This window comes from Lepidochelys olivacea (assembly GCF_965140295.1).
Source record: "Lepidochelys olivacea isolate rLepOli2 genome assembly, chromosome: 6".
Lineage (NCBI taxonomy): Eukaryota > Metazoa > Chordata > Testudines > Cheloniidae > Lepidochelys > Lepidochelys olivacea.
This window is the reverse complement of record NC_140416.1, coordinates 62,286,792-62,394,894: the sequence shown is the minus strand read 5'-3', so window position 1 is coordinate 62,394,894 and position 108,103 is coordinate 62,286,792. Positions and strand designations below refer to the sequence as shown.

The 108,103-nt window shown below is 43.3% G+C and overlaps 1 protein-coding gene across 1 annotated transcript; it reads left to right on the top strand.

Annotated features, from left to right (window-relative positions):
* The first annotated feature begins 3,438 nt into the window (after positions 1–3,438).
* Positions 3,439–80,792, top strand: MAP3K9 (mitogen-activated protein kinase kinase kinase 9). Its single transcript, XM_084632373.1, has 11 exons — positions 3,439–4,021; positions 10,672–11,085; positions 36,669–36,849; positions 46,834–46,982; positions 57,172–57,347; positions 64,734–64,974; positions 66,250–66,372; positions 67,399–67,552; positions 74,999–75,111; positions 76,263–77,060; positions 78,758–80,792. The coding sequence occupies exons 1-11, from the start codon at positions 3,667–3,669 to the stop codon at positions 79,237–79,239; spliced, it is 3,186 nt and encodes a 1,061-aa protein (XP_084488499.1). The 5' UTR covers positions 3,439–3,666; the 3' UTR covers positions 79,240–80,792.
* Positions 80,793–108,103: the final 27,311 nt, after the last annotated feature.

Here is a 108,103-nt window from a genome sequence, read left to right as displayed (position 1 = left end):
TCTGTGCTCACCTGTACCAATTGGTGAGGATATTATTCTCAAGCCGCCCCAGGAAATGGGGTGAACGAGCTTGGGAAGAATATTTTGGGGAACAGAAACTCCATGTGGTCCTTTTCCTTGAATCTTTGGATAACTCACTCGGTGGTGGTAGCAAATACCATCCAAGGACAAGAAGGGATTTGTGGCCTTGGGGAAGTTTTAACCTAAATTGGTAGAAATAAGCTTAAGGGGGGTCTTTCACGTGGGTCCCCACAACTGTTCCCCAGAGTTCAGAGTGGTGAGGGAACCCTGACAGATACTAAGATCATGGTAGCTTTAGAAATACCTCAGACAGATGGATTTGGGCATTTTGAAGAGCCAGTCAGAAACAGTTGGCTTTGGGCAAGTAGAAGGAAGCAAGTTTAGGGGGGAAAAAAAAGCGTATTGATAGGAGCAAGATGCCCCCAGAAGAGAGATTGGGAACCAGTCAGAGGGGAAACATTATGAGGCAGCTCGGTAAAGTGAGCAAGAACACAAGAAGATAGAATGACATTAAGCTGAAGAAAAAAAAAAGGGGGGGGGGGAGAATGGAACAAGAAGAAACAACCACAACCAGGGAGAAAGCAAGAGCAAAGAAAAAAATAAATAAATAAAAATGGAAAAGTGTTCTTAAAGTCAAGCGAGCTCCTGCTTATCCTATGGTAGCACTGAAGTTGTATAAAGGGTTTAAATTAAGGCTGTTGATTAATTGCAGTTAACTCACATGATTAACTCAAAATTAATTGTGATTAATCACAGGTTTAATCACACTGTTAAACAATAGAATATATTGAAATTTAATATTTTGTATGGTTTTCTACATTTTCAAATATGATTCTACTACTAGACAGAATACAAAGTGCACACTGCTCACTTATTTTTGATTAATATTTGCATTGAGAAAATGATAAACAAAAGAAACAGTATTTTTCAATTCACCTCATACAAGTACTGTAGTGCAATCTTTGTTGTGAAAGTGCAACTTATAAATGAAGATTGTTTGTTACATAACTACACTCAAAAACAAAACAATGAAACTTTAGCGCCTACAAGTCCACTCAGTCCTATTTCTTGTTCAGCCAATCGCTAAGACAGACAAGTTTGTTTACATTTACAGGAGATAATGCTGCCCGCTTCTTATTTACAATGTCACATGAAAGTGAGAACAGGAGTTCATATGGCACTTTTGTAGCTGGCAGTGCAAGGTATTGAGGTGCCAGATATGTAAAAATTCTTATACCTCTTCATGCTTCGGCCACCATTCTAGAGGACATGGTCCATGTTGATGACAGGTTCTGCTGGATAAGGATCTAAAGCAGTACGAACCAACGCATTCATCATCATCTGAGTCAGATGCCACTAGCAGAAGGTTGATTTTCTTTTTTGATGGTTTGGGTTCTGTAGTTTCTGCATCAGAGTGTTGCTCCACTAAGACTACTGAAAACAAGCTCCACACCTCATCCGTCTCAGATTTTGGAAGGCACTTCAGATTCTTAAACCTTGGGTGGAGTGTTGTAGCTATCTTTAGAAATCTCACATTGGTACCTTCTTTGCATTTTGTCAAATCCGCAGCAAAAGTATTCTTAAAATGAACAATGTGCTGAGTCATCATCCAAGACTGCTATAATATGAAATATATGGCAGAATGCAGGTAAACTGAGCTGGAGACGTACACTTCTCCCCCAAGGAGTCACAAACTTAATACTTTTAAAAAAAAAAAAAAAAAAACAAGCATCAGCAGCACGTTCTCTGGAATGGTGACCAAAGCACGAAGGGGCATACAAATGTTTAGCATATCTGGCACCTCAATACCTTGCAATGCTGGCTACAAGAGTGTCATGTGAACACCTGTTCTCACTATCAGGTGACACTGTAAATAAGAAGCAGGCAGCATTATCTCCCGTAAATGTAAACAAACTTGTCTGTCTTAACAATGGGCTAAACAAGTGCAGGCTCTAAAGTTTAATTGTTTTATTTTTGAATGCTTTTTTTGGTACATAATTCTACATTTCTAAGTTCAGCTAGCACTATAGTACATGTATTAGGGGAGTCAAAATATTTTGTTTTTTTACAGTGCAAATATTTGCAATAAAAAATAAAAAGCAAGCACTATACATTTTATATTCTGTTGTAATTGAAATCAATATATTTGAAACATTGAAAACATCCAAATTTTAAAACAAATGGTATTATATTATTGCTTAACAATACAATTGCACCATTAATAAAATTTTTGAATTTCGTAATTTTTTTATTCGTTTCACAGCCCCAGTTTAAATTGCTGCTTGACTTGTTTTTTTAAGGGAACCCATTTTCTCTTTGTAGAAATACTCTGCTACTCTCCACTATAACCATCACAATTCTTAGGCATTAATAACGAAGTGGGGGGGAGGGGCCGCGGGGAGCCTACCCCGACCGCTACTCGAACCCTGCTCCTCTATTATTACGAGTCCCCTACACCGCTAACCAATTCTTTTTAAACTCGGCTGGTGGAGGCCTGCACTCGCAGAGCAGACAGACACGAGCTCTGCCCAGCTGCTGCTCTGGGAAAGTCCCAGCGGCTGTGATCCAGTCACTGCCGTGAAGCTCTAGGCGGCTGTGGCTGGATGCCCTAAGTCTGTAGGACCCACGGGCCCCTACTCCCGCGAGGCTGCCGCGGCGGGGCTGGCGTAGGGCAGCGGGCTCATAGAGCACGGCGGCAGCTCCCGAGCCGTGAGACCGTGCTGCACCCCACGGAAGCCGCAGCGGCAGGGAAGGAGAAGGCCTGTGAGCGCTCTGAGGGGACGAGAGCTCGCACCCCTGCGGTGTCCTTTATGGGTTCGCTAGTGACTCACGCCGCCCCCAAGAGCGGTACATAGGGGCAGCCCCGCGGTAAGCCAGGCAGACACCACTTGCCGCGGCTACTGCTGGTACGCCACCTCTCCGACACCACACTCAGCACCCCAGCGCACTTGACGTCTACTTCGTTGCTGTTGGGCGGCAGTGTCTTACTTTAACCCCCCTCCCAACCAATGGCAAACAAACAAATGTTCTCCTCGGGGCCAATTGCCCAATCCAAATGAAGCGTTTAATTTCATGGTTCACGCCCACATCCTCCGAGCCAATGAAAGGAGTAACACAGAGAATAGACTCCTCCACCGCAAAGAGGCAGAAGGGACGGTGCTCTGGCGGTTTAACTGACGTAGGCCGTCAGGCCAATGAAAAACCACCACTGATGGGGCGTGGGGCCAACTGTCCCCTGCCGGTAAGCGCGAGACATCAGGAACGGGTGGGTGGGGATTTTCCTGAGAGGGGCGCGGCTGAGTATCTTCAATCAGGTAGGGGAGGTCCTGATGGACAACCTCATCAGCCAATAGAGATGATATCTGGGAGAGGAGGGCAGGGCCCGCGCTCCCGAGCAGAAGCTGCGGGAGAGGAGAGTCAGGTGGCTGGGGATGTACGGCAGTCAGAGGCGGGGGATGCGGCGGCGGCTCAGGAGTGCTCGGCGCTTGCCCGTGCCTGTCCCTAGACTGGGCTAAGGAAGCCCCCGCTGACCGCCGCCCGTACCTGATGCGCTGCCTGGAGGCGCCCCTGGGTCCGGCTGCATGAGCAGTGGACGCGGCGGCGCCCGGCTTCTGCGGGCGCCTCGCCCTATGGAGCAGCCGCTCCATGGAGCCCTTCACAGCGCGCAGCACCAGTCCGCAGCCGGAGGCGGGGGCCGACGGCGCCGGCAGCAGCGGCAGCCCCGGAGAGGAGCCCTCTCCGGGCGGGCCGCTCTGGACCGCAGTGTTCGAGTACGAGGCGTGCGGCGACGACGAGTTGAGCCTGCGGCCGGGGGACGTGGTGCAGGTGCTGTCCCGGGACGCGCTCGTGTCTGGGGACGAGGGCTGGTGGACGGGGCGGATCGACCAACGCGTCGGCATCTTCCCCAGCAACTACGTGAGCAGCAGCAGCGCGCACAGCCGCCGCCAGGGCGGCGCCCAGGAGCTGCGACCCCACTACCCGCCGCCCCCGGCCATACACCGTAAGGGAGCAGCGGGCCATTGGCGGGGGGCGGGGTGGGTATTATTGAGGGGCTGGAGACCCCCATCGGTGGGCCCGGGTCCGGTCGCACTGGGGCGGAAAGGGCGGCCCATTGGCGGCCTAGCCTGTCACCATTTCTTGTCTCTTAATTTTAGCCAGTAAGTGACATCAAGGAGTTGCTTCCTCTGTGCTGAGGAGCCTGCAAGGGGTGGGTTGGGAGGCAGCTCCTCAGCCGCGGTAGGGCTGCTTGGTCAGGCAGTGCCAGGCTTCTGCTGCTCAAGTGTATGATTTATCACGACCTTGTCCTTAAAGTGTCTACACTGACTCCTCACCCACCCCATGGATTTTGGTATTGGTGTGGAATTATCTAGGCCAAGTGGGGCACACTGTCAATCTGGTACAGGGTTTGAGGTCACAGACACAGCTTTTTCGTCCTATTTATCCTGTCACTTGCAGCAGGGAGCTTGCAAGCTAGAAGTCAAGGTTCTAGGATCCTTACTTAGCAATAGCTCATGAAAGGATTTGATGCAGATGAAGTACTGTATACAATCCATCATGTCCTGTCTGAGAGGTGCAGGGATCCCTGTAAAAAAAAATTCAGTTTCTTTACTAGTACATTACATATCCTGTTCCACCAAATGTCACTGTTCTCCTTATCCTAACACACATTTCTTTCTTTTCCACATCCTTCTCTAATTTCCAGAGGACTACACCTCCTATATTATAGGTGTAGGTCATCTCATTGTTGTTTCATTAACCTGAATATCTATCACTTTTTGCTAAACTAACCTGTTTTCAAGATGGTATGGTCATGCATGATGATAAAAATTTCAGGGTTAAAGCTTCCAAGATTGTTTATGTAGTTTGGTGTTTCTCCCAATACACTTAGGGAAGGGTTGTTTGGAAAGAGACCAGTTAATTCTTAATTAGACATGTCAATGTACTGCTGCTACTTATCCCATATATTCCAGTTACAGTTGTGGAAAGCAAAACATTCTAGAATGTCTGCATCTAGAATATGTTTCTATCTTCTCTGTTAATATCTTTTTCCATTAATGCTGGGAATTTAAACCCAAAATTAAGATTTTATTTTTTGAATAAGCTTATTTTCTTTAAAGCAGTGATAGAGTATACAAAAATGCTCATATAGGACAGTAAACTCCTTCAAGGAAGATCAGTGAAATGTCACTTAATGTCTTTCTCTCTGGCTCCCTGTATGCTCAAAAGTATGTAACTGGGATTAAATAGTAAATCATGTTGCCTATGGGAGAATCCTGGTTTATGAGCACCAAGAAACAGACACTGTTCAGATCGTTAAAGCTGAGTGTTGGAGCGATGATTCTGCCCTCCTCTGCTTAGCAGTTGTATGGTCCAATCTTTCCATTCAGGGAACAGCCCAAATATTTAGTGGTATGCTAGATAGCTCTGAGGGAGGCGTGGAAAGGAATCCCTCCATCACAGAGCCATTTCTGCTTCCCTGAGACTGCCCAAGATCCTGTGGCCCTAACTTTTTATTGGGAGTGCAGAGGAAATGTACATAGCAATGGATTCTCCAACCCTGTTCCATTCCCTGTGCATTGGTGCTCAGAGAGCTGCTGTAGAGTACCCCCCTTCCAGCAGCCCCAAATCCTGCTGCTCCACATGTACAGCAGAACTGTAGTGCCTCTGCTGTATAAGGCCTCTTTGCACTTCCTGCTGATAGGATTTGCCTCTGTGCATTAGGGATTTTGTGTGCCCTAGTGTCTTGCTACTAAGAAGTGATGGAATTTGATCAAGCTGTATACTCATCTGTTGTGTGTGTGGCTCCTGTTGAATTGGGTTTTTACCTCAATGCTTGCGAAAGGTGCTGGACTGAAAGTCTTGGCAACTTCGTTCATGCAGATAGATGGAATAGCTTAGGCAGTAGCAGGACATTCTCTTCCACCACTCAGCCAATGTGCCTCAGTCCTAACTTGGACGGATTACCTCAAGAGGTGAAAGGATAGGTCAGGGTTCCATGCTCTGTTAATCCATGGCCTCTTTTTTGAGGCTGCCAGCAGGGGTGCTGAAGGACTGTGAATACCAATATGTGTTGTGGATTCTTGTCCACTAGCAAGTGAAATAATCATTGATGAAATGGTAATTATGCTCACGTTCAACTTAGTTTGGGTGTGAACCAGTGATCTATAGGCTCTGTAGCTTACAGTTTTTTGATTGAGGAATCCGTATACCTTTAATCTACTTCAGTTTATTTGATTTCTCTGTTAATTCTTAGTAATGTTACTGTCTTGGGATTTAAGTATTGTTAAAATATTCTTTCTCTTAATTTTTACACATTACATTTGAAATTAGAAAGTGAGTTAGTACTTCCAGCAAGGTGAAGAAAAATGGGGATTTCTAAAACAAGTAGTTTTTTGTGCATGTCTACATCCTTGCACTACAGTAGACCAACTCATACATCTCAGTCAGTGGATTTTTATAACTATCTTTATGAAGAATGAGAATCTAGTCAGTCATAATACTTAGTCCTGCTTTGAGTGCAGGGGACTGGACTAGATGACCTCTCGAGGTCCCTTCCAGTTCTGTGATTGTCTTTTATTTTGTTGATTTCTCCAAAGGTAAACTCCTAGTTATTCCCTTAGATTTTCTTGATTAGACTGTCCGTGGGTGAAGGAAGATTGTGAGGTTGCTATCCCAATTTACCTGAAAGCAACATACAAACAGAAAATGAAACCGAAAACAAACTTTTAAGTTCACAAGTACTTTCTTATTCTAACAACAAATAAAGTTTTGCTGTGAGACGCAAGCTTATGTGTGGAGGAACAAAGACTCAAATAATCACTGGGCATAAAACCACATTCTGTTTCCAGCATGACAGTATAACTTGCAAATCAGGATAGAATTACAAGATACAAACATGGCAGTTCTGTCTCTCCCCTTCCTTGTGGAGAATCTGTCATGCTTTGGCTTTCTTTTTAATAACCCATTTCTTCCTTCCATCCCCAGCACTGCCTTCTACATTTTCTGTGTTTCCTTTGTATGTCAGTTTTTAGGGTAAGCTTTGTAATGGAGCAGAGCGTCTGGAAGAATTTTATTACTACATCCAGAGTCACTTCTGTTCCTTCCCCAGCTTTTGAGCCATTAACTAAACAAGATGCATTGCCAGAGGAACTGTCCATTCAGCACCCCTGGGGTCACTGGACTCTTTTCACTGGAGTGTGTAGGTTGATATCAAATCTGGGTGTAAAGATTTTGCTATATGTCTCAAGTTTCTCTAACTAATTAACATCAGGCCAGCACTGATTCATCACTTTTCTGCACTCCTTTCCTCTACCTTTTTAAGCTTATTAGCTAAAGTACATATGGGAAAATCCTATGATCAACAGCCTCTCTAAAGCATTTTCAGAGGGTAGATTGTTGGATCCATAAAGCTAGTTTTGTAGTTGTGTATCTGCACATAAAGTACATTTTAACTTCCCTTTTTCTCTATAGAAGCAGGCTATAGGGAAACTGTGCAACTGCTGGAATTCAGCTGAAAGATTCAAAAAGTAGAAGAGGGGCACTGTTTCCTGTTTTGAATCTTCTTCTAGCAAGAGGTACCAGGGCTAGTCCTTGCACTGGAGGGCCTCAACACAACTGTAATAATGCCTCTTAAATGCTTTCAGTGCCAAAATAATTGGCTCATGTCAGTTATTGCTCTTGTCTTAGAAAGGTTTGATTTAAAATATCACTAATATTTTTGGTCAGAAACTGGTACTGTGATTTCTGCAGTCATGTAGATAACCAGTGTTAGAACACCAAAGTGCCATTACTGTAGGAGTGACACTGTCTTCTTGTGTAGGAGAAAAAGGCTGCATACCGTTAGCTTTCCAGCTCTGTTCAACAGGGTGGTTACATGAAGAAAAATAGATCTTCGGAATGATTGACAAGTGTAACCTGGGCTCCCCTGTGTTAGGCTTTCTTTTTTCTTTCTTTCTTTCTTTCTTTCTTTCTTTTTTTTTTTTTGTCTTTTGGACTACAAAGGACTTTTCCCTCTTGTATTGAAAGAGTCATAGGAGTCAAGAAAGCTGTATGGGTTGAAAACTCCTGGTGCTGAAGGAAGGCAGTGTAATGCTAGATGAAATAGTTGAGGTGTTGAAGGTGAGAATTCTGTTGCGCTGATGCTATTGTGTGAGGAAGCTTTATAGCTAACGTTGGCAGAATTTGATTTTTAGTAACAATTTTGATGCATATTGATCTTTTAAAGCATTCTTTTCAGTTTAAATTTTCAGTTGTGGGAAATTTGGGTGTGGGTCAGACCATTATTTAATGAAATGTTGAGATTCAAAAAGTTAAAAGTTTATGATTATTAAAACACATTATCAACAGCACATGAAAATATACGAAGCAAATACCCTTAAATCAGTCTCTAAATTCTCAAGCTGCATTTTTCTTACTTTGCCTGTCTGTAAAGTTGGAGTATTATTGATGGAATTATTTTCTTGTGGATTTGTGTGTGTTTGGTGAAATTGATGTTTACTGACATTCGCTGATTAAAAATCTAATCCTTCCAAGCCTAATTATAGCATCTCAGTCTTGCTTGTGTCTAATCCATGTTTTCTTGATCTTGGTCAGAAACAAGTCAACCAAAATTACAAACAAACTTAATTTTGTGCAATTACCAGTCCGATGAGCCAGTATATACAGTTCAAGGTTCTGTTGTGTTGTGTTTGGGTGTGTTTAAATAAATCTTTAAAATGATGACCCTCTGGTTTTCCATATTAAATATTTCCTTATCAAAGACACATTATGTGTTGGTCTAAAGATGACTTCTCTTTTTATCAGTTCTGCAACCTCAGTGTGAAGTCTGAAAATCCAGCTGTGCTCTCTGTCAAATAATGTCAGTGACATCAGAATTCTGCTGACAATTCTGTTGACCTGTTCGGCAGACGGCCCTGCAGCCTATACACCCAAACAGTAGTGAAAACATGTTTTGTAGCAGTTGAATAAGCATAGACACAGAAGGAGCAAATGCAATTTTTGTTTGCTTTTGACTAAGTCTGTAGCAGTGACTACTATGTGAATAGAGTGTAATCCTGACACATCATGTGATGGGGTCAGGAAATAAAAAAAATAGTATTTTAACAGCATTTATTTGTGTCAAACTGTGGCTGTTTTAATAAAGGTGCATCACAAACTAAACACACAGCCTGAAGATAAAGCTCAATGAACTTGTGTGCGGATGAAGAACATTTTGTACTCCTGAGGGCATTCTGCACCAAAAAATTAAAAATTCTGCGCACAGTATCTTAAAATTCTGCAAAATTCTGTAAATTTAATTTGTCAAATAAATGTGGAGGCTCCAGCATGGCATTGGGGAGCACAGGCCACTGGCTGCACAGAGGTGGGAGATCACTCTGCAAATCGCGCCCTGGAACATGGACTCAGTGGTGAGGCTGCACCCAACCCTGACACAGCACAAGTACTGGACCTGCCCCAGAAACACCCCAGGGCCTTGCCCCTCCATACCAGGTGTGGGCAGGCAGGCTCAGCCCAGCAGGATCCAAGTATGGAAGGGCTTAGTGTGGGGGGGATCCAGATGTGAGTTGAGAGGTTTCTGTGTGGGGCAATCTGGGTGTGGGCGGCTCAGTGGGGGATCCGAGTGCAGGGAGGATCTGGATACACAGGGGCTTGTTGGGTGGTTCTGGGTGCAACTGTAATGGGACTCAGCGGGGTGTGTGGGGGATAGAGCTCAGCAGGGGGGTATGGGTATGGGGGTTTACTGGGGGGTTGCTGGGGGAGTGGGGCTTGGTGGGGATCGGGTTGCAGGTGGCTTGGTGGGCTGGTCTGGGTGCAGAGGGGTTCATGGGGGGGCAAGGTTCAGAGTGCTGTGAGGGGTGGCTCAGTGGGTATGAGGTGGTCTGGATGCATGGGGGTTGAACGGATGGGGGAGCAGTTCCCCATACAGTGATCCCTCCCCCTGCAGCTGAGGAGTGATGTGCGCAGGAAGCGGGGCACGGGTAGTTTGCAGATCTTCCTGCAGCCTGGGGAAAAATCTGGGGGTGGGTCTAATCCAGCCCCGGATGCTGTGCAGGGGAAGAGGAAGTCCTGTCTTCCCCAGCCCAGCCAGGAGTAGCAGCTGAGCTTGTCGCAGGGTAGGAGCCACCAGTTTGGTCTTCCCCAGTCCTGCCCCCTTCCCCACAGTGATTTAAGTCTCTGCTGGCTGCCCTGGGCACCCAAAACATACTGCTGAGGTGGGGGGGAGGGGGTGGTGTCACGTGACTGCTTTTATGGCTTCCCTTTGCTTCCCCATCAGAGAGGTTTTTTTTGGTTTTTTTTTTTTTTGGTTTTTTGGCAGGGAAGCAAAGAAATCTGCAGGGGGACATGAATTCTGCACATGCGCAGCAATGCAGAATTCCCCCAGGAGTAATTTTCACCATGGGTTTTACAAAGTATTTATAAAAATTTGCCTGCCCCCAGAAGATCTCTCAGATCACAGTAGAGAGGTCCAGAGCTATCTTTTTCATTCCTACTATTTAAGGGGGAGTCTAGTAAGTAGTTCACTTATGGCTTCTATTAGAGATTGACTTATTTTGTAAGGATGGCATTGGGCATCACAGACTTTTCCACGTATGAACTAGTGGTTGGGTAATTCTTAAGAACAGTTTAACATGTATTTTTCTCTCTCCATAGTACTGGAGATTGACTTCTCAGAGCTGTCTCTGGAGGAAATCATTGGCATAGGAGGCTTTGGAAAAGTCTATCGAGCTGTTTGGGAAGGAGACGAAGTTGCTGTCAAGGCAGCTCGTTATGACCCTGATGAGGATATCAGCCAGACCATTGAGAATGTCCGCCAAGAGGCCAAGCTCTTTGCTATGTTAAAGCATCCCAACATCATTGCCCTCAGGGGAGTGTGTCTGAAGGAACCTACCCTCTGCCTGATCATGGAGTTTGCCCGTGGTGGGTCGCTAAATAGGGTGCTGTCAGGTAAAAGGATCCCCCCAGACATACTAGTCAACTGGGCTGTCCAGATTGTCAGGGGAATGAATTACCTGCATGATGAAGCGATTGTTCCTATTATCCACCGTGACCTCAAGTCCAGCAACAGTAAGTACTATGCATTATGTGGCCGGGGTTGGGATTGGGTTTTGAAAGGGAGTGCTAAAGGAGGAGGAATATTGCTAATTTAAATCCTGTGTTGTGAACCACTGTATCTTCTAATGCAATCCATTGGAGGTAAGAAAACTGAGTGTTGCAAGGAAGCTAAGTTCTCAGCAATATGGTGGTAAGCATCTTATAAACAAAGAGTTAGAGCAAGTGTTAATTTCAGTGTCAGTCGTGTACTTTGCAGAGGTAACCAAGTTGCTTGCATGCAGTAAAGGACAATATTTCCCCAATAGGAAGCATATTTGTACAGTGAGCTAATATACATACTTATTTACAAACAACCAATACTCCTGAGATCTCAAAAGAAGTTGAATTGAGTCACTTCAACATATATCAGTATGTAGGAAAGTACCACTGAATTTAAAATGCAAATTTGCATTATCCTTTGGTAGGATAATGAGTCTCGTTAAACCTGAGGTAAATGTAAGTAATACTTAATATTAGGAACATAGGAATTGCCATACTGGATCAGGCCAGTGGTCCAGATGTGGTTGAGTTTGCTGTTTCTAACAGTGGCCAGTACCAGATGCTGCAGAAAAAAGTACAAGAGACCTTACATTTGGCATATGTGGAATGATCTGCTCTCATTGTTAGGTCTCCCCTTAATCCCTTATAATTAGAGATTGGGATTAAGATCTGAAGCATAATGTTGCTTTCAAATTTGTAAGCATTAACTGTTATAACTTTAGATATCCTCCTCCCTGTAAATGTTCAATCCCTTTTTGAATCTTAAGTTTTTGACCTCAGGGAAATTCTGTGGCTATAAATTTCATAGTTGAATTATGAGTTGTATGGAAAAAGTGTTTAGTCTTTGTTACATTTTTAATCAATTGAATGTCCCTCTGGTCTTGTGTTTCAAGACAGGGAGCACAGACGTTCTCAACCAACTTTCTCTATAACATTAATTCTTACATGCTGCTGTCATTGCTCCTTTTATTCATCTCTTTTCTAAAGTAAATAATCGCGGTTTTTAAATGCCTTCATAGGAGAGTTTTTCCCAGAATCCTAAACATTTTCATTTCCCTTCTGTGTTGTGGATGTGTTAAAGGCATATTAGTAAATGCGCTGAAGTGAAGAGTTGACCAGAGTAGGTCCTAGCTCTGACGCTGACCTATTCGTGAATTGTTGTGCCTGTTTTCTCCATTTCATAAGGAGGCTGTGAGACTTCATTCATTAACTCTCTCAGAACATTTTGAATTATTCAGTGAAAGGTACCATAAAACATAAAACTTATTTTAAAACTCCTTTTGTCTGTACATTTCATTTTGAATTCATTGAGTCTTAAAAATGTAGAGCATTGCAAGTTGCATGATAAGTTAAGTACCTCAGCAAAGCACAGAGTTTTGGTCAACATCAGAGGGATAGAGAAGCAAAATGTTATAGCTTATCCGTACCATCTGTTCTGTGAAGAGCAACAGTAAATGTTGACAAAGTAAATTGGTGGTGCCTGCTCCACTGCAGATGAAGTCAGGCCAACTAAGACGTGAGAGAATTTTTCAAAAATCCCACCCAACCCGATTTGGGAGGAAACAGTACGTTAAGTATTAAGCGGGGGCGGGGGGAGAATGAGTGAGTGCCTGGATGAGGTAAAGGCAAAGAGAATATGAGAATTATTTTTCAAGTCCAGAGGCCTCTCTTGTTGAGAGGGGAAAGGCTGAGAATTTTTTGCATCAATGCTGTGCAGCTGTGCCATTTAGGCCTGCCCAGCAGCACTCCATCGAGGACTGTGAGTTAAAGATGTTATCAGAAAAAAAAAAAACAGGAACATTGGAAGGGGAAAAGTTTCTGCTCTAACCCAGCAAGAGCTGCAGAAAGCAGCAGGACAGTAAACAAGCTAAATACCAAGGTTGGTAGTAGAGGAAGGGGTGTTAAAATAATGGAATCTTATTATAGATAATCTGTCTCCCACAGTTTGCAAATATGGAAGCAATCTAGTTGGTACTACAACTATGGACTCAGCATAGTATAGATGCTTGATTGCTCAGTTTTTTTAAAGTTTATCTGTCAAACTATATAACTGCAATGAGTGACTTTGTTTTTATTGTTTTACATCCAGAAGAGAGTGTCTATATCTATGAAATACTTAAATTCCCAGATTATTTTGGCATTGAGGACACAAATCAAGTTGTAAACTTTATTTTCCTGTGGTGCATGATGTATGACCTTCAGAGCCTCAGAGTTTAGAAAGAGTTCATGTTTGAATGTATACTCTGTATAAATATTAACAAACAAGAGTTTTGAAAAAAAATATGGAATATTTTTGAGGGACTGAATGGTTTAATTGGCAGGTACTGGAGAAGCTGTGTCTTTCAAAGTAGAATCCTATTTCTATACCTTCCAAAGGTTTTGAAAATAATGGGCTTGGACTTGTTCTTTGGGAAGATGTCACAGGTTGGCTGACCCTCTTTTAAGGGGTATTGGGCCCAGCCTTGCCTGTGACAGATCAGCTACCCTCCCAGCTGATTCTGATGGGGCCATCTGATAACTAGCCTAATTATTAGACCTAACTAAGAAGGGGTCATGGGCTGCCTACAAAAGAGCTGTGAGAGCTCAGTTGGGAGAGGAAACTGCAGAAGGACAGTTGGCGCCTATGGTAGGTCCTGTAGAAGGGTAACTCCCAGATAAATTGCCTGGAGGAGGATTGAGCAGTGTTGCAGGAGGGAGGCTGGCTCCTGTGATTGGGAGCTCTGAGGATCTGATACGAGGGGTTTGGTTGTTTCGTGGACAGTGTCAGAAAACAAATGTAATCCTTAAAGATGGCTGACCCTGTACTCATGACTTTTGAGAGGTCTGTGCCGTACTTTAGGGTGCATAATGATATTTTGCTGCCAAGTGACTTCCAACAAGGACAACACTTAGGACAGAAGAATCCCATGCACTACTACAGACGAGGGACCGAATGGCTAGGCTGCAGTTCTGCAGAAAAGGACCTAGGGATTACAGTGGATGAGAAGCTGGATATGAGTCAACAGTGTGCCCTTGTTGCCAAGAAGGCGAACGGCATTTTGGGCTGTAAAGTAGGGGCATTGCCAGCCGTTTGAGGGACAAGATCGTTCCTCTCTATTTGACATTGGTGAGGCCTCATCTGGAATACTGTGTCCAGTTTTGGGCCCCACGCTACAAGAATGATGTGGAAAAATTGGAAAGAGTCCAGCCGAGGGTAACAAAAATGATTGGGGGCTGGAGCACGTGACTTACAAGGGAACTGGGATTGTTTTGTCTGCAGAAGAGAATAATGAGGGGGGATTTGATGGCTGCTTTCAACTACCTGAAGGGTGGTTCCAAAGAGGATGGATCTAGACTGTTCTCAGTGGTACTAGATGACAGAACAAGGAGTAATGGTCTCAAGTTGCAGTGGGGGAGGTTTAGGTTGGATGTTAGGGAAAAAAATTTCACTAGGAGGGTGGTGAAGCGCTAGAATGGGTTACCCAGGGAAGTGGTGGAATCTCCTTCCTTAGAGGTTTTCAAGGTCAGGCTTGATAAAGCCCTGGCTGGGATGATTTAGTTGGGGATTGGTCCTGTTTTGAGCAGGGGGTTGGACTAGATGACCTCCTGAGGTCCCTTCCAACCCTGATATTCTATGAATTGTATTGTAATGGACAGACTTAGAATCTGTTAGGCAAGCTTTCTAATGGTTCCTTCAATGGGGTGTATAATTCCAATTATGTGACTGTGTAAGTACAGCAGCTGTTTTGGGATTTATCCCCCGCACAATGCCTTTTCTCCTTTAAAAAAAAAATGGAGAAAGGTGTTTTTTTCCCTCTAGTATGTTATTAATATGGTTTCCCTTTGAATTGCATAGTGTTTGATAGGCTCAGAATTTATCCAGCATAAGGAATTAAACAAATTGGCCAAGACTTTCAGATACTGAGCATTCCCCATCTCTGACTTCTACCCCTTTTTGTGTTTCTAGTGGGATAAAGGAAGTAACATAGCTTTTCTTGTTTACTTCTCTCATGCATCAACCTTAGAGATGGCCGCACAGGAATAATGCCAATTAACTGATGCTGCAAGGAGCCAGCCAGCAAGGGATACTTGGTTGGTTCAGTAAAATATGGTTATTTTTTGCAATATATTGTGGGGTTATTTTTCAGATATTACTCATCCAAGATCTTAAAAGCACTTTACAAAAGGCAGTCTCTATTTTACAAAAAGTGAAACTGAAGCGCAGGACAATTAAGTGATATGGTCAAGGTGATATAGTGTGGTAAGGGCAGAGCTGAGAATAAAACCCAGGAGTTCTGATTCCAATCTTGTGTTTTTAATATATCCTTCCTTTCTAACACATTGAATCTAAAAGGTATTGCAGTTTTTGGTGTATCCTGTAAAGTACAAAATATCCATATTGATACTTCAAAGCTGCTGCTTTCTAATTACTTCCCATCACTGCCATGCTTTTGGCTCCCCATTCTATAAAACTGTGAAACCTCCTTTCCAACAACTCCCAAATACAACTAACTTCAGCATGAATCTGAACAGCTGACCCAGCAATTCATAATATTAATTGATTTTAAAAAAATAGGTGTAGCGCATTTAACCTTTATTTCCAGGTAAGTATCTTAAATCCAGCTCAAGGGTAATAGTGACTGAAATTTGTTACTGTTTGATAGGTCTGTATGAAATGGTGGCCTCAATTAATTTTCTAGGTATAGCATAGCCCAAATACAACTGACCCTCTTCCTGACAGTCTCATCAGAGGGAAAAACTGAGTGGATATGAAACCACTGCCTTTCTCTCCTCTCTTCCCACCCTCAACTGCCACAATCCCAGAGTTGGATCCATTCAGGGCAAGGTTAAGGTGCACTGGCAGGGCAGCATGGAAGTCTGCTCTGTGTGTGTGTGTGTGTGTGTGTGTGTGTGTGTGTGTGTGTAAACCGCTGACTAAACTCTCCCAGACTTTCAATCTGGCATCTTCCATCAGAATTGAACTTGCTCACCAACACTACTTTCTTTAGAAAGGTAAGATTTCTATATAAGGTGAGGGAGGCTGTTTTATGAGGTAATCAGAGTTATTTGTTCTTAGGCATAGAGATTGGTGCCTCCCCACCAATACGAGGGTGAGAGATGGGAGCATTGTCACTTTCTAGCCGATAAACTGGTATGAAGAAAAGGAGTACTTGTGGCACCTTAGAGACTAACCAATTTATTTGAGCGTAAGCTTTCGTGAGCTACAGCTCACTTCATCAGATGCATACTGTGGAAAGTTTAGAAGATCTTATTATATACACACAAAGCATGAAAAAAACCTCCTCCCACGCCACTCTCCTGCTGGTAATAGCTTATCTAAAGTGATCACTCTCCTTACAATGTGTATGATAATCAAGTTGGGCCATTTCCAGCACAAATCCAGGTTTTCTCACCCCCCCCCCACACACACTGTAAACTGGTATGCTAATTTTACACACATACATGTAGGTTCAGTAGGGAGTGCAGGGAGCACTAATTAGTTCTGTATTTTTTTAAGATCATAAAGGTGAGCAAGAATATATACTTGAGGAATATTGTAGACTGACCTTTTGAGGTTCTGTCCTTTGTCAGTTTCCAGTCTTTGTGGATACATTTTACAATGCTACTAGAAATCTACAGGATGTGGTGAGCTCTCTACTCCTGCATTATTCTCTGCCAAAAAGAAGTCTCTCACTTACTGCCCACTCATCAGTCACAATATTGGTTATTGGGCCTGAGGAGTTATTTCCCTGTCTGCATGCAATTATATGCTGGTGCTAACTTTTTATTTTTGCTACTGATATATTGGAAAATCCATTCATTAAGACTTTCAAGAGAGTGGGAAAGTTTTAGTTAGGCCCCTACCTTGGTTCTTTGTTTTTCTTAACTGGTCTAAATTAATGGCGCCTCTTTTTTCTTAAGGAGATTATACAGATACTTTCTTGTTTTCAATTATACAACTTTGAAGGCAGTTGTTACTCTAATTCTGTGATCTAAGGGGGGGCTGTTACTTTCATTTTGAAAAGTCTTTTGGTTCAGTATTTTAATAAATATTACATTATACCAATTCTAAGTCGCATGCTCAAAACGCAGAGACTATATGGGGTATTTGATACCCATGAGACCAGTCTGAATAAAACCACCAAATATTATTAAGACAAAACTGAACAAACAGAAGTTCTTATTTCTTTGGGCAGAAATAGAATTACCTACTGGAAGAGTCAAAATTCCATTCATATTAAACAAGGTTGTATTTTTAAACCTGGTTAATAACTGATTGCTGCAGGGTCTGAGATTCTGCTGTATAATAACTGTTGATATCATTAAGTCATAATCTAATTGCTGTATAGTGAGACCACATGAGATATAGATATAATACTGTTTGGGGTGGGGGAACTAGGTGATTCACCTTACCACCTCTTCTGTATTACAGGGCTTCCTATTGGCTCTCTTTATTGAGTGTGCTTGTGGTATGAAAGGGAGGAGACAGACTAACCTTTAAGGGGGAACTGACTGCATTGTAGCAGGAAGCCTTTTACCTTCCAGAACCTCATTTGTTTCCTGGTAATAGGTAGGATCAACTCTGTGCACTCCCATCAGGTTGCTGCCTCTCCTGTCTTGGGATTTGAGTGTTTTTTTGTTTTAATTGTAGCACACAGTCAGGTTGTGATGCTAATAGTACTGTCAGCTGTAGTTTGCAATCCATCATGGATCTGTGAGCCTCTCTGTAGCCACTGTTTAGAAGCATGGAGTTAGTTCCATTTTCTGTTAAAATCGAAGTTAGATTTAGATATTAAACATCAACTTCTAGGGTACTGCACTTATACTGATACCTAGGGCCCAACGAAATTCATGGTCCATTTTGGTCAATTTCACAGTCATGGGATTTTAAAAATCATAAATTTCATGATTTCAACTATTTAAATCTGAAATTTCATGGTGTTGTAGCTGTAGGGGTCCTGACCCAAAAGGAGTTGTGGGGAGGTAGCAAGGTTATTGTAGGGAGAGTTGCGGTACTACTACCCATACTTCTGCACAGCTGCTGCTGGCGGCTCTGCTTTCAGAGCTGGGCAGCTGGAGAGCAGCAGCTGCTGGTTGGGAGCCCAGCTCTGAAGGCAGAGCCACCATGAGCAACTGCACAGAAGTAAGGATGGCATGACATGGTATTGCCACCCTTATTTCTGTGCTGCTGACTGCAGAGCTGGGTCCTCACTCAGCAGCCACCACTCTTAGCAGCACAGAAGTAAAAGGCAGCAGCACAGAAGTAAAAGTGGCATTGTATGCTATTGCCACCCTTAATTCTGCGCTACTGCTGGCAGGGTGCTGGCTTCGGAGTGGGTGTCCGGCCATCAGCCGCCGCTCTCCGCCCTCCCAGCTCTGAAGGCAGCACAGACGTAAGGGCGGCAATACCGTGACCCTCCTAAAATAACCTTGTGACCCTCCCCGGCAACTCCCTTTTGGGTCAGGATCCCCAATTTGAGAAACACTGGTCTCCCCCGGTGAAATCTGTGTAGTATAGAGTAAAAGCACACAAAAGACCAGATTTCACGGTCCATGACGTGTTTTTCATGGCCATGAATTTGGTAGAGCCCTACTCATAGCTATGGGGATATACTGCCCCCCAGTTACTATGGAGCTGTGCTGCGGTGAGGGAAGGAGGTTAAGGAGAGAGATCTCACGCTGCATATAACTAAAAGAAAACTGCACAAAGTGGAAACGTGATGGCAAATGTAGCAACAAATCTATTCCACTTTACCTTTATATTTCCAGCTGGAGATGGCTCCTGCTGAAGCTTTGTCAAATATACTGTAATAAATATATATAGATCTATACTTTCAAAAATCTTAGTGGACCTAATTCAGAAAATGTCATTAATGTGATTCCTGCCTGATACTCCCATGACATTGCTGATGTTTCTTGATTTTGCTGTCTTGATTCCAGGAAGTCCCTTTATCCTCAAACTTTCAAGTTGATGTGATTTGAGAAAGAACTGAGCTGGCTTCTAGACTTAATTATTTCCCATGGAACACTTAAATGATTATAAAGTGCAGGCTAATTCAAGCCTAAAAAAGAAAGGTGCTCTAAATGAAGCAATTGGCAGGAATTGAATCTCAATCCACAAAGGAGAAACTACACTTTTTTTCCAGGGTTCTCTTCTTCCCCCCCCCCCCACCCCAAACATTCAAGATGTTTTTACACTAAAATAAAAAAACTTACTTCACCCTAGCTGAGTGAAATATATCAATTCTAAATTTATCATGGCTCTGGAGGCCTTCCCCTTCCCCCATTAAGCATTAGCTCTTTAGTGTTACTGTACAGTACATCTTAAACTCCAGGAAGCTGTCACATTCATCACATCCTCCAGATTGATAGACTGGGACAGCTGGCGAGCTTTGCTGGACTCTCACACATCTGATAATTAAAATGCTTTTGCTTCCACGATGTAGGCAAATATGTTCCCCCTTTTAATATAGCTGATGCTGGATAGGGTTGGGTGTGGAAGAATATCTGCTTGTTAGCAGAATCAGCATTCACATCGTGTTTTTTCTTTCCAAATTATGGAATTTCAAGGGTGGCCAATGACATCCTTGCTACAGAATCTTTTAAAATGTTTAACTTGTGGGGCTAAATTCACACCTGGTGTAAGAAGACACAGTCCCCCTGAACTAGTGGCAAAGTATCCAGCACAGCAGGTGATGACAGGGCCTATAATCATGTAATGAGGGGGAGTATGCACATAGTGTGTAGGGAAGCCCAAACCTAGTCCATATGCAAGTCTGTTACTCACTTCAAGTACAGTAGTTGAAAGAATTTCTTTCCTAAATGCAGGATCACCAAGAACAAATTGCACAAGGAAGTGACTCAGTCATTCATGAAGCAGAATTATGTAGGCTGAGTAATTGAAAATTGGAGTAGGGATGAAGTTTATTTCAGTAAACCAGTAAAACGTGTTTTGATGAGAAGTTTATGTATACAAAACATGGAAGGTTGTTTTATTTAATAAAAATACATTTTGTATGCTGTTTAAATTCCAGTTACCATCCTATGCAGCTTGACACAAATCATGAACAAAAAGTTACTTGTCTAGTAAATAGTGATATATCATTCACCATTTTCTAATATATTAAAGGTGTTACAACTAGTAAGAATCTGAAAATATTAAGCTATATAATGCTTAAATAAAGGTGTGTATATATGGTATACCCTTTTAGGCCTGGTCTACACTACATGGTTAAGTTGACATAAACTGCTTTGTGTCAACCTATCTGTGGAAGTGTTTTCACTTAATTTTGGCTCCTGCTAAAATAAGTGCCTCTCCACACTGCTTTAGTAACACCACCGCCCTAAATGGCGTAGAGTCATGGTCAATGTCATGAAATTGACAGTGTCTGTGTAGATGCTGCATTGCTTATGTTGACTGTTACTGGCCTTCAGGAGCTGTCCCACAGTGCCCCACGCTGACAATACAATCAATACAAGTGCTCCTGGTGAGGATGCATACCACTGACACAAGGAGCCAAGTGTGCACACACAAGTAATTTAATAACTGCAGTGGTTGTATGTTGACATAATCTAGGTCGACAAAGTTTTGTAATGTAGATCTGGCCTTACGTGTGGAAGGTTTTTCTTGCTGTGCTGCAGATAACCGCTCTGAGGCCATCTCCTACTCTTCAGCATGTATTAGACTTCATATTGATTCCCTTTAAGAAAGAGGGTTCTTTTAAGCTATACAGCTCCATAAAAATGTCTGAGGCAGCATGGTCTAATGCAGGGGTCTCGAACTCCCGGCCTGCGGGTCATCTGTGGCCCGCAAACCTCCCCATTTTATATGCCGCGGGACTCCAGCGGTTTTGAGGCCTGGTCTCTCCCTTGGCCTCACCTGCTGCCCCCGGGTGCTCCCCCCAGAGGCCACAGCAGAGCTGAGCAGCATCTGCTTGCTCGCTCCAGTGGCTGCCGGCCCTGCCCTGGGGCGGGACAGGGCTGTGCCTCTGTGCGCTGCCCCCTGTCCCGAGCACCCCTGCGGCCAATGGGGAAGCTGCAGGGGCAGTGCTTGGGGGCAGCAGCACACTGAAGGCCCCCTGGCTTGCCCTGCCTAGGAGCCCCAGGTAAGCGCTACACCCCCGACCTCCTCCCAGAGCCTGCACCAGCACCCCTTTCCCACACCCCACCTCCTGCCCCCAGACTCCCTCCCAGAGCCTGCACCCCAGTCTCCTACCCCAGACCTCCTCCCCTGACCCAAATGCCCTCCCAGAGCCTAGGCAGTCGGGGGACGGGTTCTGGGTGGCATGAGTGACATTACTGGCCCGCTGGGAAGATTTGAGGACTGGTACTGGCGCTAAGGTAAATTGAGTTTGAGACCCCTGGTCTAATGGCTAGGAGTGGTGATTGGATTCTGGTTCTGACTCCAGCAGTGACTTGTTTTGGGCAAGTAACTTAACCCCCATTTCCTTATCTCTAAAATGGTAGTAATACAATAATTAGTAAGTCCAGTCCTGTACAGTGCTTTGAGTTCCTACTATAGAAGGTGCTATGTAAATTCTAACGGTTTCCAGGGCCCATAGCTTAATCACATCTCACTAGTGTTTGGTGAAGGTCAGCTTCTTCAAGCTCATGCCTGTTGTACTGATTTTCATATCCTGGCCAGCAGTTAACACACACCAAGTAGAAGACACTTTTGTCAGGGGTAGGGATTAGGAACCCATCCCATAGCCGCAGAAGCAATGGCAGCAACCCAAAAGGGAATGCTAAAAGAGGAATAGGCAAGTCCACGTGTGAAACTATTAGTTGCTCTCCTGTACCTTGCCATTTCCCATCCTTTTTAGTGCATTCCCTCTGCTGACATCACAAGGCACACTGTGCCGTTATTTGATACTTGCCAGCTAGTCCCAGATGAATGCATGTTTGAACTGCATTAGCAAATAGGTTTCTGGTCCTCATGTGCCAGACTCATTTAGCAGCATCATGCATAGGCTGATGAGGTGTGGTGAAGTGTAAGCTGGAGAGTGCTAGAAACTAACCGTCTTGCAGGATTTTCTGCCATCTCTCGCCTGCTTGTGAGAGAATGTACATTCCAGGCAGAGAGGATAGGGAACGCTGATCTAGCTGCTGACATGAAGGTGCGGGGGAGTTGCTAAGCAATGTGGTGATCCTATGAAGTAACGGCCATCCTTGCTATTCGGGTGTATATGAAAATGTTGGTCCATAGTCCTTAATAGGAATGTAGGACTATACATTTGAAATATAGGGCTGTTGAACATAATTTTGTTTCTTTCCAGCCTCTTCACCTCCCTCCAAAATGCAATGAGCTAGTGGGATAGGTGTAGAAACTGCTTAGGGGAGCCAAGGGCTTGTGTTTGTAAAACAGTGCTCAGATGGTACAGGAGCCAAATGCTAAGGCTGTCAGTGACATAAAAGTTTGAGATTTATCCTGAATAAGAACATTCTGAAAAGATTTAAGGCATGAACTAAAACAGGAGAGAAAACACATTTATCTGAGTATCTGATCCAGACCTCTTCTATAGGGCTGGCTTGCTTACTTTCTCAACTCTTACCAGCCCTGACTTGTGCTGCAGCATCACATTTCCCCTTGCTTTACACATCTCCCCACTGTGGTCTGTTTCCCCCGTTCCCACAAGTGTTGCTGCATTATAGGAACCTCCATTTTTCCAATCTCTTTCCCTCACCAATTCAGGCTTGCACTGCTGTTCACATGTGTTTCTGTGTGTTCTACTTTTCCTGTTCTTTTCTTTTCCCTTTAGACATTGTTAGAAATGTTCCATCCTGAAACGCAAGCCATTTAATTAAAACAGCTTTTGTCAATTAAATATTCTCATTCCTGAAAGAAAGCCCAAACGCTTCTTGAATGGGTTGTGGAAAGTTGGACTGCCTTCTACTGGTGTGCATCTATGGGAAATTACCTGACTAAAGAGATAAGGGGTCAAGGAGAAAAAAGCCTATATTGAAACATTCTCTAGGAATAACCTCAGACAGATGTATAAGCTCTGATTTAATAAAATAAGATAGACTTCTTGAGGAAGTCTGGGAAATTAAACACTGAGCCCTGGTATTGGTGATGGCAGTGTGGTGTCGGTGCAATTCTTAGCTAGCTACTTCCCTCTGGAAAGGGGCTATTTTGCTCTCACGTGACAGATGGCATCTGATAGGGTTAATGCAACACTTTACAGAGCAGATCTTCAGTGGTTAGTAAATTTAGCAGTAGTGCGATGTACTCAGAAACAGAGTGACCCTGGGTGAAAACAAGGGTGCTTACAATCGGATTAGCTGTTTTGATAAGGTGCTTTGTCAGTGAGCTTTTCCACCTCAAAGTCGGAAAATATAATTTAGTCTTCAGTTTTTTTATAAAAAGAACAAGGAGTACTTGTGGGACCTTAGAGACTAACAAATTTATTGGGCATAAATTTTATAGTGCACTATGAATTAATTCAGAGCTGCCAACTATAAGGCCACTAGAAGGAGCTGAAGCCACCCAAACCAGGAGGTGCTACCATGACCGGCAGTTAGTTCTGTATTTTGTGGGATGGAAACTGCACATAAGGGTGGGGAAGATGCTAATGACAAGGTGTTTTACTCTGAATAATCAATTTGGGATGCTCCCTCCTTTCTTCACTCTGTCTTTGCAAGAAGCTATGCACAGCTTTCAGCATGGACAAGGCAAGGGGCTGCTTTGAGGCCCCATTCAGGATTCTTGCTCACAGGAAGACGCCATGTCTTCCTTAAGAAGTGGGACTAGAAAAAGAGGCAGCACTTCACCACGTTATGCTGCCTTCCAGCATTGCTCTGGCAATCAGATGAGGAACAATCTTCCACCTTTCTGCTGGCCTCTTCCTTCTTACTGGCAGTAGGTCAGTGTGGTTTGAACCCTTTCTTGCTGTGCCCATTTCCCTGCCTGGTCAAGGCAGTGAGATAATTGTGAAGTGGATATGCAATTTTCTATCTGATCTTCCTCTCCAAAGACTTTTGGCTTTGCAAGTGATGAGGCTGGCCTTGTGACTGATAGTAGAAAGCCTGCCTCATGCTTCTAGGTGGTGTTTTAAATGCCCACTGGTGGTGGCTGAAATATCAGGTTTCCAGCTCCAGTAGAAGTGTATGAAGAGGATATAGGAGCAAAGAAAAGTGTTTTTTTCCTTAAAAGCCTGTTTCTTCTCCCTGCACCTGGACTAATAACTTTTCTTTTGAGACTTCCCTGCTATTACAGGAGTTCATCCAGCTGTTGAGGTCCCTTTCCACTTGCCGTGATCCCCCATCCACCAAACCTACTCTGAACACATCTAACATCCAATAAAACTTTATGCATAGTGGCTAGGAGGGGAGGGAGTCTCTCCCTCCCCACCACTCTCCATATGGAACAGCCACACTTCCAAGTCTGGAGGCCTCCTGCTCTGTCCAGTAATGCCCTGTACCATCTTGAGTAGCTGGTAAGGCCTGAATGGCTATGCCCAAATTGAAGTATCCCTGTGTTCAAGCTCAAAGTGTTACCAGTGTTTCTGATCCATGAACAACTTGTAAGTACTCTGCATTGCAATTCAGAGCATGATGGGAAGGAGACTAGAAGGCCAAAAAAAGAGGGAAACCTTTCTAAAGCTACCAGTTAATATGGAATGATTGAAGAGCAGTTATTACTTCCTTCTCTGTCTGCAGCAGATGTAACACTTTCCATAGCAGAATGCACATATTGCCACTTGCTCCTCTGCATTCACTCCTGTACATGTGTAACACCTCCAGAGTGTCGGTTTAGTTTTTTATAATGGCCTGCATTACCATAGCAACAGAGTGCCTCATGCACAACTCATTGCTCTTCCTGTCACTTTGGCTGCCACTAATACATATATATATATATATATATATATACACACACACACACACCACAATTATTGTAGAAATAAGAAAAGGAGGACTTGTGGCACCTTAGAGACTAACCAATTTATTAGAGCATAAGCTTTCGTGAGCTACAGCTCACTTCATCGGATGCACGAAAGCTTATGCTCAAATAAATTGGTTAGTCTCTAAGGTGCCACAAGTCCTCCTTTTCTTTTTGCGAATACAGACTAACATGGCTGCTACTCTGAAACCTGTAGAAATAAGGATATTCCCAAACCAAATTCTTATTGTGGTAATCTTATTCCTTGTTTATCAACATAGCTGTGAAAGAGTGTTATAATTGCAAGGGTTAAACACAGTTTGGAAATTATTAGTGAAGGCTGTTGGTGAATGTGCTCCTTAACAACTTTGTACTATTAAAAATGGAACTTAGTCCTTCTGTAGCTCTTATATTGCTATTTTATGCATACTAGAATATAAATTTAATAGATTATACTTCAGTGAATGTTAGTTTCTTCTCCATCAGTCTCACAATGCCTTCTTACATTTGAACAATCTTCCACACTGTGAATGTCGTTATATTCTTATATGTTGTGTACATGTGTAATCTGGCTGCATTAAGGGCCTGCTTTCTGAAAAAGTAAGCATGGAGTTGTACATATAAATGTATGCACAGTTGTGTAAATTTACATTCATACAAAAGTCCAAGTATGGCTATAATTTACTAGTTGTGCATGTAAGTATCTAGCATGTACATTCAGAGTAATTGTTTGCAAATAGCAAAAATGATGTTGCTTGTTTGAGAACTAGGCCTTCTGCCGTAATTGTTTTTTTTGTTTTGTTTTTGCATTAATTTATTTTAAAGTTATCACATACAGTTTGAATTAGTTTACATCAGTAAGGTGAATGGGGTGTGAAGCAATGACTTCCAACCTCCAGCCACTATTGTGGGCTTGGACATAACTTTCTGCACAGCTCAGGTAACAGTTGGCTTCCATTTTGGTAGCTTCCCTTGGAATGGCAAAAATGATTAACTTACACTTTAAAAAAAAGTAGCTTAAAATTTACAGGATAGTGAGAGGATGTGGCAAAAATTGAACAATTAAACTCTTCAAACAACTTACTTCCATTATTTTTACCTATTCCTAAATTAATGGGATTTTTATACTTGTAAGATTGTTTTGTGTGGCAAATACTTACTTGCAATCTCCCTTGTGTATCAGCAACCTGAAACCTGGTCATGCAGAAAGAATGTGCACTGTGGTGATAGTGCTGGAGAATTTCTGATGTCCAAGCTGTCTCTTCCTGCAGATCTGTTTCCACCCCACCCATCTCATCCCATCCCATGTGCTTTAATGGGTGTGGAAGAAGTCTGTTATCCTGCATTACCTTGGAAGGCAGAAGGTTAAAAGCAAAAGTTGTCAAACTGAGTCCACTACTTCTAAAGTGGAAGTTTTCAAATACTCTGCAAAGTAGCTATTCATCAGCTGAAAACCCTATACTCAAAATGTACAGAAGATCTTTTGGGCTTCCTGGGTAAAGGGGTATTAACTCTAAATCAGTTATTGAGTCTGTAAGGCCCAGGGCTGTGCTCTGTGTGGCCCTGTACGCTGTTGGGTGCCTTCAGCTCCTGTTGACTTCACTGGGAGTTCAGTGCTTGGCACCTGGCAGGATCAGGCCTTTAAATAAGGAAGTCTAAATTCAGTGGGAATTTTCTTGGTTGTGATCAATATGGGTAAGAAAAGGTGGAATTAGAATTACCTTTTTAAATAACCAGGAATGATGCGGGGAAGACTGATACTTTGTGTATAGAAAATTAACAATTTATTGTTCAGTAACTTGGACAACTGTTACTTCCTACCACCATTTAGCACTGACTCACTGACACTGAACCAAGATATTTTTGTAATAGTTGATGTTTCCATTTGTCCCCAAATCTCCAAGCACTCTACACCCATCTTTCTGTTTCTATAGATGGAAGGCTAAGATACCAAGAAGGTAAGCAAGTTGATCAGGGACATACAGGAAATTTTTGACAGAACCACAATTTCCTGACTCCCCACCCTGTGCTCCAGTTCTTGCTTGATATATTTTTTAAAAATTATTTTTGGATTGTATAATGACAGAATGAGAATCAAGAGCCAAGAACCAATTTTTCTCCTGTTCCTTTTTGGTAGTCAATATTTGTGTGCTGGTAGGCTACAGGAATGTTGTTTGTAGAATGTGGAGTTGGGCAGCAAAATTCTCTGAAGACTACATCTCCACTCCAGGCCCTCAGTTCCTTTGTGCTGTCTGAACTGTGCAGATGCCAGTCCCACAGAGCCACTGTGCTTGCTCAATCCAGGGATAAGAAGGACTTTGCCTGACTTAACCTCAGAGGTGTTGAGCTGGACCAGGGGATGGGGAATAGATTGGGACAAAGAGCTGGGGGAGGGGTGGGAAGAATGAAATTGAGGACCCAGGAGGAGGAAACTGGACCTAATGAGTATGAGGAGGGGCGGTAGACTGTGACTGGGATGAGGAGCCTGGCAGGCTGGAGACTGGGACTGCCTTGGTGTGGAGTTTGTGAATAGGACAAGGAGATGGGAATTGTGGGTGGCAGACAAGGAGACGGGTGAGAGAGTAAACAAGATTAGAATGGAGATGGGATAGGGACAGGGACTGATGGTGTCAGGTTTGCAGGGAACGTGAGCAAAAGGATCTTGTCACTGGAACACCCTCCTTTAGAACCCAGAATGGAACTCAAGATCCCAGTGTCAGCAAATAGCTGTGAAACCCACTACCAAAGCATTCACAAAAAGAAAAGGTGTACTTGTGGCACCTTAGAGACTAACAAATCCGATGAAGTGAGCTGTAGCTCACGAAAGCTTATGCTCAAATAAATTTGTTAGTCTCTAAGGTGCCACAAGTACTCCTTTTCTTTTTGCAAATACAGACTAACATGGCTGCTACTCTGAAACCTACCAAAGCATTGTTGTCCTCCTCTAGTGGCTGGCTCACAGAGGATGACAAACCTACTATCAAATACTCTGCTCAAGTGGAAGAGCGATGGGCTGTGGATAGAAGGATTCGAACTCTGCTCATGACCCATGTGGGTGTCCATATATTTCACATGATGAAATTTTCCGGGGGCTTTTCAGTTTGCTTTTGTAAAAACCTAACAAATTACATCCAAAAAATCTTACTCTGTGACCTTAATGTTCTTTTCATGTATTTTTATTTGTAATTAATATTTAATCCACTTCACCACCCATATTTGCATGTCTACAGTTTATCTTTTCCACTGTGCAGGGCGGGGAGGGGAAGGGAAGTGGTACTGTCTGTACGCACAGGAATAGATTTTTGCATAGACCAGGTTAGAGCAGGCTAGCAGTGATTGATGACTAACAAGCGAACAGTCTGGATGTTCCTGCTGAATCAGCCCTCCTTGTGCGCAGTGTAGTTGAAGACCAGGCCCTGCATCTTGGCTGCCAACCAGTTCCTTTTTTAAAGATGGGAGTGACACTTTAAAAGACGTTTACACCTTGACCCCTGCCCTCATTTTTCTTTTTCATCCTGCTGAATTAATAGACCTGCAGGAAGTAAATTTTCCTGTTAACGGATGGGTTTGGGGGAGGATGGGTTGTATGGGTGCCCTATTCCTATACTTCCCCCATAGTTTTACTAGACAACACGTAAGAAAATAAAGCTTCCCCTGTGCAGGCAAAGCAGTTTCTTCTGGATCTCACTTCAGCTGGCTCACCTTGCTATAGGTTCTATCTTGAGCATACCGACTAGTGCTATTAAGAGATGGATGGACCTATGACACTGCTCTGTGAAATGTGACTAGCTATTATAAGAAGAGGGGGATGCATGGTAAAAATCAATGATTCAAGCTTGGGCTGCAGTAGCATGAAGCACAGCAGTTCTAGTGAGGAAAGAGTAAAAAGAAAAGGAGGACTTGTGGCACCTTAGAGACTAACCAATTTATTAGAGCATAAGCTTTCGTGAGCTAGTCCAATGACTTAAATATATAAATGGGGAATTTATAATGTCCGCTTTTACATGGTCTTCCTCTGTGGACTTTGTCATGGGACTGTGTCTCATTGGCTTAGTCTGTATGTGAAACAAGGACTTAAATAAATATAAGTGAGCACAAATTCTTTTGTTAGACCTTAATACAAAGAAAGCTAACTTTCTGAACACACTGTAAATTAAGCAACCAGATTTAGATGATCTCTTGCCCAGGATGGACTGCGGACCCTAAAAATGTCTCTTACCTTTCCCTTGCTGCGATGTGGTGAACGAGACCTGTTAATCACAGACACAGGGATATGATCCTCCTTCCAAAGAGCCTGACAGTTGTTCTGCTTCCAGCAGCTGCAAGGGAGCGTCATACCTTTCTGCAGAGCTTTGCAACAGCACTTGCCAAATCAATTTTATTTTCCTCTTCAGAAATCCACTTCAGTTCTATTTTGAGACCCAGGTATAACTGGTTTCACATTTTAAGTTCAGTTTGATTGTTCTGGGTTGAGCTTTTACGAGGGAGCTAGAAATGGTATATGCCATAAAAATGAACCAGATAGAAGATGCACTCCAGGAGTTCATAAGGGATCTATGTATTTATTCTCTGGGAACTTTCTTCCCAGAAGAATAAATACATAGATTATCCAGCTGGTAGGGTGGTGATTATCTAGCTGGTAGGGCTTCTGTCCCTCAGCTTAGGTCAGCTGGGAGCTGGGCACTGCTCAGGGGCACCAAGGATAAGCCTCTCTGAGAATGCCTCAGTTGCTTTGCTGTGCTGCAGATTGTGGCTCCAGCAACATGTATTTCCATTCTCAGGGAGATGGATTATACATTCTTAGCTCCACACCAGGGAGTAGCTTTGCTCTACTCCCATACGCAGCAGAGATAAGAGAGGGAAGTTTTAGTCCTGTTCAGCTGCGTGTTAGCTAGTGCTCCTTCAATGAAGCTCGGTGTGAGGGAGCCAGGCAGTACTTTATTAGGGCTCCAGCCTTTCCTTTCTCTCCTCTTAAGAATATAAGCATGGAGGAAATGGGGCATTCAGTGGCATTAGTGTGACATTACTGACATAACCTGGAACCTTATAAATCATTATTGCAACCACTGTTATATATTTGCAGCAAATATTCTACAAAGGTTGTTGTGTAAGGTATCTATGGAAAGGTTATGATTTGCTAATTATGATTATGCTATCTGTGTGTGTGTACCATTTTTGTAGTTGAATTTATGAATATTGGTTATGTACTTGTATCTCAATGTGTTTTGATTCTAAGTAGCCTTAAAAAGAAAAGGAGTACTTGTGGCACCTTAGAGACTAACAAATTTATTTGAGCATAAGCTTTCGTGAGCTACAGCTCACTTCATTGGATGCCTTAGTAAAGCATTTGGTCAGCTTCTTGAGAAAGGAATTTGCAAGTTTAAGTGCCCAATCAAGAAACACTTAACTGACAATAGACCTCGGGAGACTCCAATCCACAAGTCTTTCTGGGGACGTTCAAGATGGCATGCAGGCAATGGCTGCCACCTGTAAAGAACTAAGTCATGCATGGACATGTGACTCACCCATATGACTCCAAACTCCATTTTGTGGTAATTTTCCATAGTAAGAACAAAGAGGTGTTCTTACACCTGGAAGAGACTATAAAAGGCAGCTGCCTGATCTCCATCTTGTCTTCAGTCCTGCTTCTGACCTCTGGAGGGACTTTGCTACAAACTGAAGCTTTGAACAAAGGACTGAATGACCCATCCCAGCTGTGGATGTACTCCAGATACTTTTATTTGAACTTGCAGTTTATTCTATCACTGCTACAAGCCGGAACCAAGAACTTTGCCATTACTGTATGTAATTTATTCCATTTAACCAATTCTAGCTCTCATCTGTATCTTTTTCCTTTTATGAATAAATCTTCAGATTTTAGATTCTAAAGGATTGGCAACAGCATGATTTGTGGGCAAGATCTGATTTGTATATTGACCTGCGTCTGGGGCTTGGTCCTTTGGGGTTGAGAGAACCTCTTTTCTTTTACTGGGGTATTGGTTTTCATAACCATTTGTCCCCATAACGAGTGGAAGTGGTGGTGATACTGGGAAACTGGAGTGTCTAAGGGAATTGCTTGTATGACTTATGGGTTAGCCAGTGGTAAAACCTTCTCTGTTTGGCTGGGTTGGTTTGCCTTGGTGTGCATAGAAACCCCAGCCTTGGGCTGTAACTGCCCTGCTTTAAGCAATTTGTCCTGAATTGGCACTCTCAGTTGGGTCCCACCAGAACCAGCATCATTACAATTAGTAAGGCGACTTTATGGAGGGAATTTCAAGTTCATCACCTCCCACCCTGTCCGTTATTTTTATTGATTCAAGAACTTTCTAAAGTACCGAAAATGAGGTGGTCATCCTCTGGCTCCCATTACCCACAACCAGAGCTGGTCAAAAAAACTTGAACTGAACAACATTTTGTAGAAAAATGCACTTTTGTCAAAATTGAAATGTTTCACATAAATATCAATCTTTGACACAAATTTGGGGGGGAGTCAATGTTTTGCTTTGACTTTTATATTATATTAACTATAAGATGCATAAAAATCTAATATATCATCCAACAAATATTATAAAAGTCTAAACAAAATGAATCAAATTGGAAAAAGTTGAAATGAGAGTTTTGATGGTCCTGAATCAGAAATCTGAGGGGGGGTGTGTGTGTGTGTGTGTTAAATCTCAAAATTTTGGCTTTTTTGTTCAGTTGGAACAGTTTTTTTTTTTTTTTTTTAAAAGTCAGAATTTCCTGCAAAATGGAAATTTTGATTCCTGACTAGCTGTCCTCAAAACCTTTTTACAGTTCAGTTTAGGATCTCTTCCTTGCTCCGAGTCACTGAATTGAGCAGAGAAGCAATAGAAGATGTGTGTATTCATTTAGTTAGCTAGGCAGCAGGCAAAATTCCATCTCCAAGCTACCTTCCTCCATCAAAAAGAAAAGGAGTACTAGTGGCACCTTAGAGACTAACCAATTTATTTGAGCATAAGCTTTTGAGCTGTAGCTCACGAAAGCTTATGCTCAAATAAATTGGTTAGTCTCTAAGTGCCACTAGTACTCCTTTTCTTTTTGCGAATACAGACTAACTCGGCTGTTCCTCCATCAGTGTCTTTTTTTGGTAGCAATTAGCCAGGATTGGGTACTTCTGGGAACTGGAGGAAAGTGCCACAAATAAAATCAACCAAAAAACTCCCAAACAAATCTGAAGATTTCTTAAATGGTGAAGGGGCGCCTGTGGCTTAGGGTGCTTGAAAAGTTACTTTTAGCAGAATTGCTTTTGCCGGGAGTTTCTGTTGTATTCGTATGGGAGAAAGTCAATGAGGTTAAGCACCCCCGTTAAATTTAAATTTTCGAATAATTGAAGGCCTTCTCCACCCAACCCAAGCACTTGATACTTAACACACTATTTTCCCAAACGAATATCAACCTAGAAGTTGAGACTTCTTGTATCTCTGTGGAATATGAAAGGAAGTTTTTCCTGTCTTCAGAAAAGAGCTGTGTTTTTAGGCTGAGGTCTGAAATGTCTCTTTGATTACTAGGATTGCCTTGATCTCTGCTCTGGAGCTGGACCAGTTTGTGGAGAATGCACTATTAATTGATGAATCTATGCTTGATTGGAGTAATGAGTAGCTCCAAAGAGCCAGAGTGTTGATGCTCTACCTCTAACCATGGTGTCTGCTAATAATACAGAAGCAGTTTGTAGGGGGTTTTAGCCTGTTTTTGTGCTAATGCCATGACTTTCAATGCACTTGGAGGGAGCTTATTCCTGGTGCTTGATTGGCAGTAAGTATGCCTCCCACCACTTGCAGATGGCCTTGTAAGCTGCCTTTACTGTTGGACTGGGAGAGCAGGCTAAACTGAACACACAGTTCCCCACCCATAGTGATTTATAGACTGGCTGCTGTGTGCAGCCCTCAAGCCTGGAGAACCACACCAGTCCCACTTGGTGGTGGTGTGGAAATCTTAAATTCTCCCAAGTATGGTTTTCCTAGGCTTCAGTCATAATACAGATGCCCTGTGACTATACATTTAAAAGTCTGATTCCCCCCCGCCCCCCCATACAGTAAATGTGGCTTCTGTTGATCCGGCTGTTGGAGGAAATGGCCGTCATATTTTCCCCAGCTGACAAGTTACACCGCACAAGTTACTGTTGCCTTCATAAGGTTTAGAAATTCTGCTTTCCATGCTGTCTGGCCACCATGTCTCAACCCTGAACTAATGCCCCCTCCCTGAGAAGCCATTCTTCATGGCTCTTAGTCTGCCATTCTGGGATTGTGTGCAAAGACTTTTTGTATGGACACGTATCTACTGGAATTAGATTGAGAGCTCCAATTTATTTGTCCTACATAAATGAAAAGCTGTCTGATTGGTTCTGACTGAAAAGTAATCACAACCTCATTCTGTATAAACCTGTAGTCTACAGGAGCCATATAAGGCACAATATCCCATTACTAACTTCTTGAGCCAACCAATCCCACACAGGTGAAGGGATTCTAAAGCGTGCAAAAAAAAAATGGCAGGACAAAAATGTGCCCTTTTTTGGGGCTGATAAAGTTGTATAAATGAATACTTGTTCTGGGTCAAGAACAAAAAAAATCTCATATGCAGTGAATCCTAAGTAATACAAACCCAGCACTCCTCCTATGCACCATTCCATTTGTCATAAATATAAAGGGAAGGGTAAACCCCTTTGAAATCCCTCCTGGCCAGGGGAAAGCTCCTCTCACCTGTAAAGGGTTAAGAAGCTAAAGGTAACCTCGCTGGCACCTGACCAAAATGACCAAAGAGGAGACAAGATACTTTCAAAAGCTGGGAGGAGGGAGAGAAACAAAGGGTTTGTGTGTCTGTCTGTAGTCGTCTTGGCCGGGGACAGAACAGGAATGGAGTCTTAGAACTTTTAGTAAGTAATCTAGCTAGGTATGTGTTAGATTATGATTTCTTTAAATGGCTGAGAAAAGAATTGTGCTGAATAGAATAACTATTTCTGTCTGTGTATCTTTTTTGTAACTTAAGGTTTTGCCTAGAGGGGTTCTCTATGTTTTTGAATCTAATTACCCTGTAAGATATCTACCATCCTGATTTTACAGGGGGGATTTCTTTATTTCTATTTACTTCTATTTTTTTATTAAAAGTCTTCTTGTAAAACACTGAATGCTTTTTCATTGTTCTCAGATCCAAGGGTTTGGGTCTGTGGTCACCTATGCAAATTGGTGAGGTTTTTTATCCAACATTTCCCAGGAAAGGGGGGGTGCAAGTGTTGGGAGGATTGTTCATTGTTCTTAAGATCCAAGGGTCTGGGTCTGTAGTCACCTAGGCAAATTGGTGAGGCTTTTTACCAAACCTTGTCCAGGAAGTGGGGTGCAAGGTTTTGGGAAGTATTTTGGGGGGAAGGACGCGTCCAAACAGCTCTTCCCCAGTAACCAGTATTAGTTTGGTGGTGGTAGCGGCCAGTCCAAGGATAACGGGGGTAATATTTTGTACCTTGGGGAAGTTTTGACCTAAGCTGGTAAAGATAAGCTTAGGAGGTTTTTCATGCAGGTCCCCACATCTGTACCCTAGAGTTCAGAGTGGGGGAGGAACCGTGACACCATTGAATATAGTTATTGTTAATGATACTGCTGCTCATGTGCTATAGTTACAGGTAGGTCATTTGGTGGTTGTGCTCCTTCTTTTACAGGGTTTGCATTTGGATGTAAAGTTACTGTATATGCCTGCCTATTTCCTTGAATCTTATTCTAGCCTCTCTCCTATCTTTTTCTATAACACAGACTTAAGTATTACATATTTAGCTCCTAAGAAAACTTGGACATTTAACATTAAAGTGTTACTAAAGCTGAATGGTAGTGTTTTAAATCCACTTTGCATTCACTTTATAGTGGTGTAAATGACAGCATAAGGTGCAAAGCAATGGAGAAACAGGCATCATGCTTATAGACAAGGATTCTTGTACTCTATGGTAAACTCACATTAATTCTGTGGCAAAGACTCCTTTTATTGCTGTATCATGTTGCAACAGACTAGGAACGGTGGCAGCTTTATTAAAAATAAAAAAGGAGGTGCTGTAAAGTTAAATAAGAAAATGATTAATAAAATTAGTACAATAGCCCCTGTGGTGCTCATTTTTTATATTAAATCCAATGTAGTTTTTGCTGTTCGTACCATTTGTTTTAAATATGTTACAGATTTTTGTGCAGACAATGCATAATTACATCTTAAAAGTTGCTAGAATAGAAGATGAAGGTTTTGGCACATGAGAAAGTGTCCAGTTGACACCTAGGAAGCTGTTGAAGGGGGTCTTGAATTGTAGAATAATCACACTAGCTGGATTTTTGTGCTAAAATTATCAGCAATGTCAGCATTTAACGGTTTCACTTAAACTGTCATCTTTAAATTTCAGTGTTAACTCATTAAGATGAATGAAGTGGTTCAGACATCTGTTTAAGCTATTTCAGGCTGTCTGCAGACTTGGAAAGACAACATTATGTTGGTTTACATTTGGTTGGCTTTAAGTTTTTTGTTGCTACCATAAGAACTAGACTTGTAAATTTTTAAAAAGTTAAGAATCTAGAGTATACATCCATGTCTGGATTCTGCACACTCTGAGCCCTGTCCATAGATAATGGCCAAGGCAGATTTCAATTTGATTTCATACTGGAGTAGAACTGTAATACCATTAACACATTTCATCTGTTTGCTCAGTTTAACTGGTAGCAGTCTTGTTACTACTTATGTTTCTCTTTGCTCCTGCCTCAACCCTCTTCCCTCCCTGCACTCCACTGTGACACATCACATGCAACTTACTCACTTGGCCAAGATTTACAAAAGTGCCTAGTGATTTTTTGGGTGCCTCAATTTTGGTGTTCCCAACTGAGGCAGTTTAAAGGAGCCTGATTTTCAGGAAGTGCTGAGCATCCATTCTCTGAAAATCAAGCCCTTTTAAGGTGGGTCAAATCGGGCACACAAAATCACTGCGACTTTTGAAAATCCTGACCTGAAGATGAGTTTATCGAATGGCCATTTTCACTTTAATGTATTTTTAAATATAAGTATACATCCACCCTTATGGGGTTCTCCTTTTAAGCAGTATGTGAGAAAGATGTGATAGTTGCTTTGCTCAGAAAGGATTAATTAGGAAATTATATACAAGGCATCTCCCCTTTTTTGGATTTCTAGAAGTTACAGTGGTTCACTTCCCTTTACCAGAGGATTGTTTATATAGAATAACAGTACACAGTACGCCAAATGGTTCTTATGTCCTATTTACCTATACCTTGGATATCCTGATGCATTAAAAACCAAAGGCCACATGTCTCCAGCATCCTAGAAGTGCATATATGATGCTATAACCTTATATCCTGAATTGTGTTCTAGTAAGGACTGATTAAAAACTGAGCAAGGATTTCAGGATTTGGCCAATTCTGCTTCTGAAATCCTTGTTTCATGTCTTGACTGCAATTAATGTTTATTAATTGTGGGAATGGACTCATTAATTACAGTTTGATTTTGTCAGATTGAGGGAGCAGTTTGAGACCTCTTTTACAAGGCAAGATAATGTGTAAAGCATTCAGAAGCAGAGATTAGCTAAAAGTCAAGGCAAGACTTAAATTTGGGAAATGGCTTTTCTTGGGGGGTGAGAGGGGATCTTTGTGGATAAATCCTAGCCTCACTGTGCATGCGTTTCATTTCCCCCTTCTCCCCTTTCCTCCAGTATTGATACTCGAGAAGGTGGAAAACGGAGACCTGAGCAACAAGATATTGAAGATCACGGATTTCGGCTTGGCCAGAGAATGGCATAAAACCACCAAAATGAGTGCAGCTGGGACATATGCCTGGATGGCTCCTGAGGTCATCCGCTCCTCCATGTTCTCCAAAGGCAGCGATGTGTGGAGGTATTGATTTGGCACTGAGTACTTGGATACTAAACATTTAAGTGCTGGGGACTGCCAGGCAACCTACTGTATGCTTAATATAGTACGAATCCTGGTTAATCAAATCCCCAAACTCCTGTTTAACTAAAGCTCTGTGTCCCCTAGCTTTCCATCCTGCTGTATCATCACCCTCCTTTGAGGGTTAGGAATCCAGAACACAGGCTTTTCAAAGTGGCCAGCCAACTTCTGCAGCCCTCCAAATCCCTGTTGCTTTATGGGTTCGGACATGTGCTTTTCCAATCTTTATTACCCTCACTTCTCTGCAGTATATAAAACAAAATCTGTGCACTTATTTTAACAATTGTCTTTTGAATAAGACACACAACCAAGGTCCTATCCACTTGTGATTATTAAAGCGTTAATTTTTGAAAGTGTAAGGGATTCAGCTGATGTTCTGGCAGTATTCCAGCTCTGGTATTACATTCTGTCTATCTAAACTGCAGGGGAAGTTTTACCTGGACATGGTATTCCTTATTTTCATTCCTAAATTGGTGTGATACAGTGTCTTTTCCGGTATTCCAAGAGGTGGATACATTTCAATGGTAGGTGAAATATTGGCTGTGAGATATGCAAACTATAGTTAATGCTGTACACTTACTTGACACTTTAATAAATCACTGGGATTCTTCTGAATGGAATCTGATATGGAAAAGTAAATGATTACGATAATGCCAAATGGCCAGTATTTTGTGTGTGTTTGTATGTGTGCTTTTCTTGTGATACAATCAGTAAATTCAGTGTCCAGGAGGTAGTCCCAGGATGGTGGGGTGTGTATTTGGGAAATTACATAGAGTCAGTGCTTTGGGATAGCAAGTGAGATTTTCTCATGTCTGTACAAAGGTGAATGTCCCCCACTTGGTTCATTAGACTAAAGCAGCTTGCTATTGTTTTGTATTCACAGCTGGCCTTATGCTGAATTGCAGCTGGAGTGATTTGAGTGAGCAGAGGTGTTTCTCTTCATGCATTACTGTATTTGAGGGCAGGTTTTAGACATATTGTGTTTGGATTTATTTTTTTCTGTGGAAAGAAGGTTCCTGAAATCCTAACACTGCTGTAACTGGACCTTATTATTATAAAGTCCTGTTATTCACAATTAGTTGGCAGCCCCCCTCTTCACATGCGGTGAATTATGTGATTATTTTTGTGAAGTAATTCAGGAAAGTGAAGGGGTAAAACTCTGCTCTGTACATGAGAGGAAGAATGGTCTAGCTGTTAGAGGAGACATGTTGGGAGGATTCTTGATTTTCCTTACGTGTGTGCCAAAGACTTGCTGGGTGGCCATGGGTAATGGATTTGGGTTTCATGCATATAGTCACTCTTGTAGATAGTGTTGAAAACCGGGACCTTTTATCACCAGACCCCAAAACTACTGCCACCTGAGCTAAAGGAGTAACTCTGTTTGCTTGGTCTGCATCAATGATAAGAGCCTGCTGTTTATTTACAGCAATGAAGGAACATGATTACATGCACTTTGCTAGTTTTCAGTGTTGCATATTTAATGCAAATCACTTCAACTTTTTGTTCCTCAGTTTCCTCATCTATATAATGTTGTTATGAAGTTTAGAACTTATCAGTACAAAGACTTTTTGATGTTGGTGCACCGGTGCATGCCTTTAGAATACATGTGTTGCACCAATGTAAAAAGTGATTTGCAGCAGTGTGGCAATACTCATTACCTTGGTGTAGCAAATCTGTACGAGGGGTTTTGCACCAAACCCCACTAAACCTGTGCAAAAAATACTCTTGGGGGAAGTCTGCGCCTAAAAATCCTGCAAAATTCTGCATGTTTTTTTCTCTAAATAACACAATATAATCACACCCCTTTCAATTATTTTGGTAATTTATTTCAAAATAGATATACTTGCTGACAGGTAACAATACAGAAAACAAAAAAGATTCAGGACATGTTTTTTGACCAGTAGATTTTCCTACTCCACAGAGCAGATGGCAATACTAATATTTCCTTGTATGTCAAGCACAGAAGACTTTAATGATATGTCTGCTCATCCAACTTGGCCTCTCAGGGCTCAGGCTGCAGGGCTGTTTTCATTGCTATGCAGACATTTGGGCTCAGACTAGAGCTGGAGCTCTAGGATCCCACTAAACCCCTGTCCTAGAGCCTCTGCTCCAACCCCAGTCTGGAAGTCTACACAGCAATGAAACAGCTCCGCACGGCAAGGCCTGTGAGCCCAAAGTGGCTCGCACAGGCCAGCCATGGGCTTTTCTTTGCTGTGTAAACATATCCTAAAGGGCAGTACATGGGCTTAGGAGTGAAGTTAGGCCATGATCTGACACAGCGCTTAAATATGTGCATAAAGTATCCCCACTGAAACTGATGCTTTGCCAGATTGGCACCTTACTGAATGGCATAGCTAAGCAGTACTCAACATGTCACCGTACAGCCACTGGTCTAGAACTGAAATTGCTGCAGACAATAGATTAGAAGGGCAATGGGAGTGGAGGCTCCAGCACAGCAGTGCAGAGTGCAGGCCACTGGCTGCATGGAGGTGGGGGATCATCCTGCAGCCCGCACCCCCTCCCTGGGACGTGGATGCGGCGGTAATGCTGCGCCTCACCCTGACACAGCACAAGGGACAGGCCTGTCCCAGGAACACCCCAGGACCATACCCATCAACTCTGGGCACACTGCGATAGTGAGCAAGAGGGAGGGGCTCAGTATGGTGGTCCAGGTGTGGGGTGTGGCTGGGTGGGGGTTCAGATGTGGGAGACTCAGCAGGGGTAGGGTCTGGATCCAGGGAGGTGGTCTGCGTGCAGGAGTGGTGTCTGAATACAGGGGGTAGGGCTCGGCGAGAAAAGGTCTGTGTGTGTGTGTGTGTGTGTGTGTGTGTGAGGGTGGCAGATGCACAGGGGTTGGGCGGATGGCGTGGCAGCTCCTTATTTAATTATCCCTCCCCTGCGGCTGGGAAGCAATGGGTGCTGGAAGCAGCAGGGGTGTGTGCAGAGCTTCCTGCAGCTGAGGGAGGTTCCTGGGGGTGGGTGTGACCCATGCAGCAGAAGAGGAAGTCCTGTCCCCTTGCCCAGCCGGAACTAGCAGCTGGAGCCTGGTGCACCATGGGAGCCACTGGCCAAGACATCCCCAGTCCTGCCCCTCCCTGACTCTAGGCGCACTGCGAGAGGATGCAAGCGGGACAGAGTCTTGCATGCCCAGCCACAGCCCCTGAGGTGGTGATTCATGTCTCCCAACGCTGCTCCTGATGTCTGAACTAGACCTTGTTCAGGAGTGTTTCCTGGGTGGAGTGCATGAATCAATTATTCTGTGGGGAGGCATTAATTCTGCACTTGCACAGTGTTGCAGAATTCCCTCAGGAGTAAAAACAGCTCAGTGTAGACAAGGCTTTAATGAATGTGCATAGCATGTTGAGAACCTATAATATCTATGCACAGTATTATAATCCTCCTGTGAGTCCCCTCCCCATTTTCCTTGTTTCACATCTCTCAACTACAAAGTCCTGTCTTCTGGCTACCAGCCTTCTCCCAGAGAGCAGAATGAATCTCCCTTTGAAGCCATCTGTGGTGTTCTTTAGTTGGAGAGATTTGCTAGTGAGAGAGCCACGATGTTCTGCCTCTCCCCAGGTCTGAAATATTTGTTGCTTCTGTGGTATTCTTAGCCCTGGCAACAAGATACTGGCACTTGCAGGATCACAACTGAGGTGTGTTAGATAGAGCATGGTCCACTTAGGCATTGGGCCCTGGCTACATGGTGTCCGAGATACGCATATGGAGGAGCAAATATTGCCACACAGGCAATATTATCATTTGAGAGCATTAGCCTCTTCACAAACAGACACAATTAAAGACTCCTCCTCCCACCTAAGCATGCAGTTCAAATCCTTGACTGGATAGACTTTTTTTTATCTTCTTAGACCTGTCTCTCCCCCACACCACTCTCCTGGCTAATCACAGCCAGACTGGAATTTGGCTGATAAGCATCCTTACAATTAATCTCTATAAGAACAACAACAATTAGCTGTCTCCCTTCCTGAGGTATGCAAACTCTTTTATCCCAACACCTTTCCCAAAAAGTCTCTCAATTTATTGGAAGAGCTCCTGTCTGAATGGGGGTCCTAGCTTTTTGACAGAGGTCTTATCTAGCTCATCTCCTTGATGTACAAATGCACAGGTAGCTGTTGGAGAAGATGCTTATTATAGGCCACAGCAATATTCTGAGGAGTGGTTTCTGCCACCAGTGCCCTAGTTAGGCCTGCTGGTAAACAATAATTTGCACTTATCTAGAATGCATGCCTTACTAGTCTCACTTTATTTTTTTATGTTGCAGTAGCACCTAGGAGCCCCAGTCACAGACAGTGCTGTACAAACACATAACGAACAGTCTCTCCAGCTGAGGCTCTCAATGTACTTTATAGACACTTAATTCTTACAACAGCCCTGTCAGGTAAAATAGGTATTTATTTCCACTTTGCAAAGGGTGAAAATGAAGTGCAGAGATTGCAACTTGTACATGGTCACACAGTAAGTAGATATCAGCTGGATCCTGTAACTACTTAACTGTGATTCCTGTCTGTTGTTTGCCACACACCAAACATCACTACTCCTAAAAACTTTAAAAATGGATGTCCATACCTTTCTATTTGTAGATGTGGTTTCTGCTGATATCTAGAATACCTTGCTTTTGTATAGCACCTTTCATCCATGGATGTAGCTCACCTGGGAAGGGGCGTGCCCAGCAAACTACTTCAATATTCAAATCTTGTTTTATAGGACATTACCCCTATTTATTCCTCTGTACATTTTCCTTTCTCCCAGCTTCTGGAATGCTCAGTTGTTTTTTGGAAACATCCAAAAATGGGTTTTGGTGGGGGAAGGGAGGAATCTCAAAGTAAACGCTTCCTAGAGAGCCATTTTATTAGTGAGGAGAAGTGCAAGACCAGCAGGCCATATGGGGGTGTAACAAGGTTTTTTCCATTTTCTCATGGAAACTTCTAACCGCTGTGTGTACTTTACTTTGATACATTTACACTTTTTACAATAAATTTTTTCTTTCTGTGTCAGTGATACTACCATAATGCAGGAAGTGATGTCACAATATCGCCTAGCCTCTTTAATTAAATATGTACAAGATGCACCTTCAGACCAATTATCTGCCCAGAATTTTAAAATTTTCACCTGTGGAAATAGAGTAGTGGAACCATTTAGATGTGTCTGACGAGCAGATTGAGAGGATTCAGAGTCTGGTATTGGATATAGATTATTCTTATTCTTACCTTTTAGAATGCTAATTTGAATCCAGCCGAGTCTGTTGTGACTGAAACAGACCATGCAACGATCTAGGTGAAATGAGTTCATGGTAGGCAGTTCCTATCCCAATTGATAGGTGCTTATCTCATGAACACTGTCCAGCTACTGTCTCAAAATCACTAATTATCCTCTGTTTGCATTCTTAACAGAAAAGCCAAGAATTCAGTAGTGAAGTTAAACTCCCCTTTCAGCCTCAGTGGTGGTCCCTCCAGGTCAGCATAGGGTTGGGAGGGGGAAGCTGGCACTTCATGCTATACCTGTTCTGAGGATAAACAGTCTCCCGGGCTCAGTCCAGTACTATTTGTCAGCACTAAATTATAATTAGTACTTTTTAAAAATGAAGTAAGATTTCATTCTTGATAGAAATGATTTGTTTTCCAGGTGGGTTTTACATTAGGAAGGTGAAGGAACTTGGCTGTGGGGTTCCATCCTTTGGATCCCCTGTCTGACTTTGCTGTTACTTGTTGGGAGGGGGGGAAATTCCTTTTTCATGTTAAGTGCAGACCCTTGAGGGAGGCAGAGAAGGAAAACAGAGCACTACTGACATTTAAAAATTAAAAACCAGAGGAGGAATTAAGACCTTTGAATAAGTTCAGAGACGTCAGGGAAGGTGGCAGTATCACATAGCCCCTCCAACTCCCTGAAAATCCACTGAGTAGGATTGAACTTGATGTTGAATGTCTTAAAGGATTACTGGATTACTAGGAGATGATTAATTATTCATACAAATGTTGGTTCACTTGGGTGTACAGTCAGTATCATGTGGTTCCTCTTGTAATTAAAGTCCAAACAACACTCCAGAATGCTGTAAAAAGATCTGGGCCTCATCTCCTTCTCTATCTCCTTAGTGGGGATAGAGAGTCTCTCCTGCTGTTTTTCCTTTCAGTGTGTTAACCTCTCCCACCCTCTGGTTTCTGTTTTGTGACCACCAACCTTCTGCATGAGAGGGGCTGAAAGACACTGTGTGTTCAATATCTGTCATTATCACTTCTTAATTGGTTGGAAAAGTGCAGCTTTCCCTTACCATTTGGGGCTGAGAACATTATCTCCAGAGAATTCTGAGCACCCTACAGAAGAAATGGTGACAGGATTGGGAGCAGGAATCAAAATCATGTCTCCTGCAAGCATTTAAACTCGGCACCAGATTGCTGGAATCCAATATTTGCCCATCCCCTCTGCTTTTTGAAACTTCCCTGCAGAGAGAGTATCATGTTCATAATGCTTGCCCTGCAGCATTCATAGAAGCAGCGGCTGCAGAATGAGACTGTTGAGGGACCTGGTAAATTTCATTCTGCTGCTACTCCTGGATGAGGAAAAAAGACGAATGTATGATCTGTTGCTGGAGCTGCTCCTTCAGAGATACAAGAGAGACAGACTACTTCTTAGACAATGTCCTGTTGAACCTCTTGATACTATCACCTTAAACCTCTGCATCTGTCTCATAAGACTGAATGACATGACAGAACAGTGTATGGTATGTTGGGTTGATATTGCCTTCTAATGTATTATGTCACATCAGTTGCTAAATAAAAAGCAGGACATGATTCATATTCCAACTTCACATCACTTAAAAATTTCCCTTATGGCTTAAATCGGATTTGGTGCTTCCTTCCCTTCTTTTGTGTTGCTGTCAGCGATAAGTGCCTGCCCTCTTTCATTCCAGAGGTATTTCAGTAGTAGATGAAGTAATAGCTATAATTTGAAAAGTGCTGTGGGATGTTTCTGAATGAATGTTAAATAAACAGTAAATTATGAATGGTACATCAGTTCATGTACAGTAGGACCTAGTTGTATGACATGCTCTTTAGTGTCAATAGATGTCCGGTACAGACACATCTACTTGGTTCAAGACACTTCAGGTTTTTCCAAACATGGGTGCCAGCTTGCCTGGGGATAAGGTCTGGGATGGTGTTTCACTGCCAAGCCTTTCCTTAACCACAGTATGGGGGAAAACCTCTAAAAGCTGAACTTCCATAAATAAAGTTGCAGCATCAAACACTGGTTAGCTGGTATGTCACCACTGCTGGCAGAAGTGCCTCTTGTGGGAGTACTCGTTCTTGTGGTAACATCATAGATAATGGTTAATATTCAAAACCCAGTACAGCTGCTGCTAAGTCAGATTTTTCAGACCCCCTGTGACGAGGTCCACTGACTACAGTGGTGCCTCCTGCAGACCATCATGGGGATTAGTTCTGCCAGCCAGTGCACCCTCTCCAGGTGATTGCCTCTCCCGTCATCTTCTCAGTCCAAGTCCTCTTCATGACTCGGCCATCTGTATTTCCTCCTTCCAGGATGGGTACTACTGTTCAGTAGTCAAGCCATTTCCCCAGTGGAATGAAGTGAATTAGGGGACCTGGGCCCACCTAATACGCTGGGTCCTGACCCAGGGACCCTGCAGATAGCAGCCCCCAACTGGGTCTCCTTAACTTCCTTCAGTGGTGCTTCATTTCCATGGACCACTTCCCCTTGGCCCCAGCACCTTCTCCCTCTTCTCAGGGCATTCAGCCAGTAAGTCTCAGCAGCCAGCCAGAATCTCCTTGTTCCCCTGGTCCCTGCCAGCAACTGTTCTGTCCAAGGTGCTACCTTTGTTGCATCTTGCTGGGAGCACAGTTCTCACTCCTTGGGCTCCCCTCAGTAACTCACTCTTCTCTGCCCTATATTCCTTTGGTACTAGCTGTCTGAGCCCCGATTGGCTGCTCCATGCAGTCTCCCTCCAATTGGCTGCTTCCTGTGCAGCTTCCCTAGGCTGCTAGGAGGACTCACCTCCCCTGCTCCTTTCTGGGAGGAGGTGTGGCAGGCCCCCAAGGCCTCTATTAATCACTAGGGTGTGTGATGAACACTCCCTCACGCCCCTACAGACCTGCCAAGTCTATTTTCCCCTCTTTCCACTGCCATATTGCCCTTTCTACTACTAGACCTGCTTCCCCCCCACCCCCCGATACCTGTTTCAAGGTTTATTGCAGAAGGATTTCATAGGAAATCAGAAAATCATTTGTATTTAAAACAACAAAGAAGGCAGGGCCTGATAGTGTTTTTAAAGTCCTCCTCTTCTGTTTCCCTAACTTCTCTCATAATTTAAAGGATCCAGATGTAGATTACCCAGACTCTCTCACAAGACTTAATTCAAAGAAAATATTTTTCTCCCCTTTTTCTGAAAACCCCCTCACATTTCTGAGCTATCCACATTGCATTCTGAGATTTGTTAGGCTGACTACTAGGGACCATGCTGGAATTTTTGTCAGAAAAACACTTCTTAGCAGGAATAAATGGTAATGGCTTTATTTATTTATTTTAAATTCCAGACTCAAGTCTAAGACCTTAAGATGTAATTATTGGTGTCTAAGAACACAGTATTGTTGAAAACTGCTTGACTTTCTGCATTTCTTATGGAAATTAAACTAGGGTAGTACTAATGGGCATTCCTCCTTCCCATTGCATGGGGCTTATTGTCATGAAAAAGAGAACAGGACTAATACTGAAAGTATGGCATGTCAATGTACATACTTATTTTTAGATTTATATACATGACACCTAGCTAGCCCTCTGCTCCCCATAAACACAATCAGCTCTCCACATTGCATTTTTGTAACAGCATAACTTTAAAATGGAGTGGCATGTGGTTTTGAAGTTTTGTACCTGAGTGTATGCAGTTATATGAAATTTATGCAAAAACATAATTTGGTAGGCTTATTACCCCCTCTCCCCAGTTAGGTTGTTGGGTGGGTTATGTCACTACACATCCTTCTTTAAGGTTCAGTAGCATATTACAGGAAAGAGCTAGCATCCCTCCCACTCATCCCCCAAATAATCAGTACTCAAGTATTTTGCAGGAGTGGTATAACAAAATACTTATTTCTGGAGCACCACATTTAATCATAAATCAGTCCATATCGTTAAATTGCCACAGAAGTTACTTCTACAGGCTTGTGAACCAGAGTGATCAGAAAGACCACAAATTGCTCTGCCTTCAGGGCAAAAAGTATAGCCTAGCCACTTCTTTGACCTAGCCATCCCAAATCAATACAAGCATATAAAAGCTATTTCCTTTTGGGGGATGGAGAGGTGCAGAAATCCATCAAGGTGTGATTTGGAATTTAAGTACTTGAAAACGATAGTAATGAGCACAGTAAAAATACTTGGAAGACTAAATTCTGTCCAAAGAAAAAATGTCCAGTCTTAGTACAGATCCACATAAAATAGAGCATGTAGCAAAATAGTCTTAGAAAGTTTAGATGGTGGAATTAAGAAACTTTTGCACAATTAAAAAAAAAATATTTGCTGCTCAAAATGAAAAGGGTAAACTGTTTATTTAAAAAGAGTGAAACCCAAATTGTTGCTAGATTGACTGTGCTTTTGTAAACTTTGACAAATCAGGAGCCCTGTCACATCCTCAGGGGAAAGGGAGGATGCCAAAACAGAACCGCTAAATTCAGGAAGAGGGGGCTGCACAGATTAATTCTGGGCAAACATCCCACAAAATCAGGTGGTCTGTCTACAGATGTGTACTAGTCCATTTACATTTTTTCTTTGTTTGTAAATGTATTTATTTAGTATCCTTTATGTGTGGGGCAGTCTTGATAAATGAGAGCCATATGCCCTGTTTCAGCTTGAGGTTTATTAAAGTGTTTGTTATAGCCAAACACACACTTCCTGTCTCTCTCCCAATAGTTACGGTGTGCTCCTTTGGGAACTGCTAACTGGGGAGGTACCATTCCGAGGAATTGATGGTCTAGCAGTAGCATACGGAGTTGCCATGAATAAACTTGCCCTTCCGATCCCATCCACATGCCCGGAACCTTTTGCCAAACTCATGGAAGGTAAGAGCCAATTGCAGTGGGAGAGAGAATGTTAATATATTTTTCTCGAGTGCTTTTGATGAGTGCCCGTTTTTGTAAGTTTCAGTAGCTCAGACCACAGAATTAGATGGCTTTACTCAGTGGACCGTGTTATTACAGAAGCCAGACTGTCTGCTATGACAGTTACTGTATCAGAAGACCTCTAGGCTACAGAAATAAAAGCCTTTGTGAAGAGGGGAAGGGGATGTTCGTGTCTTGATTGTGGGTGATGAGCTTACACCAAACCCCCAGATCCAAATACCACCACATTGAGAAAAAAGAAAAGGAGTACTTGTGGCACCTTAGAGACTAACAAATTTATTTGAGCATAAGCTTTCGTGAGCTACAGCTCACTTCCTCAGATGCATTCTGTGGAAAATACAGTGGGGAGATTTATATACATAGAGAACATGAAACAATGGGTGTTACCATACACACTGTAATAAGAGTTATCACTTATGGTGAGCTATTACCAGCAGGAGAGCGGAGGGTGGGGGGACCTTTTGTAGTGATAATCAAGGTGGGCCATTTCCAGCAGTTGACAATAACGTCTGAGGAACGGTGGGGGGCGGAATAAACAAGGAGAAATAGTTTTACTTTGTGTAATGACCCATCCACTCCCAGTCTCTATTCAAGCCTAAGTTAATTGTATCCAGTTTGCAAATTAATTCTAATTCAGCAGTCTCTCCTTGGAGTCTGTTTTTGAAGTTTTTTTGTTGAAGAATTGCCATTTCTAGGTCTGTAATCTTGTGACCAAAGAGATTGAAGTGTTCTCCGACTGGTTTTTGAATGTTATAATTCTTGACATCTGATTTGTGTCCATTTATTCTTTTCCATAGAGACTGTCCAGTTTGACCAATGTACATAGCAGAGGGGCATTGCTGGCACATGATGGCATACATCACATTGGTAGATGTGCAGGTGAACGAGCCTCTGATAGTGTGGCTGATGTGATGAGGCCCTATGATGGTGTCTCCTGAATAGATATGTGGACACAGTTGACAACGGGCTTTGTTGCAAGGATAGGTTCCTGGGTTAGTGGTTCTGTTGTGTGGTTGCTGGTGAGTATTTGCTTCAGGATGGGGGGCTGTCTGTAAGCAAGGACTGGCCTGTCTCCCAAGATCTGTGAGTAATGGGTCATCCTTCAGGATAGGTTGTAGGTCCTTGATGCGGTGGAGAGGTTTTAGTTGGGGGCTGAAGGTGATGGCTAGTGGCGTTCTGTTATTTTCTTTGTTGGGCCTGTCCTGTAGTAGGTGACTTCTGGGTACTCTTCTGGCTCTGTCAATCTGTTTCTTCACTTCAGCAGGTGGGTATTGTAGTTGTAAGAATGCTTGATAGAGATCTTGTAGGTGTTTGTCTCTGTCTGAGGGGTTGGAGCAAATGCAGTTGTATCGTAGAGCTTGGCTGTAGACAATGGATCGTGTGGTGTGGTCTGGATGAAAGCTGGAGGCATGTAGGTAGGCATAGCGGTCAGTAGGTTTCCGGTATAGGGTGGTGTTTGTGACCATCGCTTATTAGCACTATAGTGTCCAGGAAGTGGATCTCTTGTGTGGACTGGTCCAGGCTGAAGTTGATGGTGGGATGGAAATTGTTGAAATCATGGTGGAATTCTTCAAGGGCTTCTTTTCCATGGGTCCAGATGATGAAGATGTCATCAATGTAGCACAAGTAGAGTTGGGACATTAGGGGGCGAGAGCTGAGGAAGCATTGTTCTAAGTCAGCCATAAAAATATTGGCATACTATGGGGCCATGCAGGAACCCATGGTAGTGCCGCTGATTTGAAGGTATACATTGTCCCCAAATGTGAAATATTTATGGGTGAGGACAAAGTCTCAAAGTTCAGCCACCAAGTTTGCCGTGACATTATCGGGGATACTGTTCCTGACGGCTTGTAGTCCATCTTTGTGTGGAATGTTGGTGTAGAGGGCTTCTACATCCATAGTGGCCAGGATGGTGTTATCAGGAAGATCACCGATGGATTGTAGTTTCCTCAGGAAGTCAGTGGTGTCTCGAAAATTGCTGGGAGTGCTGGTAGCGTAGGGCCTGAGGAGGGAGTCTACATAGCCAGACAATCCTGCTGTCAGAGTGCCAATGCCTGAGGTGATGAAGTGTCCAGGATTTCCAGGTTTATGGATCTTGGGTAGCAGATACAATACCCCAGGTTGGGGTTCCAAACAAACACCTACAAGATCTCTATCAAGAATTCTTACAAGTACAATACCCACCTGCTGAAGTGAAGAAACAGATTGACAGAGCCAGAAGAGTACCCAGAAGTCACCTACTACAGGACAGGCCCAACAAAGAAAATAACAGAACGCCACTAGCCATCACCTTCAGCCCCCAACTAAAACCTCTCCACTGCATCATCAAGGACCTACAACCTATCCTGAAGGACGACCCATCACTCTCACAGATCTTGGGAGACAGGCCAGTCCTTGCCTACAGACAGCCCCCCAACCTGAAGCAAATACTCACCAGCAACCACACACCACACAACAGAACCACTAACCCAGGAACCTGTCCTTGCAACAAAGCCCGTTGCCAACTGTGTCCACATATCTATTCAGGAGACACCATCATATGGCCTCATCACATCAGCCACACTATCAGAGGCTCATTCACCTGCACATCTACCAATGTGATGTATGCCATCATGTGCCAGCAATGCCCCTCTGCTATGTACATTGGTCAAACTGGACAGTCTCTACGTAAAAGAACAAATGGACACAAATCAGATGTCAAGAATTATAACATTCAAAAACCAGTCGGCAAACACTTCAATCTCTTTGGTCACTCGATTACAGACCTAAAAGTGACAATTCTTCAACAAAAAAACTTCAAAAACAGACTCCAAGGAGAGACTGCTGAATTGGAATTAATTTGCAAACTGGATACAATTAACTTAGGCTTGAATAGAGACTGGGAGTGGATGGGTCATTACACAAAGTAAAACTATTTCCCCTTGTTTATTCTGCCCCCCACCCCCCACTGTTCCTCAGACGTTTTTGTCAACTGCTGGAAATGGTCCACCTTGATTATCACTAAAAAAGGTTCTCCCTCCCTACCCCTGCTCTCCTGCTGGTAATAGCTCACCTTACCTGATCACTCTCATTGCAGTGTGTATTGTAACACCCATTGTTTCATGTTCTCTGTGTATATAAATCTCCCCACTGTATTTTCCATTGAATGCATCTGATGAAGTGAGCTGTAGCTCTCAAAAGCTTATGCTCAAATAAATGTTAGTCTCTAAGGTGCCACAAGTACTCCTTTTCTTTTTGCGAATACAGACTAACATGGCTGCTACTCTGAAACCAAATTTAGAGTATTTGAAATCTAAGTCTACTTCCAAATTTTGCAGCTTGAGCCTATTGCTAGCTAATACTATTATCACTATTCTATAATCAGAATGGTCTAGTGCAGAGGTCTTAAATCTCTGGGGTGCACTGCCTTAGAGGGGCACGGCTGGGGCCCTCACCAACCCCCACAGGGAGGGAGTGACTCCCTGGCCACACGCCCAGGGATTTGCCGCCAGCCACAGCTGCCAGCCCTCTGCTCAAGGTCCCGGGGCTCTGCACCCAGCCGCAGCTGTAAGCCTCTGCCCCTGGCCAAGGGTCCGCTCCTGACCCCAGATGCGGCCCCAGCCTCTGTCCCCTTGCCCCTGTCAGTGTCTCTCCCACCCCTCACCCCCCCTCACCCCGGAACCACAGCCCCACTCCCAGCTCCATGGGGTTGGGGGCACAGATAGGAGTAAGGGGGGGGTGCGAGGTAAAAAGTTTGTGGACCACTGGTCTAGTGGATTGAACTCTTGGCTGGGGATCAGAAGGTCAGAGTTCTATTCGTGCTGTGCTGTTGACTTGGTGGGCCACATTAATGTAAATTGTAATCAATGGAATAGTACCTGCTTACAGTATTGACACAATAATTGAAATGAATGCGTACTTACAGTACACCAGTGGTGAAGTGGGCCTGGTATGTGACTTTTGATGGGTCACTTATCTCACAAAGGAGGGTTGTGAGGTTTAATGTGTATATAGTTCTCGTGCTAATCATCATCTGTGTCCCCCTCGATCTGGTAATGTCATACTCAAATTTTGAGGAAGGGGATTTAAGCATGACTGACACGCTGAAAAGCCCCAGGTGGTTGAAGGTTTGTTTAAAAAAAAAAAAATCAGTTTCCAGAGGTGAGTTATAGTATGAATATAGTACCAAAGGAAGGAATAAAATCTTTTGTAGGGTGCAATTCAGGTGATGGCCCCGATGGGTTCTCTGGCTATTTTAACTCTGCAAACGTCCCCTGAGCCATCCACTCCAGACCAATTCTTAATTTTTATCAAAATATGTATATAGAATTCTAGAAGAATGCTTAGAACTTCTATATTGTGCCTTACAGCTGAGGCTCTCATAGCGCTTTACAGCTGTTACAGAATTAAACCTCACAACCCTCCTGTGAGTCTGGTAGTATTACCCCCACTTTACAGATGGGGGAAAACGGAGGCATAGAGAGGTGAAGTGACTTGTTCAGTGTCACCCAATGAGTTAGTGGCAGGGCTGGCAATAAACCCAGAGTATCTGACTCCCCCTGTTAGTGGGATAGACTTGCCTTTGACTTAAATAGGTGTCACTGAGAGGTTTGTCTGCTTCTGGAATACTTTTGTTTCTCTCTGTCCTTTGATACAGATTACAAACACAGTTCAATTAAAAATCTAGAATTCTGTGTAATGTTTTGCTAAAACCATGAGCCATAAGATTACAAACAATGGAAGTGCAGCTACAGTACATACATCTGCATTACTACAACTATGACCTTAAGTGACAGTCCGGTTACGAAATTGGGTAACCAACTTGTCGGGTGGATGGGATTACCAAGAAACTACTGTAAATGCACACTTGAAAGTATAGTAGCCACTAAGGATGGAAACAATGTAACTTGTTCACTGAGATTCCCCTGGTCAGATACACAGGACATGCTATGCGATCAATGGGAATCTGATAGTATGCCAGTGAATTTAAGTACATCGCAAAGAATGCAGTGCAACAAGCTCTGTCTAAAAGAGCTAATGACAGCATCGAGCAGTCATAGTTTCAGTGCATTTTATACTGACAGTGTTTCTTAAAATCAAACATGGCTGTTGGTGGGGTGGAAAATATTGGGAGGTGTGAAATATTTCAACCCAATACCATAGAATAAGGGAATAAGAAAGCAATCACTTTCCTCCCCCTTCGTCAAAATTGTTTGTCAAAAACACCATTTCCCTTCTTGGTGAACTCTGGTTCCTCTAATGCTGATTTTGCTTTTGAGTTACTGCCCTGGTGGTCTTTACTGAGATGACAAACCTGAACTTACAAATCTTTTCTCTGAAGAGGGCAAGTTACAACTGTCCTCATTAGTGCAGATAATGACAGTTCTAGGTCTGGGAAAATAAAAGCCATAGATCACCTGCATAGATATCAAGCTCACTCACTCATGAACTTGGCTGGTTGCAGTGCTTTGTTTTACACAGAGTCATGTTTGCTTTGCTATGCTTAAAAAGTGGGATAGAGGGGCACTTTATGCCCTTGACAAATTATGCCCTTGACAATTTTTCTATATTACCCATCATCACTAATTGGTCAGCATCAGGGAAGCTTCGAAGCAGTTTTGGACATCCCTGGTTCTGCACATAGATATAAGAGGCATCTTGTGAGCCATAAAAACAAAAATTTTCATTCTGTGTTGCTTTTGGGACCTAGATGTCTGAAGAACAGCATCCTGCTGCACAGAATCTCAGTACTATAACTCCTCACTTAGTCGTCCCAGTTAACGTTGTTTCGTTACATTGCTGATCAATTAAAGAACATGCTCGTTTAAAGTTGTGCAATTCTCCCTTATAAAGTCGTCTGGCAGCCGCCTGCTTTGTCCACTGCTTGCAGGAAGAGGAGCCCGTTGCAGCTAGCTCGTGGGGGCTTGGAACCAGGGTGAACCGGCAGCCCCCTATCAGCTCCCCGTTCCCCTAAGTTCCCTGTGCAGCAGCTGCCTAGCAGGCTATCCATTGCTGGTAGTTCAGCTGTCCCTCCCCAACTGCCATGTGTTGCTCCTGCCCTCTGCCTCGGAGCTGCTCCCCCAGACTCCTGCTTGCTGTGCCGGGGGGTGGGGGGGGCTAATGTCAGGGTATCCCCTTCCCCCCTGCTCCTGCACCCCACTTACCCCATCTTCCACAGAGCAGGGGGATGCATGACAGGGTCAGGATGGGGGGGGGAAGAGCTTCCTCGCAGCAGCTGCCATCTCATCTTGCTGATTAACTTAAAAAGGCAGAGTACTTGAGAGTCAGCTTACTTAAAGAAGCAATGCATGTCTCTCTCTCTCTCACACACATGGTGTGTGTGTCCCTGTCTCCCCTCCCTCCATTTGTGCTGCCTTGTAGAGTGTGAGGCTACATTAACTAACAACAATGAGTTAACCCTTGAGGGCTCAGCCAATTGCTAGTTCATCATTTAGCAGTAAGGCATCCACTGGGGAAATATCCCACCCTCTGACTTCACCACCTCAACCAAGCGTCAATCATCATCGCTGTGTACCAGTATTAAATTTTGTTTAAAACTTATACTGTGTGTATGCGTTGTGGCAGAGCTCCGACTTTGTCCCCATAGGTCCCACACTTCCAGGCAGTTTATGCTAGCTTCAGAGGCTCACTGCAACCCTCCACATAGCCCTTCTCTTTCTAGCGCCAGGGGATACAGTCTACTGAGCCCTTTTCATCATAAGCCAGCAAGGAGGCTGGTGAGAGAATTCCCACAGTTTCTGTTGCTCCTACGGCCTTATACCAAAACAGTTTAGCCTCCTCTCCTGACAGGGGCCTGTTTTCCCCTCCCAGGAGGTGTTTCTATAATGGCGGGTTGGGGGGGAACTGGGGCCCGCCCTCTACTCCAGGTTCCAGGCCAGGGACCCTAATGGTAGTAGCTGTTGGCAGCCAATCTTTCACTGCCAGAGTTGCTACATTTCCCTGGGTCACTTCCCCACAGCTCTCCTACTTTTCCCTTACCAATGACTTGAGAGTGTCTTCATTAACCAGCACTTCATCTGCACTTGCTCTCCTCTGCCTGACTGGAGTGAGCCCTTTTACAGTATCAGAGGGGCCTTAATTAGAGTCAGGTGGTCACATTAGCCTAATGGCCTCACCTGACTCTTTGCAGGTTAATTGGAGTCAGGTGTTCTTATTAGCCTGGAGTAGCCCCTGCTCTGGTCAGTCAGGGAATGGAAAACTGTGAATCCAGTGGCCAGTATATCTGCCTTCTGCTACTTTGCTGTAGTGGGCGCTGTCCGGGGTCCTCTGCTCGGTGTCCCTGTCCGGTTCCCTTCGTTTGACCCTTTGACCACACTCCCGTCCCTGTTTTTCATTAGTTGTCCCCCGTAATTAGTTGGCTTCCCAGGTCCTGTGGATCCCCCCTTAGGCTGAGGGGGATCCTTTCGTAGTGGACGAGCTCCGCCCGCCCACTTCCTGGATCCCAATAGGGCTACTTTGCTGTAGTGGGCGCTGTCCGGGGTCCTCTGCTCGGTGTCCCCGTCCGGTTCCCTTCGTTTGACCCTTTGACCGCACTCCTGTCCCTGTTGTTCATTAGTTGTCCCCTGTAATTACTTGGTTTTCCAGGTCCTGTGGAGACCCCCCCTTAGGCTGGGGGGTGATCCTTTAGCAAAGCCCGCCCACTTCCTGGATCCCAATAAGGCTACTTTGCTGTACCCAACTGGCCTGGGTCTATCACAGTGTGTGTATATAATATATAGTCTTTTGTCCTAACCCCCCTATTTACATTAATTCTTATGGGGAAATTGGATACATTACAATTGCTTAACATCGTTTTGCTTAAAGTCACATTTTTTCAGGAACATAACTACAATGTTAAGCAAGGAGTTACTGTATCAAAATTCCCAAATGGAGAATTGCAATAATTTCAAAATAAAAAAAATACAAAATCAGGATCCCAGCAGAGTCAAAAGGGATAAGAAATAGGAGTTCAGACTAATCCCTGGTGTAACTGTTAAATGAATAGAATTATTGCAGAGATGAATTTGGCTCATGATGTCTTCTAATCTAACTGGCAATTTTAAAATTATAAAGCATCAGTAGAATGTTAATGTTCTTAGAATGTTCTAAACTTCCCTTTTTATGGGGGAGAAAAAAAAAGCAGGCAATATCCCACTTTCTTGCACAACTTCTCTTGGTCATGTGGGAAGCCTGTGCTTCAGCCCCTCCAGGTACTGGTTAAAAGGGATGGTTACATTTACACATTGGGAAGGCCCTCTGCATTACAGCATCTGTATCTGCAACTGGGGGATTGAGGTTGTTGTACTCTGCCACATCTGGGACTATGGTCATGTGATAGGCCTTTCCTATCTGACTTCTTGTTGGGGCTTGGCATGAAGGAGTTCTCTAGCATTAAAGGGAATAAGTGTATGACTCAGGCAGGAATCTATGAAGACTGCACTAGGAGACAAAATGTAGAATGAGCAATTAACATTTGCTGAGAAAGGGGGCCTACATTTGAGGTAAGGGGGTGGAATGATTGGGATTTTCCTCATCATGAGAGTTTCAGATCCTCCACTTAACATGATGGTATCTTTAAAAGCAGGATCTTGGTAATTTAAGAGTTTGGGATTTTATTATACACCATTCTCTATTTAATCTCTCTGGCCCACATTGCTATAGTACCTGAGCATCTTTTTTATACTATTGCCTGTTAGGAGCTGCTAAGAATTGTACATGTTGTGGTAAGATGGTGCCTTAAATTCTGTATTTTGGGAGCTATATAATAGAACAAGTTACTGCATTTTGAGTTCACGTTTTGAAACGTGGCAGCTCAAATCTGGTTTAGATTAAGTGGGGAAAGTTGCTTGTTCTTTGCTCATGTAAAACAAACAAACACCGCACAACTTGGTGTCAATGACCGAGTGTGTCATGTATATTGCAGATGAGAATTGAAGATGTATAGGATATATTTTTCACTGCAAGGTTAGCTCAGGATCTTACTCAGTTGTTGCCCCTCACCTCCCTTTCATCCACACACTCAGCCCTCTTAGCTGAGTTAAGTGGTTCTTTCAACCTCAACTAGCTGGCGTATCTGGGGGTATAGGTTAGAGCCCAGCTTTGCTTTCACTCAAACTGGTAACCTGCTCACTTTGCAGTGAGGTTGCAGGCTAAATCACAAGAGTGCTGATAGTCCTTCAAGCCTTCTCACAATTCCTTCTGTGTGCAGGACAGATCAGTTCTCCTACAATTCACTGGAAAAGAATCTGTGCTCTGCTAACTGCAGCAAAAAGAGCTATGAGACATGCTCACAGAAGTCACAGAGAGGCTGGGGACAGATATTAATACCTGGTGGTAGGGGCCCCCCTGGTGAGGGCCTTACGTGCTAATTGCATTTTTTGCGGGGAGGGATAGCTCAGTGGTTTGAGCTTTGGCCTGCTAAACCCAGGGTTGTGAGTTCAATCCTTGAGGGGGCCATTTAGGGATATGGGGCAAAAATTGGGGATTGGTCCTGTTTTGAGCAGGGGGTTGGACTAGATGACCTCCTGAGGTCCCTTCCAACCCTGATATTCTATTATTCTAAGTCCTAGCAGCACAAATGGGGGAGCACAGCACCAATGAGGACACAGTAACTTGGGTATGGCTTTGTATTGTGGCTGCTCACCCCAGTCTAGGCTAATTTAAGTACCATTCACCCAATTAACTCTGCAGTAAAGTGCAGAAGAAGCTTATACTAACCCTTGCTTCTCTATGCTGAGCTATGCTCTCAACAGCAAAATCAGTCTCTGTTCTATAACCACTTAGAGTTTTAAGCAAAGTATTTGGGGAAAATATTTATGCTGTGTGGTTTTTAACAAGCTTGGTAGTGTAGTTATCTATAAACTGAGTCAGTCTCTAACAGTATTTTATTTATTTAATATTTATATTTCAGTAGCATTTAGAAGCCACCAAATCAGGACATATTTAAAAAGGCAGTCCCTGCCCCAAAGAGCGTAGTCTACAAGAGAAGACATGAGGATGAGGTTGGGGGATGGGAGAGGCCGGGTAACAAAAATGTGATAATGCACAATTCTTAGCCAGTCAGAAGGAGTAAACACAACTTGCCACCTGCTTAGTCTCTAACCTCCTTATTCTGATGTTTAACAACTTGCTTGCTTTTGTCCTGTTTTAGACTGTTGGAATTCTGACCCACACTCACGACCATCTTTCGCCAATATACTAGACCAGCTCACTACCATAGAGGAGTCTGGCTTCTTTGAAATGCCCAAAGATTCCTTCCACTCCTTGCAGGAAGACTGGAAACATGAGATCCAGGAGATGTTTGATCAGCTCAGGGCCAAAGAGAAGGTAAACAGGGAAAAACATTCCACTCTCATGTGATCTTGGACTGTGATCTTGTCTAGTTTCACAGCCTAAACAGTATCATCTTTGTGTGTTGGTTTCTTTTACTGGCATTTTTAATATGTACATAAAGGGGTTGGAATGGGAACAAAATAGGTTGTAGTACTCTTCCATGCTGTGTCCACACCTAAACCTTGTCCGCTTGTGACATCAAAATGAGAGTCCAGTCACAAATACTGAAGATTTTCCATAATATGGTAGTTCTTCTCCATTTTTCCATGTGTCACCTGGCAATGAAATTGTTAACAATCATGACAAATACATTATCATTAGGCTTATATGTCAACACCCAAATAATATGGAAGAGGCAGTTCACATTCTCAGAGCTATTGTTTCAAGCTGCCTGAAAATTCAAGCAAACATCAGTATTGGTTACACGATGGTCATCTTTTCAAGGTTTTGGTCACAACCACAAGGGCTAGAGACTTACATTTTTAAAAAAAATTATATTTCAGATACTGGAGCACAAGGTACATCTGTCAACCCAATTTGACTCTTTGTAGGGAATTAGGTCAGCTCATCATGTAATCGGGAAGCTTTTAGAAATGTCAGTATGCCTGTGTTTTTAGGGGTCTCTTGACATAATCATGCTAGTAATGGTATTGACCTATTTCTATCACCAATCATACAAGTTTCCCACTTAATTGATTTAGTTGGTATGGCACTAAATTTTGCAGTGCTGTTCTAGGTGTCAATTACACACATACACTTAAAATGTACTGGATTTGGCCTGCACCATATGGCCTGCAGTATCAGTGACCAGATTGTGACACATGGAGCCTCTAATCTCTGTCCTCCCCAGGCTCTGATCTTGAGACCATAGGGATTGTCAACAGGCAAGAGCAACAGTAAAAAAAACAAAATGAAAATAGCTTCAGAGGATGGATCAGTGAGAAGAGAAGCTCAAGTAGATAGAGCTGTTGTACCCTGATTTGCCCCCTCCCCATTGCAGGAGTTCTCAGTGTGTCTGGAACTGATGCAAGGCCAGGGGAAAAGAAACACAGCTGGTGGCTGGCTCACTTAAAAGCTATCTGCCTTCCATATACTTTATGGTCTCTGCTACAAATAGTCATTGGAGTCACTGAAGCAGCTGTCGCCCGGCTACTCCCTACCCTGTTTCCTCTGTTTTCCTGGAATGCACCAGCAGGTCCCTTTGCCTTCCCTTTTCCGCCTTCCCCTTCTCCGTAGTAGCACTGAGCTCTCTAGTAAGTGTAAGAGAAACGCTGGGTGATTGAGTGTGGCAGCAGACTAAGTGGAGACAGCATTAGAGGATAGTAAGGACAAGGGGATGTCAGTCACCAAAAATGAAGGATGCTCAGTGAATGGGGGTGGAGTTCTCATGTACTGTCAGAAAAGTGAACATAAACTGCAGCAGCTCTGTTACTGCCCTTGTAGAACATCTGCTTACTATGATCAGTATAAAAAGGGGGGACGAAGTCTCCATCAGTGTATTACAATGGAGTGACTTAATATGTCCACTAGTTGGGCTGGTGGATATATGCCTAACCAAAGTTAAGGGAATGATGAGCTTATCTATAATGAAATTGTCACTTAAAGGTCAATTTGCATTAGGCTCAAATGTTAATTTAGGGGTTGAGTGAGAAGGGGCTCTCTGTTGGTTTGTGTTTTTTAAACCAGCCAAAAAAAAACAACAAAAAACCTTTATGTAACTAGGAATGTGTTAAGAACTTTTTTTAAATTACATGTGGTGGTGGTGTCCGTTGGTACACGTGGTACAACAGGATTATGTTAGTGCTTTAGAGGCAGAAAATGAATTCGCTCTAATTAGTCCAAGTTCAGTGTCCAGTCTTAGTGATCTGCAAACAGTAAACAAAACCATCAATTGTGAGAATTAAATTTTAAAATTATTTAAATGTGTAGTTTTTCTTAAATTTTTCAGATCAGGAACCGTCTGTTTGTACAGTGCATAGCACAGTGGGTCCCCAATCCCAATTGGAGCTTCTGGTGCTACTATTATAGAAGGAAAAATGTGAATCATCTATAGCATTTAGAAAAGGACATTTTGAAGAATACTTACTTTGACAACGAGTGTGTTTTTTTTTTAATAAAGCTTATTATCAAGCTTGTAGGACGGTATTACAGATAACAGTGAGGTTACCAAAAACAAAAAAGACAGAAGAAAAGAAAGAGAAGGAAAGAGAGAGAGAGAGAGAGAAAATCAGTTTAAAAGTGTGTTTAAAATTTAACAGTATGCTTCCAAACCAAAAGGAATTAAAGTTGAACTCTTCAACTTTTACCTCTGCAGTGAAATTGACCAACTGGAGATAATTATTCTGTGATTTTCTGAAACCTTTTGTCCTTGTGGTGAGAAGGAAGGAATGTAATGGGGAGAGCAAAGGATTTAGAGATCTCAGGAACAATTAATTCCAATTGATCCATTTCATCAACAAAGGGCAAGGTGAAAAGTTAACTTTAAAGTTCTCCATGTTCACAGGGATGCTGCACCCTACCATGAATTGATAGGAACGACCTCTATATAATGAACATTTAAAAGGAAACAAATAAACCTCACTTCATCTCTCTTGATAATGTTATTGTATAGATTTGTGTTAGAGCTCATAGACTCAGTCTTTAAGGCTAGAAGAAACCATCGTGATCATCTAATCTGATGTCCTGCACATTATAGGCCGCAGAACCTCACTCACCCATTCCTGCAATAAACCCATAATCTCAGCTGAGTTACTGAAGTCCTCAAATAATGATTTAAAGACTTCAAGTTACAGAGAATTCACCATTTACTCTAATTCAAAGAGCAAGTGACCCAAGCATCAGAGAATGGCAGAGACCGTGGGGCTCTATTGCCTACTTGACCTGGGGGAAAATTCCTTCCCAACCTCAAATATGGCAGTCAGTTAGACCCTGAGTGTATCAATGAGACCCACCAACCAGATATCTGGGAAATAATTTACTGTAGTAATTCAGAGCCCTCCCTATCTATTGTCTCATCTCTGGCTGTTGGAGAGATTTACTTCTAGCAGTTGCAGATTGTCTACGATGGCATGTAGCCTATCTCATCATACCATCCCCTCGACAAACTTACCAACCTCAGTCTTGAAACCATTTGGGTTTTTTGTCCCTGCTGTTTCCCTTGAAAGACTGTTCCAGATCTTCACTCCACTGATGATTAGGAACCTTCATCTAATTTCAAGCCTAAACTTGTTGATTGCCAGTTTATATCCATTTGTTCTGGTGCCAACATTGGCCCTTAACTTCAATAACTCCTCTCTTTTGTGTTTATCCCTCCTAATGTATCTATAGCGAGCAACCATATCTCCCCTCAGCCTTTGTTTTGTTAGGCTAAACAAACCAAGCTCCTTGAGTCTCCTCTCATAAGATAGGTTTTCCATTCCTCTGATCATCCTAGTAGCCCTTCTCTGCACCAGTTCCAATTTGAATTCATCTATCTCAACCATGGGAGACTGGAACTGTGCACAGAGTATTCCAGATGACGTCTCACCAGTGTTTTGTACAATGATACTAACACTTCCCTGTCTCCGTTGGAAATACCTCGCCTGATGCATCCTAGGATTGCATTAGCCTTTTTCACAGCCACATCACATTGGTGACTTAGTCATCTTGTGATCGACCAGTAGACCCAGGTCTTTCTCTTCCTCTGTCACTTCCAACTGATAGATCCCCTGCTAATAGCAAAAATTCTTGCAGTTAGTCCATAAAGGCATGTCCTTGCACTCTGCACTATTAAATTTCATCTCATTTCTATTATTCCAGTTTTCAGGGTCATTTTGTAGAATATTCCGGTCCTCCTCCACAGTGGCGGATTAGCCACTGGGCCGATGGGCCCCAGGGCCCTGGCCAACTGGGGGACTCTGGAAAAATGGGTGCCCCTGCAACCCGACCCTGCTCCCTGGCATGTTTCAGCTCACAGGGAGTGGACAGAGCAGCTTTTCCCTTACGCTCTGGGTCTTGCCTTAGCAGCTGGACACCACCTCCTGGGTCCTACTGCTAGCCTGTTTCCTCTACAACCGTGAGTGCCTGCGGAGAGGTAGGAGGGATGCAGAGCAAGGGAGGTGGGGTGAGGGGAAGGGAAGGGGAGAAGAAGGAGATGGGGAAGAGAAGGGGATACAGGAATGGGTGGGGGGAAGTAGGAGCCCAGCATGTGGCATTCTGTGGGCCACCAGCAGCTCCAGCAGGGAGGCAACCGCAGCAACACCAGAACAGGGACATTGCTGCAGCTGCCGATGCAGGAGTGATTGCCAGCAGCAGCTGGGGCCTCCCCTGTTACGCCATCCTGTCCCCCCCCAGCACCAGCAGCCCAGGTAGCACTGTAGGCGGAAAGCGAGAGCCAGTGAACCAAGGGGACTGGCTTCAGCGTGCATGTGTGCGTGTGTATGGGCGCGCTTTGCCCCCCTACCCCCACCTCCCCAAATATAGCAGTCAAACTACAACTATAGCCCTGGGACTGGAGGAGCTCCAGCTCCCTGCTGCGGGCCTCAGAGCCAGGGGAGCTCTCACTCCCAGGTGTGGTCTGGGGCCATGGCAGGGGGGAAGGGCACAGAGCTTCTCTGGTGTTGGGGCTGCAGTGGGGGGATTGAGGGACAGAAAGGAACAAGGTTGTGGAGCTCCTGGGGGAGGGGAGCAGAATAGGGCTGATTGTGTGTGGAACACAGCAGAGCGGTGCAGGGAGGGACAGATTGGGGTGGGACTGTGGGTGGGACTGTGGGTGGAAGGAGGGGTGAAGAGGGGCCCCCACTTGGTCTGGCCCAGGGCCCCACGAAACCTTAACCCGCCTCTACTCCTCCATATTGACAATACCTCCCAACTTTGAGTTATCTGCAAATTTTATTAGTCCATTTTTTTTTTAGTCCACTTTATTGGCCACTTTTGTGCCAAGGTGATGAATGAAAATGTTAAATAAGATTAGTCCCAAGCCGGATACCTGAGGAACTCCACTAGTATCATCTCTCCACCTGACAGTTCACCTTTCAATATGACCCAGTATAGTCTCCCTTTTAACCAGTTCTTTATCCACCTTTCAATTCTCGTATCAATCCCGTATTCTCAAATTTAACTAATAGTTTCCCATGTAGAACTGTATCAAATGCCTTACTGAAATCCAGGTAGATTAGATCTACTGCATTTCCTTTGTCAAGAAAATTTGTGATCTTCTCAAAGAAAGAGATCACGTTGGTCTGCCATAATCTACCTTTTGTAAAACAATGTTGTATTTTATACCAGTTACCATTTACCTCTGTCCTTAACTACTTCATTTTTCAAAATTTGTTCCAAGACCTTGCATACAACTGAGGCCAAACTAATGGGCCTGTGGCTTCCTTTCTTAAAAATAGGTGCTATATTATCAATATTCCAGTCACAGTGTGCAACCCCCAAGTTTATGGATTCATTAAAAATCCTTTGCTGTAGGGCTGGCAATTTCATGTGCCAGTTCCATTAATATTCTTGGATGGAGATCATCCAGGCCTGCCAATTTGGTCCTATAAACTTTTGGTCCTATAAGCTTCCACCTCATATGATTTCTACTTCCGTAAGCTTGTTATCATTAGCCACCCTGCCACTACCCCCTAAGATCCTCATTACCTTTATTAAAACCGAGGCAAGGTATTCATTTAGGTGTTGGACTATGCCTAGATTATCTTTAATCTCCACTCCACCCTCAGTGCTTAGTGGTCCCCCTTCTTTCCATATTTCCTTTTTATTTAAATGGCTAAATAATCTTTTATGATTGTTTTTAATTTCCTTTGGAAGTTCCAACTCTGCTTAGCTTTCGGCAGTTCTCACTTTCCTCCTATACTTTGGGACATACAAGAGGTAGCTTTCCTTGTTGATCCATTCCTTGTAGGCTTTCTGCTTTCTCTTAATAAGATGACTGGGATGCTTGTTCATCCAGTTTGGTCTGCAACCCTTCCCTATGAATTTTTTCCCCTTGCTTGGGATGCAGGCTTCAGACAGCTTCTGCAACTTTGACTTAAAGTAATTCCAAGCCTCCTTCACATTCAGATCCTTAAGTTCTTCAGTCCAGTCCACTTCCCTAACTACTTCCCTTAATTTTTTTTTAAAGTTTACCCTTTTGAAATCAAAGATCCTACTTGCAGACCTATTTTTGTTTATCCTTCCATTTAGTGTCAACTAAATTAGTTTATGATCACTTGACCCAAAGTTGTCCTTTATAGCCAGTTCTTCTGTGAGGTGCTTGTTGCTTACCAATACCAAATTTAAAATGGCGTCATCTCTTGTTGGTTTGGTGACTATTTGGTGGAGAAAACTTTCAGCCATCACATCGAGCAATATCTGGGCCCAACTGTTATTAGTAGCACTTGTCCTTCGATCTATATCTTAGAAATTAAAGCCTCCCATAATCACACAATTCCTACTAGTACTTATTTCATTAAAGATATTAGTTGTCTCTATCCATGTCCAAATAGGATCCTTTGGGGCTGCAGCATATCCCAAGCACTATCTCATTGGAGCCTCTGTTACTTTTCTTCCCCAAAGTGATTTTGGTCCCCAACAAATTCTGTCTTTCCATTCCATCTCTTCTAGTTTCTTTATAGTCTGCCTTGTGATTAATATGCAATGCTACTCCACTGCCTATACCTTTTATTTCTGTCTTTCCTCAACAGCACATACCTTCAGTACCTGTACTCCAGTCATGACTACTATTCCACCATGTTTCTGTTATCCCTGTTATATCTTGTTTCACTTCCTGCACCAGTAATTCTAGTTGCTCCATTTGGTTGCCTTATGTTGGAGCTAGGTTTTTTGTTTTGTTTTCTGTCTTATGATGCGCTAGATGGGAACATTTAATTTTTAGACTGCTTTGAAGTCAATTTAAACAAATTAATGTAGATGCTGATTTAGGCAGGAAAACAAGGGGGAGTTAACAGTTGGAAATTCTGAACAAATCCTGCAAAAATAAGCTGCCATGTCCCATGTCTTTCCCCTTCCCACTCTCTCAAATACCTGGAAAACAAGCTTCCAGGTTCAACTGTTTATTTTATTTTTACAGTCAGTATAGTGTTTGAAAGGTGCCTGGCTTACCTCTGTAGAGACTGAATAACAGATCAGACACATCATGACCAGCAGCAGAATAAGCTTCTCCCACATTGCCCTATCAAGGCGCCTCAACCCTGAGCTGCAGGGACAGCTTTGCAGGGGGAGAGTGGAGTTCAGTCTCTGTCACTTCACTCCTTGGCCTCCTTGCTGAGCGTGTGAACCAGGCCAGTAATGAACTCCAGCCATCTTTGGATTTGCTCCTCTAGTAGATAGAATAATTTCAGAACTCATATGTCATACTTGTAATCTATAGAATTCTCCTCTCTTTCCTCCCTGCAGGAGCTGCGCACATGGGAGGAGGAGCTGACCCGTGCTGCACTCCAGCAGAAGAACCATGAGGAGCTGCTGCGGCGGCGGGAGCAGGAGTTGGCAGAACGTGAGATTGACATCCTGGAAAGGGAGCTCAACATCATTATCCACCAGCTGTGCCAGGAGAAGCCTCAGGTGAAGAAGCGCATGGGCAAGTTCAAGAAAAACCGTCTTAAGTTGAAAGATGGCAATCGCATCAGCCTCCCTTCAGGTCAGTGATGCTGCAGTGCTGGGTTGTAGGGGGGTCCTCTTGTGCCAAATGAGTTTCTGTTAAATGTTGCTGCTTTGTGCCTGCAATCATAGAATGGTCACAAGATGTGCCTTAAGAAATCCCAGCCTCTTTGGCATCAAGAAATTAAAGGTCAGTGGTTGTAGGGAAAAACACAGGAAATGGTAGCAATAGGGTGCACTGTGACTAACATTGTCCAAAGGGTAAGGATATGGGTGAAGAGGAATGTTGAATGTTTGAGTGTTTGTAGCACGTATTACTAGTCTGCAGCTGGTATCAGGAAGTTCACTTTTAAAGCAAAATCTTAATTTTAACTATCAATGCAACATTTAGTTCAACAACACCTCAAATGCACACTTTCATTGAAGGTATTACCTGAAAATGGTGGAAGTGTCTATTCTGGAGTCGTCTTATTGTTAAATAAAGCTGATGTGGGTATGTTTGATATCAGAACAGCAACCATAGCCCATTGCACTGCTGGTGTGGGAAATGACCTTGGGACTCTTGAGTCATGTTGGGTAGCTAAGGGAAGATTATGAAGACTACAGCACTCAACTTCTCAGCATTACTATTTAGCAAATAAATACAGAATTAGACTGTTGCTTCATTCCCTCAAGACTGGATGGAAAATGTCACTTGGTTGGTCAACAATTGGGAAAGTGGGTGGGAAAATGAGGATGGCTGTCGATGGAAGTGAGTCCATTGTGATAAGAGAGGGTACCGAATGTGCAAATTGCTTGGAGTTCCAAACTGGCAAGAAACGGAAAGCTGCGTGTGTTTGATTATATAATTCACCCAGAGTTGGCAGCCATGTTATAGATGGTTCTTAACATGTACTGCACTGTTAACTCTGTCTCTCAAGGGAGACTGAGAGTTGGGGAGAGTGGATGTGGTAGATTATATTTTTAATAATAACCATCTTGTAAACATTTGTTTCATGAATTTTTGCTTGCCCCAGAAGTCTCTTTGGGAAATGAGATGAAAAGGTTTTTACCTAAAAAATTATGCAGGTACATATGGGTAGGAATGTCAGTCCCCAACTAGACACATTTATATGCTGCTCCTTTGCAGCTGTATGTCCAGATGCAAAGCACTAATCTTCAGGCTGCATTAGGGGTGTGTGCAAATTGGGGGTTTATGTGCCTGCAAAAATGCACTGAAACACTGGTGCCATTCTGCAAAGGTACGAGAAAGAATTAATAATCTTTGTTGTGTTTCATGAATGAGTATTTTAATTGTGACTGTTTTTTTTAACAGATTTCCAGCACAAGTTCACTGTGCAGGCATCTCCAACCATGGACAAAAGGAAAAGTTTGATCAGTAGTTGTTCCAGTCCTCCTGCAAGTCCTACCATTATTCCCAGACTCAGGGCCATACAGTGTAAGGAGCTTGCTATAGCATTGAACATGGGAAGAATATAATATGCCTAGCAGGCACTGCAGTGGGGATTTTTGGGTCTTGTTTAGGAAAAGACGGTGAAACTTCCTGAATGAAGCGTAACTGTGGGGAGTGGTGGTGGGGAATGTTCCTTCTCCCAGAAATTGAGCCTCACTTGTTTGTGTTTCTGGGCACTTGCTGATTGATTGTACTGGAAGTATATTTCTCAGGAATACAGCCTGCTTGCTATAACTGAATTTATGGAATTTATATCTGCAAGTTCAGAATGTATTCTTGAGGTGGATCAGATGGATAGGCTGAAAGAGAAGTGTGTGGCAAAGGAATGGAAATTGTTTAGTAAAAACATTTCAAGAAAAATGAAAGCAATTGGTGTGGGAATGTGGCCCTGTCATAACAAGCAGACGGGAAGTGGAGACCTTACAGGGGACACAAGTACATTTTGAAGAGCAATATGACGGTAGTGTTGTCTAGTGATTAGCGTGGGTCTCAGCATCTTGAGAGTTGGATTTCTATTCTCTTGTTGGCAGTTTTAGAAGAGAACCCAAGGATTAAATAGGCTATGAAGGCCTCTCTGGGAGCTTTTTCCGGCTCAGGGTTGAGGCATGATGAGGGAGGATTTCATAGCCTTTGCCTTTGCCATACCCCTTTTGGATTTGTGTTTTATTCCCTGCTTTGCCACAGATTTCCAGTGTGACCCCTAGGCAAGCTACTTAACCTCTGTGCCAGTTTCTCCATCTCTAAAATAAGGATTAAAACAAATCTATCTGTATCATGTGAGTGTTGTGTGGCTAAATCGTTTGATGTTGGTGAGCACTTCACGCTCTTCAGGTGGTTGGTTAAGTGGTGTTAATACATTTCCTTCAGGGTCTGTAGCATTGTGCCTTACTTCTCTTTTCACCAGTGCTGAAGAGTGGTACATTGCCACTCAGGAGGTGCAGGCAGCATTTTGTGTTTTTCCTGCCCCACATGCCCATCCTTTCCCTCCCTCTCCCTTATTGGTTTCCATAGTGACACCTGGAGAAAGCAGCAAAGCTTGGGGCTGCAACTCAGGTCTACAGAAGGAGGAAGAAGAGGAGGAAGAGAAGAGAAGCCAGAAGAAGAAAGGGCGTACCTGGGGACCAAGTTCTCTTTGTCATAGGGAGACAGCTTCAGGAGAAGATGGGTAAGAACAAACAGGACTGGGTCCAGGGGGAAGTGTGAATGGCCAAAGTTTTCTGAACTTTAAAGCTGCTTATGAGCACTTGGTTCTCAGAAGGGCTGCCTGGTAAAACTCCAGCTCTGTCCTGCAGAGCTGCCACACTTTTCGGCTGAAATAATTATTTATCCATAGTCTCATAGACATTAGAGATAGAAGAAAGAGGTAAAGTCACATCTAATCCATCCTCAGAGGTCCAGTGCAGGATTGTTATTTTCAGTGTGCTTTCCAGAACTTTATCCAGTGTAGTTTTAAAGTGGTGGGACTTCTTCGATTTTGCTTCGGAGACTATTGCACAGCTAATAACTCTCAGATATTAGGTGTCGTTTCCTGATATTCAGTCTAAATTTTCTGTAACTCGATATCCTCCAGCTTCTAATTATACCCCCTTTGGACTACCCTGAAATATTCTTCTCCATCCTTCATATTTACACCCTTCAAATACATATTTTCCTTCTCATGTGTAGTATTATTTAACTGGGACTGGAGAAGCCAGATAAGTATTTTTTCAACCTTTTTAAAAAGTATGTGTATACTTGTAGAGATGTTGTGCCAAGTCTGCTGCTGTTGATTTCTACTCTGTGGTTCCAGTCTTACCTGAAGACAGTATACCAGGATTCAAACCTCAGCATTTTTGTGATGCTGCTTAAAAGATTAGTATTTATTTTTAATGATATGATTAAAAAAATTTGAGGTGACTGGATGCCTAACAGGTTTGAAGGTTGGATAAAGAACCTTTCACCCCTAGGTTGCTAGTTTGATAGCTGGTCAGTAGCCTATCTGAAATGAGTCTGGTGTCTGTCAGTTTGCCAAATTCCTGGAAGACAAGTGTCCATATAATAAACCTGCCCACCAAAATTGGCATTGATTGCCCTCCTCAGAAAAGCCAAGGATTGAATGGTCCATGGAAATTACATTACAATCTCCCTTAAACGGTGGTCTTTCTAGCCCAGGCTTTTGAAGCATATTAGCAGTACAGTGTGGAGAGAGCTTGCATGGCCACTGCTCAGGCTGTGTCTGTTCTGTAGATAACTCTTGAGAATTAATTCCTTTATTTATCACATAGTCCCATGCCTTTCACCAGCATTAAATTTAAAAGGGGGAGGAAAAAATGTTGATGGTAGAAAAATACTTCTGCCTTGAAGTCCAGAAGCCTTTTGTTGGAACTCTGAGAGAAAGCCTCTTCATCTCTTCCACTTCTTCCCCTGCAAAACAACAGCTGGAAAGGGTGAAGCATCTATTGTGCACAGGGAGCTAGGAGGATGGGATTTGCCAGTTTGCTAAGAGTGGCTGAAATTAACTTAATCCTGTTCCCTGCAAAACTGAGATGCTATCTCTGTGATTGACTTTTTGTCTCTTACAGATGAACTCAGTAAGGTCACAGCATCATACAGAGCAGCATCTGGAACATGGCGACTATTTTGCTGAATGGGCAATGCAGTGAATATATGATGAGCCCTTGCTGCTCATTTAAATCATGCCAGACTGAGAGGCTGTTCAATGCAAACAGAGCTGCAATAAGCTGCAGTCACTCTGAGGCACACTACCCATTTTTATTTTCTTTTTGGTTAGTTAAAGGTAAATTTTAAGGCTCACTCACTTAAGTGCCAGACATAGGTGAAAAATCCCCTTGCAAGCTTTTCCCACAGAGCTGTGCCAGTGCTCTTTAATCCTGGCTAGCAACATTCTTGTCATTTTAGTTGCCTACATAGCTCTCTGCCAAGTCATCTTGAATCCTTATCTCCTTTATCCTTTGCCGTGTCTTTTCCAACAGGGATTTAAAAAAAACAACCACACAAGTTACAGTAAGTTGATAAATCGGAGAGGGATCAGGGAAGAGCCACGAGAATGATTAAAGGATTAAAAGACCTGTATTATAGTGATGGACTTGAGGAGCTCAATCTGTTTAGGTTAACAAAGAGAAGGTTATGGGATGACTTGAGTTCAATAGAAGTACTTACGTGGTGAACAAATATTTGATAACGAGCTCTTCAATTTATCAGCGAAAGATATAACACAATCCAATGGCTGGAAGTTGAAACTAGGCAAATTCAGAGTGTGTGGGGAGAAACATAAATTTTTAACAGTGAGAGTGGTTAACCATTGGAAAAATTTACTAAGGGTTGTGGTGGATTCTCAGTCACTGGCTACTTTTAAATCAAGATTGGATGGTTTTCTAAGATATCCTCTAGGAATTTTTTCAAACAAGTTCTGTGGGCTTTGTTATACCAAAGGTCAGACTAGATCAGTGGTTCTTAAACTTATTTGATTGGGCCCCCGTTCTGTGTATCTGTAATCCTTTACACTCTTCCCTCCTCCCCCCCCATACATATACTGCCACCCAGCTCTGAAGAGAGTGGAGAGCAGCGGCTGCTCACTGGTGCTCAGCTCTGAAGGAAGCACTACGCAAGCAGCAGCAGAGAAGTAAGGATGGCAATGTAAAAAGTGATATTCGTCCGTATCACTTTTCACAGCAGACTTAGCGCATCATTGCCACCCTTACTTCTGTGCTGCTGCTGCCACCCCAGGGCTGACAGCTGGAGCCCCGGTGCCTCCAGGTGAGGGATTGGGTGTGGGGAGGAAGGAGAGCCCAGGCTGCCTCCCTGTGAGATATTGGTGGGGGGAGAGCCCAAGGCTGGGCTGCTTCCCAGTCAGAGATTGAGGGAGGGGGAAGGAGAGCCTGAGCCTGGGTGGTGGGACTCTGGCTGTACCTTTTATCCCCACCTCCTGGGTGTGCACATCCCTTTTGCACGAGCCTCAGCTACCTGGGGCTGATAGCCAGAGCTCTTAAAAAAAAACAAAAACAAACAAACAAAAAATACCTGCATTCTAAATTCAGGTTTATATAAAGCCAGTCACTGAAAAATGACAGTGATTATTTTTATCCTTTTTAAAGTTTTGTCGATGAACTGCAGAGATATGCATTTCTGATAACAGGCTGATATGCTGAACTGGCAGAGACTGATTAAGGTTGAACATAACTTGGAACAGTGCCATGACATTTACATTGTGACTTTGTGATATTTACTTTAGGGTGTCTGATGGAAACCCTTAGACTCCTAATTCTGAGCTCCACTTCCCCTAGTAATGCTCAAGTCAGCTGATAGAGTGACCTGGCCTCAGCCTGCTGTTGTGACATGGGAGATTTTTGTTCTGCCTAGGGATAGACACTTTCAGCTTTTTCACACAAGCAGTTGGGTTGTCAGTGTTTGTGTGATTTTAATGTTCTGTTGGACTGAAGGTGACATTTATGGATTTATGGTAGCTTGTCATAAATGTAAAGGGAAGGGTAAACCCCTTTAAAATCGCTCCTGGCCAGAGGAAAAATCCTCTCACCTGTAAAGGGTTAAGAAGCTAGGATAACCTCGCTGGCACCTGACCAAAATGACCAATGAGGAGACAAGATACTTTCAAAAGCTGAGGGGAGGAAAAAACAAAGGGTCTGTCTGTGTGATGCTTTTGCCAGGGACAGAACAGGAATGGAGTCTTAGAACTTAGTAAGTAATCTAGCTAGATAGGCATTAGATTATGATTTCTTTAAATGGCTGAGAAATTAAGCTGTGCTGAATAGAATGGATATTCCTGTCTGTGTGTCTTTTTGTAACTTAAGGTTTTGCCTTGAGGGATTCTCTATGTTTTGAATCTAATTACCTGGTAAGGTATTTACCATCCTGATTTTACAGAGGTGATTCTTTTTTACTTTTTACTTCTATTAAAATCCTTCTTTTCAGAAACTGAATGCTTTTTCATTGTTCTTAAGATCCAAGGGTTTGGGTCTGTGGTCACCTAGGCAAATTGGTGAGGATTTTACCAAACCTTCCTCAGGAAGTGGGATGCAAGGGTTGGGAGGATTTTGGGGGGAAAGACGTTTCCAAACAACGCTTTCCTAGTAAACCCAGATAAACATTCGGTGGTGGCAGTGGAAGTCCAAGGGCAAAGGCTAAAATAGTTTGTACCTTGGGGAAGTTTTAACCTAAGCTGGTAAAAGTAAGCTTAGGAGGTTTTCATGCAGGTCCCCACATCTGTGCCCTAGAGTTCAGAATGGGGGAGGAACCTTGACATAGCTATTGGTCCTTGAGCTGTGATCCCTTTCAGATCTCGCCAGCTAAGCAGGACATAACCTGATCAATACATAGATGAGGGACTTTCAAAGAAAACCCATTTGCTGCAAAAAGTGGTGTTTGAAATTCAGTAGCAGACACACTTTTCTCTGAGTCAGTATTGTATCAATGCCCCATCATGGTGTTTAAAGGACAGTGTACTGCTGAAGACTCTCTCTTTCAGATTAGACATTATTAAGGATCCCATTACACATTTGGCAATTTACTGACCAAATGACATCTAATCAACACTCAGGCTAAAGAAGGAGCTTGTAGGAATCCCAAGGAGCGGGATAATGGGTTTTCTAGTGGGAAGGGAAGACAAATGTAGTTACTACTTTCTCATAACATAAATATATGAATACCCGATCAACTTTCCCACCCAAATAGGCTACTGAAAAAATCTAAACCTAGCCAAAAAAATAAAATAAAATAAAATAAAAAAGGGTGCCAAGGTGGGGGGCGGGGGAGAAGTAGGTAGTTTAGCTGCTAGTGCTGTCAGCTAGTACTGTTCCAGAGATGATGTGCTTTAGCAAGTGGAATTTATATGTTGAACTGCTTTCAAGCGCACCCTAGTGGCATGTATGTTGTGCAGCAGTCTCCTTGTCAGGCCTGCAGGGACTGTGGGTAGCAATGTTTGTAATTTGGATGGGAGTGATATGTAAGAATGAGGTGAAAATAATAATTAGTCAACTTCAGCGAAGTCTTGGAATTATTCTGATCACTCCTAGTCTTCATATTCAAAGTAAGGCTCACTTTCAGTGCCAATGAATCTTCGACCTCTGCTTTTTTATGAAGGAAGCTGTCTAGAAGGAGGCATAGAGAAGCAGAAGAAGTTGATGTGTCGTGCTGTGCCACAAAGGGCAGCCCAGAACACCCCTGTAATCTTCAGGGATATCAGGACGAAGGTGAAGGCTAGACTGACAATAGTTGTGCATTATTCACTGTTTTGCTGTTTACTGTCTGTATACATTGAGAACCTAGTACATACCCTTCCAACTCCATGGAGAAAGACTCCATACTAATCGTCTTATCAAAGGCCTTGGCATTTACCCTTGAGGTGAGCACATTGCCCCCTCTTCTTTTTGCTTGCATTCACCATCTATACATTCCTTAATGTCTCCTTTTCTGTGTTTATTTGTCCAGGTATATATAGGTGGGATGCTTAAATATAACTAAAGCTACCAGGTTATTTTATCACATAGTTACAGCACATCTTGGGATGAATAAATTGTGACATAGAATTTTGTCCTTGTAAAGGTCACCCCATCAATCACACTCTTGTTGCTAAGTCACATGGACGCCTTCCATTGGGGCATAAGATCAACATTGCGCTGACTGGATTCAAACACATGGCAGGATATTGCACAAACTTTAGTGGGAGTGATTAATGTGGAAGAATGATAATATCTCAAGACAGATGAGAACAGAACGCTTTTAATGTAATCTAAAATTATGCCCCTAAGTTGGAAATAATATTTGTGGTTCCAGGGTAATACAAATATAACAGTCATCAGGCAACTGATCATGTGCAAAATCAAGTGTAGACTTTGCAACCTTGCTGCAAAAAGATAGTCCTCTGTCCAGTGAGCTATAGGAGCACCTTAATTAAAGAGTAAAGGAAATCCATACCCACAAAGTGGAATCTGTAATAATAATTCTCTGAGATCCAGATTGTAGGTGAAAGGCACTAAAAAGTGCAGAGTGCCTCCAGTAATGAATTAAACTTCATGAGAACCCTGGGAGGAGGTCAGTATCATTCACATTTTATAGATTTGTGAAACAAAGCACAGGAGAATTTTATGACTTCCCCAAGATCACACAAGTCAACAACACAGCTAGGAATATAACCCAGATCTCCTGATTTGCACTCTCATTCTCTGACCACTAAACATGCTCTTTCCCAGCCCATTGAGGTAATTTGTACACATCCATAGTACAGCGAGATTGCTGACATTGACTTATCGACATGGTTAGATCTCCTCTCTCTCAGCTTCTGACTCTCTTAGCTGGGTCTTACACTTCACAGCTTAGGTGAAGAGCTATAACTTTAGGAGTTTGAAGGAAGTCATTTCAAATCTGCCAGATATTACAAGACAATGAATGGGTGCTGATATCCTTGCTGATCGCTGATGTGCCAAAAAGTTGCACCACTGAAAGTTCTGACATTCGCAGTGGCTTGACAGTGGCCCCAGGAAGTAAACAATGTGATGGTAACACATTTGTGTGGATGGAAAGTAAGGATCCATCTGGGCCACAAAAAGTTCAGCTGCAGATCCTAACCCTTCTAAAGTTTGAGTTTGGATTAGAGCTTTTAGTTCTGGCCCATATTTAGAAGAAAATTAATGATACAATGATATGTCTGCATTGACTGTTGTGTCTAAAATAAAGTCATTCCAAGGTGCACTGGTGTTACACGTTTGACTATTACCACTGTTAACTGGTTGCTCTAAAATTGTTTTTTGGACAGGGTTAGATATACAAGGCATGACCTTGGCACATCCCATTCCCTGCAATGATTTTCAGCTTTCATTATTGCTTGTGTTTTATGCTGAAATATTCTTGGAGATTAATTTTCTTTGCTCACGATATATTGTTGCACCTGCCTTAAGATGGGAGTTGCAACATTTTGGTAAAAGAACTGAGTTTTGCTTAGTTTCTGTACCTTCTATAATTGCCTCTGCATGTTCTGCTAAAATGGTATTTTGTAAAGTTCTGGACCCACACACATCATTGACTCTCAGCAGACATCCCTGTGCTTGCCACATTGTAGTCCAGTAGGAGAGATGCTTTTTCGTTTTTTTCTTTAGTGGTGGAAACATGTCATTGTTGCAAAATGTCTTACTGGGTGGGTGAGATTCTGTGGCCTGCGTTGTGCAGGAGGTCAGACTAGATGGTCATAATGGTCCCTTCTGACCTTAAAGTCTATGAGTCTATGAGATGAATTGGCCCAGGCTTGCAGTCCTAAACACAATAGTACTATTTGGAAATGTAGGGGGGAAGAGTCATAAGAATGGCCATACTAGGTCAGACCAATGGTCCATCTAGCTTAGTATCCTGTCTTCTGACAGTGACTGGTGGCAGATGCTTCAGAGGGAATGTACAGAACAGAACCAATTCATCAAGTTTCCCAGTCTCAGGTTCTAGCAGTCAGAGGTTCAGGGATGCCCAGAGCATGAGGATGCATCTCTGATTATCTTCGGTTCATCAATGGCTATTAGCCATCCTCTATTAACTTATTTAATTATTTTTTGAACTCAGTTATATTAGTCTTGTGTAATACATATTTTTCCCTTGTCTTTTCCTCCTCCAGCCTGAAGTCTCTGTTAGATGGATATAAACAATGGTCATCTAGTACTCCAAACCTAGGGAGGGTCCAGAGAACTACTCCTGCCTTGCCGGGATTCACCAGCCTAGCAGAGATGGGTAAGGGCAGACCACGTACTTCATTTCACACACGTGCACGCATCCCTGAGTGAGCAATTCTATTCATCCAAGGCATCTTACTCCAATGTCTTCACTTTGGTGGCTCACTATTTCACCTTAATTTCCCCAAGGAATGCCCTCTTTCTCATCGCTCCTTTTGGATTTTCTCTGTGTGTTCATTCCCCTCCAATCTCTCCACGCTCAGTCTCTCTCACTCCGCAGCTCACCAATTCTCACCTCTCAAAACAACTGTCCAGCTCTCTGTGGTAGCTCTGCACTCCTTAGAAACTTTGTGATCTTTCTTGTTAATAATGCTGTTGGGAAAGGATATTTGGGTGCTGCAACATAGGGATAGATCACACCTGCACTTATAGGAAGTACTATGGGAGTGGTTCTTGTTTCCTTCCCTATCTTTCTATTCATGCCCTTATCAGGTGTAAATCTGCTGCAACTGGGAGGGCTGTCAAGAGCTCTTTTCAGAAATGCTACTCTTGGTCAGCCAGTAGGGGTCACAGCTGAACATGTGATTTATCTTTTCTTTACCTTTTCAGTGCTCCCAGCCTATATCAGCTTTGAGTGCTGGATTCACACCCAAGGGCCAGCTTTTTTTTTTTTTTTCCTAGATACTAAGGTCAGAAGGGACCATTATGATCATCTAGTCTGACCTCCTGCACAAGGCAGGCCACAGAATCTCACCCACCCACTCCTGCGAAAAACCTCTCACCTATGCCTGAGCTATTGAAGTCCTCAAATCGTGGTTTAAAGACTTCAAGGAGCAGAGAATCCTCCAGCAAGTGACCCATGCTACAGAGGAAGGCGAAAAACCTCCAGGGCCTCTTCCAGTCTGCCCTGGAGGAAAATTCCTTCCCGACCCCAAATATAGCGATCAGCTAAACCCTGAGCATATGGGCAAGATTCACCAGCCAGTCTTTTGTGCAGTCTTGGATTGCCTAGCTTGGACAGAAGAGCCTATTCACATTTGACTATGGTTAAACAGTTAGTGCTTAGATGAAGGCATTTCCTCCTTTGCATGCTTTGTGAAGGTTAATCCATTCATATTTGTAATGTATATTTGTAATCCATTCATATTTGTGGTGATTCTCTGATGAAAATGTTATGCCAATGCAAAGTATGTTTTATTTGCTTTACAGAGGATGAAGACAGCGAGTGTCTTAATGGAGACAAAGTGCACCCTTCACCTGGGCGCACCCCATCGTACCTCTGCATCCCATTTCAGAAGAGCGGAGACTTGGATGGCCCACCCTGTGATGCCAATGAGGAGTCCACTCCCATGAATTCTGCTACAAGCACCCCTCAGCTCACGCCCACCAATAGCCTTAAGCGAGGTGGCTCCCAGCATAAGCGGTGGGAGGTTGCCTTGCTCGGTTGCGGGGCAGTGCTGGCTGCTGCAGGCCTGGGCTTTGATCTGTTGGAGGCAGGCAAGTGCCAGTTGCTGACCCAGGATGAGCTGGATCCACCCAAGGAGGAGAAGAAGAAGCGTGACAGTATTTTCCAGCGGGCTGGGCGACCACGCAGAAGCACCAGCCCACCTTCCCGGAAGCTCTTCAAGAAAGAGGACCCCTTGTTGCTGCTGAGCGAGCCATCCACCTCACTGACCCTCCTTTCCCTGTCTTCCATTTCTGAATGTAACTCCACCCGCTCCCTGCTGCGCTCAGACAGTGATGAGATTGTGGTGTATGAGATGCCCGTCAGCCCTGTGACAGTCAAGGCTCCCTTGCCAGTAGTTACCAACCCGCTGGTTAATGTACGCATTGAGAGGTTCAAGCAGGATCCCAACCAATCCCTGACTCCCACACATGTGACTCTCTCTTCCCATGCCCAGCAAAGGGGGCACAGGCGAACTCCTTCTGATGGAGCCATCAAAGTGGCTGAACTGGTTGCTAATGGGTGCTCTCCCAGTAACTGTCTAACTGGTGCACTGGGCACAGGTAAGTTTCCCCTCCTCCTCTTTCTCAGCCTTCAGAATGAAGGCCAGACGATTGGTGCAGTGGTTCTCCTATTCCTCCCTCTTGTGCCTTTGTTCATTAAGAGAGTAAGTACTCTGTGTTTATATAGTGCCTAGCACAATGGTCTGTGGCAAAGGCTCTGAGGCATTACCTTTATACTAATAATAAATAAAATAATACTCTAATCCAGCGGTTCTCAAACTGTGGGTCGGGACCGCATTTTAATGGGGTCGCCAGGGCTGGCTTAGACTTGCTGGGGCACAGGGCTGAAGCCAAAGCCCCACTGCCCAGGGCCAAAGCTGAAACCCGAGGGTTTCAGCCCTGGGTGCCGGGGCTCAGGTTACAGGCCCCTTGTCTAGGGCTGAACCCCTGGGGCTTTGGCTTTGGCCCCCCACCTGGGGCAGCGGAGCTCAGGTGGACTCAGGCTTTGGTTCCCCCTCCTGGGGTTGTGTGTTGTTTTTTGTTGTCAGAAGGGGGTTGAAGTGCAATGAAGTTTGAGAACCCCTGCTCTAATCAGTTGAGGCCTGGTGTCACCACTGATTCACTGTGCAACTTCGGGCAACTCACATAACCTCTCTTGTCTCTGTTTCCTCATCATGGGGTATTATGAGGCTTACTGTATTAGTTTCTTAGACAGAAGGCACTATCCAAATATAATGTCATTTCTGTTGTTCATTCTTGAGGATTCCACCTTCAGCCTTTGTCCTTCCTTAAGTCCCTCCTATGCTTTCAAGGCAACTTCTACTCTGAAAGCCAACAAAAAAAGGATGTGAGGTCTTTTGGACTGAGCCAGTGCCACTTTCTGTTCATTGGCCGGAGAGTTCCTGTTGGGGAGTACAAGGTGTTCTCTGCCTCCAAACGTTTACCTGGGACTGAGTCTCCACAACATCCCAAATTCCTTACCAGTATGGGGGGGAACACTGTAATTGTTCTCTGATCTAAGTGGCTGTAGCTATTTAGGCCACTGTCCTGTCAGGCTGCAGTTGTTCTATTGTATCAGGGTCTGTACTGAGATACAAGTTAACATAGTCATTTATGCTCATAAAAATAGCTTCAGTGAAAACTTCATTTACTGAACAATAAATTCTGCTTTGGAATTCTTCGCCACATACAAATTCCTATGATGAGATATTATGCTTATTATGTATATTCTATTAAAATACATTTAATGAACATTAAGATGGTAGAGTGAAGTATCCCAGAGCCACTGAGTGAAAAGATTAAGGTTTCCTACATGAGCTTTAAGTGATCTGATTTTATAGCATTGGAGCAGCTGTATCTCACTAGTGTGTCCAGAACAGCCCAGGAGCCGGTGGACAGTCCCTCATCTCAAATCAGTACAACGGGGGCATAGACTTCTTTGTTGTTTGGAGAACTATATTTGTCCCTTTTTAATAATTTGTCCACACAGGAACTTCTATTCTGAACTCAATGTTTCCTGTATTTATTAATGCAATGCAAAAATTTTCTGGTGGAAAGGATCAAAACTCCCAGTGGTCTACCTCACATATAGTGTTTCAGATGAAAACTAGGGGGGTTCTGAATTTTGAATATATAATTTTATTTTTGCACATGCCTTTAGTGTATTTGGGCAGTAAGGTCAGATAGATGCCTTAAATAGCTCCAACTTAATTGATAGGTCTTCTCTCTCTCTCTCTCCTTCTCTTTTTTTTGGATAGGTGTATTAAAAACTCCCAGCCCAAGTCGAGATCCAAATGAGGTCCCTCGCCTGCCAGACCCCAACCTTGTCTTTCCTCCAACTCCAAGACGCTGGAATGCACATCAGGACTCCACACTGGAAAGACCCAAGACCTTGGAGTTTTTGCCGAGGCCACGCCCTTCAGCCAACCGGCAGCGGCTTGATCCCTGGTGGTTTGTGTCGCCCAGCCAAGCCAGGGGTGAATCCTCTGCCAATAGTTCAAGTACTGAAACCCCAAGCAATCTGGACTCCTGCTTTGCTAGTAGCAGCAGCACTGTAGAGGAGAGGCCAGGACTTTCTGCTCTGCTTCCTTTCCAGGTGGGTGTTCCTGTAGTGGAGCAGATGCTATTGGACATAGATGTTGAGGGTCAGAGCCAGGACAGCACGGTTCCACTATGCAGAACTGAACTTAAAACAACCAAACCTGCAGCGTATGAACTGAAACAAGAGTTCTGGTCTTAGCATGAAATCTGTTAGAGGGCGGTAAGCCGCTTTAGAGTCAATCATACTACTTGCACTAAGAATGCACTTTGAAGACGGATAAAATGGAGGGATGCTACTGAGATCATATAATGGTGCTGCCTCTACTGAAAATGTTGTCTGACTGCCTGATTTTTGTCTGCAGTTGGATGTAACTGCGCAACTGAAAGCTGCTGACTTTTGCTGTGGGGATTTTATGTAGTCTTCCTTATCTTGTCTTTGCAGTTTGAAACTGCAATAAGCAAAAATGATCGTATCAAAGTCTCTGTTTTTGACCTCACAGAGCTTGACAAATGTTGTATATTGGTATATATCCCAGTATTAACCTTGATCCTGAGATCCCAAGTATTACACTATATCAGGTACCGGTGTTTGGTATTTTCCCAAGGCTGTCCAAGTGGGAGAAATGGCAAATATTTGGAGATTTGCTCCACTGAATGCTATTCTTATGGCAGGGTTGGTCTGGTATCTACCCGCTACCCTGGCAGAAGCACCTGGCGCACATATGTTTGGATTTTATGGGCTCTGATAAATTTCTTTGTTAAATGCTCCTCAGATGCAGTTTTCATCTGGAATTCTGACACATTCCATCTAATCAAATCTATCTTATGTAGTCCCTTTGTGTGAGTGGACCTGTAGCTAGAACAGTAATTCACTCTTTCTGTTGAGTTCTGTGTGACCTCAAATGCAAGCTCTCCACACTGATGTTGTATAACAAAGCCAACAGCATTAGGAATCAGACAGGTATATTTGTCTTGCAGAAAGAATTCAATGTATTCAGTAGTGAGGTTCTTACTCACCCTGTCAATGCTCGGAAAATCAGGCATATAATACTCATGGCCTGCTTCCATTGAAATCAGTGGGAGCCAGATCTGGCACTGAGGCCTCATATCATGAAGAAAAAATGTATCTGGATTAAGCAAAGGTCCTAACCACTTCCATTCTTTATCCTATCCTATTCCTACTCCTACATTTTTTATCCTGGGTTAATGTCTTTCCTACTTTAATCTCTTTTCTTCTGTCCTGTTGTCAGTAGCTGGGATGCTCCAAATCTCCAATAGAATTCTTAGATACAATTCACTAGGAGCTAGGAAGCTGAGAGCCAATTAGAAGAGCACAAATCCCCATTGCTACTTTTGACCACATGTTGCCAAATGGAGAAATCTCAGTTCAGTCCCAGTATTCAATGTAATAATTAATGTGTCGCTCTAACCAAACATTCTTGAGGAGGGGAAGGTGGGCAGTGTAAATTCATTATGGGAAAACCACCATTCAGGTAAATATATTAGTTCTTTGGTATCTGAATAATTCATGTGCCATTTGCCAAGCAAGGAAGGGAAAGCGCGTGACTGGAGTTTCACTTGAGTTGACCAAGAAATAATGGCAAAAGACTGGGGTAAAAGGTTTAAAGTTTAAAAATAGTTTCCAAGAAGAGGGGAGGAATGGCAAATGTTGGTATCTGCTATAACAGCAGCAAATAGAGTGGTGCTAAGATATTTACATCTGAGAAACTCCATTCTTTTTAAAAACTGCTATCTAGGAATTGAATTGAATAAATAACATTTTCAAAGTAACTCCCACATTTGTCTTTGTGGATCTTTTCTTCTTTTGTTTCTGTTCTTACCCAGTCCCATCAGTTCATTCTACTTTCTGTTACTTTAATTTACAAAGTGAGATGCTGAATTGGGAAATCGAAAAACTCCCTCAGGCCCTTATAATATGAAGCCTTGAAGATTTTGGTTCTCCTTTGTTTCTCCTTGTTCATCCTGTACAACCAGAACAACCAAAACCGAAGAACCACAGGTCTCTTTTGATTAATCTCTGGTAGACTGAAAAACTTTATTGGAGATATGACCTTTATGTAAGAAACCAGAATGGCAGTAGCTGCAGCCTCTTCCCAGACCCGTTAGATGATCCTGCTCTGCCATCAGAGATCCCATCCCATCTCCTTGAGTTCCACATCAATAGTACAATATTATTTTTCTTAGGGTTTTTTTTTTCAGTGTACTATTGTTGCCTCAGGTGGTTGCTGTGTATGGGACAGGGAGTCTCAGTGTATAGTTTCTTTTGAGAGTAGCTGCCCATGCAGGTTAGCACTTTTAAGAGATTAATCTATTGGCATCAGTGTGGGGAAAAAAGTGTTATGATTTAGCAAAACTTAGTGAAGGTAATATCCTTTCATTGCTATAGATGTAGAAGTATAGGAATAGTTGCCTCCTCCCCCAGGGTACAGTTGCGGGATCTTCTTGTGATCAATAGGGGCAGTATAGCATTCATAGTGGAGATCTCAGTCTGTTGTTAAAACCCATAAAGAGCATACAGAGAAACTGGATAACCTCTCACTCTATCCAGGTGTTTGCTGTTTGACATCTTAAGGTAGTTGAAAGAATAAACATTGAACTCAAAAGTTTATTGCTATTCAGAGCATTTTATTTAAAAAAAAAAAGTCCTTTTGAAAACTTATTTACATTACCTAGCTTCCATTTGTAGTGTGATTCCCCACCCCCGTGTTAGTATTTATATTTGTAGTCAAAGGCAACATTAGATACATGACAAAGATTCAGGAATCAAGCCTAGTATTGCATCCCAAGGCTCACGTGACATCCTGCCACTTTCTTGAATAATCAAGACCAGCTCTGAAATCTTGATGTTTCCTGGGTTTTTCAGAGCTTCTTTTTCCAGAAAAAGATGCTCACTACTTGCTCATAAATGTTGGAGATAATCTAAAAATGCATTCTTTTTTTAGGAAATATAATGACCAGCAGTAAAATATTGCACAGTGATACAAATCTGCTGCAACCATGATGTGCATTTAGGTTCTGCTTTATCTTGTGATTGTCTGTTTTTAGCCTTCTTGCCATTCCTTTGAGAGATGAATATAGCTTTTTAGAAAATGAACTACATTGGGTTTTTGTTTAAAATAATCCCTCCCAGCCTGAAAACATGTATATGAGGTTTCAAGGTAAATTTTTGCCACTGATCGGGTGGGGCAGCTGCAGCCACCTGAAAACCATACTGCTTCCTTAGAATAAAGAATAAGATTCCTTCTTTTCCCTTCTGGGGAAGCTTCTCTGCCACAGCAGCTCTCTACATGGAGAAGAGAAGTTCAACTCCTGCCAAGAATGAGGAAGAGATTTCTCGTTCTTTCGGTTCCAGATGCCTGGGAGCATCATTGTCCTACTGAATGTGGGTTCCTTGGATTGATTTGTGAGCTGCATAGAACAAATGCTATGTATTTTAGGTACAAAGAATCATAGAAATATAGGGACCTCGAGGTCATCTAGTCCAGCTCGTGCTCTGCGGCAGGACCAAGTATATCTGGATCATCCCTGACTGTCTCACCTGTCCTTAAAAACCTCCAGTGATGGGGATTGCACAACCTCCTTTGGAAGCCTAGTCCAGAGTTTAACTACCTTAATAATTAGGTGGGGTTTTTTTGGCATCCTAGGTTCCTTTATATTTCATGTCTGCTCTCTGGGGTTTTGTTTCTTTTGAAAGGACCACACTGTGGCTTTCAGTACTGTAGTATGCTTCATAGCATGTCAGATCAAACACCTGACTTATAGAATTTATACCTTCCCATTAACTGAAACATTCACAGAATCTTCTCTGTTACTGGAGTAAAAATAAGCAAGCAGTTACCTTCTCTCAGTTATTGTTCTAAATCTCTACTTTCAATGACTTGCTCCGTCCCCGCGATCTTCATCAGTTTATTATTTATTTTAATTGTGGTAGTGCCTTAGGGTCCAAATTAGGATCAGGAAATTGCGCACACACACAATAGGTAGTGTCAGGTCCTAAAGAAGCTCATAATTTAGGCATAAAAAAGAGTCAACAAATGGAGAAAAACAAAGATGGAGGCAGTGGGGGAGCTGGGGGGATGGACCAGGCAACAGTGAAATGATTTGTGTTTAGTACAGTAAGAAGCAGTCACAAGATATCATGTGCCTAATCATTGTTGAGAGGTTTGTGAGTATCACAGCAAAGGTGAGTATAAAAGAAGGAATTTGAAGGAGATCAGTGTAGCAGCTTTGTGCTTTTTTACAGGACGCTCCACCCATTCATAGGGATCAGAATGTGGGGAAGGCACAAAGATTTTTTGAGTGAATATTGGATTAGTGAGCTATGAGCTGGCACAGCAAAGGTAGAAATCAGTGTGATAACACTTATTGTGTTGGGTCTCAGATATTCAAATATATGATGTAAAATAAGATAGAATGTATGTGCTTTATTTAAAAGATTCTGCTTATTTTTCCATTGCTGGAGTCTCAAAATAATCAGCATGTTTCTTGGCAGTTTATGACCTGCGTAGTTGTTTGCCCTCAGTCCAACCAGTCATTAGCTGCAAGACGTATTGGCTTTTACTACTGTTAACAATACAGATACATAAACATGCAGATTAAAAAAATGCCATCCTATGTATTTTAAAGTAGAACTGCACATTACCATGATGCATTTCTCTAGTTACAATACTGGTCCTTTAATCTATCTATATCTAATGCACTCATCACCTTAACATCTGAGTGTTAGTATCTAGCAGTTAGTCCAGGGCAGCAACTATTAGGAAAGCATGATGTATTCTTAGTGCCCAAAGCAGTGAATATTATTAAGAGCTTCACCTCTCCACCCAAAATGTAAAGAAATGCTGGATGGTTGAGTAATACATGAGGAGTTGAGGGGATGTTATATTGTCCAGGAATGCAGGGAGTAGGGATCGTTGAAAATTTTCTGTTTCACAGTTTTTGGATGGAAAATTGAGTTTCATCTAAAATTGAAACAAAACTCTAAATCAGTTCAGATAAAAGAAATTTTTCACAACAAGACTTCTTATGGAAACTTGTGATGTTTTTCATCAAAAATTTGAATGCCCAAACCCCAAAATATTTCCATTTTGAAATGCTGCCACAGTGCCTCATGGGAATTATAATGTTGGCTAGATGTGGCCTCTTGCTTAATTACACTGTTAGCTCTGGAGTTGATGATTCAACTGGACAAACAAATAGCAAATGAGGACCTGACGTAAGTTTGAGGATAACCCAGTGGGGCATGCTTATTTTGATTCTTTGCGAGATACAGTCTCATGTTGGGACAAATACCCCGTCACCATCTAGAAATGCTTATTCTCGTCAAATATCCCATTTGGGGTATTCCAAACTCCACTCAAATGAAATGCCACTCATACCAGATGATCAGAATATGATCACATCTGTTCCCTGGGATCCTTGGGCTTGGCTGCTCCTCACTGAGGTCCCAAAACACCCATGTCTTTGTTCTTGACTTCTCCTCAATAAGGCTCATATCCCTGCTGGGCTTCTTGAACTTGATTCTCCATTTAGGGGATCTTAGATGCTCTAGTGAGCATCTTGGGTTTGGCTTCTTGATGGAAGTGGGAAAGCATGGCAGTAGCTCTCAAGTCCAGTCATTCGTGGCACAAGAATGAACTGTCACAAAGTAAATTGTGGAGATCTTCATGATATGGTTCTCCCCCTTTCCTACATGCTTTGAGACGTGAAATAGCCAGTGTTTTAAGCACTGTTACCACTGAGTATTTGCATGGGATAGTTAATACCTCCCAGAACTGTTGTTTTGGGCTCTTAAACACTAGCAGACGTTGCTGCATCAGTAATGCTCTGGTCACATTTTCAAGGCTATCTCAGCAACCATAACAGGTAGATGTTTCCCCTTTTTACATCTTAGACTCTGGAGAATAAAATAGCAGCGTGACAGAGGTGCCACTATTGCATACTGCCATGTACCAGTTGAATTTGAGCTCTGCTTTGCAGAGATTGAAAGGTGTTCCTTTTTAAAATGGATCCATCGGGGGGAGGGGTTAGGTTGCCGAGTGGAAAAAGGATGTTGAGCAACTACAGCTCCCACTGAAGTCAATAGATGTCTCTGCATCTCAGGATTGAGCACCTTATTCAGAAGTTGAAAATACACTAAAGGTCTATGTAATCCGAACACTAAAATGTGTTAAATCTTGGGGTTGGATGATGAGTTTTCTAATGCAAGAGTTATTTTGGCTGAGCATCTGGAACTCCAGCACAGATTCACCAGTGGATCAGTTTAGTTTAGGGTGAGAGTAGGCCATTGTTTAATTCAGAGAGGAACTGTCCCAATGGCAAATGATTTTAAGTGGAGAGCATCTAGGTAGAAAAGATGTGGTTCCTCTGGTTCTGCTACCTATTGGCTATACACACACTAAGGAAATGAATGGACCCTTTTAGACCCTGTTCCTGCAAAACACTTGAGCACATACATCCATTCCCATTCAGCAAACCACTTAAGCACACGTTTAAGTTCCAGTAAAGTCAATGGAACTGAAGTGCTTTGCTGAAATGGTGCCTTAGAGCTCTTCTGTGCTAAAGTGGAGGGTTGTGCTCCTATATGTTCTAACCAGGCTGTTCTTCTTAGGATACATCTAAACTGCGATTAGATACCTGTGGCTGGCCCGTGCCAGCTGACTCGGGCTCAGAGGGCTCAGGCTGTGGAGCTGTTTAATTGTAATGTAGATGCTCCAGCTGCATCCTGAGCTGAGCTTTCGGACCCTCCCACCTTGCAGGGTTCTAGAGTCCGCACCCCAGCCTGAGCCTGGATGTCTACACTGCAGTTAAACAACCCTTTAGCCTCAGTCAGCTGTCATGGGCCAGCCGTGGGTTTTGAATTGCAGTGTAGACATAACCTTAGAGGAGTGGCAGTGTATGATTGTCACTTGACAGGTAACTCCTTCCTCCAGTTCTTCAACAAGGCTTTAAGAAAATGCCAGCTTGTGTGTGCTTGTATCTGCTGACTGCTGTTGTGATGTTAGCTCTTATACTTTGAATAGGCACTTTCAGAAGTTTGGAAGTTTCTCTTGCCAAAAGTGGAGGCACTGTTTCCATGTGGACTGGTTGTGAGCTGTGAAGGGGCGTGGGTGGGTGAGGGGACAGAAGTGTCAGTAACCCTGATGCCTTTTCTCCAATTTATTTCCCCCACCCCCTTGCAGAATACACACTCAGGATAGTGTTCTGTCTTGGCTACAATTGCCAAGCCCAGCAACAGTCTCTTGTGCCACCTTCAGCTACTTGTTGCTGGTCCAGCACAGTATTTGCTGATGTGTATAATTTGTTCACTGTAAATGTGGGGATGTTTCTGGTGCATCCGAGATGTTTGGTCTGAGCTACGTGTTGAGTGGTTTATATCTAAGGAGTAGGTCAGGGAAATCACTGTCCTTTTAAATACTAACTGTTCTGTGTATCTGAAAGGTCATTATCATCTCAGCCAGGGATGTATTTTCTGCTCTTTTTATGCAGTATATTTCTCCTCTGTTTGCCTTATCTACTAGCTGTGAAGCTGATCTTGCTCTCATTAAAGTCAATGGCAAAAATCCCATTGACCTAATTCTGCTGTATTACAACGCTGTAATTATGGATTCACACCATTAAACTGGCGTAACTGGAACAGAATCAGGCAAACAGATTTCAGTGGTGTTTGACTGTGCCCTTATGCTCAGTCTTTTGAGGTGCAGAACTCTTTCTGCTCCTGTTGAAGTCAGTTAGGAGTAAAGGGTGCTGGACACCTCATAAGCACCATGCATTCTGCAGGAGTGGGCCTTTATTATGACCTGCTAATTACCTCAGTTTGCAGTGTGGCTTCTCTCTCCTGTCTAGGGTCTTCACAAATTTGTCATGATAGGAAGCATTACTGGAAGGTGTTCTTTGCCCAAAGTACACAGTATATTTGTCAACAGCAAAGTGGTCAAAACTGCAAATGCTAATTTCCTCCTGTAAGTTAAATAAAATAATTGAGGCCACTCTTTCCTTATTTGTGTGTGTGATGACTTATTGTTAAATGAAGTGATTCGTTGGAGCCTTCCTTTAGCTTCTGCTCAGCAGCAAGACTATGGGGAAAATAAGACTGAATTCATTTTTTAAAAAGCTTTATTTGTGACACAGCTGTTGCCTCTGACCCATTAGGGCTTAAAAAAGTAGTTAAATTACATCAGTCTGGTTTGTTTCACTGTAGCTAACACATCAGCTGATTACTCTTGTGTATAATCTACTGTATCTCTTTCCTCAGTTCCGTGTCAATGTACTGTGTGTATCTTGGATTTCAGTTATTTTTGTATTAAGTTCTTTTGTTATAGAATAATATTTAAATGAAGCAAAGAGCTAATTAATGTTGTCAGGTTTTTTGTTCATTTCTCTGCCTTTTTTTGGATGTCCTGTAAATTGTAAACCAAGGATGCCAAGCAGGCTTGGTTCAATGGCTAAAATTATTATTGTATTACAGTATAATGCTGATCTAGGCCTTGTCTCAACACAGACAACAGAGACTTGAATAAAACTGTTGCGTCATCTACTTTAGGTTTTGAGTTTTTGTTCCATTTTTCAAGTATTTTTGAGCAGGCTTTGATAATTGTGACAATGACTGCAGAAAACTGATGGTCTTTCCTAAAGCCGAGCATACATCTACAATCTCGCCCTATGTAGCTCTGCCAGTGCTCCTCAATTCAGACCTGCAGCATCCCTGCTGTTCCAGCCTTGGACCTCCACATAGTTCTGCAAATCCGCCTCCGTGCTGACGAGTACCACCACTGCTGTTCCATTCCTGGTACTTAGTACAGCTTTGCCTTTGCCTCTCAATTCTGACCTTCAAGACCACCTGCTAACCTAGTCCTGGACCGCCTTTGAACAGGCTGTTTAATTGTATATTGGTTTTTATTAAGGGTAATGTTCATATAGGAATTAGCTAAGACTATCCTTCTCCTTATTCTACATATGACGAAGCGAAAATGTGACTACAGCTGTCCAGAGTCGAAAGGCTAATGCAGTAACCCACTTGGCTCATGAGTCATGACATTTAGCAGATGACTTTTTCAATTTTAATGACAACTTTGTTTGGTCTTCCTACCATTTCACTGAACCTGTCAGACTGCTGTGTGGCAGAGGCCTGAATCTTTACTCTGCTCTTGTGATGGCAGATGGAAATGTGTAGGGATCTGAGTTTCAATCCTGGGTTTATCTCCAGACTGGCAGCATACTCTTCTCCTAGTGGAAGGAGGGACCTCATACACCTGTCAGGCAGCCTCCTCTACTAAATTAGGGGAGCTGCACTGATGGCCCTATGGGCAGGCAAGTTATCCAGCCCCCTTTGAGAAGGAGGATTTTATAACATTAGGGTGTGGCGGAAAGGGGATAAAATTGGGTGGATCTCTCCACCAAAAGTAAAAAGAAATGCTGGGTGGTTGAGTAATGCATGAGGAATAGAGGGGATGTTATATAGCCCAGGAATGAATGGAGTAAGGCTAGTTGAAAGTTTTCTGTTGCAACAGTTTTTAGATGGAAAATTGAATTTTGTCTAAAATTAAAACAAAATTCTGATTCAGTTCAGATAAATGAAAATGTTCACAAAAAGCCATCCTGTGGAAACTTTTGATGTTTTCCATCAAACCCCAAAATATTTCCATTTTGAAATGCTGCTATGTGGTGCCTCATGGGAGTTGTAGCTCGGGTACCTTATGCTCCCATTCCCCTCAGAGTCCATCTGGGCAGCCTGCTCCATAATCTCCCATGATGCACAATGGCAATTTGACTGCCAGGAAGCACCGCTTCCCCTCACCAAGAGGCCAGGCCATGGTGCAGCATAGCAGAAGCATTCAGACTAGGGAACACAGCCTATAGAGAAGAATGGGAGTATATGGCATAGCAGCAGCAAAAACTCAAAATTCCTTGGTGTTGGCGTCCATTTTCTGATCAGCTCTAGTAGACGAAGGGTCCTTGAGGGGATGATCTGTTACTGAGTATGCATCTCGGATTAAGAGGCAGCATGAGTGGGGGCACTAAGGCTGAATTATACACAGAAAGAGGAACCTAGGGAGTTACTTTGTGGCTGAGTAGTATAATTATTTTTCTGCCTATAAAAGGAAGGTGGACACATTCTGGAGTACAGCTTCTTATACGGTCTCTGTGCTTTATACAAGATCAGGTGTAGAGGTGAACATGTACTATGTTTACCTAGTTCCCTTGGAGGCTTTGATTTACTAAAGCATTGGAGCAGCCAGCAGATGGCACATGCTAGAACAGCTCATTTAATTATCTTTTTTTTTTTTTTTTACCAGAAGAATATATTTCTTTGAGGAAACTCCTAGCAGCTTTCTAGGCAGATTAAGGAGAAAGAGCCCAGACTTCTCCATCTGATCCAGCTTCAGCTAATAAAATAACATTAATCTCCTGCCTTTTTAAGTAAATGTTTACTTGCTTAGCTCTTCTTAAATATAAGGGAAGTGGAGAAAGGCAATATCAGTAAAGCACCCACTGTGCTTAGCAGAAATCTAATTGGTTGCATAATGATAGGTTTGCTTGGAAGTTCTTGCTGCTGGCTAGTAAATTGACATAGTCGTTTTAGGGAGTTTGCAGACTTTAGTGAAAGCGCTGGAGTGAATGTGCAGCTGAACAAATGTTACTGTAGTTTAAGCAGGGCTCACTGCCACACTGAGGCAACTGAAAGTGTGATTATCTGGTGATAGGCTTAGCTATGGCAGTAGGGAAAATGTGAGACAGAGGTAAGATTGTAGCTAGTGATAGATAAAACTGCAAATGGTTCAGTTAAGCATTCAGAAGTTTGGAAATTTATCTGAACCCCATCTTGACTTCCTGATAAATTGGCCTGGGCTGGAAATTGAGAATGGGCCCTCTTGTGTGTGATATGCTGATACTTCAGATTTCCATCTGGGAGGGAAACACTGGGTGGAATAGCCTTTGTCATTGAACGTAGACACTTTTGGTCCTGGCTGGGACCCAGAACTGTGGCAGTGTCTGAAAATTAGAGATAATCCTGAGCTGGAAAGTTAGAATCCTGATCTGAATTGTCACAAATTTCTCAAAGTTGTTTGCATTGCAGGTTTTGGTTTGGGGACAAAAAGTTACCTTAATTTTTCCAAACCTGTAAGAATTTTGGGTTTGTTTTGGGCAGGTTTGGGTTGTTGTTTTATTACAATCAGTTTGTTCCCTCTCTGGTGTGGACCCCCTTAATCTGCCAGAGTAGAAAGTATTGCAGTCTCAAAGGAAACTACAGTTCAGTTGGCTGGTGGGTTGAAGCTGTAACCAGCTTACAGAGAGAAGAATGGGTAGTTGGTTATATTTTTGACTCACAGGATTCTACATATTCCATGGAGACTTTCTATGAGATTCTGGCATACAGACTACCTCTTAAAATGGCTTAATCTGGAGCTTTACTATATCACATATGATTAGTGCATTTAAATCCTCCTTAATTAACAAAGAACAAATCCTTCAACAAAATATCCAAGTGCAGTGAAAGGTGGTGGGATCAAAGATGGCACTCTAACATAAATACAAGAGAGAAAAAGACTAAACTACCACTATTAAGTATACCCAGAGCCCCATGTATTTGCTGTGGAATTCACCCCTTTCCACAAAAATTATGCTCCAGAATCTCAGCTCTCATTTTAAAACCAAGTTTCTATCCCTTATGGTTGCCCGAATAACCTTGAATATGCAAACAAAGTGTAAATTGATAGTGTTGCATCTGAGACGGCAGCTAACCTGTGCTCATAGCTCTAACTGCTACGAATATCACATTCATCTCAATTTGCACAGCTGTGGATCTTGTGAGACAGTGGCTGTGAGTTAGTGAGCATGCTAAATTCTGTGGCATTTTTCCAGAATGCCACAGAATTTAGCATTTCTATCATCAAAGAATTCACCATTTTGATGCAGCATTTTGTTTTCTAGCTCCCTGACCTCCTGGGACCTGACTGTAGCTGCCTCAGTCATGCTCAGTCTCTAGCTTTTCTCACAGCGTGCAGGTATTTGGATAGGATAACAGAGCATGCTTCCAGCAGTGTTCGATAGAGCTGGGCAGCAGGGATCAGGGTCAGGGAACCAGAGCGGCAGTCCAATTTGCAGCCAGGGAGTGGGGATTGAGGGAATCAGAAGTATAAACTAGGCAGCCTAGAGAACAACACAGAAGCTGAGGCATATTCATCTGAGGAGTGACACCATTAATGCCAGTTACAGGCTCTCTCTTTGCCTAGCGCAAATAAGAGGAAGGAAATTCTGAGCTAGGCTGCCTGGACAGCACTATGGATGCAGAGACTAGGGGAGTGGAGCTGAGCTGTCTGAAAAGCATAACAAAAAACCCACCTTCAAAAAATAATCACAGATTAATTTTAAATCTGTGAGTATTTCCAAGTATGAGCTCCAGCAAGTACATGTTTTGGGTGGGGCTTGGGAGGTGGGAACAAAGAGAATCTCATAGTAACAGAATAAATTCATGTCGCTTTGGAATTTATGAATTGCTGCTGCAGTTTTGGGGTATTGTTGCTGTGGAATATGATCCCGCTGTGCAATGGCCCCGAATATAACAGAGCTGAATGTCGATATGATATCAGTATAATGCAGATGGTTGGAGAGAAATAAAGCTATGTACCATGTGACATGCAAGACACAAGTTATGCAAAAAGGCCTCCTGATTTAGGCAGCAGAGCAATACTGAATTATGCATCAAACTGGAAATTATACAGCAATTTATGGGAGCAGAGTCCTACGATCAAGGGTTTTAGGAATGGTGATAGGGTATGCACCACAAACAGGCTCTGAAGAGTTGTGGGCCTGAGAGGCCAATTATGGTATCTGGCTGCATCTGGAGGGAGAGCTAGACTTAACTGAACATGAAGCCCAGCTAGACAGGAGCAGGCTGGTTAGTATAAAGCCAGGAAGTTGAGAGCAGAAGGAGGCTGCAGGGTGAGTCTGCAGTCTCTGGCAGTGGGGAGGAGAGGAGACAACTGAAGAGGGAGAATAAGCCCTGGGATCCTAGCCCTGGAAGAAGGGTCCACCCCAGAGGAATTGTGGGGAAAGAGAGAGCTGAATAGGAAGAAGCCCAGGAAAACAGCTGCAAGGAGTAGGACTGAGCAGACCTTGGCTGCACTTTATAGGGTTCTTGGGCTGATACCCTCTGTAGATGGTGGGCCTGGGTTCCCCTACCAGCCACTGAGAAGTGGGACAAGATTGTTGGAGACGCCAATTGGACAGCTTGTCTGGAGGGACTTTGTTACCCTGGAAGAGGAGGACTATATAGTGCCCTGGCTGGAGGGCTGAGTCCTGAAGAGGGAGCACCCCAAGTTGTGAAGAGAGAAAGAGAGCAGTGACAGGCTGAGTAACTGATGGGAAGGGGTGCCATATTGGGTGAGAGCTGATCCCCAGAGCAGCCACAAGGAGGCACCACCTGCAGTGAGTAGACCCTTCACAGAGGTTCCCGTGGCAATTACCACCTCCTGTAGGCATCCCCCTCTCCTCAAGAGCTGCAGCCTCTTTTGTCACTGGCAGTCCTGTTCCCCCAGCCAGACACTCACAGCTTCTCCTCCTAACACCAGGAATGGTGCGATTTAAGAAGCTGGGTGCTTCCCTTTAGCACAGCCTGCATGATCAAACTAATCAAAGACTTCACCTCTGAGAGGCCTGAGTGAGTGGATTGTTCCTTGCTGCTGTCTTCAGTCTGGAATGATCTTCCTCTCGCTGCCTTCGACTTCATCCTTTTAAAGGCCGTAGAGCAGGAAGCAGAAACTTAGAAGCTGCTGAAGTGCCCCTCGTGGGGAAGCCACAGAATGAAGAGACAGATAGGGAGGAAGTAGGCAGGAAAGTAAAGTGGCAAGGGCAGAAGATGCAGCATTTCTGTGGACTCACGACACAAACAGGACAAAAAGGTAAACTACATTGTTGTTTGCTTAACCACTTAATCTCTCTCTCCACAGGGTCCAAGGTGTAAAATTAATCCAAAGAATTCCTGTAACTTCCCTTTCTTGGAGATACCAGAAAATGGAGATGGAATTGGGTTTTGTCATTTGGAAAGTCTGAATGTGTGCAGACACGAGTCACTGGTGATGTGTACCATGAAGGGTTGCTCAAGATCTTTCAAATCAGCTTTAAAATGTTACTTTAAATGTCTTGGAAAATATTATTCTAATGTATAATTTTGAAAGTATGACATATAACGGATCCACCTCTTCTATACAGTCACTGTGCTATGTTACTGGTAAATCAGAAAAAAAGAATCACTTTTTCCTTCATAGATATACTGAGCTAACTAATAGTTTCTGTCCAGTTTTAAAACAAAATAGGCACAAACCCTGTGGGAACTCATAGGAACTGCTCAGGTACATGATGCTAAATGCCCTTATAAGAATGTAGACACAGAACAAATGAAGGCCCTAATACAGCAAAACCTTGTTTCATTTGTTACACTGTATTTCCACTGACTTCAGTGGGATTACTCTGTGTGTGTAAAGTTGGGGACACGTGCAAGGTCTGGTCTAGACTTAAAGATTAGATTGACCCAGTTATGTTGCTGAGGACTGTGAAAAATTTTGCTCCCTGAGTGCTGGAGTAGACACGACTAGGTTGAAGGAAGGAAGGCTACTTCCATTGACCTAGTTACTGTCTCTTGGAGAGATGGACTAACTACATTGGTGGAAAAACCCCTTCGGATGATGTAGGAAGCATCTACCTTAAGGCACCCACAGCAGCACAACTGCAGCGCTGTAGCTGTTCCATTGAAGCAGCTGTAATGTAGACATGCCCATAGTATTTGCAGGATCGGGGCCCAAGGAATAGCAAGCTACCAAAAAAGCAAGATTAAAACGGGTTTCAGTTTTAAGGACCTGATTCTGCAAGCCCTCCATGTGTGGCGCTCCCAATGAAGTTAATAAGTCCCACACATGAGCAGTAGATGAGCCAGGTACCAAATTATTACATAAATTTCACTGGAATCCCTCCATACTTTCGATGAAGGATTACTGCTGACAGAGAACTGTTTGCGAGACAGTTTAAGGCAGAGATGTGGGGCCTAACCTGCTTTCTCTATTGATGTGAGTACTCCCATTGAAGTCAAGAATATGGCCAATTTTCCATATCTTATGATGACATAGCAAGTTTAATAACTTTGGCATCAATTAACTATTGTGTTATCAGATATTCTGAACCCAAATATGGAATGGACAGGTCAAATGGCAATCAATCCTATGTGGTGTTGGTAACATTCATGCTCGTGCTACATGGGAATAAAATACTACCATCCTGAGTTGGCAGCATTTTACACCAGCTTTGCACAAGTGTACATGACTACACAAAGGTGCAAGAAAATGGAAAATCAGGACCACTATGTGTATAGTCTTTAGTGTTCTCCATTGTGCAGTACCACTTGCTACCACTGGGTTGCTCCTGATGGGTCTGGAGCTTCTATATCCCCTGGTGGTTATAGTGGCTGAAACACACCTACCTGCCACCCAGGGGACCCCAGCCCCACCAGGCACCCTTATAGAACAAAAGAAGCAGGCACAGAACAAAGCATAGCCATTCATGTGCTTGTAACTTATATTAGCCGCCCAGAAACAAGGTATGGGACTCCCTGCATCCATGTATCCGTCCCCCCTGGTCCCCCTCCCCGCTTGCCCTATTGCTATTTTTCAAGGTGCAACCAAGGTAAGGGAAACTTCTCAGCTGTTGGGGAGGGGAGGAGGAATGTTTCTGAATATGTGCCTGGAGGGGGTAGGAATGAGAGTGGGAGGATTTCTGAACCAGGCTGGGTATATAGGATGGAAGGGGGATAGGCTGCAGAACTGTGGGAAGGGGGATTCTGAGCTGGGGAAGGGTTGCTTGCTGGGGAGGTTGGGTTGGAGGGAACCAAGAGGTTCTGAACAGGGAGGAGGAAGGTTTGGGTTGGCAAGGCTGAATGTGGGATGATCACTGGTGAGTATGGAAGCAAGTGCACGTGAGAGTAGGATAGAATGGAATGACTGGGAGTTGGGGGGTGAAATTCTAGTGAGAGAATGAGGATGTGCAGAGAGTAGGGATAGCCTGGTGGGTGAGGGGGAGAGTAAAGGCCAGAGGGGGAGAGAACAGCCAAGTGGCCACAAAGGGATAAATTCTTTCCTCCTGCCATTTGGTCAGGCTGCTGAGAGAGGGTGATGGGGAAGGCGGTGTCACAAAGAGGGAAAGGAGGCAATGTGGGGAGCAGCCCCATCAGTTATTTTGGGCACCTGCTACCACTCCTGAGTGATAAAAAAGGTGAATATAATTGTTTAGGGGTCTGGTTGTCCTACCATGGTTTTTTTTGCTAGGCGGCAAAAACTGATGATTATGATGATTTGTGAAGGGCTTTCTCAACAATCTTCTGCTGTGCTAGTTTCATTTGATTCTTATTTACTTTGCTCTTGTTCTCATTTATTATTTATGTGAACATTTCTTAATTTCTGTGACAGTTCAGTACTATCCTTTGAGTCAACATTTAAATGTCATTTGAAATTTGGAGTTACTCACGATGAAAGGCTACCTTCCTCTTTAATGCCATAATTATTGCTTTCATACTTCTAAAGTTGCTAGCAAATCACATACAGACATGAGTAAATGTTTTTGTTGGTTTACGATGTCTAATTTTTACTAAGACTGAACTTGTTGCTATGTTAATTGGTAAAATAAAATTGTGTGTGTACATACTTACACACACACACACACACACACACACAGATTTCTGAAGGGTCCCATCTTGCTACCATTTCAGTAAATAACAAGTTCAGGATCTGGCGTACAATTTTTTAGCTGTTCTCAACAGAGCTCCTGATGTAAATCTCTCCTGTTTAGCTATTATTTTGTCTATTTCTGTAATTCATTATTTGACCATGGGATGGTGTTCCATGAAGGAGGAGTGCTGGGCAAAGACGGGCTCCATCTTACGAAGAGAGGAAAGAGCATCTTTGCCAGCAGGCTGGCTAACCTAGTGAGGAGGGCTTTAAACTAGGTTCACCGGGGGAAGGAGACCAAAGCCCTGAGGTAAGTGGGAAAGCGGGATACCGGGAGGAAGCACAGGCAGGAATGTCTGTGAGGGGAGGGCTCCTGCCTCATACTGGGAATGAGGGGCGAACAACAGGTTATCTCAAGTGCTTATATACAAATGCACAAAGCCTTGGAAACAAGCAGGGAGAACTGGAGGTCCTGGTGATGTCAAGGAACTATGACGTGATCGGAATAACAGAGACTTGGTGGGATAACTCACATGACTGGAGTACTGTCATGGATGGTTATAAACTGTTCAGGAAGGACAGGCAGGGCAGAAAAGGTGGGGGAGTAGCCCTGAATGTAAGGGAGCAGTATGACTGCTCAAAGCTCCGGTACGAAACTGCAGAAAAACCTGAGTGTCTCTGGATTAAGTTTAGAAGTGTGTGCAACAAGAGTGATGTAGTGGTGGGAGTCTGCTATAGACCACCGGACCAGGGGGATGAGGTGGATGAGGCTTTCTTCCGGCAGCTCACGGAAGCTACTAGATCGCATGCCCTGATTCTCATGGGTGACTTTAATTTTCCTGATATCTGCTGGGAGAGCAATACAGCGGTGCATAGACAATCCAGGAAGTTTTTGGAAAGCGTAGGGGACAATTTCCTGGCGCAAGTGCTAGAGGAGCCAACTAGGGGGGGCGCTTTTCTTGACCTGCTGCTCTCAAATCGGGTAGAATTAGTGGGGGAAGCAAAAGTGGATGGGAATCTGGGAGGCAGTGACCATGAGTTGGTTGAGTTCAGGATCCTGACGCAGGGAAGAAAGGTAAGCAGCAGGATACGGACCCTGGACTTCAGGAAAGCAGACTTCGACTCCCTCAGGGAACGGATGGCCAGGATCCCCTGGGGGACTAACTTGAAGGGGAAAGGAGTCCAGGAGAGCTGGCTGTATTTCAAGGAATCCCTGTTGAGGTTACAGGGACAAACCATCCCGATGAGTCGAAAGAATAGTAAATATGGCAGGCGACCAGCTTGGCTTAATGGTGAAATCCTAGCGGATCTTAAACATAAAAAAGAAGCTTACAAGAAGTGGAAGGTTGGACATATGACCAGGGAAGAGTATAAAAATATTGCTCGGGCATGTAGGAATGTTATCAGGAGGGCCAAATCGCACCTGGAGCTGCAGCTAGCCAGAGATGTCAAGAGTAACAAGAAGGGTTTCTTCAGGTATGTTGGCAACAAGAAGAAAGCCAAGGAATGTGTGGGCCCCTTACTGAATGAGGGAGGCAACCTAGTGACAGAGGATGTGGAAAAAGCTAATGTACTCAATGCTTTTTTTGCCTCTGTTTTCACTAACAAGGTCAGCTCCCAGACTGCTGCGCTGGGCATCACAAAATGCAGAAGAGATGGCCAGCCCTCTGTGGAGATAGAGGTGGTTAGGGACTATTTAGAAAAGCTGGACGTGCACAAGTCCATGGGGCCGGACGAGTTGCATCTGAGAGTGCTGAAGGAATTGGCGGCTGTGATTGCAGAGCCACTGGCCATTATCTTTGAAAACTCGTGGCGAACCGGGGAAGTCCTGGATGACTGGAAAAAGGCTAATGTAGTGCCAATCTTTAAAAAAGGGAAGAAGGAAGATCCTGGGAACTACAGGCCAGTCAGCCTCACCTCAGTCCCTGGAAAATTCATGGAGCAGGTCCTCAAAGAATCAATCCTGAAGCACTTGCATGAGAGGAAAGTGATCAGGAACAGCCAGCATGGATTCACCAAGGGAAGGTCATGCCTGACTAATCTAATCGCCTTTTATGATGAGATTACTGGTTCTGTGGATGAAGGGAAAGCAGTGGATGTATTGTTTCTTGACTTTAGCAAAGCTTTTGACACGGTCTCCCATAGTATTCTTGTCACCAAGTTAAGGAAGTATGGGCTGGATGAATGCACTATAAGGTGGGTAGAAAGCTGGCTAGATTGTCGGGCTCAACGGGTAGTGATCAATGGCTCCATGTCTAGTTGGCAGCCGGTATCAAGTGGAGTGCCCCAAGGGTCGGTCCTGGGGCCGGTTTTATTCAATATCTTCATAAATGATCTGGAGGATGGTGTGGATTGCACTCTCAGCAAATTTGCGGATGATACTAAACTGGGAGGAGTGGTAGATACGCTGGAGGGGAGGGATAGGATACAGAAGGACCTAGACCAATTGGAAGATTGGGCCAAAAGGAATCTGATGAGGTTCAATGAGGATAAGTGCAGGGTCCTGCACTTAGGACGGAAGAACCCAATGCACAGCTACAGACTAGGGACCGAATGGCTAGGCAGCAGTTCTGCGGAAAAGGACCTAGGGGTGACAGTGGACGAGAAGCTGGATATGAGTCAGCAGTGTGCCCTTGTTGCCAAGAAGGCCAATGGCATTTTGGGATGTATAAGTAGGGGCATAGCGAGCAGATCGAGGGACGTGATCGTTCCCCTCTATTCGACATTGGTGAGGCCTCATCTGGAGTACTGTGTCCAGTTTTGGGCCCCACACTTCAAGAAGGATGTGGATAAATTGGAGAGAGTCCAGCGAAGGGCAACAAAAATGATTAGGGGACTGGAACACATGACTTATGAGGAGAGGCTGAGGGAGCTGGGATTGTTTAGCCTGCAGAAGAGAAGAATGAGGGGGGATTTGATAGCTGCTTTCAACTACCTGAAAGGGGGTTCCAAAGAGGATGGCTCTAGACTGTTCTCAATGGTAGCAGATGACAGAACAAGGAGTAATGGTCTCAAGTTGCAGTGGGGGAGGTTTAGATTGGATATTAGGAAAAACTTTTTCACTAAGAGGGTGGTGAAACACTGGAATGAGTTACCTAGGGAGATGGTAGAATCTCCTTCCTTAGAGGTTTTTAAGGTCAGGCTTGACAAAGCCCTGGCTGGGATGATTTAACTGGGAATTGGTCCTGCTTTGAGCAGGGGGTTGGACTAGATGACCTTCTGGGGTCCCTTCCAACCCTGATATTCTATGATTCTATGATTATGGCAACAAAATGCAATTTAAAAAAGGAAATAGTGGCTGAAAACACATTGGTGGCTGCTGAGCTGTGTTTTTTCAGAGATGCTCAGGGCTCTCTGAACAGGCTTTGCTTGAAAGCTGTGTTGGCATACATGCTGGGAGAATATATGAGGGCCTTGTGAGAAATGGAAAACAGACGAACAGACCTGAGCTGGACCTGGCCCAGGAAACAGAGGCCTAATGAGATGCTGTCCTTTCTTGACATGAGCAGGATCTCGGCACACTACTCTTTCTGTCTTTGGATCCTGCAGGTGCTGATGAGCTTTCAGTCTTAGCATCTGCTGCTGACTATCAGCCTGCAGGGCTTCTCCTGCAAGCTACTCTGCATCCCCACTGAAGCCAATGTCCTCAAAGAGTACTAAGGATTATGAAGACATTATTAGGTGATGGGTGCCACCTGGAACTGAGGTACAGCTGAACCCTCTGTCTCAGCAATCTGGGTTCCTTCTTGCTCCAGGACGTTGTGACAAGCTGCAAAGCCCTCCAAGCTAGCACTCACACCAACATCCACAGTCAGGGTCTATACCCAGCTGTATTCATGAATGCTCTGGCCAGCCACTCATGAACCCACAATAGAGAGGCTACAGCTAAAATACCCCCAGCTCCCCAGCCTAATACCCCAGAGCTGTACCGTCCTGCCCTGGTCAAAACCCAACCAGTATGAATGTATTACTCAGTCCACCACTTCTACAAAGGAAAGTGGACATGCACCAACTCTTATTCATGAGCTGAGATTTATCCCCTTTGTACTTCAAACAATACATAGTGTTTTAGATAAAATCTAAAATAAATTTATTAACAACAGAAAGATCACTTTTAAGTAATAGCAAACTGATCAAAGGAGATGATTTAGTAAATAAACAAAACTGCAAACTAAGCCAAAGATATTAGAAAAATTGGATATGAATTAACAATTTCTCATGCTGGCTGATGATACAAGCAGTCCACCAGGTATCCATACACAGGCTAAAAATCCCTTTGGCCTGGGACCAGTATTCTTCCCCTCCCACCCCCATCCCCAGTTCAGTCTTTTTCCTCTAGTACTTTCAGGTGTGTAGTTGTGAGGAGAGTGAGGTACCATCATGAAGTCATTGTCCCCCTTGTATATCTTCTTCCCACTTGCTGGAAAGCTCGTTTGCTGTTGTGACCTGGGTCAAACAGTTCCCATTGTGTAGTGCTATCTCTGAGAGGTTTCTCTTGTACACAATTCCTGGGGTAATCCTTGTGTTTGTGTGCATTTCCTCAATAAGCCATTAACATTGTTTGGCCTTTTTACTGTTGTACCTGAAAGGCTGCTTGTGGGCGCTTTCAACCTCACAACATGTTTCAGTAACACATACACAGCCAAACTTCATAACTTCATGTACGACGATAGCACATACAATCCAACGAGATATCAATGTCTCGCAGATCAAGACTTTTAAAATACTTGTCCAAAACACATCAATTATGTGACAGTGGTGAATATGGGGTGCCAGGGTAGCACAATGGGAATACCACCTAATTGAAGCACTCACCATGGGATGGTTAGCTGTTGATATAGATTGTGTCCAGTAATTCTGTCAGTTCTCACAAAGTAAAATGGACTGGGCTGGGTCAGTACTTGGATGGGAGACTATTAGAAACCTCTCTAGGTAGTGATTCAGTTTGTAGTGCTGCTCTCCACCAGTTAAGAAAAAATGCAGAGGAGATATTCAATATTCGGTTTTGTTCAATATCTTCATAAATGATCTGGAGGATGGTGTGGATTGCACTCTCAGCAAATTTGCAGATGATACTAAACTAGGAGGAGTGGTAGATACGCTGGAGGGCAGGTATAGGATACAGAGGGACCTAGACAAATTGGAGGATTGGGCCAAAAGAAATCTGATGAGGTTCAATAAGGATAAGAGCAGGGTCCTGCACTTAGGACGGAAGAACCCAATGCACAGCTACAGACTAGGGACCGAATGGCTAGGCAGCAGTTCTGCGGAAAAGGACCTAGGGGTGGCAGTGGACGAGAAACTGGATATGAGTCAGCAATGTGCCCTTGTTGCCAAGAAGGCCAATGGCATTTTGGGATGTATAAGTAGGGGCATTACCAGCAGATCGAGGGATGTGATCGTTCCCCTCTATTCGACATTGGTGAGGCCTCATCTGGAGTACTGTGTCCAGTTTTGGGCCCCACACTACAAGAAGGATGTGGATAAATTGGAGAGAGTCCAGCGAAGGGCAACAAAAATGATTAGGGGTCTGGAACACATGACTTATGAGGAGAGGCTGAGGGAAATGGGATTGTTTAATCTGCAGAAGAGAAGAATGAGTGGGGATTTGATAGCTGCTTTCAACTACCTGAGAGGTGGTTCCAGAGAGGATGGTTCTAGACTATTCTCAGTGGTAGAAGAGGACAGGACAAGGAGTAATGGTCTCAATTTGCAGTGGGGGAGGTTTAGTTTGGATATTAGGAAAAACTTTTTCACTAGGAGGGTGGTGAAACACTGGAATGCGTTACCTAGGGAGGTGGTAGAGTCTCCTTCCTTAGAAGTTTTTAAGGTCAGGCTAGACAAAGCCCTGGCTGGGATGATTTAATTGGGGATTGGTCCTGCTTTGAGCAGGGGGTTGGACTAGATGACCTCCTGAGGTCCCTTTCAACCCTGATATTCTATGATTCTATGATATGCTCCCTTGGCTGAGACATTGAGCTGAAATCTCATAGCGCTTTTCACATCAGTAGGGGGTTTAACCCCAGTCACCCAGCAAAATTCCAGTGCAGGAAATTGCATTCTGATTTCCCCTGCAGTTTTCATTAGATATGGGATTCTTCATTTTCTGTCCTAAACTGTTTTTCAGTGTTTGTGTGCTGTTTGTCACATCCCACTCCAAGAAGCTGTATTTTAGTGACAGGTGAAGTGATTCCTATATATAATGTAGTTTATAGACCACTTTGGCTCCTTAAGGATGAAAGGTGTCCTAGTAATGTAATTTATTATTAAAACTGTATGTGTGCAGACGCATACATTTTGATTTAGCAGATGTGTTTAATGACCCGTTCATTGTTCTTTGTTTCTGTTATTCTACAAACTTATCTCATCAGATCTTTTTATCTTTGATCAGAGCATGTTACCCCCTACGTGGGTATCACACATCTTTTATGAAAAACAATAAATCCTTGTCTTCAAACTCGTAATGTGTGTACTTTTGACTTAGTTCATTCCAGCTGTAACTTTGAGTTCTGTCATGGATAAATTTAGCTCCTCCTGTCAGAAATACCTTCTATTGGTAGGTCTAAGTATTGTACTTTTAGTACAGGAAATGACTTTTTGAAATACATTAGGATACCTTGGTATCCTTAGCACAATGTTGCTTGTGTGGAGATTTAAAATGGGTTAATGGGCTGTCAGCATCAAACCTCAAGGTCTGTCTTTCCTTACAACTCCCACCTCCAAATTCCAGGGAGGTACAGTATACCATTGGTCTCACTGACCAATAGTAGTAGTAAATACATGAAATCAGAGGGAGACCTATCTTTTCAAATGGCCTCATGATACAGTACTTAGTCCAATAATCTTGTACATCTTGTACTTATTGAAGTTATTTTCATTTTTAAGTAACTAAATAAACCGCTGGGAATAGTTTGAAATGTGAATTGTAACCTTGGTATATAGGATGTTTATCCTAATTACATGTCTGCTTCTCAACAGATATGTAAGAAGATGTTCCATCTCCATTAGCCTTCTTTCTTTTAAATTTCCTCTATTAGTGGGAGGGAATGTCATGCAGATCATATGACATTTTCACTTTTTTGTATCTTGCTTAAGCGTCTAAAATGTTAATTTAGTAAGTTGACTTGAAGGACAGTCTGGTGCTTCTCTCACTTGGCAGTTAAAGAAGCAGCAATTTGTTTCTGTATTGACTGTATCTTGAGAGATGATAAAATCTGTCAGCGTGGACTGCGGGAGTCAGACGTTCATTTATTTGCAATGAATGTATGATGGTGCTGCCACATAAACCCTTTCTCCTGTTTTGACGGAGGTGGGAATCTTACCTGTGGTGACTGTGACAGGGGCTGTCCTGCTCTGTCCTAGCAACATAGGGAATCAATTTCTGAAGCTTCTTAATAGTGCTTCCCCCAAACCCATCCACACTATATGCTTTCCTTTCTACCATTGTTTTGGAAAACTGAAGACTGAGGTTTAGAAGGAGATATGGGTGCGCTATTGTTACTATTACATAGCAAAACTGATAGTCTCCGTGTAGTGTATTTAGCGATAGTCTCTGAACTCTCCTCTCTTACAGTGTAGCTGTCACTTCCTCTCACCTCTGAAGTGTTTTTGTTACTGACTTTAGAATGAGAAAAGACTGTTTCATTGAGCAAACTACTCTCTAAATGTATATGCCGCCTTTTCCCCCCTTCAAGATTCTACTGCGTCTGCAACACTATCGGACAGTTCCATCACCCAGTTCCCTACACAGCTCCGCCAGTGCACTTCTGTCCTGAATTGCAGTCAACCCCCAAAACAGACTGTTTCAGTCCTAAGCCCCTGCACACCTATGGCATTGTTCTTCAGTTTGCAGTATCCTCAGCTAGTCTAATTTTGTCACTGTTCTCTGGCAGAGCACCTGAATCCTGATCTGCACCAATCCCTACTATTCTAGTCTGGAGCCAGCTCCCCTGCCCTCTACAAATGCATAGCCTTTGATCCTGACCAATAGCGTCCCTGGTATTCTAGTCCTGGCTCCCCCATGATTCTGTCAGTGCTGTCAATCTTGACACTGTCATGTTGTTTCAATCCTGGGCTTCTACTGAGCAGACTACATATCAAAACTGAACTGTATGATGGTTCTCTAACCTGCATAAATCTCTAGTATTACTAACCTTGAAGGATCCCCCACTCTGACTCCGAGGTAAAATATAAATATTCTAAACTCGGATCCACACAGGTGAAAGGCTAGTATACTAACCCACTGCACCTTTTATTATTGATTATTGTGTCACATGTGCTCTTGGCCCTTTTACAGTAAAAGTAAGAAGACATTCCTTGCCCCAAAGAGGTTAGTATCTAAATAAACAATGGACAGATGAAGGATGGGATAAAACAAAATAGTACTTAGATGGTTTTTCTTCTGTTCTGACCTTTTTCACGGAAATACTAAGGTTGATAGGCTATTGGAAGATGTTTGCTGTAAGGAAGGACTTGAATCAGTCTAACATTCCTCAAAAAAGAAACAACTGTTACGTTCTATAGAGAAATATATGCTTTCCATAAGTTTTTTTGCAGCATCCTAAGGAATTCTATAACAGGGATATAATTATCTATTAAATTCTAAAGGCTACTTCAAAATACCTATAAGGCTATAATTTTCTATGTGACTTTTCCATAAGAGTCTTACAAATCAAACATCTTAGACCATCAAGTGGGTCTAAATTTCAGTGGATTTTGAATAAGTCCAACTGCATTCACTCTTTGTCTAAGTAGTTTAAGAAGGAAATGCCTTGGGACATTTCTGCAACAGCCAATTTTAAAGTAAAGAAGAAGAATCTAATCAATAAAAAAGAATAAAATGATTTTTAAACACCATATGATGACCCTGGGTCTCGCAGCATGTCTTATCTGTCTGGTGTTTAGAGGGTAAGCGCTTGCAGGCAAGGATTGTGTCTTGTAGAAGACTAAACACACTGTTAATAAATGGGCACCCTGAGCAGTCAGATGCAAGCTCTGCCTTGACTACTAGGAGATGGCAATCATGCCATAGTCCCTTGAAAAGGTTATTTCCTGTAAATATGCAGTGAAGTCTCAAATTTGCCCTATGATATCAATGCCATAACTGCATGGGCATCGTCAAAGATTTATTCCTTGGGCAGGTAATTCTGTTATGCAACATACCACTAGGGGGAGCTAAAAGGTAATTAGCCTTTGCAGATTATGGTGAGGGTTTCAGGCTGTGCTGTGAGCTCCTAGATTCCCACCTTGTTCACATGGAGCTCAGTATTGGAACTTTTTCCTTGTAAGCGTCTAACCAGAATAAAACTATTCCCCTGTTATACCTTTAAACAGCTTGTCACACTCATCCTATTGGGAGTGAGAAGAATCCTTTCGCAGGTCTTCACAGTTGGTATGTCGGGACAACCTCACTACGTACAGACCCCACCCTTCAGCAGGGCCTCAAGTTGCCTCACCCTTTGGCCCTTGTAGTAGTGTCTAGTTCATTTATTGGAATTTGTGTGGCACACACCACCATAGAACCTGAGCTGCTCCCATAAATCGGTGAACATGAATAGGTCTTGGAACATCATGATGTGGAGAAGTTTGATCCCCATTTTACAGATGGGGAAATAGAGGGAGAGGGATGTTAACTGCCTTGTCTACGATCATACAGTGAGTCTGCAGCAGAGCCAGGAGCAGAGGCTACATCTTCGCTTTCCCAGTCCTGTACCTTAATCAGGCTATGCTTCCGGCCCTTCTAAGATGAGCACATAGGGTGCAGAACTTGCAAGAGATGTGGTGCTCCAAATGAGCAGGGCACAAGAAGCTATTTCCTTTGTGTACGCTTACAGCCAGCCTTGGTGCGTGGGTAGGCTTGTATTGTGTATAGTGTAATGATCTCCTGGTGATTATTAGCAACTTACAGTAAAAGCAATTTGCTGCTGTAGCATTAACACGTGCAATGTGTGTCTGGGGCTCTGGACCCTGACCCGTATTCTGATCTGGAAAGCAATGAACTGAAATTACTCTGAGGTCTGAACCTAGGTCCATGCAAGTGTTCAGAAGAGATTAGCTATCACTCTCCAGATTGATCAGAGACCTGACAATTCTCCTTTGCTGATTCTCTGTCTCTTTGTCTGTCACTCTCCCACACCTACCCTTAAGGATCCCATTCATCAGCATGTTACAAATGTGTGTCTACCTTCATTTTTACACAGCTCAGTGAATGCACCACTTGCTTGATGCTCAGCAGTATGAGTGTAGAAGGCACTCATCTGTGTCTTGGTGTCAGGCTGGAGTTAGGCCAGGGGTCCCCAAACTGTGAGGCGCAACCCCCACAGAGGGGTGCAGAGGAATATTCAGGGGCACAGTGGGACCTGGGCCAGTCACAACAGGGAGTATGGAGGAAGCTCCACCCAGCCCTGCACTGCCCTAAGCTCCGCTCCAGCACTGGCCTTGGCCTCTAGTGTGGCCTCACCCCCGGCCATGGTCCCCAGGTCTCACCTGCACCCCCAACCATGGCCCTGCTCTCAACCCCAGTGCCTGGGGGGAGGGGGGCCATGGGCAGATTACATTAAGAGTAAGGCAGGGGCTGACTTCAAACGTTTGGGAACCACTGAGTTAGGCTGATGTGCACTATAAGGTGTATTTTAATTGTAAGTGCAGGTGAAATGCCTTGATTTGACCACAGGAGGTAATGGCATATGTGAAACTTGTATGGGACGCAGCTCTTTTGTCTTCTCAGTAGTGCTGGCATGGGTCAATTTAAAGTTCATGACCAGTGGACAAGATTTGGCACCAGATCTCCCAGAATGTCTGTGTTGCCACAATAATTTCCTTTTGGGAATAAAGGTTTGTGACCAAAGTAATGCCACAGCAGCCAGGAACAGTTCTTTTACTGAGTGTGGTATTCAGTATCTGACGCCAGATGGTAGTCTCTCATTGCAGCTTCTTCTGATGACCAAGGAGGAGCTGCTCCTGGTCTCCAGCTGCAGGACCCATACCTATCAGTGCAAAAGGATCACTGATCACTAGCAGCTCTGTGCCATAGGAGGTTGTAGAATGATTCCACTGAAATACCTGCCATGGGTGGAGAGCACAAATTTGTTGTTTGTCAGTGCCCTGATGTTCCATGTGCTGTTTTTAACAGTCTAGAAGGACAAAATTTGCTGCAAGGGTTGTTTCCTTTTCACCTGCTCATCTTGCCTCCACACCATAGCACTGAAGTTTCTCTGTCAGGGAGTGGTTCATCAGGAAGTGGTGTCACTAAGCTATTGAGATGAATGCAAATGGAAACAGCACATGCTGTTAAATAGGCAGTTGGTAATGAGGACAGGAAGCCTTTCATAGATTTCACCTGCCTGATTCTGCTCTAGGGCAGTGGTCACCACGAGCATGTGGCAGCTGCTGAGTGGCTAAGAATTAGGGGGAGTTGGTTTCAGTATGGTTCCTAGTAGGCTTTTGTGCTCTGGCCTATCTCATTTGACAGTACATTTTAGACCTGTCACACCATTGGAGGGGATTGTATCTAGGTGTTAGAATTGGGGGATTCCTGGGTTCTACTCCCAATTCTGTCCCAGATTTTCCTGTGACTCTGGGTAAATCAGTTACCCTTTTGTCCCTCAGTAGTCCAATCTGTAAAACAGGGATATTACTATTACCCACCCAGGAGTACTGTGCTGGGTAATGCATTATTTATAAAGCATTTTAAAATCCTGGGATGAAAGATGTTTTATAAGAGCAAAGAATTATTATAACTCCGGTTCAAAAGGAATTGTTTTGGGGGAAGTCCTGTGTGGATGGCCTGTGTTGCACAAGAGGTCAAACCCTGATGGTCCCTTCTGGCCTTGGAATTGATGAATCTGTGAACTGGCTCCATTTGCTGGGAGTTTAAAAGGGGGGCAGGGAGGGGAGTCAAGACTGAAGAATGAACGCTCTTCTCAGGGCTAGTCACCTCAGTGCAGTTGTATGAGCCCCAGGCAGAATTGAGACATATTGGCAGGGCAGCATTGCAGGTGCTTGCTCTGCTGCTGCCCACGTTGTACCTGTTCTGGGGATATTGGGTGTCCTGCCCCAGGGCTTTTAGTCAGCAATAAATTCACTGCAAAAAATCTGATGGCACAAAAGACATGAGTGTAACACCGTGGCCCCCAGCTGATAGGACTGCATGCTCTGCAGTTTATAGCTAGAGATGCCAGATAGGACTTTGTTTTGGTTTTGGATTAGCCTTTTTTATTTTTGAGGGTCTTTTAAAAAATGTATGCAGCCTTTTTTAATAGAAAACCAGGTTTTCCTGCATGGTTCTTAGCAATGCTCAGTGAGAATCTCTTAATGGTGTCAGCACATGGT

What these genes read in the sequence shown, in the direction of transcription:
- MAP3K9 (XM_084632373.1), top strand. Translation starts at nt 3,667, where the DNA reads ATGGAGCCCTTCACAGCGCGCAGCACCAGTCCGCAGCCGGAGGCGGGG. An exon ending in AAAGGCAGCGATGTGTGGAG is followed by an intron (nt 36,850 to 46,833) that starts GTATTGATTTGG and finishes CTCTCCCAATAG; the next exon opens with TTACGGTGTGCTCCTTTGGG. An exon ending in TCGCATCAGCCTCCCTTCAG is followed by an intron (nt 64,975 to 66,249) that starts GTCAGTGATGCT and finishes TTTTTTTAACAG; the next exon opens with ATTTCCAGCACAAGTTCACT.